Genomic DNA, 136,180 nt, shown 5'->3' on the forward strand with positions numbered 1-136,180 from the left:
TGCATGATACTCTGAGATGTAGACTGGCTTGATTCTTCAGTTCTTTAGTGCATCCAACCACTCTTATGCCACAAATTGTGAACTATTAGTTGTCATACTGCTCAGTCATTACTTTGACCATTGTTTTTGCAGTAGCTCGCATGATTGGAAAGAGCTTTAGGCTGCAGATTCCTTGACTTGCGCTGTAGTGTGGTGGGGCTTTGGGTTCTGCTAAATAGCCAGGAGTCCATTGCATCAGGTGGCAGCTACATGGGTAGCAGGGTTGTTTGGCGTGGACTGGGAGGTTTGTTAGGTTAAGAGGGTCTTGGGGAAACACGAACAGGTGTTTGATTTGACATCCTGTAAACGGCTTCATTCCCAAAGAGAGTAGCACACATGAAGATGTAAGTCTAGGAACCATTGGTATAACCATTTTAAATAGTTGTAGCTGTATTGGATAAGTACCAGAGCTTCAAGTGCTAATAGAAAGCGCTGATGCTCAAATCGTTACAGGCACTGAAATCTGTCTATAGCTAGAGATAAGTGTAGCCGTAATTTTTGCGAAGGATCTAATGATGTTCAGAAATGATAGGCTAAACACAGTTTGCAGTGGCATGTTTGTTGAAGTTAGAAGTAGCTTATCTTGTAGCGAAATGGAAGTAGATAGTTCCTGTGAGTTTGTACAAGTAGATGTTATTCTTGGCAACCAGAACAAAATAATAATTGGATTTTTTTTACCGACCCCCCCAACTCAGATGATACAATTTCTGAAAGTTTCACAGGAAACTTGGGACGAATTTCAAACACTTGTCTAACTCATGTAACTATAGTTGGCGGTGACTACAATTTATCCTCGATATTTTGGAGAAAATACATGTTTAAATCCGGAGGTGCTAAGCACATCTCTGAAAATTATTTCGAGTAGTTAGTTTATGAGCCAACTTGAACAACAAAAGGATTTAAAACCCACTTGACCTGTTAGCAACAAATAATCCTCAGCTAACAATGAGCATCAAAATGAATACAGTGATTAGTGAACAAAGTGCTGTCGTAGCGAGACTGAATAACGTACCTCCCAAATGATCCAAAAACAAACGAAAAATATACTTGTTCAGAAAATCAGATAAAAACTTGCTTGACGCTTTCCTGAGAGACAGTCGCCATTCCTTCCGAGTTAACAGTGTAAATGTAGCCCAGATGTGGGTTGAATTCAAAGAAATAATATCAACAGCATTGGAGAAATTTATGTCATGTAATTAACAGACGACGAAGCTGATTCCCCTGGGTACACAAAATGGATCAGAACACTTTTGCAGAAACATGCTAAATTAACAGACGACGAAGCTGATTCCCCTTGGTACACAAAATGGATCAGAACACTTGCAGAAACATGCTAAATTTAAACAAATGTAAAATCACCAAGATTGGCGATTTCTTACAGAAGCTTGAAATGTAGTGCAGACTTCAATGCTAGATGCTTTTATTATAGCTTTCACAACGAAACTGTGTCTCGAAACCCGGCAGAAAATCCAGAGAGATTCTGGTCATATGTAAAGTAGGCTACCTGCAAAACACAAGAAACGCCTTCTCTGCGCGATAGCGATGGATATATTATCGATGACAGTGCTGCTAAAGCCGAATTAATAAACACAGCCTTTCGAAATTCCGTCATCAAAGAAGATTAAGTAATCATTCAAGAATTCGTATCAAGAACAGCTGCCAACATAAGTAGCTTAGGAGAAGGTATCCTCGGAGTAGGAAAGCAACTTAAATCACTTCGTAAAAACAAGTCTTCTGGTCCAGTTTGCATATCAACTAGCTTCCTTTCAGAGTATACTGTTGCAGTAGCTCCATACATGACAAACATATACAACCGTTCACTCGACAAATGATCCATACCCAAAGACTAGAAAGTTTCACAGATCACACCAATATTCAAGAAAGCCAATAAGAGTAATCCACTAAATTACAGGTGCATATAACTGATGTCTACATGTAGCAGGATTTTGGAACATATATTGTGTTCGAAAGTTATGAATTACTTCGAAGAGAACGTTCCATTGACACACAGTCAACACGGATTTAGAAAATATAGTTCTTCTGAAACACATATAGCTCTTTACCCACACAAAGTGTTGAGTGCTATTGACAAGAGATTTCAAGTTGATTCTGTATTTCTAGATTTCCAGGAGGCTTTTGACACTGTACCTGACAATCCGCTTGTAATCAAATTGCATGCTTATGGAATACCGTTTCGGTTAAGCGAATGGTTTCGTGATTTCCTGACAGAGAAGTCACAATTTGAAGTAGCTGACAGAAAGTCATCAAGCAAACAGAACTGATTTATGGTGTTCCCTGAGGTAGTGTTATAGGTCTTCTGCTGTTCCTTATCTACATAAACGATTTAGAAGACAATCTCATTGGCTGTCTTATGTTGTTTGCAGATGATGTCGTCGTTTATCGTCTAGTAAAGTCATCAGAAGATCAAAACAAGTTCCAAAACGGTTTAGAAAAGATATCTGTATGGTGCGAAAACAGACAGTTGACCCTAAATAATGAAAAGGGGTCAGGCATTATATCATCTGGACTAATAACATGACCGAAAAATTTATCTGTCCTCTCCCAAAGACTTATGTTTTTAGATTAACTGTTATTCCACGACTCTACAGCGCTTGCAACTTTTGGACAAGTAGCTAGTGATGCTCCTTCCATGATTTAGCTACTATTGAGCAGGTATTCTACACAGATGGACACCTGTATGAATAAACTGCAACCCAACAAATCGCCAAGTGCCCTAGAAAATGTAGCAGTGGAGACATCTAGCCTGTGTGAATTTGTACTTTTACTGATATACAAAAAGATGGTGTACTTGCAACATGCAGGTGCCAACCTGAACTACCAACAGCTTGATGTCAGGTCGAGACTAATGAGCACCTGTACACCACTGACTCGTAACAGTTCATCACTCAGCTGCAGTTGGTCTTTCTCCTCTACTAAAATCCTAATTAACTTTTGTAATCTATTATGTCTTTCTGCTTGCCTTGTTTCCGACCTGTGCATACTTTCACTCTCACCAAGTGTTGGTAGATCATATGATAGGCACTTGTACAGGACTTCACGTTTCTATGCCTGTCGGCTAATGCTCACTCCATTAGTACCACTTATTTTCCATCGCAATACACTGAGAGTAGCCCCTACTCTAACTTCAAGCATGTCTGTATGTTTTCTAATCAGTTCCACTCCAGTAATACTGGCACACATAGTCGCAAAATGACAATTATATCATGGCTAAACACACTTTTGCTAACTGCTTATTACCAGCATATTTCATTTTTAGAGATTGGGTTCTTCTCCCCAGTGTGTTTACTACCCTCAAATGGGAAAGCAATAACAAAAGTGTTTCATCTTTTCTACTAATTTTACATATCTATAAAACTAAACAAAATTTCGAATTCACTAGCCGCTACTCACAAAAAAGTATTCGTCCCATACCAACAGTTTAGTAGCTCATGGTCTTTTCCACTTTGGCACTGTACTATTTGCGTTATCCTGGTACTTGTAACATAGCTACTCGTTCTCTCCTTACCTTGGTTGACTTGCTGCATATGATGCAATGTTCTCTAGTCCATTGTCATGCGGAAGTGTGTGACTATATGCATTTTCGGTAGTGTTTATGTATTATCTTTCACTTTACTAGCTCCTTTATTGTGTCAGTACCTTCAGTTCTTCTCCACACCGTCTCCCAGGTTGTTAAATCCTGGATTACATACAACTCTATTGCAAGTCATCTGTTAACTCTGTAATACAATACAGGCAAACTAAATGGGGTATAAGTGAGTCACCACTCGACTTCACTACCTAGAAAAGAAAGGGATGCTACTGCTCCTCACATCAGACCACCGAATCCACTACCCTATAATTTGTCAACTGGCGGAAGTTCAGTAAACTTGCTGAAAGGTTATGGTGATTCTTTCATATTGCGAGGCATAATAAAAACTCACTAACACTTAATTTGAAGAAATTTATTACGATATGCTGATAAAAACAGCTTAGAAATATGAAAACAGGTACACAAATAGCAGCAGACTATCTACACATCTAATCCTAAGCACTCAATGAAATTTTCACTCGTCTTCAACCGTACCCAGCCAGTCTCGTAAAGCACCTAGGGCACATGCCTTCTCTATCAAATCACTCCCAAAGGTGAGGTCCTGCCCACCAGCTTTAGTGAGTAGGTGTTCGCACCATACTTAACTGCGATATTTTAAAATGAGCTTATTGTGGGCACTAGGAATTCTAATTACAGGCTTCACGTTTTGCTAATCACTTTCTGGTTGCCAATATTGTAGTTAGAGATCCAGTGTTGAGAATGGCAAAAGACAGCATAGATAATAGGAACATTTATATAACAATTAATTCCACCCACCGCCCCACATATGGTTAATCAGCCGGGAAATGCATCTTTTCTACATAAACATTCTACATTTTATAATACTAATAATTCCACCCACCGCCCCACATATGGTGCATCGGCCAGGAAAGAAACTGAGTAAAAGTGAAAGTGATTTTTAAATATTCGGATTCGGGAGTGAAATGCGACACGCAACTGAGTAATAGAGCAGTGATAGTGTTACGTGTGCATGTGGACGACGCAATTGGATTAACAACACATCTGGATTGACGGAGCTGGCAATGAGTCTAGCGGCACTGCCGGCATCGTGAGAAGCCAGTTTCGCCTCACCACAGTCGTCCGTCGGAGCAACCGGAGCTGCGCCTGCAGTTGTGGGCCACGCAAACACACAGCAGCCGTCGAAATGCCATCTGCAGTTCAACGCGCCACGTCGCATCAGTAATCCTGGTACGCCGCACCAGCAACACCATACGTCGTGCAGAAGGAACTAAGTTAAGTGAAAAGCTGTTAAAAATTTTACTAACCTGCACTAAAAAACTGTCGGCGATGGAACTGCCAGAAGAAACCGAGGTTAAACTTAAATCAGAACCTATGTCTGTTGAGGGAACTGTAAATCCAGACAATGGTTCAAGTGTAAATATGAATGAAAATAGTAATGTTAAGGTGAAATATGAAGTATTGTCTCCTGGCAGTAGTGTGAAAAGGGGCAATGATTCAATAATAGAGACCCCTGTAGTAAAGCAGAAATTAGAAATTGTTAATTTATTGGATGATAGTTTATCTGATGAGTTAAAAACGAAGCAGTCATCAGAGATGGTAGAGTTTAAGAAGGTGAAGTTAGATATGACTGATCAATCAGATGTTTCATTTCATTTTGATGATTCTGGTGTTGGAGCTAGTTTTCCGTCACCTGAGTGTGATAAAAAGCCAGCTAGTGAGCAACTCAAAGATACTGGGGCTATTGATTTAAATGTTATATTACAAGCAATACCTACCAGTAATGCTGAATTCAAGTCTGAAATAACTGAGGTCAAAAGCAGTAATGCTGAATTAAAGTATGAGACTGTGGCCAGCGAAACCAATTTTAATAAATGGTTTGAGGCAATGGATAATAAATTATAATCCAATACAGCTGAATTAGAAACTTCCTTCAAGACTGGCTGCAATAAGTTGAAAGAGGATCTGGACAGTTTAAATTATAAAATTGATTACAACCATGAGGATATTAAGAAAAAGGTTGCTCAACAATTTTCTGAAATATAGAAAACAGTAAAATCCGAAGTTGCTGAGGTTCGCAGAGACTTCCAAATGGAAGATGCGAAGCTGGAGCACAAGTTAACAGAAAAGATCGAGGCGGAATCTGAACTGTGCTCAGATAGGTTTAAAGATGTTAATATAAAAGTAAACATATGTCAAGCAGAAGTAGACGCAATCAAAACTGATACTACTCATATTGTAGAGTAGATAATGTTGAAATAAGAGTAGAAAATATTAGTACTAACATTGCTAACATTGAGAATAAAGTAGCTTCAGTAACTTCTGGTAATGGTAGTATACAACAAGTTGTAGCTGCAAACGCCGCTTTTATCGAGTGTCTGCAGTTCTTGCGGTTCGATCCAGATAAAAATATCCACCCGCTAGATTTCTGGAACGATTTTGAAGATGTGATTCCACCAACTTGATCTGAACGAGAGAAAATCTCATTTATTAGAAGCCATTTAGCAGGTGACGCCATGCGTTGGTCAGCTGATGTTATGTTGAAGTGTAAAACATTAGCGGAATTTAAAACAGCTTTCATTAATGAGTATTGGTCTAGTAATAAGCAAAATGAAGTGTTGAGGGAATTTTGGAGTGGAAAACGCTTCAATGCAGGCAAGGAATCCATTAAAGAGTTTGCCAGGGCATGGATCTCACGTTTGTCACATTTGGACGAAAAGCTAAAACCTGAAATGATAATACTGGGTCTTGAAGCCAAACTGACATGGTATTGGCAAACTAGAATTATATCTGCCCCTAGAGACAATCTGGATCGTTTCATTGAATATCTGGAACGTGTAGAGCGTGTTGCTGTCAATGAGGAGCAAGCACATAACAACAGAAATGCTAATAACACTAGTAGTAATTTTAAGAACGAGCAGAATGGCAACGTAAACATCAGAACAGTAGGTGTTCGCCATCCTAAGAGAGGCAGGAATTGGAGAAATAATTATCAGAACCAACAATGGCATCCAAATGATAGTAATTTTGTTCCGAACAAAATTATGCAGGTAAACAACAGTGCGGAAAGCAATGCTGTGCCAGTTAACTATAATGGAAATAAAGGAAACAGTAGTAGGCCGAGGCAGGAAAACTAGTTCCCGACTATGAGGACACTGGCGCTCACCAGGCGGTTATTTTTCTATTTTTCCTAAGCCAGTAGTTACAGTAATTGGTAAGACAGATCAGAATACTCAGACTGAACATGTGGATGAGGGGTCGGTAGCATCTAAGGATACAGCAGAAATATTAGATCACTCACAGTATTTGATAGATACCGTGTTAGAGACGCTTTCTAAGTGGGAAGAGAAAGAGAAGGCGCGGCAGTGTAACAGTAGGGAGGAGCTACAAAATACTGAATTGTCAGGTGAAGAAGCAGGAGAAATTCATGCTTATATTTACGATGAGGACGATGTGCTCTTATCTAAAGTGCCTGTGCAGGATGTTGATACTGTACTAATAGATTTAGGACAGGAGGTAAGTGAGAATGTAGAGGATAGACTGTTGGGGGTCGATGAACCCAGTAGCTGTGACCAGTTGTCACTTGAGAAGGAACCCGACGATAATAGTGAAAGTGGTTTAGCTGTAACTAGTGTTACGCCCGGTCTGGAGGCGCAGAATCGCTCAGACTACAGTAATTTGGGTCATGTTCATCAAACTAAATGTAATGAAGTCGTGCGGTGTTTCGATTTGAAATTAATAGACCGACTGGAAAAGGCTGCTGAAAATGTAATTCAGGAAACCCCTACACACTTTGACCTAAGTGTAAGTAAGACAGATGTCGATCACTTTAGTTGGAGACAAATCCAAAAGGAACTATTGGATGAGTTTGAGGAACCACCTGTACAACCTACAATAAGTCACCCTATAATAATAGTGAATATGTTGGGTATCAATGTACGTTGTCTCTTAGACAGTGGAAGTGAGGTGAGTGCGATATCTTAGTCCTTTGATGCATTACCTGGTAAAGACAAGCTTACAGTAATGAGGATATCAGGACTAAAAATAATTGGTGCTACTGGCAAGGTGTCAAAAACGGTGAAGCAAGAAGCTTTGCTGCCCTTTGACATTAATGGTAATTTAATTGATCATCCATGCTTAATTGTAAACAATCTCAGTATTGAAGTTTTAATTGGCATATATTTCTTGTCAAAATATCAGAGTGTTGTTGACTTTGAAAGAAGCCAGTTAAAAATGGTCTTGCCGATAACCGGAGTAATTACATTACCTTTTATTGATAAACATGTAGTAACTAATGATGAAACTTGGGAGCTGCCTATACGAGTTCTGAAAAATAGGAGATATTGGGACGAAGGTGTTAATTTTAGTAAAAGTAAACTAAACACGGAAGAAGAAGAAGAAGCAATTATTTTGGACAAAATAGAAGCTAAATTGCAGGAAATCGATAAAATTTCAGCTAATCAGAAGGAAGAACTGAGACAGGTTTTAAAAAGGCATTGCAAGGTATTTTCAAATCGACCTGGCGTGGTCAAAGGTTATGAATGTCAATTAAAGGTGAAACCTGGCCAAGTGTTTTTCAGGAAGCCATACCAAATACATGTAGCTAGGAAGGAAGCGGTTTGAAAGGAGATCCAGAGAATGCTAGAGTGGGGTGTGATTGAAAAAGTGGTCAGTGAGTACAATAATCCTCTTCCTCTTGTTGTTGTACCAAAAAGAGACAGGAGTGTCAGATCGGTCTTGGACGCTCGTTGGTTGAATGAAATAGTGGTTAGGGAAAGTGATAGACCGCAGAACATGGACGAGTTATTGCAAAAGTTCCAGGGAGTAAAATTCTTAACTTCTATGGACATCACGTGTGGATATTGGAATTTGCCACTGGCGGAAAGTTCAAGGAAGTACACAGCTTTCTTGTACGAAGGAGTTTGTTACCAATACCGTGTGGTACCTTTCGGACTTAATATCTCTGTTTGTGCCTTCTTACGTGTGATGTGCCATGTTTTAGGACCAGCCTTAATTAATAAAATAACAGTCTACGTAGATGATCTGTTAATAGCAACTCCTACCTGGGAAGAACACATAGCTTTATTAGAGGAAGTGTTAGAGGCTATTGAGAGAGGTGGTATGAAACTAAAGATCGAAAAGACAGACTGCGTTAAAGAGGAAATAGGTTTCTTGGGATATATGATAAGTGGAAAAGGTATTCTGCCTGACCCAGGCAAGCTAGCAGTCATTGAAAAATTTGAGGCTCCCAGAAACAAGAAGCAGTTGAGATCGATGTTCGGTCTTTTCGGCTTCTATAGGCGTTTTGTTAGTGATCAGGCTTTTAATGCGCCCTGTCTTCACCTCCTGCTGAAAAAGAATACCCCTTGGGTTTGGACAGCAGAATGTCAACAGGCGTTCGAGGTGCTTAAACAATCTTTAATTAATAGTCCTATTTTACATCATCCTGATTTTGAAAAACCATTCTGTATGTCTGTTGATGCTAGTGGCTATGGTATAGCTGTGGAGGTATTCCAAGTAGAAATAGAGAACGAACAAGAAGTGCACAAGACTATAGCTTTCCCAAGTCTATCTTTACAGGCAGCAGAGAGGAATTATGGCATCTCAGAACTGGAAGCACTGGCAATTGTATTTGGGGTACAGAAATTTGAGCAATATCAATTAGGTCACAAGATAATTGTTTACAGTGACCATAAGGCGTTGACCTTTTTAAAAACCTGTAAGTTGAGGAATGCTCATTTGGTAAGATGGTCATTGTATCTCCAGCAGTTTGATCTTGAGGTTAGATATATTCAAGGGAAAGACAATCTGGTAGCTGATGGGTTATCTAGAAGTGCGGAGCTCTGTGATGACGCGGGAATTACAGCAACAGACCTAAGGGAAGTACGAATGTTTGCGTTGCACGAAGTAAAGGAAGAAAGTGCATTAAAGATGGTGATCAAGAACTTGAGATGTGAGCAGAATGCAGATGACCAGCTGAAATTAGTGACGAGCTATTTAGGAAATGCGAACTATCCTAAGGTTTCGCAATACTATTGTCTGCATACAGGTATTCTGTTTAGGAGGAAAAAGGTAGGTGTTTCTAAATGGAAGCTGTGTTTTCCCTCACAACATGTAGACTTACTAATCGACTATGTACACCTGAGGTATGGGCACTACGGTGCAAAGAAGTGCATTGCAAAATTAAAAGAGAAGGTTGTGTTTGACAACATGTACCGCCGTGTTGCCAAGCGTCTAGCATCTTGTGTAATGTGCCAGAAAGTCCGTGCTGCTAACACCAGAATACAAGGGGATATGCATTCAGTAGAGCCAACTGAAGCCCTAGAATTACTGGCTTGTGATTTGTTTGGCCCTCTTCCTGCTTCGAGAGGTGGTTGCACCCATGTTTTTGTTGTTGTGGATGGATTTAGTACGTATGTTAAGCAATAACCAATTAAAAGAGCAAATGCAAAAACATTGGTAGAAAAGTTGGAGAAAGATTTCTTCGTGAATGTTGGCGTTCCGAAGAATTTGCTGTCAGACGATGGGCCTCAATTTACTTCTGATAGATTTAAAGAATGTCTAGATAAGGCCGGAGTGAAACATCTGAAAATATCTGCGTATTTCCCCCAAGGAAATATGAGTGAACGTATTATGAGAGAATTGAATAGGCTTTGCAGGACGTATTGTGCTTGGAAACACTCAAGTTGTGCAGAGCACATGAAGTATTTTGAGAATGTAATTAACAACTTAAGGTATGATGCAACTGGTTTTGCGCCTTGCGAATTGATGTTTGGCCAAGAACTGCACAATGTGATTGCAGATATGGTAAAATTCCCTATTCTAACGCAAATATCCACAGACGAGAAGAAGTTAAAGGCTAGGGCAAATATAAGAAAAAGAGCATTGGAAAGGAAAAAGCGTCATGACACAAAAGCTGTACCCACCAGTTTTGAAATAGGTCAGTTAGTCCTTGTCAAAACCAAGGAAAAATCAAAGAAAATAAATACAGAAACAAAGAAATTCATGTTCGTATACCAAGGACCTTTCAGGGTCATAGGAAAACCATATGCCAATGCATATAGGCTAGAGTACCCTAAGAGTAAAAAGCTATTAGGTCTCAGGAACGTGATCGACCTAAAGAAGTTCATAGGTAGTGAATGAATTCTGTAGGGAGGAGGTTGTTCTGTAACCTCTACACAGTGTGGCAGCTGTGCAGTCCCAGCTGTGTGAGATCTTCTTTCCATTTCAGGTCTCACTCATTCTTCATCTTTCCTATCTACAAAAATTTCGACCCCTTCTTTCCAATACGAAAATTTTCTGAAACCAATGAATTCTGTAGGGAGGAGGTTGTTCTGTAACCTCTACACAGTGTGGCAGCTGTGCAGTCCCAGCTGGGTGAGATCTTCTTTCCTTTTCAGGTCTCACTTATTCTTCATCTTTCCTATCTACAAAAATTTCGACCCCTTCTTTCCAATACGAAAATTTTCTGAAACCAATGAATTCTGTAGGGAGGAGGTTGTTCTGTAACCTCTACACAGTGTGGCAGCTGTGCAGTCCCAGCTGGGTGAGATCTTCTTTCCTTTTCAGGTCTCACTCATTCTTCATCTTTTCTATCCACCAAAGTTTCGACTCCTTCTTTGCAATACTAAAATTTTCCGTCATGGCTATCAAGGCATGAGTTCTGTAACCATTCTATCCACCGATTAGTGAAAAAAAACCTAATGTGACAAACCCAACAGTGACATAAACAACAAAGAAGTATGAAGTAATTAAGATACACATGTATTTGAGTAACAAATATGTATAGAACCCTGGTAATATTGCAAGTACAAAGTGTTGTTTTATTGGAAATGGCCCACCAACAGTAATTTAAAAAAGATATACAAATTCGTGTACAAGCAGGATCTGAAGTGGCAGTGAAACCTATTGTATGCTGTAGAGCTAACTAATTAATAGTAAAAAAAGATTGCTTAGTGTTATGAAAAATATGCAGATAAGTTGTAAGAATAAACTCACCTTGTGTAGCAAGGAATGGCAGTGTAATAGAATTGAACAGTGTTTGTGGTTGAGACGTGAAGGACACGTCCCTGAAGTATTTATAACGTTGGAGCTGGCCATTATTTTGGAGTAGTGTGTGACAGGACACACCTACAAGTATTGAGGTTATGAGTTGCAGGCGTGAATGCAACCATAGGTACCCTTATGTTAGATGAGAGAGAGCAGCTCATGGTGTCCTATAGGTTTAAGGAATTTAGCATTACGCTCGTCCATACTTACTTAATGCACTTTAGTGGTAGGTCGAGAGAGACTACCTGTGCTTCCAGCGTCCGATCGAGTGGAAATGGATTGCCACGTGAGCAAACTGATCAGCTGCAATACACTATAGATATGAAATAAATGTGCTATCCTATACTTTAAATGTTAATAGAGTGAGTGTTAAATAAGTACAAACACTAGCAACATAATTGATTAACATAATGGCAGACGTGAAACGTTATTTATAGCTCAGCATAAATACACTTCGATGAAGTTGGTTGGTTGGTTTGGGGAAGGAGACCAGACAGCGTGGTCATCGGTCTCATCGGATTAGGGAAGGATGGAGAAGGAAGTCGGCCGTGCCCTTTCAGAGGAACCATCCTGGCATTTGCCTGGAGTGATTTAGGGAAATCACGGAAAACCTAAATCAGGGTGGCCGGACGCAGGATTGAACCGTCGTCCTTCCGAATGCGAGTCCAGTGTCTAACCATCTATGAAGTAAGTACATAATTGCAGATGTGGAACTGACACAGCAACAGAGGACCAATAAATGGATTTAGTAGTCAACTAAACGTAGTGTGTTTTGAACATTCAGAACTGTACTATTACCACAAGTTACTCACATGTACAAAGAAGCTGAGAAGACAACTACTAATCAAATATACTCATACTATCTCTAAGACTAAGGTAATCGAAGATGAGTCAGTTACGTAAATAAAATACAGATTTGTCAGGAATGTACTGAGCATTGGTTCAGTGTTCCGGCCCAGAAATAATAAATTGAAATTAAATAGGATTTATGATTGTATGCCTTGAGCATAAATTTTCTCTAGTACATGACTAACGGCGTTTTGAGCCATTTGTTTACCGATTTTATGACAGTTACGTAACCGCGAGAGTAAAGTTGAAAAAGTTCTGTTAACTTTGTTCCAGTAACATACTGAAAGATAAAATGTATATATCCCCATTTCATTGTGACCCACCCTCAGATATTAAGTGAACAGAGTCTGAGACACTCTTTTTGTTTGTTCTACAGGACAAACGAGATAATGGCAGCCTGGTAGCTGCGTGAAAGCTTGGAATGACTTGGACACAACTCACAGTGACCGCTCCCCTTTCCCCATGTAAGTTAGAGTCGACGTGAAGGACGCACATCATAGCAACTTCCCCTCCTCTACCCTTGTGAATGGAAGTGTAGAACGCCAGCCAAAGCGGATACAACCACGTGTGTAAAAATGAAATTGTCATGATTTGCGAAATTTTCTTTCAGGTTTAGAAAAGACTGCTAAGATATAATTATCTGTTTATGTATCATGAATAAATTTGTTATTTTCTTTGAATTTGTGTATGTAAAAATGTATTTAATGGATTTAAGATTTTCATAATTTTACATATTTTATGTGTTTGTCTGTCTAAGGCAATATGTATGCCAAAGTGTTTCATTGATTTTGCTTAAATTTTGAGTGATAATGTTGCTTAAGAGGCAGTGAATATGCCAGCAATTTAAATAATTGAAGTAGGTAATCAGTGTTCTTTTAATATTTCTATATGTTTACATTTCAATTTTAAATTTTCATAGGGAGTTAAGATTCCCTTTTTGTAATTAAATTTTTTTTTCGTTCATTAACATTCAAAAAAAAATTTAAGTAGAGGGTGATGTAGGGAAGCAGCCTACTCACGCCTTATAAAATTCTCATCAGTCTTTCCATTGTGTGCCAGCCTAGTCCGCTGTAACTAGCTCTGACGTCATAAATGTTGCGCAATACTTTAAAAAATCGAGTAAATAACCTGAAACGTTTCTAGCATGTCAAGAGTAATACTAAATCAATATGTGTTGAATATCAGTTCAATAACTTTAACCATTTTCGAAATTTGGACGTTTTTCTGTAAAAATCATTGGCGCAACAGAAAAGAGCTAGAAACTTAAAAAATTATACTTAGATTCCTTTTTCATAATAATTTACTAGAAACAGTATTTGGGATCTCACAAATTAAAATTTTAGTTGAAATTCATGATTTTCTGGCCTTTGTCTTAAAAATTAAGGAAGCAAGATAGATTAAGTAGGCGAATAAATAAGGCTAAGATGTTGAAATTTAAGTAGAAGGGAGATCCGCTATAATCATAAAGATGTGAGAAGTTTCAACTGAATAACTATAAAACTATAGCGATAGCGTATTTCCAAAGGGCAAGTTCAGAGCTCGTCTACTGTGTGTAGTCTAATTAAATTATTTTTCTCGCCCAAATCAATTGACTTAGCCACGTCAGACTTTTATTATGATTACTTACCTGTGTGCTGATTGCACATTTAAATTGAGAGCTTCATCGGCTATCAGCAAAGGAAGCAATGATTTATTCGATAACTTAAAGTGGTGCATTACTAGCCCAGCATCTAGTCGGGAGAGCCGATTTGATCAGGCGTTCCCTTAGCCGTCCGCACCGCGGCTTTATATATAAGAACGCTGCGCGAGAAAGAAAGGCCCCAGTTCTCTCCAGACACTGATAAGCACACCATCTGTGCCGGGAGTCGCGTAGCATCGGTAACATTGCTATAAACAGCCTCGGATGCTGTAATAAGTAACTCGGGATACGCGTAACCATGAATTCATTTTCGAGTGAAGTGTTAATTCTGGGATGACTTTAATGATCTATCTTCAGTTTGCGTATGTCGTATTTTCACGTGCCGCCGCGGGACAAACATTCTACCATTATTTAGCGTGGCGTTTGATGAACATTATCATCAAATTATGGCGAGCATTCATTTAAACATTTAATTTGAACAGTTATAGTTGTATCCGCGCATCAGACTCTGAACTGCTCTGTTAGTTGGATTGTGTGGATTCTGTTTGGTCTGTGACTTTCAGAATATAGTGAGCATTTTTAGAGAATCGTTTTTGATTATGAATCCCAGATAATCTCCTAATTCCTCAGAGCTATAAGCTGTAGCTATAAGTGTATTTCTCAGATGAAGTGGGCACTAGGAATTCTAATTGCAGGCTTCACGTTTTGCTAATCACTTTCTGGTTGCCAATATTGTAGTTAGAGAGCCAGTGTTGAGAACGGCAAAAGACAGCATAGATAATAGGAACATTTATATAACAATTAATTCCACCCGCCGCCCCACATATGGTTAATCGGCCGGGAAATGCATCTTTTCTACATAAACATTCTACATTTTATAATACCAATAATTCCACCCGCCGCCCCACAAAGGGACTTACAGAGCTGAACAGTTTTGTCATCTGTGACAGGTCTGGTGATTATAACTTTTGGGACAGGCTTAGGAATATTACTATTATCAATACAGAACCTACTTGTATAGTTTAAAGATACAGAGTCATGATCTGAAAATGGAAACACTGTAACATCACATGATTCTTCTGTAGTTTTAAAGTTGACAAAAATGTTGTCAAGACATGCTTTATCTCTTGTGGGCCTGTTATTGATTGTGTGCAAATTGCACTGTCTTTTTTTTTTTCAACTCAGTCACAGTACGTTTATGTGTTGTTATATCAAAATCTGCATTCAGATCTCCACCAATTACTATGTAATAATGCAACCATCTGGTCCCTCTTAGTACATCTAACAGCATTTCCAATTTTTCTAGAAATACATTGCTGATACCCTAAGGTGACCTGTAAAGGGATACTATTACTAACTTAAAATTGTCCATAACTATACCAGTGACTTCAAAGTTCTGTTCCTCACATAAATAATCTAAGTCCAACTTAACAATGGAGCAGCTGAATGACTGATTAATATATATTGCCACACCACCTCTTATATGCAATTTTCTACAGTAACTATTTGCTACATTATAGTTATCAAGTTTGACAACTGGAAGTACACTCTCAGTAACCCAATGTTCACTCAGACATAAAATATCAAATTTGTTATCTAGTCCAAAAATGTTTACAATAAATTCTTTATCTATTAGTCCTTGAACATTCAGATAGCAAATTTTAAGATCATAATTGTTGTTCATTTTTGATTGAACGTTTTGTTGAGATGTTATGAAATTTGTTACACTACTTATCTCATGGGCTTCTTCATCTTGCTGCCTTCCACTAAAAAATCATTCAGACAGAGAGGAGGTGCTGTTTTCCGTCTACCCGTAACACTTGATGATGCTTCTCTTGCTACGATTCTCTTTTCTCCTTTTAGAGGCACTGTAGTTACTGTTGCTGATGAAACTTCTGCTGTTACTGCTATTGTTACTTCCTTTTCCACTGCTGATACTGATAATGCCACTAGTGGCTGTGACGCTTTACATGTTCGCACAGATGTAACTTTTTCATCATAGAGTGTATCTGCAGATGTTTCTTCCTCATATGCTGTTGGTGCACTTTTCTTTTCTGTTGTCATTGGCAGAAAACCTGTTGCAGGTAATGCTATTTTTACATAGGCATCCTCTCCTGCTGTCTATCACCTGGAGAATTTCTTTGGCCAGCACTTTCTTGCCTATGTTGTTTCTTTGCAGTCCATGTCTAGTAAAATGCTCTCTTACTGAAGTCGTTGCTTCAATGAAAGTTGTGTGCACAAAACCGCTACAAATCTTCCTGAATTTCCGATTTGTTGCGATGATTTCTCTGTTTACACACGAGTCTTCTGTTAAGTCGTGTCTGTAGGGAATGTTTACAACAAATACCTTCGCCTGTGAAATTTTTCCTAGCGACTCTTTCAGTGTTCTTACAGGTTTCAGGCCTTAAATGATTATTCACTGGATTATTAAATATAAGCACCCGTACGCGACATTCACAAGTAACAGCCCGTGACACCGTACATCACAAATTCAGGAACTACCTGTTCCACTACAGGTCGTTTCTTTTAGTCCTGATGGTAGAGTGCATCCATATTTTGTATGATACTATTCTGACAACTGCAAAGCGAGCTTCGCTTTTGAGTTTCCTCAAAGATTACTCAGATATAATACAGCGCAATCAACGATATAGTTATCGAAGTCATCTACAGCTAGTGCTAAATTTCCCTAGCGAGATTGTACATTTCGAAGATATAAGTAGTTCTCGGTATGCTGATAATCGCACTTTGTAAAGCCAGCGATATAATTTGTAAACGTGTTACACGTTAGGCGAAATTTCGCTACTTTTTCTCAGCCACATTCTCCAAAATTAAAACGATGAAAAAGTAACATCTGCTAACAGATACTGGATGAAACCGTGGAGAAAACCACACAATAAAAAATTTTCACATGAGTTACTGAACAGCTGTTTCTTCAACGCGCTCAGTAAAAACAAATTGGCATGAACAGAAATACACTATACAATCAAAAATAACAATTACAACTGGAACTTAAAACTCTGGGATACAGCATAGGAAGCGGAGAGGAAAAGCAATGACGTCTTCAACTTATCCCCCACTTAGGTAACTCATAATATTGGGGGCAAGTGTTTGTAATCCTAATAGACTCTGACCCTAACCTATGGCTCGCGTATTTTGAGTAACCGTACTTATGGCTTCGGGTTTCGGAACAACTTCTAAAACATGTAAGTCTGTTACGCGAATTTTATAATATGTTTTTCAAATTAATTGCGGGAAATAAAACTGACGAAGTTTGTGATCTCCATGAAATATGTAAGACTTTGTCAAGCAATAAAAACTTGAAAAAAGGGCTTCTTCAGTCAGGGATACGGTTTTTTTAGTCGGTTTCTAATCCATTGCCCGTCACGTTGTGTTATGTGAAAATAAATCGTCATCCCTATAATTTTCTCAGGCTCACGCTGCCTTTTTTATTAGTTCTGGTTCCTTTACAGGCCAGAGGCTATCATGGCTAGCGAAGAGGTATTACTCAGAACAAGCTCTGCCGAAAATAACAACGCACTATACCATCGTACCAAGAGATAGTGACCCACGCTGGAAAGGTAGGTATTCATAAAAGTATTCAGTTTAGTTAGCTCTTTGCATGAGAAATTCATCAACACAAATTGTGTTTACCCAATATGTGCCCATTGCATTACAAACATTTTCATGTCAAAATTTTGTTACAAATAACAATTTTTTTGTCAGTGGCATACCTGTTACCTTTAACTTTTGTGAATGCAAGGTATAGGCTGAGGGAGAAGACATAGCAAAGTACATAGAGAGGAAACTGATACAAAGGACATAAGATGATTATCCAGGCATTTTGCTTTTCTTAGTGATGGTTCAGCATTGTGTACTGAGAACTACCGTACTGGCTACGAAATACTGATTTAGGAGTGCACAAAAGTATGTCTTGGTTATCAGTCCGCAAGTGATTTGGATAACAGTCTTTAATCAAGTAAACAGTGTGAAATAGATGTTGTGAACAGTGGTGTCAAATTATACATCTGCAGCTTTGAGGAGGAGACGGGATGTAGAAATTTCAATGTGAATTATAGACTTCAGAGTTCGATTTTTGAGTGAATCATTTTGTGCGTGTGTGTGTGTGATTTTTTTTTTTTTTTCATATTTGTGAAGGAAATATCCAATGAATACTATTACATTCATACTTGACCGTTTTTAAGGAACCAAATATGGGTCCACCTTACATATCTGAATCCTTATGTATAGAGCTAATCAGCATTTAATAGGCCCTAAGCTGTGTTACATTTCTAAGAACATTACTTGAAACGTTACATATGACGGTTATGTTATTCTGAAATCAACTGGGGAAAGTAAATGATATTTCATTCCTGATCCTAGCACAAAGATTATTGAATGCTAATGCTACAGTACAACGATGTGTGATGAATAGTAATAGGCCTACAGTTGAATTATTTATTGGTTGCCAGGCACTGTGAATGAAAATGTTAGAACTCCATTTGATATGTGCTGCTTGTACTTGACAGTGTAAAGAAGACATTATACAGTTTCAGTATCATTCCTGCAGTATTTTGATAGTACAGTTAGTTCTCTTGGAAGGTGGGATTGCACTGAAATAAAAGTGTAGGACCTACATAAGCATTCTAGTTCTCCCTGTAAACTGAAGATACAGTGTAACCTTCACTATGAAACCACGTTCAGCTATATTCAACAACTATGAGCATGCATTATGCATAAGAAATTAACAAATTCAAGAATAAATAACTGTGATACAATGAATTAGTAAGTACGCTGTTGCTAACAGTTTGTTATTACTGGACTGAAACTGTAATACGCATCTGTGAGATTAGTTAACTGTGAACACTTTCAGCTGTGTATGCTAAGGTGAATTTGGATCTTTGATTGGAATGCCTGTGGCACCAATAACTATCAGAGTTTTTGAACTGCCGTTTTAATATTATTAGAAAGTAATGCAGTTTGGAAACAAGGCCCTTGTGGCAGTTCACATGTTATGCTCCCTCATTCTGAGGTTATTTCCATGCCAGAGGCTCAGAATGTTAATGAAACCCTCTGCTTTCTGATGTCACTGGTTCCCTAAGTTAAGAAAAGAAAGCTAGTAGGCTATACTGGTTGCTTCAGATGTACTGCACAGTTTTCCTCTGAAACAGGGTGTCCAAATTTTTCAGGTAAAATACATTTTAAGCAAACTGAATACAGGAAAATAGAATGGTATACTTTCATGGCCTGGATACTGTTGGAAAATAAACTTACACAGGAATGATTGGAGCTCCTTATGACAGAAAGGCTTGTAAAACTGGATGAGAAGTGTCAACATTTTTGCAGAAATGTATCAAAATACCAACTCTACTGTCTGGATGGAACTGAGAAGAATTTTCACAGCATGAAAGTGGCAGCAAGTTGGGCATATTTTGTGACATGCTCTAGACAAAGCAGTTCACATAATTCTAAAAACATCTTTATGAATGCAGTTACATCAACATTTTAACTATGACTCACTTGAAGGGATTCAGCAACTTGAACTGATACTTCACAAATAATTCACCATTTGTGTGTACATGGTATCAGTAGCTGCTCTATAAGTTATAAATAATTGTACTTTGTACGCAATTACTGAAATGCACTTTTTAGTCGCAATAAATGTATCATTTTATTCACATAAAACTTTGACCGTGCTAGGGTTTCCTTGTACATGTCTTTGATTACAATGTGGGTGTTATATCTGCATGTATGTTTCACTAGAATTTTCCTTTTTGCCACTGGTGGAGATCTACGAATGAATACACTTTCTACTACTACTATGAACTGGAAAGAAGCTTGAGGTGGGGGTGGGGGGTGTTGCGGGGTTATGAGTGGACCTTCATTGTATTCTACCAAAAGGGAATGTAAACAAAGCATGAAAGTCTGCCAGTGAAATAGTGCCGACATCTGAATCTCATTAGGTGATTATTAAAAAAAATTATTTTCCTTCAGATAACGCAAATGCTCAAAACAGCTGTTCCATATACCTTCCCACTTCAGGCTTGATGGAATGTACTTGCCTCTCTTAATATTTTTCAAAAATCAAAGTGCTGGGCAGACTTCTGAATACATACTCAGTGAGAAACTCTTTCAGGCCAAAAACCAAACATTCAGCAGTGGATCTCAAAATAGGATTAACAAAATCTGTCTTGAAGGAGTTTAAGGTGTGTAAGAAGAAAAAATAACACAAATAATGTTGACATGGAAAAAAGGTGCTGACCCAGAAAAAGGTGCAACAAAATCACAGGTGGGAGTGTCTGTTACATGTTTTGTTTGCATTATAAGTTATTTTTGTCCATTCAAACAGGTAAACAAATTATAGGTGGAGCACATAGAAATCCAAGACATACTAGGTTTATATGGAAATGAAACATAGTTGTCATTGGATAAAACAAATGTGTGATTCTACATGTCGTAGTGTGCAACGTTAGATACCTTCGTAGGGTAGACAGATAAGAGAATTTAAGAGACAAACTGATAGTTTGAGCTTACATATAGTGGGAATTAGTGAAGTGCAGGATTATGTAGAACAGGACCTGTGTAGAGGTCAGTACAGGGTTATCAACACAAATCAAACTGGTATGGTGCATGGCAGAGGGTAACCTGTGCCACTACTAGTCATTTCCCCATCTGTTCCACTCAAAATAGAGCAAGGGAAAAACAACTGTCTTTACACCTCCATATGAGCCCTAATTTCTCTTATCTTCGTGGTCCTTACATCGTTCGGCAATCAGCTTCAAATACTGGTTCTCTAAATTTTCTCAATAGTGTTTCTCGAAAAGAAAGTTGCCTTCCCTCTAGGGATTCCCATTTGAGTTCCCGAAACATTCTCCGTAATACTTATGTGTTGTCTGAACCTACCGGTAACAAATCTAGCCGCCTGGCTCTGAATTGCTTTGATGTCTTCCTTCCATCCGACCTGATACAGACTCCAAACACTCAAGCAGTACTCAAAACTAGGTCACGCCAGTGTTCTATACGCAATCTCCTTTACAAGTGAACCACTCTTTCCTAAAATTCTCCCAATAAACCGAAGTCAACCGTTTGCTTTCCCTACCACAGTTTTCACGTGCTCGTTCCACTCCATATCGCTTTGCAATGTTACGCCCAGGTATTTAAATGACTTGACTGTGTCAAGCAGAACAGTAGTAATACTGTATCTGAACGTTATAGGTTTGTTCTTCCACCTCATCTGCATTAACATACATTTTTCCATATTTGGGGCTAGCTGCCATTCGTCACACCAAGTGGAATATGCAGAGAGAGAAAAAAAAAATAATCCTGGGGTTCACTAGCTGGGGACTGGTAAGCGCTGTGGAGAGGTGTTGTATGTCACAATGGACAGGGATCTTGGCTTGACTGCCCAGATCACGAATATGATACAAGCGTCTATTAAAAAAACCTCAGTCTCTAGATGTGCTGCGTGCCAATGAGGTGCATGGCTGTTGACATGGAACAGTCGTTAGCGGACAACCTCTGGGGAACCCGCTGCACCTCAGTTGTATAAGGCTTACACAGGCAAGTGGGACCCTGCCTGGGTGGACTTTCTTCCCTAGCTGCTTGTGGGAACACCATGAAGCCTAAAGCTCGTGTTTCTACAGTCAGCAGCTTGGGTGGGCCATTGGGCAGTATTACCACCCAAAACGCTAAGTGGCATCATGTGGTTAGACTACCTGGGTTATCTCCAACTATCAACAACAGTAAGAAAAGTAACAGACCACATCCTGTGGTATAAAACGTTTTTTTGTGATGAAACATGTTGACAGTTAAAAAAAAAAAAAAGTCACCGTTTTATATCCAGAAAGCTCTTGAGGAACTTGCAGGGCTACTCGAATCTATCAAGAGGCTCCGGAATGGTGCTCTTCTGCTGGAGACTATGGAGGCTCCCCAAGAACAGAAGCTGTTGAATGCCAAGATACTTGGAGAGTATTGCATCACCAACGAACTGTACACTGGGTTGATAGTGTTAATGGTGTTGTAACAGGTTGGGACATTATGGATGTGGATACAAAAGAACTGAAACAGGAATGGGAAACTGCATGGGTGACTGAAGTCCAAAATGTTACGAAAAGGGTTTATGGGGAGCTCCAAAAGTCAGCATCATTTGTTCTGGCATTCAGTATGCCCTATTTGCTGGACTATATTGCAGCAGGATTTCTCCACCTTGAGGTAAGATCAATATGTCCCAAATACAATATGCTGCTTATATAAGCGCCAGTGCTTTGGTCACACCACTGTGGGTTGTAATGGTTGGACTGCATGTGGATGCTGTAGCAGTGCGGCACACAAACAGTTTCCAGTGCACTGTGCCACCCAGGTGCATTAATTGCTCCCAAGCCCATTCAGTTTGGAGCAGGGATTGTCCTGTCTTCGCTGGGAAAGAAAAGATTCAAGAAATAACAGTTAACCAACATTCCTCTTACTCTGATGGAAAGATGAATTTAAGGCCACTCAGCCACCAAGTTGCATCAAGTATTTTGTCTTGGCGTTGAAGCAGCCTGTCCAGAAGGTCAGTGTTAGCATCCAGACTACGACTGTTGAGCAGGGCACATCTACCGGCACCTGTAAATGCAGCTGCCAGCTTGCGCTGCTGGTCGCTGTCGCTGAAGCATTGAATGTTGCCAAACATAATGTAAGCGTGAATAGCAAACATTCACAGCAGACATTGGAAGAGATCCAGCAGCCTTGCCAATGTCCCCAAAATCCAAGCTGGAGACAAAGGTCAAATGGCCAAAGCAGTCTGCTCCAAAGCATCTAACCATGCGACCTCTTTGCTGTCTGATGGACCTGAAGAAGATCATCCCATCACCAGTATGGATGTCAGAGCTTATCTCAGGGTACCAGCAAGGCCCTTAAGAGACCCCCCCCCCCCTCCCCCTTCCGGTGCCACAAGGATGACCTGACTAGTGAAAGGTCCAAGGGAGGGGTCACTCTGTTTGTCAATAATGCACACCACTCCTCTGCTCTCTCCCTCCCTACTGACCTGCACGTGGTTGCGACTGAGGTTCATTTATGTCTGAGGATCACTATTTTCTCACTATAATTACCTCCACATGATGTGATTGACTCAGAGACTGTAACAGGTTTTATAGAACAACCCCCATGAGCATTTCTCCTACTGGGAGACTTCAATGCCCATCATATGTTGTGGATTCAACCTCCCTTGCTTTCAGGGTCAGGTATTGGAGAGCCTCATGATGTCTGATGAGCTGTGTGTCCTCAACACTGGTACTCCAACTCATTTCTGTGCTGCTACAAGATAATTCTCAGCCATTGATCTCTCTTTCTGCTCTCCAGCCCTAGTGGACTGTGTTCAGTGGGAAGTCACTGACGGCCTTCATTCCAGTGACCACATCCCCCTCTATGTTCACTTACTGGATGGAGCTGTTAGCTGCCTATTCTCCATGTGGGAGCTGGATTTGGCACTGTCTGCAGCTTGTGATACTGCACCCAGTCATGACCACTTGTGATACTGCACCCGGTCATGACCAAATCTAGTACAGCCTGCTTTGATATTTGTCAGCAGCATCATAGGAAATCCTCCTCACATGTTTTAATCTTACATGGCAGACCAGCAATTTTCCCAACTCACAGAAAGAGGTAATTCTGATACCTCTTTTCAAGCTAGGAAAGGACTGACTTTGTCACAGTAGTTACCGGAGCATCACCTTAACAAGCTGTATAGGAGAGACCTAGGTGCGATTGGTTAACTGTTGCCTGGTTTGAATGTTGGAGACCAGGCAGCTCCTAAGTCGCTCTCAGTGTGGATTCAGGAGATTTTGATGCACTGTCAACAACGTGGCTGTGCTAGAGGCAGTTAATCAGCAGGCTTTCCTACATAAACATCATTGTGTAGGTATATTTTTTGATATCAGTAAGGGATATGATACTACTTATTCTAGGGCAGCTCCACCAATGGGGCTTCTGTGGTCATCTCCCCATCTTTATTCGGTCCTTCCTACTAAAGCCCTTTTTTGGAACCAAGTCGGTGATGTGCTGTCGAATAATTCCAAGCTGGAGAATGACGTTTCTCAGGGCAGTGTTTTAAGCATTACCCTCTTTGCCGTAGCCATAAACAGTATCACATCTACTGTACGGAGTCCTGTACAGTGCTCCTTATTTGTGGATGATTTTGCAGTTCCTTGTTCTTCCTCTAGTATTGCAACAGCAACTCTTCAGTTGCCACTTACTTTGGAGAGGCTGGAGGAGTGGGTTACAATGACTGATTTTATGTATACTGCAGAAAAGTGTGTGTATATTCAGTTTAATCGTTCTTGTCGTATTTTTAATTTACCTGACTTGCATATGTGGAATACCGTTCTCCCTTTTAAAGACTCTGTGCGGTTTTTGGGCCTCATTTCTTCCACCAAGCTGTCATGGTTGCCACACTTGAAGAACCTAAAGGCATGTGCCCAGAAGGCATTGAACATTTTGAAGTGCAAGTTTTATTGGGCTTTTGTTTGATCATAGCTGGACTGTGGGTGCACAGTGTATGGGTCAGCGAGGCCTTTGTACCTGAAAATCATTGACGCTGTACACCATGAGGGCATCAGGCCATCCACAGGCATTTAAAGTACCAGCCCCCTATCCAGTGTTTGTGCTGAGGCAGGCAAACTGCCACTTACCATCCAACGACAGCTCCTCAAGGAGCACCAAGCGTGTCACCTCCTTGCTACTCCCAGTTCCCCAGCATGCCATACTGTGTAGCTCGTCTAGCTATGGAACATCTTTTTACGATTTATTCACAGGCGGTGAGGCCATTTGGGATTTGTGCAAAATGTGTGCTGGAGTCCCTTGGTGTGGGGGATGTACAGGTTCACATCGGGGGGTTTTAATCGACTGCCACCATGGTTACTGCAAAGGCCCAGAGTAATTTTAAATTTAGTGCAGTACAAGAGAAATTGCACTCCTGCTTCCATTTTTAATGATATTTTCTGGCATTTAATGTGATATTTTCCGGCATTTTAAAGGAGACCACAATTATCTAGCTGTCTTTGTGGACAGATGGACAGATCTAAACAGGGGGACTCTATTGGATACTCTGTTGTTTTCCCAAACCCTGTCCTCAAGATCTGGTTGCCTCCAGAGTTCCTGCATTTAAATCTGAACTATTTGCCATCTTGAGGGTGCTGGAGCAGATGAGATGTGCCGTGCCTGCAAAATTTCAGTCTGCTCTGACTCCCTACAACAGCTGGGGAATGTGGTGTCCTTCTTGCCAAGGAGGCATGTAGTGATCCTCAGCTAATTCCATGTGCCATACCCATGTATGCTATCATCTCAGTCCTGAGGTACAGAGTCATGCATTGATGGGGTGACGAGTGGCTGCAAGTGACAGGCAATAAGCTCCGTCTCATAAAGCCCACAACACAGCCAAGGCATACTTCATTCCAGCCATGTTGACGGGACGAGGTCCTCCTTACTCGTCTTCACATAGGTCACGGCCCTATGATGTGTGGCTTCTTGATCCAGCGAGAGGACCCTCCAATGGGTGGTGCTTGTGGCGTACTGGTTACTGTGCACCACATGTGTTGGACTGTGTTTTTATTTTCTGATTGGCAGGTCATGGTGGATTTTCTGACAGGTCTGCTCTCTATTTTAAGTAAAGTTCAAACAAATGTTGTTAGAGTTTCAAAGTTTTTTGAATTCTCCACCATCTTTCCCAAGATTTTAGGGTTTTAATGTGTTAACTGGCTGACTGGCTCACGCGTATTTTTTGTAAGTGGTCAGCTAGTTACATTCCCCTGTGCCTTTCTTTTAGCTCCTTTGTAGTTTTACTTGTGTTTTAATCCCATATATAGTTACTTTTACTCCTTCTCCATTGCTTTAGCCATATGAGATAGTGTGACTATAGTCAATTTGAGTGCATGAGATTTTAATGAGTGTAAGGGTGCTGATAACTTCGCCATTGAGCACCCATAAACTTCAACGACACACACACAAACACACTGGAAAAAATGTATGGCAGATTTAATAAAGAATGTAATAATTCATGTTCCTATGAAGACAGGGGCTGTTGGATATAATTAATCATTTATTCATTAAAGGATCATTTTACAATGCTTTCAGATCTGATGGCTTAATATAATGAAACCATAAGCCATAATTACATACATGTGAAAAAAACACATATATTTAATGAGAAGAGGACGGGACACGTGGTTGGCTTTGGTCTTTTTGTAGGAACAATCTAGGCATTTGCTGAAAGTGATTTAGAAAAACTACTGAAAACCTAAGTCACGACAGCTGGAGAGAAGACGAGTCTCCATCTTCCTGACTCTGAGGTCCTTGACCCAACAAATGCAATGCATCCCTCAGTTATAACTAACATACAGAACTCAAGACACATGCCTTTTGTGAGCAGTTCATCCATTTGAGCCACACAACTACAACCTGAAGACAGTCCTAAAGCTTTGTCCCGCTTCTAGTTCCTGTGTAGCTGTTCCAAACTGTACGACGCTGTTTGTCCAACAACTATGAGGGACACAACACTCTGAAGATTCTGCTTCTCCACAACATCATGGTTCTTACACAGGTGAAATTTCTTTATCTTAAGCAGTGTAAGCGCTGCAGGGAATATCTGTTAAGACCTGAAACTTATATGCTGGGCGACTATGACTGAATTCATTAGTTTTGACTAGTCACAGATGTTCACACGGTTTCAAATTAAGGAACATATACTGTACTACTCTCCTACAGAATGAACATAAATTTATAGTTTTGTTAAACACTTCGAGTATTTCTCCTCATTAAAGAATTACTTCAGCTTTTCTTTTAATTCATGTTACACAGATGTCAATATGGAACGCTATGTTGATGAGACAGACATCCTCATTGTTGGAGGTGGTCCAGCCGGAATGTCTGCGGCAATCCGCCTAAAACAGCTCGCAGAAAAAAGTGGAAAGGAGCTACGAGTAACTCTTGTAGAGAAAGCTGCAGAGATAGGTGAGAGAATATGCTTTTCTTTGTTTTTATCTTATTTTGTACTAAATACCTCTGACCAGATTACTGAAATGCTTCATTTGACATTATTATAAACTGTACATAATGTTATATTATAGTTATCTGTAGAAATTAGACTTAAGTTTTAAACACAATAGCAGTGCCATTGACACAGCAAGGGAGTGGGACCTAGGTATTTTCAAAGAATAATACAAGCAACATTTCAGCAGGTCAGCTATAGAAAGTCATAGATTAACTGGTAGAATGATAACACACGTATAGGAAATTGACCACTTTTTTAGATTTTTAAAATTAAATTTAATGAATGTAAAGTCAATTAGTGTGGCATATTAAAGGATAGTGGATTATGGTAAATAGGTTGTATAACTTAACTGTTGATTGGAACATGACAATGATCTGTTTCCTAGACTTGAAACAGTTTATTATGCAGGTATCACTACTGTGATTCTCCAGCTGAAAGAGGCTCTTACTCAATAGTCTGAAGATGATCACAGCAGCGGTCGAAAACGGTCACCTTAATAAATATAAATCGTGATCAAGACTGTTTTTAATAGCAAATAAAATTAAACACCTGGCATCAATACAGCTCATCTTATAGTTAACCCAAGCAATATAATTTTATGTAATATGTTTATCATACTGATATTTTATAATGGATTGTTGGCCTTTGTAAAGTATCACTACTACAAAGTAGTACATAAAATTACATCGCTTGGTTTATATAATGTCAGGAGATTCCTATCATGCTAATTATTATCATTAAATTCATGTTGGTTTAACTACAAGACGATCTGTGAGGACCTTTTGGATATTTTCACTACCTTTGGTGCCCCAAATATGCTTCATTCTGATGATGTCAGAGAATTTTGTAACCAAGTCCTCCAAATTTAATTTACGTTGTGGAACGATATAAAGATAGTCCAGTCCATGGAAAGCTAAGGCAAAGCCAGTCTTGGAAGACCAGTCAAAAGAGCAAATAAAGATGTTGAAAATATATTATCAAAGTGGATGGAAACAAATAAAACTTCAAAATGGTGTGAGGGATTAAGGTCTGTGTGAGCGATGAAAACTAGGGCTTATCATGAAGGGATAGGATTTCACCATATGAAGCCATATTTGCCACTCCAATGAAAATGAGCACTGCCAACTCAGTTTTTCCAAGTCATTTAATAAAAAATGTAAACACTGAAAAACGGTGTTAAAACACGACGACGACTGACTCACAAGATAGGAAAGATGGTGGTAGAGGAATTGATTCCAGTGAATCAGTACTGGAACAGAAGGAACACAGGTAGAAATAGGGTTGTAGCAGATAAGAAGTACCAGAGACATGGGCTTTGATGACTGTTAACACCAAGGCACTGGCACAACTGATGGTTGTGACAGGATGCAGACAACATCCAACCGTGTTAATAAAGAAGGTCTTCAATTACATTCAAAGAAAATTAAACCAGCCTCATGCAACAGAATTCCAAAACCTTCATTTTGACAGAAAGTGAGAATTAAAGTAGGCTACTAGATAAAGGCCGCACAAACATTGATGCATCAATAATAGCAGTGGAGATAAACATTCACAGTGATGAATTTTATCAGCTTGGTACCAAAGTGGACAAACTGAAGTTACTGTACAGTAGGAACCTTTCATCAGTGTTGAAGAAGTAGGAAGAGAAGAAATTAGTGTACAAGAAGTGATTGCCAAACTATCTTTCATTGGAGGTGAAGGGTTCAGAAAGTGCAACAGTATTAAAAAATGTTCAGCTAAAAAATGCTTGTGCAAATTGTATTCCTTGTTATATAATTTTAAATACCACAACAGTCAACTCTTTATGTAACAAAGATTAACATTTTTATACACTTTTGTATAATTTTTCCACTTATTTTAATAAGGAATACTGTTTTTTTATAATCACACTATAATGCAAGAATATTTAAATAATGTAATTTTAGGATCAATAAAAAACTGGTTTTACCAGCTTGCATGGGTAAATCGTAAGATTTGCCAACGTCTCTTGGTGAAAGTTGAAAATCTATGCATATAATAAGAAATTTCAGACTATTACCACACTTCAATGGGAGATGTTAGGTTTTACCAGTAAACTGTAGGATTTACCAGTCATCTTACTTTACAGTATCATGTATACTATCAAACCCTGCTACAATAGTATATGCAGTTCTGTAAGCTGTTGTATGTTGCTAACATGAGAAAAAATGTGTTTTACATTTTACATCTGAAGATAGCTAGATTTTTAGCCATTAATAGTAGTACATCCAAATAAATAAGCTTTCATGTGTGACCTTGACTCAAAGGATTTTCAGTCCCTATCATGAATATAAAAAATTTGTAACAGATCACCTATCTTCTAGTTGATGATGTCACCAAACTTAACAAATGTTTACGTGAATTATCACTTTCCCAAAGAAACTGGCAGTTGAAAAAAGAAAAAATAAAAGAACATGGGAAGGTTCATGGTAGTTGTAGAGTGTGTTAATTATTGGTTAAATTTTCATGCAGTATAATTAATTAATTTTGGAGAATATTTGAACTTAATTTTGACTGAGTGACTAGTATTTTGTGGTATTTTTTCTATATTATCATTATTTAGTGAAAATATGAATATTCATTCAGTTTGGATTGAAAGTTGGTTTTTGGCTTGGAGTATCACACGCTTGTGGGGAAAAAAAATTAACTCTAGGTACTTATACATGCTTTCAGTTGCTTGGGCACAGAGTTGAAACCAAACAGAATGTATGACAATATCACAATTGTTGAACAGTTAACGTTACTTGTAACTGTGATTTGCAACATGATATAAGATCACAAGGAAAATTAATAAGAGAAACATTGGTGGACTGTTCTCAGAATTCCAGTCAAGTAACTGCATTCAATTTTTGATCAATTTCTCTGGAATGTGGGACATTCTTTCTTCATTTTTACGCCAGTATTAATATTCCTAGGTGTACAAAACATATTGATTCGTTCCTCTGTGACATTCCATTTACACAAAGTGTAACAAACTTTTAGAGTCAGAATTATATGAACTGCACAGTAACTCTAAATTCATTGTTTTCAGATTAATGGCAACAAACAAATATATCATGAGTTTTTGATGAGCAATGCTTGTGAGGCGTGTTTGTAAATTGCTTATATTTCGTAACAAACACTTGCCTGTCACATTCACATTAACTAGCAGAAAAAAATGAACAATCATCTGTGATGTGTCTACTGTGGAATTTACCATTTATATAAAGTAACTGTCCTGTATCAACCACTTTCAAAGAACTGTTTAACAAGAGTCAATTATAAAAAAAAGGCAGATAAACCTTACTAGCATACATAAGTTCAAACATCCCATGAACCTGAATTAATACAAAGTATACCGTATTACTGTTACTGATATGAAGTAAGTGAAAACTGAAAGACTAGGGCAAGCTGTTCCAATAAGAAAACAATTTTGTAAGTCAGCTGGCACTGTAGAACACATGACAAGAGAAACATTTGCGGGACCAAGATACAGTAAATGACAAATACTTAGTACATCACTGACATGTCCGCCCCCGGTAGCTGAGAGGTCAGCGCGGCAGACTGTCAATCCAAAGGGCCCGGGTTCGATTCCCGGCTGGGTCGGAGATTTTCTCCGCTTAGGGACCGGGTGTTGTGTTGTCCTAATCATCATCATTTCATCCCCATCGACGCGCAAGTCGCCGAAGTGGCATCAAATCGAAAGACTTGCACCAGGCGAATGGTCTACCCAACAGGAGGCCCTCATCACACGACATTTCATTTCATCACTGACATGTTAATGTGCTATAAGTTTTCTGAATGGTTGCATAGTATGTGACAAATAATAAATTATGCAGGAGAGTGATACAAAATAATTAAGAAATATAATGTTATTGGAACATCAAGTCCACAAATCCTATGTGAAATCTCACAACAAGTTCTTAATTAAACAAGTATAGTCACAATTACTTAATAATCATAACATTATCAGGTGACCATGAATTCACACCATAATTGTAAATATATAATACTAAAAAAACAGTACAAATAAGAATTACATAAAAATTGTGTGTTAACAAATAGAAAAAATTAAACACTAATAATCTTCTTCAAGTGCTAAATCAGTACATGCATTGAATAAGAGAGTAAAGAAAATAAATTACAGGAAACCCAAAACTTCATTAGCAAATGCTGGATATGAGCTTCCTTAGCCACCTAAAATGCTATTCACGTACTGGTAACTAAAACATTAAGTTGAGTGAAGGTTAAATTGATTACTGCTCTGAAGCTGTCTGCCTCAGTATTAAAATCCTTTACTGAAGTTAATGTGGTAAGTGTTTCGTCCAGTACAGAAATGAAAATTAAAAACTGTTTTTAACTAACTGTTGCTGACTCATTACCTATGACAGTATCCACTGACTACAACTTGTAAGTAATGACCTCCTTGCACCCCTTATGAAGCTGAACATAATATAAAAATTTATCTTGCCACAGGACGGGAGGGGGAGGTTATAAGTAGCACTTAATATCAAACTAAAAAACAATAACAAGTTACATACAAGCTGTAGAATTTGGCTATCAGTATAAGATAGGTAGCTGGATTATAAATAAAGTTGCCTTGATTCTGAAATACTCCTTACTTATCAGACAGAAAATGTTTTTAATTTCTTTCTGCTACATAAAACTGTTGATTTGTTCTATCTACAGGAGGGCATATTCTATCTGGAGCATGCATTGAACCTGTAGCTCTTGATGAGCTTATACCTGACTGGAAGGAAAAGGGAGCACCTCTTAATACACCTGTTAAGGAAGACAAATTTGCATACCTTACAGAGAAAGGGAGGATACCAGTCCCCATCTTCAGCTGTAAGCTACCTTTGATTCTTTATGCATTGCAATTAATGTAGTATTCATAATGCAAAACAGCTCAAATGTGAGCAAAGTTAAAATAATTGTAATATTATTTTGCTATTTTCAGTTCACTCATGCCATCCATATATAATTTTGGCAGTGTCAATTAATTAAACATGTATATTAACTGTATTAAAAACAAGGCCATTTTGGAGAAAATATGTGGTTACCAACCACTGTAGAAGTTCTCCCTAACACTTACCTAATTTAGTTTATTTTCTATGTATGATATAAATTCTACAAAGATATAATTATATACAAGAAATAGTCCCAATTCAATGTGTTTTAATTTGTAAAAAATATTTTATATTTGACAAAAAGTAAGACAAATTGATGTGTCATATTATAATAATTTTTTTGATGGAAATGTGGGAAAGTAATTGCACCACATGCCAGCTATGCTGCAACATCCTGCATTTTATATAGGTATGATAATTAACTACATCTACAGCTTGAATGGCCACTACTAACACATGGCTAACCAAAAGCTTCACCTTCTACATCTACATACATACTCTGTAAGCCACCGTATGGTGTGTGGTGGAGGGTATATGGTACCACTACCATTCATTTCCCTTCCTGTTCCACTCAAAAACAGAGCAAGGGAAAACAGACTGTTTGTATGCCTCTCTGTGACCCTACTTCCTCTTATGTTCATGGTTCTTACACAAAATGTACATTGGTGGTGGTAGGATCATTCTGCAGTCATCTTCAAATGACACTTCTCTAAATTTTCTCAATAGCTTTCCTTGAAAAGAACATCGCCTTCCATCCAGGGATTCCTATTTGAGTTCCTGAAGCATTTTCATATTATTTGCTTGCTGATCAAACCTATCGGTAACAAATCTAGCAGCCCATCTCTGAATTGCTTTGATGTCTTTCTTTAAACCGAACTGGAGGGGATTCCAAACACTTGAGCAGTACTCATGTTCTATATGTGGTCTCCTTTACTCTCCTAAAATTCTCCCAATAAACCAAAGTAGACAAACACAATCCTTAAATGCACATTCTATTTCATATTGCTTTGCAATGTTAGGTCTAGATATTTAATCAACCTGACTGTGCCAAGTAGCACACTACTAATGCTGTATTCAAACATTATGGGATTGTTTTTCCAACTTATCTGCATTAACTTACTTCTTCTTCTTTTTTTCCCATTTAGAGCTAGCTGCCATTCATAGCACCATCCAGAAATTTTGTCTAGGTTATCTTGTAGCACTCAACATAACAACGAAAATAATCAATTTTGGACAATATAATGTAATTGGATAGATAAAAAATCTACTCACCAAGTGGTGACAGCAGACCACAAAAAGAAAAGTTTTGCAACCCCAACGATCAGTATTTCTTCTTATTCAGTCCAGTAAGGCTCTCCTGACTCAGGGTTTTTGGTCACTTTTCAGAGCTCTATTCTTTTCCTTAAACCTCTGCAGTCCTTCCCTTCACCCCTCTTCCTACCCCTGCAGCCCTTCTGCCAGGAGCACGAGCCACTGGCACTGGCTCCTGCCACTGCTTGATGAGTAGATTTTTTTATATATCCAGTTACACTGTATCACCCTACAGTCACTCACGACAGCACCTTCCCATACACCTCATCATCAGACAACAGCTGCACACTTCCCCATGGCTCTCCTGACGATAATGTTGTCTCTGAGGAACACTCACAATCAAGGTCAATGTACTGAGTCCTATTACTTAAGAAGTCTTCAAGCCACTCACGTATCTAGTAATCTACTCTGTATGTTTGTACCTTCGTTAACAGTTTGCAGTGTGACACTTTGTCAAACCCTTTTTCAAAATCAAGGAATGTGGACTCTGCCTGTTGCCCTTCATCAATAGTTCTCAGTATACTACATCTATGTTCATGCTTCTCAAGTCACCATGTGGTGTGTGGCAGAGGGTTTGTTATACCACTGTTAGTCATTACCCTTCCTGTTCCACTCACAAATAGAGCAAGGGAAAAACAACCATCTGGTTGTTGACCAAGGTGTACATCACAACAATGTTGTCTTTAAAATCTGCTTAAAAGTCAATGCTATTAGAATTTCTTAACTACGACATCAGCTCCACCCAACTACACAGATTTGAATTATCCCTACACCACATTCTCTATTTTTACGTACTCTATAGCTCTGGATTAGTCCCCATCTACAGCCATTATCTTTCTACTTCCTTGCCTTCAGCTTTTATCCTCTCTTATTATTTGCCATCCATGTGCCTTCAGTCCTCCATCACTCTCAAATCTTCCCGTTCTCTTCTTTACATGTTTCTTCCCTCTCCCCTAATCAACTGCATGCTTCAGTAACATCTCATCAATGTCAATGAGTAGTACTGCCATGACACAGCAGTGGACAGGGTGGGAGATGGAGGGGCAAGAGAGAGAGAGAGAGAGAGAGAGAGAGAGAGAGAGAGAGAGAGAGAGAGATAGTTAGTTTTCTGTATGCATTATGTGCCATCTGTGATTCATCTGTAGGTACAAATGATCCAAAAAAAAAAAAAAGTATATAAACCATGCTGTGGTGGTTTCTGACCTACTGTGAAACCATTCAGTTATTGTACTGGGCAGAGTTTGCTTATGCATAATGCTGTGAGCCACTTATAAAATAAATGAACTCCTTAATTTATGAGTTGAGGATTTGAACTCATTCTGCTTGCTACAGCTTTGCACATAAAAACTGGCTACTCACTTCACCTCTTGCAGCCCAACTGCTTTAGTAACTGGAATCTGTTGACACTACATACTTGTACTACATGCTGAAGAAAGTTGACTTTAACCAGCAATAAACAAAAAACCCTCTAGTATGCATTATCATTAAAATGCTTAGTGAAATGTACTTTTTGGAAAGGCCAGCATTTACATCATCTTTTAGCTGATTTTTTTCTAGTGATACATTTCCTTTTAATCAGAAATACATTTTATTAATGAAAGTCAGCACTGCTTGGCCGAATTTCAGTGTACTTGTTTATTGGTAAAATATCTTAACTTTTTTTCAGTTATGGATTTATGTAAACTGTAGAGATTGGAACTCTCATGACACGTGATAACAACTTTTAAACCACAAGCTATGAGCATTTTGCTCACAGAAATTTTAAAACACATGATGTTTTATAAACAATGCCTACATGGTTCTTGTTCATTCAATAGCTCGGTTTTACAAGTTCATGACCTGCACAAACTGTTGTCATTTATCAGCACGTGGGTGAGGAGGAGGTTAGTGTTTAATGTCCTCGTGACGAAAAGGTTATCAGAGATGGAGCACAAGCTTGGATTAGGGAAGGATGGAGAAGGAAAGTGGATGCGCCCTTTCGAAGGAACCATCCCAACATTTGCCTGAAGCAATTTAGGGAAATCACAGAAAACATAAATCGCGATGGCCAGATGTGGTTTTGAACCATAGTCCTTCTGAACGTTAGTCCAATGTGCTAATCACTGCACTACCCCGCTCAGTCAGCACACAGGTGTTGCTTGGAGAGGTCAAGGTCAGCTGGTTGGGCCGGTTGCCATCATGCAGCATTCAGCTCATTGAGCCAGTGTCGGCATTAAGTATATTATGTTTTGCTATTAATGTATTTTAAAATGTAATTTTCTGTGTATTGCTCTTGATTTATGCTTTAGAAGACAGGAATTTTAACTGTACTAATGTTATTGATTGCGAATTGCATAGATATACTGATTGTTTTGCACTGCAAATAAATAATTAAAATAATAAAATCTGAGTTTTATTACAAAAATAACAATAAAACATACTATAAATTTACATGTATTAGGTACATTTCAGACCGCTTTCTGAGTGTGAGCAAAATGCTCGGAATGTGACTGATTGCATAACTTTTAAAGACACAAGTTCTTGCAGGTTAAAAACACAATTAAAAATATGTGTGTCCATGAAGTAATTCACAACAGAGAATAGTATGATCCTGTTTATATGTGTATCAAGTTTTGGTAATCGGTTTTGAATTGTTTTTTATTAATTTTTTTTAATGGTTTAAACTGTGTGAAGATATTTTTAAAGATATTTCTGTAAACTTTCTAGTTTTACCATCCACTTGTCAAAATATACTGCCTTTATTTCTGTTCAGATTCTATTTCTAATATATATTATATTTTTAAGTATAGAGTTTCTTGATTTCACAAAAAGCTTTTTATAATTTATAGTGTTCAGCAAGGCAGCGTGTGTGTGTTACAGGGATGCCAATGTACAATCATGGCAACTATGTTGTCAGGCTGGGTCATGTTGTTCGTTGGCTTGGGGAGCAGGCTGAGCAACTTGGTGTTGAAATGTATCCTGGGTATGCAGCTTCAGAACTGCTGTTCCATGAAGATGGTAGCCTTAAGGGTGTTGCTACAAATGATGTAGGAATAGCAAAAGATGGTTCACCTAAGGTAAGAATATGTTTAAAACATACACACACAAATTGTGCCGCACCATGGTTCGGAACCCATGTTGGATTGTAGTTGATGAAAAAGTTTACCTTCACTGAATATTAGCTTACACAAAATACAAATTAATAAAAAAAAGTACTAGCAGCCCATTAATTCTTTACACGGCCCAGTTTCCCATGATAGTAAGATGTTACTGCCACCTTCAACATTTTTGTAGACTTTTTCTTTTTCCTGCTTTCTATTCATCATTCAGTGACACATATATACCTTCAAAATCTCACACTTTGTTTTTCTGTTTCTTTATTTGCCGTCCATATTTGTGGTTTTGTTGGCCAGTTGACAGCCCTTGGGCCTTGAAGGTCCTCTTTTTTTTTAATTAAAATAAATCCTTTCCTCTGTTAATTATTTAATTTTAATCGCATGGCATCTGTGTCAGGAACACATCAACATACTGTAACATATGCAGAACTTGAAGAAATACATTTTAACCACAGCTGTTTTTATTTGAACCTCAGTATCCACTGGTTTCATTGGAGGACCATCTTCACAGGACAGCTGCCAAGGGTACAAAACGGAGTAAGTAATGTACACGAAAAATATGAAATAAAACATTCAAATAGGTACATAAGCATAATGTCTTCAAGGATAATTACAAGGGAAAAATGGATGAGATGAATACATAAACCATTTTCTTTTCTGGCTGGTAGACCATCCAAAACTTCATAATTGGAGTAAGAAAAGAACACAGTATGTTCAACAAAAGTCTAATAGAGACATACTCAACATAGCAACAGTTAACACAATGATGTACAAAAAGGCAAGAAACGAAAGAGGTAAGAACTAGACAGTGTAGTCTCTGTAGCAGAAGTAAAAAACCAAATCAAAACACATTCTACGAAAAATATTAAGGTTCATATCTAGAACTAGTTGACAGCTGATAAACGCTTTACAGAATATCTTTGGAAGACATCTTAGTTAACATACAATGTAAACAACAGTGAAAGTGAAGTAAAAGTGTAGAGGTGTAGAGACCAGTAACAGTCATATACAATTTTAAAAAAAATTGCAGCTGTGAAAATATAATGAACTAGTAGCATATTCACAATATGGCAGATTATAATCTTATAAATGACAAATAAAAGTGTATTGTAGGTAAGGTCTATAACGAAGTACAAGCTTGAACTATAACCACATACGTAGGTTAACACAACGAGAAAGAAGGAAAAACATACACACATTCTCATGTAGTTAACCATCTGAAATTTCATGCTATATGGTTGTTCACCTGCAAAGATGACCACTTATGGTGTGATTCTATGTACTTATTACTTATGTTATCAATTGAAGGAAATTGAATACACAAGAATGAGTGTATAGTTTCACTTCTTACTTGTTATTAACTTAGTAACATGTGCAAGAACCCCCCACTCACACTAAATCTCCAGAAATGTCTCAGTTTAGCTGGTGAGTCTGGAGACAGTGGCATAAAGGGTGTACAGCATAAGTGGTCATGCTTTCCCACCCTAGTTTGGCAATAATTAAGCCAGTGAGCTGCTGTGTAAGAATTCTTCCTACTTGTTCTCTGGAGATGCTCTTGTAGTTTTATGTCCCCTTGCAGAGCCATAGCAGTGTCATCGGATTCTGGAAGTGCAGTACAACTGTCTACGTTTTACATAATGAAGTGGGAAATGTTTTACGCAAATAATTTTTACACGGGATGCCTTTATGGTGTGTTTATTTAAGAAGCACCGTAAACTGAACTTGTTCATACTGATTATAAGTTAACTATAAAACAGTACGAGAGCATGGCCTACCGAGTAACTCAGTTGAAAGGCATCCTCTCGGTAACTGCCAACTATGGATCACAGTCTGTAACTTGAGCGTACAAATGGTATACGTCTTCAGTTATGCCAAAGTTATTCATATATTTATTAATATCAACGTTACTTGGCAGTGTAAAATTACTGAAAGGTAGTATTGCATTGATGACTCGGGGACTCCCTCTATGTCTGAGTATCAAAAGGCTACTTTCATTAGCAAATATTTATTAATAACAATTATGTGATTCACACCAAAATAAATGTGCTTTACTTACTCAGCTGATGTCACAAGTGATTTCTGCATCAGTTCCAAATACCACTGACTCTGAAAGCGCGAAATGGCCAACCGCCTCTGCTAGCCAGTGTGGGAACATACAGCTTGCTCCTTACTCTGTACGTACAGCAGTGCTGATACATTCACTTCATGTATGTGAAATTGCAAACTAGAAATAAAGTAAACTGTGCTCTTATCTGCAAATAAGAGGCACCTTACATGTCCTTATAGTTCAAGCTTGTAGTTCGAGTTTATACTCACTTACAGGACATTTTTATTTGTCATTAATACAATATTATAATATTATATTTTTTTACTGTTCAAAGTGAGTATACTACTAGTTAATTATTTAAGTTTTCACTTCTGTATGTCTTTTTATTGTATGTTAATATTATTGGTCTCTTCACTATAACCTCATTTTAAACTTCGTGTACATTGTGTGTCAGCTAAGATGTCTTTCAAAGACATTCTGTCTAGCTCCTATCAGCTGTCAACTTGTTCTAGATATGAACTTCTTTATATGCGTTGATAGAATGTATTTCGATATGGTCCTTGACTAATATTAAAGAGGTTACACTGTATAGCTCATACCTCTTTGGTTTCTTATCTTTCCGTACATCATTATGTTAACTGTTGCTATGTTGAGCACATCTTTATTAGACTTTGTTGGAACATGATGTGTTCTTTTCCCATACCTGTTATGATTTTACTGATTTTCTATCAGCTACAAAAGAAAATGATTTATGTGTTCACTTGATCTGTTTTTGCATTGTAATTATTCATGAACAGGTTATTATTATTCACTTATTACAGATTTAGTGTATTTTTTGTGTTAATTACATGTTCCATTTTGTACTTTTGGTATACAAGGGTCGTCCACAAAGTAAGTTCCATTTCTATTTCTATCCGCGGAAGTGCTACAATCGTCTATCCGTGGAAGTGCTACAATCGCAGTTCCGAACATGCGCGTCAGTTACTCTGACTAAAGGAGAAGACATGTACACCGTTTTCAGATCGCTGCTGCCGACGTGTGCTTTGTAATGCTTCTTTGAAATGTCAGCCTTAATTGAAAATGCCACCGCACGGTGCCATTTCTTAATGGTCTCACAGTAACCATATGCATTGAATGTTTGGCATTGTGGTAAGAAATCAATCAGCAAAATGCCTTTTCTGTCCCAAAAAATGGTGCACATGACTTCTCGAGGCGTCAAGATTTGCTTGGGCTTTAACCTTCATTTAGGATGAAGTGTGCCTCCATTCCACTGACTGCTGTTTTGTTTCAGGGGTGTCGTACAATACCCAAGTTTCATCCCCCATGACTATCCGAGAAAGAAAACCATTGCCTTTTTCATTGTAGCATGTCAAAACCGGAAGTGCACTGCCCTTCTGTTGTTTTTTGTGTTAATCAGTAAGAATTTTGGGTATCCAACATGAGCAAAGTTTTAAAATTTCAGTTTTTCAGTAACAATTTCATGAATTAGTGAGTGTGTGATTTGCAGAGCTTCCATAGCAAGGGCACTTAAGCGTAAACTTACAGTTGTCCTTAATCTTCTCTTCAATTGTGTGAACCAGTTCATCAGTAACCACAGACGGGCGTCCACTTTGTTCTTCATTGTGCACTTGATCACGTCTTTTGTTGAACAGTCTGACCCATCTTCTAACCATTGAATCACTCATAGCATTTTGTCCATAAACCTCGCAGATTTGCCAATGAATTTCCTTTGGTTTAACTTTCTTTGCATTTAAAAAACAAATCACAGATCTGATTTCACACGTGGCAGGATTTCCAATAACAGCTGACATTATAAAGAACCAGTACAAAGTGCACGTCAGCAGCAGCAATCTGAAAATGGCGTACATGTCTTCTCCTTGAGTCAGAGTAACCGCTGCGCGTGCTAGGAACTGCGATTGTAGCACTGCCGCGGATAGAAATAGAAACGGAACTTTGTGGACGACCCTCATATATTATGTGAAGGTAGTCTATGACCGAAACCAGTAGATATTGAGGTTCAAATAAAAACAGCTGATGGTTATAATGTGTTTCTTCAATTACTTAAAGGCTGTTGAATGTCTCCTAGCCAAAACAATAAATAAACAGAACATATTTCTATAAAACAAAATAGAGTAATAAAACATGAAACTCTGAAATGGCAGAACTGAAAATAACATAATGGCCTGCTGCTAAGTATACTTTTGACATTTACCTAAAATGATTGAGGAAAACTCTATAATTAGAATAGCTGGATTAGATAAACAAGCATAACACCTTTTGTGCTTCCAAATTCATTATATTGTAATATCACATCAAGAGTGACTAAAATATTCACTTTCATTTTTTTTTCTCTCATTGTATGATGAGTTGCTAAGGAATCACAATTAGTTATAATACCATTTGTGAGACATGATGCTGAAAAATACTCTAAAAGAAATTTTGTTTACAGGATTGTCACAGTGTTCCATTAAAGCAGCGTACCTAATCTATTCCTACATGAACATTACTGTCAGTTGTTCCAATCATTTCATTTCAATTAATTACATCACCATATCACAATTAAATAGATGTAAAGTATACCTGCAGACAATATCATGTGTTATATTTTGAAGAGAAAAGCCTTCAATTTTATTTCAAACATTGCAGTTCATCACTGACAGTCTTCAAGTCTTTTAGAAATCAATAGAAAACTTATACAGGATGCTGCACACCTTATGGAACAGTAGTTAGGAATGTGCTCATAACATAAACATAATATTCCACTGGTGCTGACTAACTTTAAAGATGGCTGCAATCTACTTCTGAAAGGCATAGTAAATATGACCCTTCCGCGTCATCCCCAGAAACATATTGTCTTCTATTAACAATATATTCTCAGGTTTCAACAGCATCAAGTGGTTAATGGTGGCAGTTAACCACTTGGTGTGGCTTGAAACCCGAGAATATTTTATTAGTGGATATTATTGCGAGAGTATGCATTTGTACATATTGTCTTGTACTTCACTAATTCTGTAGCTATTGCAGATGAGATGAAAATCAGTGCAAACAGTATTCTATCTAAGAAATCAGATGTAGTGTGTTTGTTGCAGTTAGGAGTGTGTTAGCTACGGACGAAGAGCTTCTTCTTTCCAGAATACAATTTGTTGTATTATTCAGTTCCTGACCTAAGTCTTTAACATGTTGCTTGTTACCACCTGTAAATGAGACTGTTGCAGAGTAATGTGCTACAATTGAAGGTATGTCCATAAATGAAGTGGCCTTAATATGGAGTCCTTAGGAACACTCCAACTTACAACACAACATTTCAGTCAGATGTGAGAGAGTAAAATAATCCTCTAACAGTATCAGTTCAAAGTCTTTCTTGAGCAAATATTTGAATGGAGCAGGAACAAGACTCCATATAAATTACACAATGTGTTTTTGTCTGAATTTTCATGGCCAAATGAAAAGTGGGAAATGGGCAAATGCAAATTGACCAGCATGAGTACAGGGAAATGCCTGCAAAAGGTAAGGTTTCGGGTTTGAGCCCATTTTAACCTACCAAGAAGTAACAGCTATGTCATTTGCAGTCAGTAAATTCTCCTTTGTGCAGGGCTGTCTCATTTTTGTACACATAAGCAATGTTGGCCATAGTATAGTTTTTCAGAGGAGCATATAGTATTTTCTCCATCAGGTAGCAGCTGATACCATTATAGGTTCACTTTGCACTTTAAGACTCTGATTCAATGTTGTTTCATAGTTTTCCACGTATGAAAAAGCACGTAATGACCCAGCAGTAGTTCTTCAGTTGCAGGTGCAGTGGGATGTGATTCTCAGTGCTTTGTTCCAGAAGCTTTTTTGGCTTCTATGTTTCTGTCCAGGAGTGCTGTTCTTGCTTAAAAGCTGTGACATAATGGAGTGTGCGTTTATCTGGTTGGTGATGATGTAGTTGGGGCCTTGGATCTGTCCTATGTTTGTTACTTTGTGTCTATTTGTAAAGTTTAATTAGTATGTTAGATGGTGTGATGCCAAAGAGGAGGACTAGGTTATAGACTATGGTGGCTTGAGACATCAGGTAATGAGATACATCATTTGAATAAGGGCTACATCAACAAACTTTGTGCTATATGACACACCATCTGCGAAAACAACAAACTCAGCTACCAGTTGCAGAGAAACTGATGCCCTAAGAACTGTGTGTTGTAACTCTCGCCCATCTGAGCTATTGCCCTATAACTTTCAAGGAAGTTATATACAGTATTCATCTTGTAATAGTTTCTCAGAAGTGTGTTTGAAAGTGAGATATTTGTCCAGGGGTATTCTAAAATGTTTCAATCGTATGTTGTATGCAGCAATGATGACACCACAGTACTGTATATTCAGCATTATATTTACTTCATGATCACATAAGTATAATGACAACAACTCCACAGCATCACTGTACCTGCTGTTTTATTCTTAGAAGTTCCTACCATGTGCAGCTATATCAGTATTGTCTTCTTAAATAAAATGCATTATTTTCCATTAACAGATTGGTCATATGCACAGTTTGGAACTTGGAAAATGCTACGGGGAAGTCTATTAAGACAGAAATATGTCGTCCAGTGATTAAAAGTTTCCACAGCAGTTTGTAGTGAGTCATTGTGCCACAGATGGTGCACTGATCAGTAAAGCGAAAAATCATTTCCTCAAATATGTCCTCAATATGTTGTAGTGGCTTTGGGGAGAGGATCATCAAAGTATCAATTGAGATAAGGCTACATGACAATATCATCAATAGAGATGAGGGCTATCAGCTAAGTGTGGCATGATACCCTGCACTAGCAGCTATACGCCAAGGGCACACCCAGCAGTTGATGCTTTGTGAGTCTAGGCAAGTCTGAACACACAGAGTGCTGAATAGCGGTCTGTACCCCTGCATAACAGGTTGCCAGATCCCAAATCTGTGGGAAGGGGTGGCAAGGTGCGGCCACTGTTCAGGGGATCGCCTGTGCTGTCTCGATACTTCAGCAGGAGATGATGCGAATGGTACTCGTCAAAACATCGTGGAATTTCGATGCAGCCATCCAGATGGAAGCCCGAAGAAGTCTGATGCTACCGTAGTTCAACACATGTGAGCAGCGCATAGTGGCTTGTCTTGTGTGTGTTCTGTTTTACACATTTTGTGACTAAAGCTTTATCACTTGATTTTTAGTTTAATACATAAAATGCCGACTTGAGTGTTTTATTTCTGATCAAGGCACTCATAGCAATCCTGAAACCTGTGTCAAAAAGACTCCTTTTTTGCGACCGAGGGCTGCTATTGCTGTTAATTTCATTTCATCATTGTGTTGTCAAGTTTAATATCTGCACACAACAGGACTTCCCGTGTCCAAATCCAGCTTATTTTATTATTTTATTTGTGGCCTCTGAAATTCTGACAAGCTTAATCCATTTCAGAGCTTATATGTATGGCAGAGAGGGTAATCGGACAGAAGTTATTTTTATCAACACTGCTATCATGTGTTTTGAAATGAATTGATATACAGTGGTCTCCATTGCAGTAGTGCACCTATTGAACTGAGATTGTAATCATTCAAATTTATGTACCAAAATTCTCTTTTTGTCATTTCTAGTGTCATTTTGACTGGCATCTTTGTTGGGTTGGCACTGACTATTGCTTTTGCTTGCTACATTAGTGTGACTCAGGCTTCCTTATTCAAGCCAATTATCATTCACTCCCTCAAGACTGAATGGATAGCTGCACCGACTGTCTTACCTAGCAAAGCCAAAGCAGGTGCTACCAATCAACCTAGGACATCTGCATCTTACAAATCTAAGTTAATATACATATATTAATGAAAAATCCTGGTGGAATGTAAATAATTTAAGGAGTAAAGGTAACAACGGACCAAATAGTACAGGCTTTGAGTTGTCGAAAGGCACATAAACAGAACTGAGAAATTTGCTAGCTTTCAGATGAATCTTCTTTGAGTTGTAGAGCCCCCCCCCCCCCCCCCCCACACACACACACCTGAATGGCTAACATTGTGTCAACTGACAACCCCATACTGCTGGCACTGCAGCTCTGCAGAGTGACTGGGATGACAGGTTTCGTGGAATAAAGTGGGTGGGGAAGAAGTGCAATGGGAGGGATGGGAAAGGGTTGTTGACAGCTGGGACGGAGAGACAGCATGTTCACTGGATACGGACGTGGCATGGACACATGTTCTGGTGAGCTCGTATAGCCCACAATGATGTGGAGGTGTGGATTGGGAATGGGGACTGGGGAGGAAGGTGTGGTTGCAGGATGAGAGAAGATAAGGTCCTGTGGCAGGGGTGGAAGTGGGTTGGTGCAGGAGGCCAAAAGTGTGAGATGAGAAGGATTATGGCATCAAATGATGTGTTGCAAGGACAGCTCCCATCTACTTAACTCAGAATAACTGTTGTTGGGGGAGGTAGGAGGAGGGGCAGTACCCAGATGGCAAGATTGAGAAGTAGCCATTGAAGTTGAGCATGTTACGCTCACCAGCATGTTCCCGCACTGGGTTCTCAGTGCTGCTCTTAGCAACAGCTTTCTCGTGGCTGTTCATGCCTCAGCCTGTGACTGGACTTAAGATGTACTGGGTGGGTGTACAGATAGATCTTGAACCTTTGTCTTCTACAGGATATGACCTATATGGCAATGGATTGGGGGTGTGAGTAACTTGTGGTTGTTCTGAAAGATTTGGAGGAAGGAAAGGGGGGGGGGGGGGGGGTTGGAATACTGCATTGGGAAATGTCAGAAGGATTGTAGATAGAATGTTCCTGATTTCTGGGCACAACAATAAATAACTGAAGCCCTTTTGATGGATGTGGTTGATTTTTTTCCAGTGCAGGAAGGTACTGGGCATTCGGGGAAGGGGGTTTACAGGATTAGGGTTATGTGAGGTGGTCCATGACCAGTCTGCAGACTATGTATGGGGAATACTGCCTGTTTGTGAAGCTATTAGTGAGACCTACAGTATAACTGGGCAAGAGATTTCTTGTCAGTGCAGTTGCATTATGACTAGGGTGGCTAGATTATATGAGAAGAATTTTTTGGGGTGGAGGGGACAATAGCAATAAAAATGGAGGTACTGTCAGTAGCTTGTGAGTTTGATATGGACAAAGAGTGTGGATGGAACCATCAGAGACGTGGAGATCAACATCCAGGAAAGTGGAACGTTTGTGCTGTGGGGGGCTGGAGATCGGGTGTCTTAGCTATGGTTCCAAATCATGAAGAAATCATCAGTGAACCTGAATTAGACAAGTAGTGTGGGATATTGGATGGTTATGAAGATTTCACCTATATGACCCATAAACAGGGTGACAGTGGATGGTGTTAGATGTATAAGGAATGAGAACATGAACTGGAGTTGGAAGGACATTGGGAGAATTAGAGTTCGACAAAGTCAAGTCCGTTGATATGGGGGATGTTAGTGCATGGGAAAGTGGCATCAACATTAATATTACAGATGCAGGGGTGTGGGGATGTTGGAGAATTGATGAAGGAAATGGTTCATGTCTTTACTGTTGGAGGCTATGCTGCAGATCTTTACTGTGGGAGGCTATGCTGCAGATGAATGGTTTGAGGTGATGGTCAACAAAAACAGAGATTCTTTTATCCAGTAATCCTCCTGCCCTCAGTCTTTACTAATCCCTGCCCCACTCCCACCTCTGCCCCTACCACAGGATAGTAACTTCATTGATGCTGCATCCACACCTCGTGCCTGTGCTTGCATAAAAACAATTAAATCACCAGTGGTTTTCCCTGAATAAGTCCAGATGATGGAACAGTGTCTCCAATCATTATTTTACCAGGTTAGTCAACCATTGTCTCCAATGATCTGAATGTTAGGGGGTAATTAACATTTTTTTTAAAAAGAAGAAAAGTGTAAAGATAATCAGTGAGAAAGTACAGGTCTTACTTTTTTACATTTGTGCAATTCTACAATGCAGCTGGAACATCTTTGTATGAACTGCTGTCCTCTTCAAATCACTATTAACATATCAATCAACAAAAAGCACGAGATTAATATTTGATACTACTGAAACATTGTTTGTACATTTAATATGGCAAAACAATGTGTGAATCTGAACTTATTTTGTAACAGAAAACAGGTAATTTCTGATTTTCAGTTTTGATACCAATGTATGCATTTATCTTTTAGCAGTAAAAGAATTAAAATTAGTCCTCTTTTATCTGAATATGTATCTAAACTAAAGTTATGACAATGATCGATAACAGGAGAGCAAATAAATAAAAAATAAGCGTGTTTTGAACCTTTCATTTTTTGCAGGAAACTTTTGAGCGTGGTATGGAACTGCATGCAAAGTGCACACTCTTTGCAGAAGGTTGCCATGGGCATTTATCAAAGCAACTTTTTAATAAATACAAGCTACGTGAAAATTGTGAAGCACAGACGTACGGCATTGGATTGAAGGAAGTATGGGAAATTGTACCAGAGAAACATAAACCAGGCACTGTTGAACATACTATTGGATGGCCATTGGTTAGTAAATGTTGTTTAGAAACTGCAGCTTAGCTTACAGAAATTATCATTACCTTATAGTCAGTCATTTGAAAATCATCCGAGCACAACATATCTCTGAAAAAGAAATAAATTTAATCCTATAAATGTTATGCTGCATTCTAGTGGAAGAGAGATGCTGCTTGTGTGTCATCACTAGAAACAACAAAGTTAGGATAGTGACATCACAGTTTAGATCAATCAAGTTAAAGCACTCAAAATTTTAATTTTTGCTTTCATTGAGATATTATATATGTGTACAGAACTAAAACTTTATTGCTTCATGTGACTGCTTTCTTATTCTCCCCCCCCCCCTCCCCACCCCCACCCCCCTTAGTATTAGTGAATTAAATTTTGCTATTATGAATGTGACACATATCATTACTTACACCAAGTATAAATTCTACCAATACATGACAACAATCGTCTCTCTCTCCTGTACCTATGATGCTTCCATTTAAACATTTACAACTATAAACTGTATTTGAGAACACTTACATACTGTTTCTTCTTCCCTTTGAAATTTACATGTTTTATCAATGTTCAGTAAAATGTAAATGTCATATGACTAGGGCCTCCCGTCGGGTAGACCGTTCGCTGGGTGCAAGTCTTGCGAGTTGACGCCACTTCGGCGACTTGCGTGTCGATGGGGATGAAATGATGATTGGGACAACACAACACCCAGTCCCTGAGCGGAGAAAATCTCCAACACAGCCGGGAATCGAACCCAGGCCCTTAGGATTGACATTCTGTCGCACTGACCACTCAGCTACCAGGGGCGGACAATGTTGAATGAACAACTGGCATTGCATTTCTGCTAAAAAGTGCTTATGAAACACCTGTAGTTACAAGGAATTATGTCACTTTCACAAACACTTGTTTTAGCAGATGGAAAGACAGTTCTGGTTTGACTATCGTGATGATCTGAAACATGGTATCGAGGAGACGACTGTAGTCAGGGTGGCTGTCTCATGTTAAGTTTTTTGCATTTGATCATCCCAACCACAATTGTGTTATTAAATATAATCCCTACCTTTAATCTATCCTATTTGTCCAGCAAATTTTCGAAAAGGGCTAATGTTTCAGGTGGGATGGGGTGTGGGGGGAGGGAGAGGGAGAGGAGGGGGGGGGGGGCGAGAGAAAGAGAGAGAGAGAGAGAGAGCAAGTGGGGGAAGGAGGGAGTTGACTGAGTATTTACCGTATTTACTCGAATCTAAGTCGCACTCGAATCTAAGCTGCATCTGAAAAATGAGACTCAAAACCAAGGAAAAAAAATTTTCCCGAATCTAAGTCATACCTGAAATTTGAGACTCGAAATTCAAGGGGAGAGAAAAGTTTTAGGCCGCATCTCCAAATCGAAACAAAGTTGGTCCATTGTAATATGAGACACAATTTAGGTCGAATGAATGACGATACAGTTACAGTAGTTTGGTTCCAATCATAACCTTAGCAGTTAAGCTTTACCAGGTAGCCATTGCTATGCGTCAGGCGCTCCGTCTGTATCTATATGGGTACCCTTCCTTTTTCACGTGCTTCGTCTGGTTTGAACTGATTGCTTATTTTTCTTTGATCTGGTAAGCGCCGTTTTCTTTGTTATAGGTGTTTACATCACTCTAAGCTGAAAATGCATTACTGTACTGTGTCATGTATTGTTTGTCGCATTCTGATTGTGCGTGTTTACCGCCTGTCGCCGCTCGCGGCATGGCTTGCTTCTGTGCGCGCTACCGCCACTTACAATAAAAGAAAAAGAGAGGAATCGTCTCATTAGCGAAACAATGGCAAGAGACTGCTATTTGTTGTTACTTACACTGCTGCTTTCTTTGATAATGATCAACAAGAACCAAATAATACACTGCGTATGATAGATGATGTTCTGAACGAGAGTTTAGTGAAACTTTTTCTCCGTTTGAAAATCTTTGCAGGCGCTTAGTCAATTGCTGTGCTTCATTTATGACTGTATCACATTAGGCATAAGAATAATACGAATATAAACATGACATGATATGTATATTCTTCCGCGTTTGCTGTTGTCTCACTCTAGTTTTGTAGTTTATTAGGCAGACACGATTTAAATGAGATAGCAGCAAACACGAAACAAAACAAGGCAAAATGCTTATATTCGTATTATTCTTATGGTGAAGAGAATACTGCATGTGATTCACAATTCATAGAAGTTTTTATTTATTTTATTTCAGAATGTAGAATTGGCCATATTGACAAACATCCCAAACAGTCTTGCCAGTCGGATTTTCGTAGTACATTGAAATGCTGCTACATTCAAAGTGAATATACGGAATTTGTATTTACTTCGTTGGATAATGTAAGAAAATGCAGTTGTCGAAACTCAGGGCGGAGAACAAAAGCTCGTCTTCCACCTTTTTTTTAAAATTTATTTACTGACGCAGAGAATTTGGTGCCAATATTTATCTTTGTGCCTACAAAGCATGCCTGTGTAGCACTACATATATTCGACGGCATAAGTTAGTTGTGGCGGCACCCACCATCATTTTTCAGAACTTCTGCTTGCTTTGCACTCGATTCTAAGCCGCGGGCGTTTTTTTGGATTACAAAAACCGGAAAAAAAGTGCGGCTTAGATTCGAGTAAATACGGTAATATTTTTCTTGAAATTACAGATTTTGTCATTTGTCTCAAACAATTTTAGCATTGGTGCTGATAACCTGGTTACTGACTTTCCCAAATTCATACGAGGGAGTACCCAGTAAAAACTGGAATAACATTGCCGTGGGTGGACCACGTGTAGTATGCATTTGTGCGCTAGGTGTGTATAGCACAACTCATTACCAGTTCAGTGCCACTTGTTTTCGACCTGGCTTGTTCTGTTCATCTGCATGTGACTATTTTTGCTATTACTGGTGATGAGTAATGGTGCTATGGTTACAGCCCAGAAAAAAAGCAACAGTCAAGCCAATGGAGGACGTCATCATCACCCCACCCAAAAAAATGTTGTGAAGTCAAATGCAAATCAAAACAATGTCGTTTTCCTTTTTTGATGCTAAAGACAGTTAATTCAGAATGTGTTCCCAGGTCAGACAATCAATCAGACCTTTCATTTGGAAATTTTAAGAAGATTGTGCAATAGTGTTCATCAAAGAAGACCTGATTTGTGGCAGACAGGAGACTGGTTCTTCCAACACAACAATGCACCTGTACACACAACCATCTCTGTTAAGACAGTTTTTGGCTAAAAATGGCATCGTTCTGTTTCCCCATGCACCTTACTCACCTGATCTGGCTCCATGCATTTTTTTCTTATTTCCATGCATGAAAAGGGGCATGAAAGGACACAAATTTGACAACATTGAAGAAATCAAGGAAAAAGCCAGGAAGGATCTGTCGGCCATTTCTAAAGATGACTACAAAAAATTTTGTGAACAGTGGAAGCACTGGTGGGACAAATATGTTAGTTGTAATGGAGATTATTTTGAAGGGGATAAGGTTATTTTGTAAACAATTTGAAATTGCGCTGGAGTGGCAAAGAAACTGGTAAAGGCATGCGTATTCAAATACGGAGATATGGAAAGAGGCAGAATACGGAACTGCGGTTGACAATGCCCATGTAACACACCAAGTGTCTGATGCAGTTGTTAGATCAGTTACTGCTGCTAAAATGGCACATTATCAAAATGTAAGTGAGATTGAATGTGGTGTTATAGTCAGCTCATGAACGACGAGACACAGCATCTCCAAGGTAGGAATGAAGTGGGGATTTTCCTGTATGACCGTTTCATGAGTGCACTGTCAATACAAGGAATCCGGTAAAAACCCAAATCTCCAACATCGCTGCAGCCAAAAAAGATCCTGCAAGAATAGGGCCAACAACTGTTGTGGCGTAGGTTAACAGCCACGCCACTCGGAAGTAGCCGAAAGGCACGCGTTAACTCACGCAGGCTAGAGATAGGTCTGAAACAGGATACGTGATGAATGCTATAAAGAAAAGTACGTAGCTGCTGGAATACTTAACTTTAATCCATCCTTGTTGTACATCGCTATTGACGATACAAGTGAGACTCTGTAGATTCAGGCAATAAACTACTAATGGCACCTTGTGTAGATTCAGGCAATAAACTACTAATGGCACCTTGCTAGGTCATAGCCATTGACTTAGCTGAAGGCTATTCTAACTATCTGCTCTGCAAATGAGCGAGGCTTCGTCAGTGTGCATCGCTAGCTACGTCGTCCGTACAACTGGGGCGAGTGCTAGTCCGTCTCTTGAGACCTGCCGTGTGGCGGCGCTCGGTCTGCGATCACTGACAGTGGCGACACGCGGGTCCGACATGTACTAATGGACCGCGGCCGATTTAAAGCTACCACCTAGCAAGTGTGGTGGCTGGTGGTGACACCACAACAACAACTGAAGAGAATCATTCAATGTGACAGAAGTGCAACCCTTGTGCATATTGTTGCAGATTTCATTGCTGGGCCATCAAAAAGTGTCAGCGTGCATACCATTCAATGAAACATCATCGATATGGGCTTAGAGATCTGAAGGCCCGCTCATGTACCTTTGATGACTGTACGAAACAAAACTTTACGCCTTACATGGGTCCATCGACACCACATTGGCCTGTTGATGACTGGAAACATATTGCTTGGTCAGACGAGTCTCATTTCAAATTGTATCAAGTGAATGGACATATATGGGTATGGAGACAACCTCATGAATCCATGGACCTTGCATGTCAGCAGGGGACTGTTCAAGCCGGTGGAGACTCTGTAATAGTGCGGGACATGTGCAGTTGGAATGATATGTGACCCATAATATGTCTAGATACGACTCTTTACAGGTGCCGCGTACGTAAGCATCCTGTCTGATCACCAGCATCCATTCGTGTCCATTGCGCATTCTGACGGACTTCGGGGATTCCACCAGGTCATTGCGACACCCCACACATTCAGAATTACTGCAGAGTGGCTCTTCTCAGTTTAAACACTTCCTTTGGCCACTAAACTGCCCGGACATGAACATTATTTAGCATATCTGGGATGCCTTGCAACGTGCTGTCCAGAAGAGATCTCCACCCCCTCATACTCTTACAGATTTATGGGCAGCCCTGCAGGATTCATGGTGTTAGTTCCCTCCAGCACTACTTCAGATATTAGTAGAGTCCATGCCATGTTGTGTTGCAGCACTTCCGCGTGCTCGCAGGTGCCCTACGCAAAATTAGGTAGGTGTACCAGTTTCTATGACTCTTCAGTTTATATAGGTGTTAAAAAAATAATTCCTTTTTTTTATACCCCCTCGTAAACAACATGAATACGAAAATACAGGGCTATTACAATTGATTGAAGCAATTTCATAAATTCACTGTAGCTCCATTCATTGACATATGGTCACGACACACTACAGATACGTAGAAAAACTCATAAGTTTTGTTAGGCTGAAGCCGCACTTCAGGTTTCTGCCGCCAGAGTGCTCGAGAGCGCAGTGAGACAAAATGGCAACAGGAGCCGAGAAAGCGTATGTCGTGCTTGAAATGCACTCACATCAGTCAGTCATAACAGTGCAACGACACTTCAGGACGAAGTTCAACAAAGATCCACCAACTGCTAACTCCATTCGGCGATGGTATGCGCAGTTTAAAGCTTCTGGATGCCTCTGGAAGGTGAAATCAACGGGTCGGCCTGCAGTGAGCGAAGAAACGGTTGAACGCGTGCAGGCAAGTTTCACGCGTAGCCTGCGGAAGTCGATGAATAAAGCAAGCAGGGAGCTAAACGTACCACAGCCAACGGTTTGGAAAATCTTACCGAAAAGGCTTAAGCAGAAGCCTTACCGTTTACAATTGCTACAAGCCCTGACACCCAATGACAAAGTCAAACGCTTTGAATTTTCGGTGCGGTTGCAACAGCTCATGGAAGAGGATGCGTTCAGTGCGAAACTTGTTTTCAGTGATGAAGCAACATTTTTTTCTCAATGGTGAAGTGAACAGACACAATGTGCGAATCTGGGTGGTAGAGAATCCTCACGCATTCGTGCAGCAAATTCGCAATTCACCAAAAGTTAACGTGTTTTGTGCAATCTCACGGTTTAAAGTTTACGGCCCCTTTTTCTTCTGCGAAAAAAAACGTTACAGGACACGTGTATCTGTACATGCTGGAAAATTGGCTCATGCCACAACTGGAGACCGACAGCGTCGACTTCATCTGTCAACAGGATGGTGCTCCACCGCACTTCCATCATGATGTTCGGCATTTCTTAAACAGGAGATTGGAAAACCGATGGATCGGTCGTGGTGGAGATCATGATCAGCAATTCATGTCATGGCCTCCACGCTCTCCCGACTTAACCCCATGCGATTTCTTTCTGTGGGATTATGTGAAAGATTCGGTGTTTAAACCTCCTCTACCAAGAAACGTGCCAGAACTGCGAGCTCGCATCAACAATGCTTTCGAACTCATTGATGGGGACATGCTGCGCCAAATGTGGGAGGAACTTGATTATCGGCTTGATGTCTGCCGAATCACTAAAGGGCCACATATCGAACATTTGTGAATGCCTAAAAAAACTTTTTGAGTTTTTGTATGTGTGTGCAAAGCATTGTGAAAATATCTCAAATAATAAAGTTATTGTAGAGCTGTGAAATCGCTTCAATCATTTGTAATAACCCTGTACTTGTAATACACTCCTGGAAATGGAAAAAAGAACACATTGACACGGGTGTGTCAGACCCACCATACTTGGTCCGGACACTGCCAGAGGGCTGTACAAGCAATGATCACACGCACGGCACAGCGGACACACCAGGAACCGCGGTGTTGGCCGTCGAATGGCACTAGCTGCGCAGCATTTGTGCACCGCCGCCGTCAGTGTCAGCCAGTTTGCCGTGGCATACGGAGCTCCATCGCAGTCTTTAACACTGGTAGCATGCCACGACAGCGTGGACGTGAACCGTATGTGCAGTTGACGGACTTTGAGCGAGGGCGTATAGTGGGCATGCGGGAGGCCGGGTGGACGTACCGCCGAATTGCTCAACACGTGGGGCGTGAGGTCTCCACAGTACATTGATGTTGTCGCCAGTGGTCGGCGGAAGGTGCACGTGCCCGTCGACCTGGGACCGGACCGCAGCGACGCACGGATGCACGCCAAGACCGTAGGATCCTACGCAGTGCCGTAGGGGACCGCACCACCACTTCCCAGCAAATTAGGGACACTGTTGCTCCTGGGGTATCGGCGAGGGCCATTCACAACCGTCTCCATGAAGCTGGGATACGGTCCCGCACACCGTTAGGCCGTCTTCCGCTCACGCCCCAACATCGTGCAGCCCGCCTCCAGTGGTGTCGCGACAGGCGTGAATGGAGGGACGAATGGAGACATGTCGTCTTCAGCGATGAGAGTCGCTTCTGCCTTGGTGCCAATGATGGTCGTATGCGTGTTTGGCGCCGTGCAGGTGAGCGCCACAATCAGGACTGCATACGACCAAGGCACACAGGGCCAACACCCGGCATCATGGTGTGGGGAGCGATCTCCTACACTGGCCGTACACCACTGGTGATCGTCGAGGGGACACTGAATAGTGCACGGTACATCCAAACCGTCATCGAACCCATCGTTCTACCATTCCTAGACCGGCAAGGGAACTTGCTGTTCCAACAGGACAATGCACGTCCGCATGTATCCCGTGCCACCCAACGTGCTCTAGAAGGTGTAAGTCAACTACCCTGGCCAGCAAGATCTCCGGATCTGTCCCCCATTGAGCATGTTTGGGACTGGATGAAGCGTCGTCTCACGCGGTCTGCACGTCCAGCACGAACGCTGGTCCAACTGAGGCGCCAGGTGGAAATGGCATGGCAAGCCGTTCCACAGGACTACATCCAGCATCTCTACGATCGTCTCCATGGGAGAATAGCAGCCTGCATTGCTGCGAAAGGTGGATATACACTGTACTAGTGCCGACATTGTGCATGCTCTGTTGCCTGTGTCTATGTGCCTGTGGTTCTGTCAGTGTGATCATGTGATGTATCTGACCCCAGGAATGTGTCAATAAAGTTTCCCCTTCCTGGGACAATGAATTCACGGTGTTCTTATTTCAATTTCCAGGAGTGTAACTTCTTTTTGTTTCAAAGTATAACTTCTTTTCGTTTCAAAGTATCTGGCGCTGAATCAGGTTGAGACACAGTTTTACATTACTCAAAAGGCACTGAACTCCCGCTTTGAACGTAGGCGTAACCAATCCACTAGATGTCAGTAATGCAGATTTTAGCTACCCATTCTAACTGGTTCTTAATATAATGTCAGTTGTAGGTAAACCGTGTGTATTACAGTATAGTGTCTTGGCAGTGCAAGAGAAGTATATTCTGACTCTACAGTATGTGTGTAAGTGATATTGTGAACTATAAAGTGGACATTCTGTTTTTGTGTTTGTATTGTGCACAGTGACAATTGATGTAAACAAGGTGTTAGAGGTTTTACCCCAGACTCAATTATCATCTTCATCTCGTGAAGTACATGAAGAAGAAAGAGACATTGCAAACACTATGCTTGGTTTGATCAAGAAACTTGAAGATGCCACGCAAAAAATAAAGGCTGATCATTGAAAACATGTATACATCACTTCAGATGGGTGAAGAACAGAAACTATCTTGTTATCAGAGATACTATGAGCAACAAGGAACAAAATGTGAGAAACTCAAAGTCATATTGGAGTACATTTGGTCTACTTTTCAAGAGGCAAGTGCTAATGCCTGGCTGTACATGATGTTGATATAAGGTGACGGATACACACAATAGCTAGAACACTTGGATTGATGGATTTCAAAGCTATCTAACCTGGTGTGAAATTTTAAGGCAATTCACAAGATTGTGAATCACAAAGTTATGCAGTTTGTAGTGTAGAAACTTGCTCAAGCACAAGAAAAGAGAGAGAATTTTTCGACTGCATTTGATATTGAATTCACAAACACTTTCGTTCCTAATCATTCAGCATCTGAAATTTTAAATACCAATGAATCTGGATTTAATTTTGACATTCAGAGAGACTGCACACTAGAATGGGTAAACAAGGTAAGACTATCAGTGTGCAATCAGCATCTGGAGTATAACATTTGTATACAATTAAACCAGTTGTTTCCATGAAAGGGAGACTTCTTTCTCCACTACTCACTGTCTTCTGTGGACCAAGGTGGTACATTTGGTCCCCTTGTGCACAAGGAGGAGGACCGACCTCTGAACACATATCAAGCAAAGTGGACAAGGGTAATTTTGAACAATGGCATGATAATTCTCTCTCTCTCAATATTGGAACAAAAATGTTAACCGACCCAGGATTCAGTTTCACTCCTTCAACAGGGTCTGTTCATAATTCCAGATGAACACATACCGGTAACAACCATTCCACCTGGCACAATGTCCCTTGTTCTTTTTTCACCATTGGAAAAAAATTGCTAAATGTTTTTATGAGTGAGTTTTACTCAATAAAATTGATATTGAACTCCACAGTCTTTATGCTGTCAACCTTCACACACTTATCCATAATCAGTTCAGTGACCCCCTCGCCTCCCCTTATTCAATGACATGATCAACCATACCTGGAAGACAATGTTGACGACAGCCAAGCTACTCCCAGGAAATTCAATACTGCAATGAGTACCAACAACCACATGTAGTCCAAAAATGGACCCATGAAACCCTGCCAACCCTGGAGATCAAGAATAGGTTATGTATTTTGTCCTTGGCGATCAACTCAACTGGATTTGTTGCACTGTGCATTGCATGCCGTGAACCACCGTGGCCAGCCGCATTTTCCTCTTGGCGCTGACATTTAGGATCAGTCCTTTGGCCAACAGCTGAGGTGACTGCTGTGTGTCATGGTGGACCACAAGAGTTGGCAGTTGTTGGGATTGATCACAACATTGTTCCAGAGATGAGCTACCTCTTGAGGCAGCAGCTGGCCTCCTGTTGCCTGCAACCTCAGCCCCCAGCAGGGCTAGTGCTTCAGGCTGCCAAAGTGGAGCCCATGGATTTTGACATGGTCCCCTTCCTTCCACCTCCTCACCCCCTTTGTCGATGGAGGTGAACGCATCCCCACTGCCACTGGTTAGTGGATCAGCTGTTGCTGCAGCTTCCATGGCCTTCCACCCTTCCAGCTGAGGTGGCGGCATTGACGTTGCCTCCTTCGGCGCTCAGTCTGCTGCCAGGTTTTCTGGTGCACTCTTCAGTTACGCACTGGAGGTTACAGCCCAAGCCTGGCCATTTTTGGCCCTATGTGGTCTTTCAAGGGGGAGGGATTTAGTGTTTCCACCAGCAGACATCACAATGGAGGTAGATGAGCTGACATGGGTAAAGTAACAGAATAATTCTGAAACCTGCCATGGAGGGCACATGAGCATGTGCGCTAATGGAAGTGTTTACTTGTGAGCGACAGTAAGTGGAGCAGACCAGCACTCGTGCCCAGTTAAACTGCCTTGGAACTCTCCTTACACTTTATGCTGAGTGTTGTGTGCTTAGTCATTCGTCGCCTGCACCAACCACATGCTGAGCATATTGCTGTGCACATATCTATGTGGGTTCGGACACTCTGCTTCCTGTAGATCAATTTTCATTGCAAGTTCATTCCCCTCACGAGGTTCTGTTCCCCAGTTCTTAACGAGCCACCATTGGCCCGTGTTGTACCCACACCAACACTGTTAAGTAGTGGTGCTGTCACATCTTCTGCAGATACTAAAAAGTCTATATTAACATATCTCATTTTTTGTTATAAAATATGTGTTATGTGTCATTTGTATGTATATTACATTATTTCCTATGTACACATATTGGCTGTGAAATGTGATTTTCTGATTTTTTTACAGATTGTCTAAATGTTTCAGGATCGGTATACGTATGGTGGCTCATTCCTGTATCACCTTAATGAACCATCTCCTTTGGTCGCAGTTGGTTTTGTTATTGGCTTAGACTATACAAATCCATACATAAGTCCCTTTAGGGAATTTCAGAGGTTTAAACAACATCCATCTGTCAGACCCACATTTGAAGGAGGAAAAAGGTAAAATAAATTAAAGATTTTAACATTAAATGTTTCCCAAAGAAAAATATGACCATTGCAGATGTATGCATAATACCTTAAGTGTGTGTATATAGGTCTCTTTTCACAGTTTCTACTAAATCTTGGCTGCATCTGGAGGGCAGAAAAAACACTTTATGGGGGGTAAGGTACAAAGTTCTCAGCCTGGTACAAAGATGCTGTTGACATTAAGGAAATTTCGTTTTTTTTACACTGGCCTAAGTTGCAATCCTTATCTGAAGTGCCAATGAGATTTTCAGAATAGTTTTGTTTGTATGACCTTTTTAAGTAGTCTTACTGTGTGTGATTAAAATGGACAATCTGGTACACTGTGTTATCACATAATTTTTATTTGTGATGGCTTATCACCAGTGTAATTTCATCCAAACTCTGTGAAGGATTGTAAGGAGCACTTACCTTTGTTTTCAACAGTTAAGAAACTGGCATCTGCATCTGAATTGAAAAATGATAGTACCTGTAATGAAGATAATCCACATGAGGGAACACCTAAAACTACAGCCACAAATGTAAACAGAGAGAAATTGTACAATTTGGTATTGGGCTATTAGCGATTAACATTGTATTAAATGTCAGGGGGCAGAAGAAAGGGTACAGTATGTTCTATTCTAAGTACAGAGTGTGAGGAAAAAAATGTTGGAAGAGTGAAACATTTGCAAAATTCTCACAAACTAAGAGCAAAAACAAATTTAAACAGTGTTTAGATCATTTTAGTATCTGATTGATTTTGCGTGCTTATGTGTTACTTTGGATGAGACATGGATCCACAACTTCATACTACTGAGTGAGATCGTGCTATGTTTAGAATACTGAAATCACATTTGGGAGAATGACATTTCTACTCCATGTGTGGTGATCCACATTTAGTTTTCCAACCATTTCCCTAAACTGATTACCGAGTGAGGTGGCGCAGTGGCTAGCACACTGGACTCGCATTCGAGGGGATGATGGTTCACTCCTGCATCCGGACATACTGATTTAGGTTGTCCGTGATTTCCCTAAATCGCTCCAGGCAAATGCCGGGATTGTTCCTTTGAAAGGGCACGGCCGGTTTCCTTCCCTAATCTGATGAGACTAATGACCTCGCTGTCTGGTCTCCTCCCCCCAAACAATTCAATCCTAAACGGATAAGGCAGATGCTGGGAGTTCCTTCGAAAGATCACAACCAATTTCCTTCTCATTCCTTCCCTAATTTGAGCTTGTGCTCCGTCTCCAGTGATTTTGATGTCGATAGGACATTAAACTCTAATCTGCCTACCTTCCTTCACAGCATACTAAAAGCAAGACAGCATTCAAAACTGGGTGCAATGGATTCTCCTCACTGACAGCCTTTTAGAAGGTAGAACAGTGACTGGTAAATACTACACCAGTCTTTTGGACCAATAGGTAGGAATATAACTGGAAACCTACATGGGAAGAATAGATAAATAAATGGACAGTGCTCCAGTCTACATGTGTGCAACACCAAAGGAAGAACTGGGGTTTTTTGATTATTAAGTGTTGAAATATCCAATCTATTGATCACATTTTGTATCCTTTGAGTGTCACCTATTCCCCAAGTTAAAGATAGGTGTTGCTAGGAAAATTTTGAATCTGTTGAAAGGATTTTGACAGCTGCAGATTGGTATTTTACAGACCTTTCAGAATCACACATGAGGAATAGAATCTACTAATGAAAATATGTAGGATGAAGTGGACTGATCTGAAAGATGAGTATGTTGAGTTTCTGCTCGAAACACAGTTTTTATGTGTCAGGTTAAGAATTATCTCCTTGCCTCGGTATTATACTTCTTCAGTGTTCTGTCAACTTTAGCCAATTTATAAGTGAATAAGTGATTGCTTTTGACAGCTCCATTTACTCTGATACTTTGTAGTCTTTACTATGTTTTTTGCTAATGTCTTGCTTCATCTCTCATTTAGTGTTCTGTTGATCCCACTGGAAAAAACAATGATCACTATATTTTCTGAACCCAGATTAGAATTCAGTTACATTATGTGGACAAAGGAAGATGCACAGCTAGGCTGTATTACACATTGTATCATTTCAAATGATAGTTGTCTGAAAAAGACAAAAAACAACTACATAAAAATGAGCTCATTTGACAGAATAGCATTCCAGCCCATATAAGAGAAATCAACAACATAAAAAGTGCTTCAGCTAGGAGTCCGTTTGATTTGGCTCTTATAATCTAATGTATTCTCTCAGTTTTGTTCCATGTATTTTCTTCCTATTTCTTAACTTTAAGGTTACACCTCTCTCTCTCTCTCTCTCTCTCTCTCTCTCTCTCTCTCACACACACACACACACACACACACACACACACACACACACACACACACACACACACATATATATATATATATATATATATATATATATATATATATATATATATAGGGGGAAACATTCCACGTGGGAAAAATATATTTGTTTTTAGCCAATTTCTTTCTGGTAACTGCTCAAACGAACCTTATATGTGTGGATGGATATGTATATGTGTGTGTGTGTGTGTGTGTGTGTGTGTGTGTGTGTGTGTGTGTGTGTGTGTGCGCGCGAGTGTATACCCGTCCTTTTTTCCCCCTAAGGTAAGTCTTTCCGCTCCCGGGATTGGAATGACTCCTTACCCTCTCCCTTAAAACCCACTTCCTTTCGTCTTTCCCTCTCCTTCCCTCTTTCCTGATGAGGCAACAGTTTGTTGCGAAAGCTTGAATTTTGTGTGTATGTTTGTGTTTGTTTGTGTGTCTATCGACCTGCCACCGCTTTCGTTTGGTAAGTCACCTCATCTTTGTTTTTATATATAATTTTTCCCACGTGTAATGTTTCCCTCTATTATATATATATATATATATATATATATATACACACACACACACACACACACGACTTAAACAGAAAATCAGTGACACTTAATACTACCAGCTTCTTTTGAAGGTCAAATATTTGAACAATTGTGCCCACAACCCAAATTTTGGTTTGAACGGAACAGTGCTTTACTAAGATTGTAGTGCCTAAAATCCCATACTAGCAGCACTAAATACAGCGACTATGATGGCAGCAACAGCTCAAGTTTGTGCACTCCTCTTTTAGTCTCTATGTAAACATAACATAGGCTTGCAGTTAATTTGTCTAAATTTTCCTTCATCCATGAAAGAGTTAAATTCTTGTGTTGATTCGGTTAGGAATTACAGCCACAGTGAGGTCGTGATGAACATATTGGCTTCTGTTTGTGGACAGCTGAAAACTGGTTTGACCATTATCAATCAGCTTCAGACAGCATGGCGGGGCTGTCTCCCACTGCGAAGGTACTGCAGTGGTTGGTATGTACTCGATGGGTGGCGGAATGTGCCCAGATCTGGAGTAATTCGTGAGGAAGATTGGGTATTGCTAATGGGCCCAGCATCTTATGGAATAGATTTGAGACATTGCGTCCTGATGATAATGCCTGTTCTGTTTGTGCAGCGTTCTCTTCTCTACTGAAGTCATGCCACAGATGGAAGGGGCTGTTAGTGGCAAGCAGTTCCAAAGTGAAATGCATGATGGCCCCTCTTTGGAAAGTAGCTTCACCAAATGTGCTCAGTGTATAAGCCAGGTAGAAGAAGGTGTGGGAGCAGTTAAGAGCACCAGTTACAGTCAGCTACACATTGTCTCTCATATCAGCACTGTCATCTTTTGTCCAGATTCTGAGATCATTTTCAGTTCTTTCTGGAGACTGGTGGAAGTGGTCAAAACACCTACTCTCACTTGTGAGATCTCTGCACAGTTCCCAATTTGCAGCAATGTTCTCGATACTGATTGGCCCCTCAACAATAGACACTACATGATGGGTACTAGTGAAGTCACTCTGGGTAGGTCAGGTGTGCATTATACACTCCACATTTTGATGATGGGGTGCATATGGAATGCATGTGACTTTATTTAATCTGAAACTCAGAGAATCCTAATAGAAAAACCAGCATCAAATAAACTTCTCATTTCTCAGACCCCAGGATGAAAAGGACTCACCTGTTGGTTGACCCCTCTCGTCCCGGGATCTGAGTGACCTGCCTTTCCTTTGACTTTTTCCTAATACATCCCTCTCTCCTACCTGAGGAAAGAGGCAACATTTCCAACAGCTAGGATAGTGTCAACAATTATAGTTTTATATGTGTCTCTTGGCAGTACTGAACATTTTTCCTCCTGAAAGTAAGTAATGGCTAGCAACTTTGTTTCATAATTTATTCGTTTTCTTGATTGTCTTTTTATTTGAGGCAATAAACTAATTATTATAATGGACAGAATAGCAAACTCAGAGAGTGAGAATCTCAAAATATTAGTTGCTTAAGTATTGGAGTACTCAAAGTAAAGCCTCATGTACATGTCTCTGATAAAACAAAGCTGACTCCCATCATATTAGGCATTGATGGTTGGTTGAAACCCAAAGTAGACAGAGGGGAAAATTTCAATATATGTGGAAAGATAGAGTAGACTCTCCAGGAGGATGAGTGTTTATAGGGAGAAGCAGAAAAATAAAATGTAGTGAGGTCCAAAATGAATCCTACTGTGAACTAATATGCACAAGAATAGCCATGGCCAGTGGACTTACATTAATAGGCATTTCTGCTGACCACCATATTCAGACATATCGGTCTTAAAATCAGTGAAAGACAGCCTAAACTCGATGGCATGGGAATAATGTGTGTACAGTACACAGTAAAAGTAGCAGGTGGTGACTTTAACCTGCTAAGTATTCAATAGAAAAACTGTACATATGTTGTAATCAGTAAGGACAAGCAATCTTCTGAGGCTATACTCAAAACATTGTCAGACATCTGCTTCAAACAACTAGTCTGACATCCCACATGCAAAATAAATATTTTAAACCTCCTGGTTACAAACAGACCTGGTCATTTTGAGTGTGTCACCAGTGAGAGAGGTCTGCAACCATATATTACTGGTATTACAGAAATAGTGGTCACTAAAGGCAAAAAAGCCATCAAGAAAGTAAGGAGAGTATTTGTATCTGGTTCAGCTACAAATCACTATCAAATTATTTAAAGGACAAAAAGAGAACATTCAGTGTTTTTTGTAAAGATGATTTACACTCAAAATTAATGGATACTCATCTCGGCTTATATGACAAATTAATACAGGTTAAGGAATGTTCCTTCGATCAGTGCTAGCTATTGTAAGTAAGAAATCCAATCAAGGTCCAATTTGTGCATTATCAGAGGCCCACCAATAACAAACAGAATCTGAAATGTAAATTCTATAAATGAAACCAATAGACTGATTGAGGTGCACTTCCACTGATCGAATTACAATTGGCCTTGTGTCAGCTTATATGCAGGATTCATCAGAGGGCACTCATGGTGAGAAATGCCATGTAGGTGATTGACATTAATGCTGTGCAAAGTAAAAGGTGTCCATAATGATTTTGGCAGCAGCCCTGTGGTCACTAAAGGCAAAACAGAAAACTAATGAAGGTGTTAGAAGCAGTACTGAACATTATTTCCTTGCAAAGAGCTGAGCCTTGAAGATGCAGATAATGTGTTCTGGATTTGGAGGCTGGGCGGAAGGGTGTGGCACAAAGGCATTAAATCCTGTTACGGGCACAAAACTTTGCAAAATAATGGGAAGTGCAGTCTCCCACTATCTAAAACTATAGTTTGTGGGATGCATTCAAAGACAAAGATTTTTTTCCAAGGCTGCAATAGTAGTGGCAGAAGTGACTTGGCACAAACAGAATACAAAAGAGAAATGAGAAAAGGTATAAACTACAACCAATCACATGGAGCCCAAAAACAGACTAGCTAAATCAAGGTGGATACAAATAGATAGAGCACTTGCCCGTGGAAGGCGAAGGTCCCGAGTTCAAGTCTCGGTCCGGCACACAGTTTTAATCTATCAGGAAGTTTCATATCAGCACACACTCTGCTGCAGAGTGAAAATCTCATTCTGGAAGCTGGAGACACTAAGCAGCAATGGTCCAGGGAGAAAACTGCTGGGAAGGCACAACTTACTGGACATGACAGGCAAAACATTAACAGACAAGTTCCTTGATGTCAGAGGCAATACTGGGCCAGAACATCTTCCGTCATGCCAGACGCTTCTTCGGGACATACCTAATGTGCAGTTAGTGGGAGGCATAGCACTTGCAGTTGCACAGAGGGAGGAATTGGGACACGGCAATGGTCCTTGTCCAAGACCCGAAACGGATGCCTTAGTTAAGTGCAATTGATTTCACTGTGACCAGTAGGATCACAATCAGGGCTGGGAGGTGTGTGTGTGGCCTCCATTTTGCACAAAATGAATGAGGCATCATAACGTTGAGTCTATGCTGATAGTGGCCATGACATTGCATGATGATAAGGAGAATGTTCAAAAGGCCGAATTCAAATGTGAATTGAGCTGGAAACACACCAAGTATTGTTGGGTAAAAGCTGGAATGGACCCCATGGGGAATCGGGACACAATGACCACGTTAGGGTATAATGTTGCTGCCCTGCAGTGGATAGAATAGTGAAAGTTGGACAAGTACAGTGCCCATTGTTGAAGGTGATGGACAGTCCAGTCTGGTAAATGATCCTCAGGGCCAGAGTTAGGAAGCAATAGTTGATAGCCTGTGACAAGATGAATTTTCTGACTATAAACAGAGAATTTAAATTTCTGGACTGCACAGATGTTAATGAAGACCTCTTCTATTTGATATTAGTGTTGCTAGGATGTGGATAAGGTGTTAGAAGCATATGTAGTTGGCCACTCTGGGTCATTGGGGTATTTTGGGATAGGACCAGACCAATACCGTGAGTTACTACCAGTGGCAGACCTGGTAGTATGTTGTAAAGTGTGGTGCCTGTGTAATGTAAACTTTCAAAGCCTGGAAAGTTTGTTGACAGTAAGGTGACTGTTTGAAATGCACACCTTGGTGTCATAGCTGGTAAGGGAGTTTAGAAAGGTTTGCCCTGAAACAGCCATAACAGTTGTTATTACCCAGAAACATTTGTAGGTCTTTCACATTCACATATGTCAATGTTGTATGCGTGAAGGAACACTTGTGCAGGTTGTATGTGAATCCTTTTGCTGTCAACCTCTGGAACAAGAGTTCAAAGTTGTGCCATGTGGCGTATTGAGCACTAGGCAAGTGAATAGGAAAATATGCCTCTGCAAGGTCAGTTTAATTGAATAAGATGCCATAACCTAATTTGCAAAGGGTTCATCTAGAGGTTGGTGGGGGATAAATTTCTACTTCACCCTCTGCATTTATTTCACTTTCCTTTTGAGTCAGGGGCACCGGGTGATCTTTGGAGAAGTGCAGGGTAGTGATCTTTGGAGAAGTGCAGGCTATGTGTTGCCTTAAGAGCAATGTAAGCTACGAAATCAGTCACCTTCCCTAATCCAGGTGAGAAGGTTTGGGCATATCTATCACAGTCTTTAAAAAAGAGTAAGGCACTTTGTACTGCATGGCATGTACTGTTTAATGAACCATAAACCCAAAAGTGTGGAAAGACTACCCAAAAAAACATTGTCCACCTTGGTGTCAGCTACCATAAGAAAAGTTACTGAACAAGTGACTTGGTTGTAAATGGACATCAAGATGGATGCAGAGGAGCTGGCGTGGGATCACAGAGTGATAGTACACAACGCTACTACAGAGGGCACATGAGCGCTGGCAAAGCCACTGACCCAAGTGTTTACCTGCTGGTGGCAATAAGCCTGGATGGACAGTTCTATTACTGAGTTCAACTAATGCTGACCAAGCCTTAGCCTCACATTGTGCTGTTCCCATGAACTCAGTTCTTAGTAGATCACATGCATTGTTTTCCTCCGTGCTCATCTTTTATATGATGTTTGGGCATTCTGCTCCCCCTGAGATTGACTTGCACATCAAGATTCTATCCCTCTTCTAGGTTTCAGCTCCATGGTTGGTCGATGAGTCACAGCCTGCTAGAACAGTTGCATTGGTACCAACATGACAGTTTGTGGCCTTGTCACGCCGGTACAGACACTAAATGAGTAAAACTGAAAGTTTTTCTAACAAGGTCACATGATGGCAACCATAGCCCCAAAGTTTTTGTCTCGGCTGCCTGCAAGGGTGATGACCCTAAATTAACTTCACTGAGTGTTTGCCTATGAAGGAATCTAAGTAGAGTTGCTGAGCTGTGTTCTGAGAAATCCATTTATTGCTCGTTTGGTTCACTTCCACAGGTAAGGGCATGGTTGCGGCATAACTGCTAGGGAATATCTAGCAAGTGTCCCTTTTTGCCTTACCTGTGGCCAGATGTATGCCTATTAGGGCACATGCTGCATACGTGGTGAAAGTGGCATCCCCTCCATGTTTCCTGATAATGCGCGTCCAACAACCAGCCTCGTCTCCAGGAGACTGAACAATTCAACATATCACCAATCTTCCAGTGGCCCATAGTGTTACCGTAAACTGTTGATAAAATTTGAACAGTTTACCTCCCTTTGTTTAGCTCTCTTTATAGTAAAATAATGTTATTTGTTATGTATCTGTTTGCTTAACATTTGGTCCATGGTTTATTTTCTGTGTAAATGCTTTTTTTAATCATTTAGTATGGTTTTATAAGATTTAAGGTATACTTGCGCTTCAGCTATTGGAGACTTTTTTTACAGATTATATGCCCACTAGTGTTCCCACTTTGTATATAGGCCTATTTAGTGCCCTTCATGTCACCAGTATGTTGGTTGACCTTCGTCATGCAGACTATGTACCATTCTTGAGTTGACAGTCCACTGTTTGCTATTCATCGCATGTATCATATATTATTAGCAATGTCACTCTGTTTCATTGATTCTAAAACAAAAGTATGTAGAGGCTCTCAAGCTTAACTATTTTAAATTTGGTTTAATAAACATGTTTTATTTCAGCTGTTCAATCTTTGTACATCTCTTTTTAACATTCTTGCTTTGTTTATGTATTTTTGCCAATCCTTTGTAGGAATTTACCATCCAGTTCATTTTGATGTTGGCTTATCAATGATTTTAGCCTGTTTCACTTCTGAAGATGACATTTTAAACTGTTGAAGCCAGTGAAGTGAACTTTTGCAGTTGACAACTGACACTTTATCTTTGTTCAAATATTCTGCAGCTCCTGAACTGCAGCTTTGAACAAAATTATATTCTGATTTCTTTCAGTGTTTTAAAGCATTATTTTCCATTTTCATCAATCAAAAACTTTTTCCATCAGCATCACCATGTATCCAGTGCTGGCTCTTTTTACTCTTCCTCTTGTGAATCCAACTTAATTTGTCTTTCTTTTTTTTACAACTAGTATCGATGAGCAGTGACTTTGACAGCATGAGATATACAACTAGTAGTTCTCTAATGCTTGCACCCCTTTGCTGTTATCTTCTTTGGTATATAGATGACCAATGCCATAGAGACCATCATCAATGTCATAAGAAAATATTCAGACTATGTATCCACAACAGTATATTTGGTTCTTGAGCAGTGTCAGTCTCTATATCATACCATCTTCTAAATATGTCATCACCTCACATGTTATCCCCCTGCTCTCTGTTTCTTTTCCAGTTATCATTCTTCCTTAAATTTGTTTTTGAAAACATGTTTCTTCTTACTACTATCCAGGGTTTACAGATAATTACTAATAATATGTGTTCTTGAAAGTCATTCCAAAAGTAGAACAGAAAAAGCTCTTAGATCATTCGTATGAACTGTAATTGTTCTTTGTGTGTTTATTTTTTCCTGTGGTAAATGTTTTTCTTCTTGCAGGATAGCCTACGGTGCAAGAGCTTTGAATGAAGGTGGATTTCAAGCATTACCAAAGCTAACATTTCCTGGTGGATGCCTTATTGGTTGCGCTGCAGGCTTCTTAAATGTTCCTAAAATAAAGGGTACTCACTATGCGATGAAAAGTGGTATGCTTGCTGCAGAAGGTATCTTTGAGGCACTTGATGAAACATCGGAAACAACAGGTTAGATATTTCATTTCCCATCTTTGTATATGAATTCCCCCACTGTGGTTTCTATCTGTATGTTTGTACTAATCCCAGGAAATACTGTTGGGATTTTAATACAGATTTCACTAATAAATAGACTGATTCACAAGGAAGGTTTGTGCATATAATTTATAAATATTTTGTGCATATTGACTAAACTATGATGAATTACAGTCCCCCATAGTGTGAAAACAATGCCAATGTCATCTAGTGGTGAATGGCAGAACTCCGTATTTGCCTTCTGACCTGCGAAGCAGGCCATATCATATATTCCTAACCAGAACAAATTATTTTGATACAGAGTTAATGTTTAAGAGATGTGGAGGGAAACGTAGGGAAAGTTCACACAGAAAATGTAGCTCATGCTGGACTTGTGCTGGAGTGGGGCAGACAGAACCTCATAGCTTCCATCATTGCCACAAGTTGTCACCCCAAATACCAGTTACAATCCTGGTTAAACAATTTAAGTAATGTGAAAGTGATGATATTTGGTTACCTAACATAGTTCTTTGAATTTTGATCATAACTCTATGCAGTGGCCTGTAAACATAATTACCAGTCGGACAAGTCATCTGGACATAGGTTCAGTGTGTAGCAGTACCAGTTAAGAAGTTTTTGAAGAGTTATAAAAAAGAAATTGGGGTATGTAGAGAAAAAATGTTTTTATTTTCAAAGTTAGTAGTTCATCCCATCTTACATTCATTCAGTGTTGAAAATAAAGTCCTCAAAATGGCAGCCATTAGCAGCAGTACCCTTTTGGGGACAATCTCTGAAGTTTTAAACAGCTCATTTACACAAAATGGAGGATATGGTGATCACTCTTTTAATAATCTGCCCCCTTAGTTCTGGTAGGGTTTGAGGGTGATGTTTAAACATCTTTTCATTCAAATATCCCCAAAGAAAGAAGTCACAAATGCTCAAATCTGGTGGCTCAAATTTGATGACTGCACAGGCCACCCCACATCACCCCTTAACAAAGCCAAATGTCCCAGAAATATTTCTCTCAAAACATGAATTTCGGGCTATGTGAGCTCCCATCCTGTAGGACCACAAGTCCCTTATCCCTCTTCTTCAACAATCTTCTCCATTTTTGGGGTGCAAAAAATTTTGCAAGCACTGAAACATGATGTCCAGAGTTTGTGGTCACACTCACATGTTCCTCCTCAAAGAGGTATAATACAGCACACCACGTTGTTCTGTTAGGAGAATGTAGTGGTCTTTTGTGAATAATTCTGGGGTTACTTTCAGCCCAGTAGTGAAAATTTTGTTTATTTACAATGTCACTGAGGTGCAAATGTACCTCGCCACTGCTAAAGAAAGCTGTTGCCATAGGGATCCATATGAGCATTTGCTCACAGATTTTTGGCAGTATAGCCTGCTGGTCTCAATTCTTGTGAGCTTTGATTATTTGGAAGAGATGGAAATTACAGTCAAAATGCAGCATCCTCCTCAAACTGTTGTTTGAAATCCCCAGTGGAACATCATACCTTCAAGCAGAACTTCTTAGCAATTGCTCAACCGCTGCTCTCACCAGCTGCACATTTTCTGGTGTTCTGATGGACCTGTGTTGGCCATGAGTACCTTTTCTTAGTGTGCTACCAGTTTCCTCCAATTGCTGAAGTCAGGACCAAATTGTGTTCCCATGAGGGAACAGCATTGTTACGTGAAATGTTGAACCGTCACTGAAAAGCTCTTTGCATTGCGATCACAAAAATTCACACGCACGATAAAGCCCTGATGTGCTCTGATCCAAACCATATTGATTACTGAAATACGTTCACTGACAGAACAAAGGGAGCCCTGGTGAAACTGTCTCCCCCACCAATGGCTGAGCAGTTATCCCTCAAAAGTGCTTAGCTGGTTCTGTCGCACCCTGTACTTAGTGCTACCTGTCCAAAGTGGGGAAGCATCACTAGTTCAATAATATTTGTTGAAATTTTGGAACCCATTACCATCTTGCATACATTTTCCATCCTAGCTAGCTATAAAAGCCTGTATGACATATTCAGTGTTTGTTTAGTTGCAATAATATGGAAGTGCTGTGTGCTGAGTAGAGAAAAGAAAGACCATAGGATGATAGGAACAGATGGTGTCAGCAAAATATCAGGATAGGAATGCATTAATAAGCTAGCTCCCTTAAACTCGGGCAGGTGTATAGGCAGCTGCATGTATGCCCCACCTAAGTCTGCACCTCTAATAATTAAATCCATAACTTCTTTTTTTCCCAAAAAGAAATGGAGCAGTCACCTAAAACACAAAAGCCAAGAAAGGCCCAAAAAAGTGAGATGGTTGTTGAACTTCACCCTGTTTGAATGAGGCAATTGGACAAATGCTTCACTTGCTTTCCGACAATTTCTGAGAATTAGGCGAGAATACACATAGAAATTGAAACTCACTTGACACATTTTGTTTCAGAGTCCATAATAGAAACCAAGTCTCCATTCTACAAGTGCACTGGTCCTCTCTAAACAAATATAATGTATTTTATCAATACATATCACCCATTTAGTATCAAAGAAACCTAATGGCAAAAACAGTTTTTTGAAATAATTCGATTTAAAGTTTTTGCTCGAAGAACTGAGTAAATTATAATAGTTTTTCACAAACTATGGTAAATAAAAAGTATAGGCCTATTTCATTAACTGTTATTTTCTACTAGGTGTTACATATTCTAGTCATTCGGTAAACTTTAATGAAATATTTTATGAAATTATGCACGTAGTTACATTTGTCCGATCCTTTACTTAATGGCTGCTGCTGTATGACATGTGAACATCAAACAAATAATATGCAGCTTTAAGCAATATTATCATATGAAAGATTATTGCAGTTGTGTTCATAATGTATTTATAAATATAGGTTACACAGAACAAGCTATGGGAATGTGTGTCAGTGCTATTTAATGAGTACTATAAGCAAGAGAACTGTTTGTCAGGAAGTTTATCATCAGTATATGATGGAGAATACATAAAAGCCATTATTATTTTCACTTTGCATTAATTGTCTGCAGTAATACTGAATTTACACTAAATAATTAACAGGTAAAAGAAATAATATTTTGTTTTGTAATCATCACATAACAAACATAGGAAATCATTTTAACAAAACACAGTGCTCCCTCACATCTGTTTTTGGCTTACTGTGTCAAGAATAATACAACACAGACATTTAAATGACCCAAAATTAGTGGTTTATATGAAATAGCTAAGGTGATGAACTAGCAACAATTATAAAGGAGACGAACAAAACCAGGGTGTATACGTGGACGAGGAAAAAAAAAAATCCCGGACTTTTCCCGGATTTCCCGGTTAAAAATACACTTTCTCCCGGATGAAAATACACTTTTTCCGTGTTAAGTAACAGTATACTTTTCCTCGGAACTGTAAAACTTATCAGTCCTTTCAATGGTTGTGGTTTTATACACCGGCGTAGAATTTCCCGGCACTTTAGAAAACGAAACTCAGGGGATAAAAGACGTTTTGGAAAGATGTCTGATGTGCAGCAACATGTACACTGCATATTTTCGTATTACGAAAGCATAAACTCGAATTCCACCAAACACCACATGTTACTTTCTGACAAAAGGGCTGGCCGAGATGGCCGAGCGGTTCTAGGCGCTACAGTCTGGAACCGCGCAACCGCTACGGTCGCAGGTTCGAATCCTGCCTCGGGCATGGATGTGTGTGATGTTCTTAGGTTAGTTAGGTTTAAGTAGTTTTAAGTTCTCGGGGACTGATGACCTCAGAAGTTAAGTCCCGTAGTGCTCAGAGCCATTTCAACCATTTGTTCTGCAAGGCAATTAACGTTTGACTATCAGAAAGGTGGAAAAAAAAAATCTAAAACTAATGACATATTTTAGCCTTCTGTAATTATGTGAACATATTTTGATTCACTTGATAGCTACTGGCCACAGAAACCCGTTTTGTTTCCATTTTACGTGAGAGCAATGAACAAAGAGGAAACAGCAAAATCACGTAAACGTAAACACGAGTCACGTGGAGACTACCACCTCTCCACTATAACTCAAGACTGTTCTGTGCATCAGGTTCGGATCTACGATATTTCCGAACCGGGGCAATATTTGATAGTGGCGCTGCCCCTCCGTCAAGCGTTTGAGGTAGGACACCAAAAATTTAAAAAATCAACTTTTCAAAAATACCTTCATTTTGTAGCGCACATCTCTCTGAAGAGTGTGATAGATAAAACATATACGCTCGAGGGAACGTAAGACATGTTATTTGGTCTATGTGCCGAAGAGCAGTGCCATGCCTCTTCACTCAGCATTCTTCCATCGCACGCCTCTGTATTTCGCTCTGTGGAATTCGTACGTGTAATATTTTGTAATAGGTGCCATCAAACTATATTCAGGTCAGTGGAAATTAAAATGTCCTGTGGTGCCTCTCCTGCTCCCAGTCGGCCGGTTTGACATCCTGCCCCTCTTTAAAAAAAATCTCGCAATTAACACTGGATAGGATTATCTGTAACAGGCAGAACAAGAACTCTTCAGAAAATTTGCAATCGTTACTGCCTATTAACTAATAACTTGCTGTTTTGTATGACATAAAATTAAATATAGGATACATAAAACGAGTAAAGACATGAGACAAGTGAGACGGTACACATTTCTTCAACCCTTAAGTCCTTGCTTTTTTCTCTCTCTCTCTAATCTTGCCACAGCTTTATATGGCGTACTTTCCTTTCTCGAAAAGAATATATTACCCTATCAAAGTTCGTCAACGTTTTTCTACATGAAAAAACGAAATGTTGTTGCCTAATACTAGAAAAGCTGTTAATACAAGTAGTACCCAAGACTGGTGTGGTTTCTCGATCTGTTTACGTCAATTTGCCACTGTCTGCTAGATAAAACGAAATAAGCCGACCTAATTTTGCAGCAATTGTTACAACACACACCAAATAAACGGGACTGTTTTGGCACAAATGGTCATTTTTATAACAACACGACAGAATATAATGCACAAGGTACCAATATCAAATGACTATTAGGTCCACTACAAGCAAAAAGTTTGATGTTAGGAAATAGTTTCACATTTCATTCATACTCTCTAGCTTCTGAAGAAAAAGCTGAAGAGAAATCTGTTTACGTGATTTTGTCACTGTCTGCTAGATAAAACGAAATAAGCTGGCCTAATATTGCAGCAATTTTTACACACACCAAATAAACGGGACTGTTTTGGCACAAATGGTCATTTTTGTAACAACACGACAGAATATAATGCACAAGGTACCAATATCAAATGACTATTAGGCTTACTACAAGCAAAGAGTTTGATGTTAGGAAATAGTTTCACATTCATACTCTCTAGCTTCTGAAGAAAAATATGAATCCCCACCCCCACCCACCCAACCCGAAACAGCCACCCGGGGCAGATATCCCTGTTTGCCTCCGACCCCGAGTTCCAGGCTTGTTACACATACGTAGGTCTGGCAGCTTAGGCGCATCAGTAAAATTTTTCCGGATAGCATCTGGCTGCTTGCTGCTAAACTCCTGTAGCCAGAAGCGGGAGAAGGTACTACTCACACGCAACTCAACTCCACATGCGCATAAGCTCGCTCGCAACCGCTCATACGAATCTAATGGAAACAGTTGTGATGTCACGTTCAGCGGAGGCAATTTGTTGTTATGAAATCTTGCATAGTCTTCCTAAAGCCTTTGACACATTTTGCTGTTGCCAGACGCTTGCATGAGCACTGTGTTTTGTTCTTGTATATGTTGCATTTCCCTTGCAACTTTAGTTTTATTTTAGTTTTTTTTCTCTCATTCCATGTTTTATTGCTGCAGTATTATTCTGCAGTAGCGAGATTAATATTCTTTCTCAGAGTGTTGGTTCTTACCAGCCAAATTTACAAAAATTTAACTAAAAACTAAAACAATGAAAAATTCCCGGGTTTTTCCCGGTTTTCTCCCTGATGGAGAAATTCCCGGGGTTTTCCCAAAGCTCCCGGTTGTCCCGGGTGGTATACACCCTGAAAACAGAAAATAAACAGGAAGTCTATTCCTGTGATTCTTTCGCGTTTTCCTCATTTTCTAAATTGTTAGCAGCATTGAGTCCTTGATATAATGAGTGACACCTAGAAGGTATAATACCCTTATTACATAAATCTATACGATCTTTTTTCTTGTCTTTACTTATGCAGAGAGGACTGTCATATGCTGGGCACACATAGCATTGTCTTCAGGTCCTGAATTTGAAGAATTTTGCAGGCCATGTCTTTCCGTGGTGTGCAAAACTTGAAATTCACGATCATCGTAGGAATACTTGAAAAACATCATGTCAAGCTGATCTTTCCTATATTGCATCCAAACAATTTTAAGCCATTTCATAGTTTCTCCCTTTTCAGCAGTTTTCCTATTCCGAAATATTTTCTTCTGAAGCTGGTTGAAATCTAAAATTTGAATGCTATTCATTTCTGTCACTCTATACTTGTTGGAGGTCATTCTTACAATTGTATACCCGCCAATGGGATCAAAAACATCCACATATTTACTTTTTATTTCGATGCTCACTTGCACTTAGTCTACTTCCATTTGTGAATGTCCAAGCTCAAGAAAGCATTGGTCGATAGTTGGAATAATGTCCAGTGTATTCACTGCAAGCACACACACAGTGCTCATGTTGGTTGGCATTTGTGTTCTTTCCCCCACATGTATCAGAATACAGGGTTGTCGGTTTTCCTTGTGCATGATTTTTTTAAAACAATCCCACAGACATGAAGCCACCTCTATAGACTCCCTATTTGCTGTTGTCTCATCCCACATGTAGCAATTGGTTTTGTTTTCAGTCACCTTGGACAGCCAAATAACCAGAAAATATTTGGGGATCGATGCATACAGATCATGAATGGTGCTCACTGAGGTGAATAAAACTTCAGTCCAGTTCATCGATAGTTGCTAGAGTGCAATAGTGGACTCTGTTTTATGTTGTTACTCACACACTTCATTCACCAACAGACACCCATGATGTATAGAAAACTGCATTGAGATTTACAAGACAAACCAAGTCATTCATTGTAAATAAGTGCAGTCTGCCAAGTTGTAAGCCACTCAAAACTGAGATAAATGCAAAGTCCCTCAATAAGCAGGTGAATGCAGTTATGAAAGAAGCTGAGTGAGAGAGGGGGTAAGGGAAATTCAAAGTCCAAATAATACTCAATGGTGAACTGCAGGAAGTACAATGGTGAGGAGAACAGTGCTGCCATTTTGAGTGCCATGCACCTCTTTAAATATAATTCATCAACAGTGGTCATTTCCATGTGACAGGCTCTTGACAGTGCCATCAATGAAATGGCACAATATGTAGCAGTCAGTCTCCATCTCAATATCCAAGTCTCATATATCATACACTATTTTGTTTTCTCCTAATACAAAACACAATGGATTCATGATATCCAAATCTTTTGATAGTGGGAGGGGGGAAGGGCAGTAAAGATATGCTCATGAAGCAAATGTGTCAACAAATGCATTCCCTGTTAGGAACTTACCTGCACCACTGGCTGAGAATAGTCACTGTTAGCCCACTTAAAACCTTAATATTGGTACCCAAATGATTACAGACCCCCGTTATTCTCCTGTTCTGCACAGATGGAGGACTACAGTCTGGATAATATACTCATTCTGTGCAGTCCGCACATAAACATGCACTACAATAAAGAGCCGTTAAAAATAGACTCGCCAGAGAATATGAAATGTAGTTCAAGCATTGAAGCCTTTCTTTCTGATAAAAGGCTTCGCAACAGTAATTCTACCAGGACGTTTTTTCTCCTTGTGGTTTTGTTTATTGCATTGTCCATCAAATAAAAAGGTTAACTTACCAATATAAATAGGCACTGCTTGTCAGTTGCATTGCTTTACAATAGTAAATAATGTTCTCCTGAGTGGTTTTCTGCAAATGGTCTCACTCTCAATTCCAAAAAGACATAGCACATTCTGTTTGCACATCTAGAGATACTACACCAGCAATAAATGTAACACACTGTGAGGAAATAATAAGTAGGGTAAAAACTTCAAAATATTTGGCATACATACAGATGATAATTTAAATTGGAATGAACAAGAGTTTGAAACCTTTAAATAACTCAATTTACCCATATTTCCACCCAGAATCATTGCAAATCTTGCGTAGAGACATATCAGTAATTTAAAATATTTTGTTTATTTTCATCCAATAATGTCATATGGCATAAAGTTCGGGGGTAAGTTGTCCTTAGGAAAGAAAATGTTAATGTCTCAAAAACATAGTTTAAAAATATGTGGTACTCGCCCAAAATCATCTTGTAGACATCTGTTTCAGAAGTTAGGCATTTTGACTACTGCTTCACAGTATATCTATTCTCTCATGAAGTTTGGCGTGAATAATCCACCACAGTTGAAAAGGAACAATGGTGCACATAATTACAATACTAGAAAAAAAAAGATATTCATCACTCCAAATGAAGATTTCTTTAGCACAAAATGAGGTGCACAGTATTGCCACCAAAGTTTTTGTGTGCTTACCCAAGATATAAAAAATCCATCAGTCTCCAGTAAACTGATGTCCCCCTTGCCCTGTATCCAACAATTTCCCTCCCTCTACCCTATCACCTCATACCAAGCCATGCCTCCACATCATCTTCTTCACGCGCTGCACCTCACCAGCTCCAGTACCCATGTATCACGGGTGTAGCCCAAGCACCTACCACCCTTCCTCCTGCATTCCTATCCTACACTTTTGAATCCACTATGTCACCTTTTGGTGAATACGGGTACCACTACTATATCGCACATATATAAAATTTATGGCTTTTGCTGTTATGTATTACTTAATACTTTGTAAAAGTTTATTTCACAGAATTGTGCCACAATGTTATACTATGACCAGATGGAGATTTTATTCCGTTGCAGGCATTGAACCAAAATCTTATGAGGATAAAATTAAGAATAGTTGGATTTGGTCAGATTTAAAAAGTGTAAGAAATATACGCCCATCATTCCATAATCCATTGGGATTATATGGAGGGTTAATGTACTCTGGCTTCAGTTTGGTGATTGGAGGCCGAGAACCGTGGACATTCAGTCATGGTGGTCAGTATACAGTTTCTTTTTAAATCTGATATTCTTAGCAATAATGAGTGGTGTTGCAAATTTTCTGTTGATGTTATTGCCGAACGCCAAGACTTTGGTAAATTTTATGTTCATTATACATCGTGTTACACTAATCACCTATAGTCAAAAACACCTGAAGTACTGAACAACGTGTTTCAACAGGGTCTATATTGGTAGTAGGCAGTATCCCATTTAAGAACAAACTCTGCAGCACAATAGTAATGACTTTTATTCCTTCTCAACAAACAATCACATTTTCTTTTTTCTCATTTTTTTCATGTTTTGATGTCTTCTGATTTCTTTTATTTCCTGCCTCTCTCTCCTTCAATTTATACTTTTTTATCTACCTCTCACTATCTGTTCCTTTTGACTTTCATTTTTATTTATGTTACTATTTTTCAGCATATCCTCCTGTCAACTGTCCCTTTTACGTTGTTTAAATTGGCAGTTCTTCATCGTATTTATACTGTCATCTTCCAGTGTTGCTTTCTCTCTCGTCCTATTTTACCATCTCTCACTGTACACTATACTGATTACTACTACCATTAATTTACAAGGAAACTTACACTCCAAGACTTTTTCTGAAAGAATTGGCTTACTTTTAGGAGCCAGTTCAAAAATACAGCAGAAAAGGGAACACCATAATTGATATTGTTAGAAAAATTTGTTTGTATGAATGGAGATTTAAAAATACCCTGGCGTGCACTTAAGTGATGAGTGTTTATTATGAAAACTTCCTATGGACTTGGTGAACTGCATTTGGTGATACAACATTCTGTGGGCAACCTAAGAGACCTAGATATTCAGTTATAAAATTGTTGTGTGTGTTTTTGTTCATACATCCTAAAATAAATAAATAAAATGCACCATGAAGGAGTTATCCAAATTGGATGGAAATTGTTAGATGTGATGAACGTGTATAGGCAAATACAATATTATAATTTCAGAAATGTTAGATCATTTATTCGAGAGAAAGAGCTTCATGAATTAAGCAAGTCAGTTATGCGTTGGCCCACCTCTGGTCCTTAGGCAAGCTTTTATTCAGATTGGCATTGATTGATAGAGTTGTGGGTTGTCCTCCTGTGAGATATCATCCCAATTGCTATCAGAGTGGTGTGTTTGATCGTCATAATCCTGAGATGGTTGGAAGGCCCGGCCCATAATGCTCGAAATTTTCTTAATTGGGAGCGATCCAGTGACCTTGCTGGCCAAAGTAGGGTTTTGAAAGCACGAAGACAAGCAGCAGAAACTCTCACTGGGTGCGGGCAGACATTATCTTGCTGAAATGTAAGCCTAGGATAGCTTCCGATGAAAGGACATTCAACGACTCCGTCAATCAGTGCCAGGCTGAATAACTTCTCGCATAAGAACCAGAGGTGTACCAATGCATTACTCAATCTGTGAAGCTCTTTCTCTTGAATAAATCATCCAATGTTCCTGAAATTGTGCTCATTTGTTTGTCTATTCTTGTGCATCACATCTACTGATTTCCATTCCATTCAGATAATTCCTTCTGGTGTGTAATTTTTTTTGTATTAGAATTTTTATGAATATTTAACATTTATATAGGACTCCCTTAAATAAGAATGTAAAATGGCCAAGTATGCCAATTACTGTGATAAATTTTTGATTATCCTTGTTTCCTCTTATCCTCTCCTCTCATTCCAATGGATTAAATATTTTTGTTATATTATGCCTCGAGTAATTAACCTGTTTTTTCTGAAAACAGGTTGGTTTTATGGTGAAGATTCCAGTATACTATACTATTCCTCACTCTATTGGCTACAAAACCTTAGTTTTCAACATAATCTTGTTCAGTGCAACAACCTTGTGTTGCTTGTTAAATAGCATTATCATTCTATCTACATCTAATTGTAGTATCCTTACAGGTACTTTGCTGAAATTGAATAATCCCATTAACTTATGCATGAATTTCTTTTTGCATCTACACACTTGTATGTACAAATACTATGACTTGAGGCAACACTTCTAACTCTTTAGAAATGTGGGGATAGATCAGTACTCAGCTAATAGAACAGGCATTGAACCATACATAAACATGCAGAAAAGGACAATAAACAGCTAATCCTGATTGGGGTGAGAGGGAGAGGGAGCAGCTACCTGTCTGCTGCTGTGAGTGGTGGTCGGGACAGGAGGAGCCGGGGGGTAGGGAAGTAAGGCCTCCTCACTCTCTCCGCTCCACCTCCTGCTCCAGCCTTCCATGCCAACTACCAAGCTCACAATTTACCCCTTGATCCTCAGCAGCATGAGACAAAAAACGTGTGTTTTTTGGAAAGCAGTTTATTATCTCCTAGATATCTGTCTGCTCCTCAGTATTGTTGCTGTTTCTATGTGTTTAACGATTTTGTATCCTCTTAGATGTGACTATATTCCTCCCTGACTTTTCCATTGGTATAATCCTCACTTACTTTCACATAACTAAGCTGAACAAAATGATAAAACTGATATTTTTCTTTTAAGATCCTGACTGGAAACGACTGAAACCAGCTTCAGAATGCAAGCCTGTGGAGTACCCTAAACCAGATGGTGAAGTGAGTTTTGACTTGCTAACATCAGTAGCTCTGACTGGAACTAATCATGAAGGTGACCAACCACCACACCTGACATTGCGTGATGATACAGTGCCTGTTAAACGAAATCTTGCCATTTTTGATGGTCCTGAGGGTCGCTTTTGTCCAGCAGGTAAGCATAAATATTTTCTCAGTAAGTGAAATAATGTCAAGGCAACCACTCATCTATAGCTGACTGATGCAAGCCACACAGAAAAATGGAACAGCAGCAGCCTATAGTAGAGTGTGTGTGTGTGTGTGTGTGTGTGTGTGTGTGTGTGTGTGTGTGTGTGTGTGGACTTCTACTAGTAGAGAAAGAGAGAGAGCTGGAAAGCTAGTAAAATACAAAATACTGTTTCTGTTGCGTTTCTATGTGCCACACATCAATCAGCTATAGTTGTGTGGTTGCCTTTCCTTTGTTTTATGCATTATCCATCCAGGAATTTCTACTGTTAACACTGCTTATGAATACTAAAAATCTGGAGGTTTGGAGAATAATGTCAGTGACATGCAACAATGAATTATCTTCTTTATGAAAGAAACAAAAACACACAAATTTGAGGGAAGGCTAATGGCTGCTAAAATGCAGTGGGAAACAATTCATATTGAATATATTTCACCTAGTATCTCTCTCTTTATGAAAGAAGGGATGTTAGCAGATGAACCATATAAGAGTGTCAGAAAATTGACTTACAGAAATCATATTTTACACATGTATGTTCAAATTGGAAATGGTTAGATGCCTCGAATTCAGCAGCGTTCAATAAGTGATAAACCTATTTTTTTCTGAAAGCAGGTTGGTTTTATTCTGGATTCCAGTACACTACACTATTCCCCAATATTCTGGCTACAAGACCTGAGTTTTCAACATAATCTTTGTTCAGTTTAACAGCCTTACGCCATCTTACTGGGGGAGGGGGGGAGGGGGGGGGGGGGCGGAATCTTTGTTCAGTTTAACAGCCTTACGCCATCTTACTGGGGGAGGGGGGGGGGGGGCGGGGGTGGGGGCGGGGGACTGTATGCCCACATGGTACCATTGGTGATGCTTCACAAGTAAAAGATAAACATTAATAAAAAGTGAAGCAACTCTCAGAGACCTAAAGTGTACACTGTATTAACAATAAACTATCATTGTGGCACTCAATAGTTTTGTATTCTCACCAGCTGAATGTAACATGTAGTGCAAGACACAGTGGAAGGCAGTCCAGTTACAAACTTCCCCTATCTACTAAATCCTGGCGGCCAGTGAAATTTTGTCTTTGACACGTCTGCTTGCAATGAACAGCACAGACCAGTGGTACAAGCTCTCCTCCTGACTGTAAAGGGGGCAACTTCAGTGGTGATACAGTTTTATTCACTGTTGTCTGCTGCAACACTTTGCAAGGCCTGGAACAGGGAAAGTGGTTGCCCTCTCTCTGCTCCCATGCATAAGAAAAATAATCCCTTACAAACTCCCCTCTCCCCACCCCTAACTCTCTCTGCACAGAGGTGTCTTCGGACATGGTGCATGATGGGCACTGTTGTAAATTATAAGACGACTACTAATGTGAAAAAAAGATGTTACTCCCTCAATTGTATTAAATAGGTGCTGTTTCTCTTTTGCTGGTATAGTCATTTGATTACATTGGTATTTTTCGAGGAAATTAGTAACTACAGAGGGCAGTTTAAAGTTCACTATTATTTTTTATGCAGTTTTAAAATGAACACTGTTACTTGGCTCAGAGCTAACAGGCATTTTCAATCTTTGAATCTAGATAATCTGATAAGACTGTCTAATGGGGTATATTTTTTATTATCTTCTGAAAAGATTACGATTCCAAATTTCTTGGTTTATGTTGGGTGGGAGATTGTTGAATACCTTTCCACCAGAGTAAATACCCTCCACTCTGACCCCCAAACTGGGAGACAAAGTCTACATGAAAATTATTTTTGTGCCTTGTATGGTGATTGTGCAAATCGTAGTTAGCTGAAACTGATTTTTATTATCAGCAACAAAAACCATTAAGGAGGCACAAACCATTTAGGAGTACTGTAATTCAATTAAGTGTAAGAAAGAAAAGTTTTGTAATAAACCTCTAGCAACATGCACTCTTATCTGCTTTACACAATATTATTGCTGCTCACTTTTCCTGAATAAGTTGAACTACTTCATTTACTAAAGTACTACAAGGTCACAAAACCAAATTCCATGACACGACAGGGAGCAAAAACATGCAAAATAAACCAATAACCTTATCTTTAGGCCAACAGAACGAGAGAGACTCCTAAGAGCAAAACATGCTGATCACTGAGCATGTTGATTATCAGTTGACTACAACTGGAACCAACAAATTTTACACGTAGTGTTTCATTTACTTCATAAACATTACAGTCTACATGTGGTGCTAGCAGGTAATTTTTGCTCTAAACATTGCAAATATCACTAATTTTTTGTATTTTAGTGAGTAAAAAGCTGCTGTACAAGTCACAGTTAATTACAAGTTTGGTTTCAGTGCATCTGCAGCTGTAGAAATGTTAGCGTATGTGTTCACAGTAATTAAGGGTCAAATGGTGATAGAATACCAGGGACAAAAAAGTTATATACTTAACAGGTGTAGAAGTTTGAAACTGGTATTTGGTTGCAATAATTACACATCTGTTGTTTGAAACTGATAAACAATATTTTATTCAACATAATCCCCATTGCTATTTATACATTTCTCCCACCTCAACGGCAGGCTGTGAATGTCATGCCAAAAAAACAGTTATTCTTTTGAAGCAAACCAGTCAGAGAGCTATTTTCGTACACAACATTTTCATATGAATTGAAGCGTTGTTCAGTGAGAGCGTGTCCTAGTGATGCAAATAGATGATAATTGAATGGAGCCAAGTCTGGAGAATAGGCTGCATGCCCTAGTATTTCCCAACTGAGCGCCTCAATCATTTCCCTGATGCATTTTGCTGTGTGCCAGTTCCGGTTTTTGGAGCCGTGTCCCCCTGTCCCAACCTGGATTCAGCCGGGACACCTAAATGTTTTGGTTTTTACAAATCTAATCTAAGTCTCGGTCATGGGATGTTTCAACAAGTTAACTTTCCATATCATATCCCGAACCTAACATACCACATTATAAAATGCATTTACATGACCTGTCTGCTGATGTGTCCGCAGCTCGTGGTCACATTCTCGCTTCCCGAGCACGAGGTCCCAGGTTCAGTTCCCGGCGGGGTCAGGGATTTTCCCCTGCCTCGAGATGACTGGTGTTGTACTCATCATTTCATCATCATTCGTGAAAGTGGCGAAATTGGGCTGAGCAGTGGTTGGGAATTTGTATGGGCACTGATAACCTCGCAGTTGATAGCCCCCCATACCAATCATCATCATCATCATCATCATCATCATCATCTGTCTACTGATGCATTCAAGCTCGAGACCTTCAATAATAATTGTGCTGAAGTTGGTATTACTGAGCTGGAGTTTCCTAGTGGTGGCCCTGATAATTCAAATTTCAGTGTCACAAACAGTGTGGTAACTCCGCTTTTAATTAACCCTCAACTGCTATGGATCGTCTCTGAGGGCAACAAATTTTTTCTATTGTGATATATGACACACACACGCAAATCGAAGTGGGCTCTTCCCATTGGAAGTGGCACATGGATGCCAGAGCTGTGTGTATATGTCAGTGGCATCACAACTTCCAAATGAAAGGTCTGATTTTAATGCAGTTTTTTTATTTGACAGTTGGTTTAATGAGAAGGGTTCTTAGCTATGTTCCATGAAAGTTTGTACAGCAGTCCAAATTTCACCAGCTAAATTTTAAGTAAAGAAGTTTTACACTAGGTCCCCTGATAAAAAGCTATATAATACAATTCATAAGAGCGACATCAAGTTACAGATTTTAGAGCTTAACATGTTGCCTACCAACTACGAGTTATTTCGTACGAGCGAACTGGCCAATGGTGCCTACTGTGAGTTAACGAGTTTCTGCATAAAGCTAGATACGAAAACATTCATAGCAAATACGTGTGATTTACAGGTTTTGGACATCGGGAACAGGTATGGAAGTCATCTGGACATGTTGAAACAAAATTTTTTATTTTCCCACTTGGAATAAAGTAAGAGGAAAGTGCACACACACAAATGTTTTAGTTTTGGAAGAAAAATGTGTACAGTGTGTCGCTAATGGTAATGGAAACAGAGTTTTAGTCTTTTTAATTGTTAATATGTCTTAAAGCAGAGGTTGTCCTGGCCCGTCCTCCCCTCCCCCCCTCCCTCTGAATCTCTGAAAATCCTTTTTGGTCTACAGTAGAACATTTGAAAGAGCTATCGCCCCCACCATTAGTCCCTACTGCATTGCCTCTTCTCCCCCACAGCCCGCGCAAGAGAACTTTTTAAAAAAAGTGACTTGGCATTACAGAGAGTGTTATTTTCATATACAGTGCTGGTAAGTAGCAAAGAATATGAAATAAAATTCAACTTGTTATTGTAACGACACTTTGTTAGGCAGCTATAATGCAAACATTGTTAGATCTAATCATGTTGGCAACAATGAGAAAATGAGCACAAGTGACACGATTAACATATCTAATGATGCCACCAAGACCCCCAACAGTACTTACAAGAGACAAAAAGCTAAAATTCTTGTCTGGCTGATAATGAAGCAAATTAAAACACTTTCTAAAGTCTGCCCAGCATTCAATGTACTTCAAGCACCAACTTTTAACAATGAAATAATAATTACAGTTTCATATTTATATAACCTTAGCTGTACTCTATTAGTGAGATGTATGTAGCAGTTTATTTTTAACTATGAACGCCAAATTCGGTTCAAAAGACGTTATCTTTATCCTTAGGACTGGTTCAGTTTCCATTCGGTTTATAGGGGCCTATTTATTTCTTCAGGAACACCAATGTTGAAAACCCTGATTTACACTTATGTATTGAATCTACAGGCATTAGAAATTTCATCGCTTATTCTGCTAAAGCGAGACATCTTGACAAGATATCCAAAAATCTGTCACACATCATCACAGTTAACGAGTCATCATTCGACTCTGACAAATTACAGAATTCTAAATTGACAGAAAATAGGTTCCTTATCCATTTTCGGTTGCTGTATATTGAAGGAAAATATTTTTTTATATTAGTGTTCACTGTCCAGTCCCAGTAAATGCTCCTTGATAAGAGTTGCTATCTTGTGCAGGAATGAACCTACGTTGTACTCTCTCTGAAATTCTCTTGGCTTTGTGAGCCTCAGCGTTAGGCCAAACGCAGTACGATCATCAGTAAAGTATCCTAACAATGCGCAATTTCATTATTTACTAGAATGAGTACAACTTCTATGTAACGTGCAACTGTCATATGATTCCCTTCAGAAACTAGGTTTTTTAAATTAACTTTCTATTACTAAAATGTGATTAAGTAATTGTAAACTATCAATTACGACAAGGAGATATTTGTGCGACCCAGTATTTTATTTTCGTGTCCTGGTGCCAGGTCGCAATCTTTCACCTGGGGAACGCTGTCTTAAAGAGTTCTTCCACGAAGACTTGGTGTTTCTCCACAAATTTGACAAAAAAACCTCCAGATAACTGGTAAAAGGCAATTAACAGTAGGGTCACTTAATAAACACACAAATGTACACATCTCATCTGGAAAATGTACTTTCTCCTTCTGCTCCATTTCCTTACGGTGTGAGGCGATATTATTGCGCATATGAGCTGAACTTTCCACTTTTTACGCCAACTACGAGATCATTTGCACGCTCTATTTTCTTGTCAAGGACACCCCTATCATAGTTTGCATGGGAGGCTTCTCTCTCTCTCTCTCTCTCTCTCTCTCTCTCTCTCCCTCCCTCCCTCCCTCCCTCCCTCCCTCCCCCCCCCCAACACACACACACACACACACACACACACACACACACAACAACAACTTCTGAAAAGGGGGGAGGGGGCACTGCCTCCCTGTAAGATGGGCACCCATGTTGGTACCAGCTTCAGCTTCCAAAAATAAGGTCACCTTAGCTTATACAACTAACAGCCACACTTCTGTAGCCAGAAGCGGGAGAAGGTACTACTCATATGCAACTCAACTGCGCACATGCATGAGCTCGCTCGCAACTGCTCAAACGAATCTAATGTAAACAGTTGTGAAGTCACGCTCATCAGAGACAATTTGTTGTTATGCAGCATTGTACAGTCTTCCTAAAGCCTTTGACACATTTTGTTGTTGGCAGATGCTTGTTTGAGTAAAGTGTTTTGTTGTTGTATATGGTGCATTTCCTTTGCAACTTAAGTTTTATTTTCGTTTATTTTTCTGTTGTTCATGTTTTATTGCTGCAGTATTATTCTGCAGTAGTGAGATAGAGTAATACACTTTGTTAGACTATTGGTTCTTACTGGTCAAAATTATAAAAATTTAACTGAAAACTGTTATTGTTGTTGTGGTCTTCAGTCCAGAGACTGGTTTGATGCAGCTCTCCATGCTTTTCTATCCTGTGTAAGCTTCTTCATCTCCCAGTACCTACTGCAACCTACATCCTTCTGAATCTGTTTGTGCACTCACCCCTTGGTCTCCCTCTACGATTTTTACCCTCCACGCTGCCCTCCAATACTAAATTGGTGATCCTTGATGCCACAGAATATGCCCTACCAACCGATCCCTTCCTCTAGTCACGTTGTGCCACAAATTTCTCTTCTCGCCAATTCTATTCAATACCTCCTCATTAGTTATGTGATCTACCCATCTAATCTTCAGCATTCTTCTGTAGCACCACATTTCGAAAGCTTCTATTCTCTTCTTGTCTAAACTATTTATTGCCCACATTTCACTTCCATACATGGCTACACTCCATACAAATACTTTCAGAAACGACTTCCTGACACTTAAATCTATACTCAATGTTAACAAATTTCTCTTCTTCAGAAACGCTTTCCTTGCCATTGCCAGTCTACATTTTATATCCTCTCTGCTTCAACCATCATCAGTTATTTTACTCCCCAAACAGCAAAGTTCATTTACTACTTTGAGCGTCGCATTTCCTAATCTAATTCCCGCAGCATCACCCAATTTAATTCGACTACATTCCATTATCCTCGTTTTGTCTTTGTTGATGTTCATATTACATCCTCCTTTCAAGACACTGTCCATTCCATTCAGCTGCTCTTCCAGGTCCTTTGCTATCTCTGACAGAATTACAATGTCATTGGTGAACCTCAAAGTTTTTATTTCTTCTCCACGGATTTTAATACCTACAACGTATTTTTCTTTTGTTTCCTTTACTGCTTGTTCAATATACAGATTGAATAACTTTGGGGATAGGCTACAACCCTGTCTCACTCCCTTCCCAACCACTGATTCCCTTTCATGCCCCTCGACTCTTATAACTGCTATCTGGTTTCTGTACAAATTGTAAATAGCCTTTCGCTCCCTGTATTTTACTCCTGCCACCTTCAGAATTTGAAAGAGAGTATTCCACTCAACATTGTCAGAAGCTTTCTCTAAGTCTACAAATGCTAGAAACGTAGGTTTACCTTTTCTTAATCTATTTTCTAAGGCAAGTTGTAGGGTCAGTATTGCCTCACGTGTTCCAACATTTCTGCGGAATCCAAACTCATCTTCCCTGAGGTCGGCTTGTACCAGTTTTTCCATTCATTTGTAAAGAATTCTTGTTATTATTTTGCAACCGTAGCTTATTAAACTGACAGTTCAGTAGTTTTGACATCTGTCAACACCTGCTTTCTTTGGGAGTGGAATTATTATATTCTTTGTGAATTCTGAGGGTATTTCGCCTGTCTCATACATCGTGCTCACCAGATGGTAGAGTTTTGTCAGGACTGGCTCTCCCAAGGCTGTCAGTAGTTCTAATGGAATGTTGTCTACTCCAGGGGCCTTGTTTCGACTCAGGTCTTTCAGTGCTCTGTCAGACTTTTCACGCAGTACCATATCTCCCATTTCATCTTCATCTACATTCTCTTGCATTTTTATAATATTGTCCTCAAGAACATCGCCCTTGTATAGACCCTCAATATACTCCTTCCACCTTTCTGCTTTCCCTTGTTTGCTTAGAACTGGGTTTCCATCAAAGCTCTTGATATTCATGCAAGTGGCTCTCCTTTCTCCAAAGGTCTCTTTAATTTTCCTGTAGGCATTATGTATCTTACCCTTGGTGATATGTGCCGCTACATCCTTACATTTCTCCTCTAGCCATCCCTGTTTAGCCATTTTGTACTTCCTGTCGATCTCATTTTTGAGACGTTTGTATTCCTTTTTGCCTGCTTCATTTACTGCATTTTTGTATTTTCTTCTTTCATCAATTAAATTCAACATATCTTCTGTTACCCCAGGATTTCCATTAGCCCTCATCTTTTTCCTACTTGATCCTCTGCTGCCTTCACTATTTCATCTCTCGAAGCTACCCATTCTTCTTCTACTGTATTTCTTTCCCCTGTTCTTGTCAATCGTTCCCTAATGCTCTCCCTGAAGCTCTCTACAACCTCTGGTTCTTTCAGTTTATCCAGATCTCATATCTTCAATTCCCCATCTTTTTGCAATTTCTTCAGTTTTAATCTACAGTTCATAACCAATAGATTGTGGTCAGAGACCACATCTGCCCCTGGAAATGTCTTACAATTTAAAAACTGGTTCCTGAATCTCTGTCTTACCATTATATAATCTATCTGATACCTTCCAGTATCTCCAGGCTTCTTCCATGTACACAACCTTCTTTTATGAGTCTTGAACCAAGTGTTAGCTATGATTAAGTTATGCTCTGTACAAAATTCTTCCAGGCGGCTGCCTCTTTCATTCCTTACTCCCATTACTTATTCACCTACTACGTTTCCTTCTCTTCCTTTTCCTACTGTCGAGTTTTCAGTTACCCATGTCAATTAAATTTTCATCTCCCTTTACTATCTGAATAATTTCTTTTATTTTATCATATATTTCATCAATCTCTTCGTCATCTGCAGAGCTAGTTGGCATATAAACTTGTACTATTGTGGCAGGTGTGGGCTTCGTATCCATCTTGGCCAGAATAATGCCGTTCACTGTGCTGTTTGTAATAGCTTACCGGCATTCCTATTTCCCTATTCATTATTAAACCAACTCCTGCATTACCCCTATTTGATTTTGTATTTATAACCCTGTATTCACCTGACCAGAAGTCTTGTTCCTCCTGCCACCGAACTTCACTAATTCACACTATATCTAACTTTAACCTATCCATTTCCCTTTTTAAATTTTCTAACCTACCTGCCCGATTAAGGGATCTGACATTCCACATTCTGATCCGTAGAACGCCAATTTTCTTTCTCCTGATAACAACGTCCTCCTGAGTAGTCCCCACCCGGAGATCTGAATGGGGGACTATTTTACCTTCAAAATATTTTACCGAAGAGGACACCATCATCATTCAACCATACAGTAAAGCTGCATGCCCTCGCGAAAAATTACGGCTGTAGTTTCCGCCGATCGCAGTACGAGCACAGCAAGGCCATTTTGGTTAGTGTTAGAAGGCCATATCAGTCAAGCATCCAGACTGTTGCCCCTGCAACTACTGAAAAGGCTGTTGCCCCTCTTCAGGAACCACATGTTTGTCTGGCCTCTCAACAGATACCCCTCCATTGTGGTTGCACCTATGGTGCGGCTATCTGTATCGCTGAGGCACGGAAGCCTCCCCACCAATGGCAAGATCCATGGTTCATGGGGGGAGGAACTGAAAACAAAACCAATGAAAAATTCCCGGGTTTTTCCCTGTTTTCTCCCAGATGAAAAAATTCCCGGGTTTTTCCTGATTGTCCCAGACTGTATACACCCTGCTCATATAACTGTAAAAATTATGTCCATCTTTGGAATATTTAACAAACTCTGAATGAAGCATTCCATTGAACATGTAAATGAAGAGCTTCATGAGTCACTCATCAGACTGGGGCAAACACGCATGGACATGATTCATATGTTGCCTCCTCACATAGTTACACCACTAATGGCATGGTCTACATGAGTGTTAGAGGTAAATGATTACTTGCAAGACTAATTTCCAGAAGCATTTGGTGTAACCAGAATGCTGTTGGTCCAATCATTGTGATTTCCAATGTTTACAACAGACGTTTTTAGGAAAAAAATTTGCAAAAGACAGAGCTGTCAACTAACTATAATCAAACTTGGTACAATAAATGGATATATAAAAATTGGCAGCATGGACACGTTAACAATCATGGTACAAGGAGCATTCAATAAGTAATAAAACACATTCTCTTTCTCGGCCAGTTTATGTTGAAAAAAATGTGGACTTTGTCATAGGACATTGTGGAATGTTCTTGCTTCACCGCTGTAGTTGTGTGAAGTTTCTGTAAGTGGTGGCACTATATGTAGCCTTCAAAATGGCATCTGTAAAAGAAGTGCATTCCAAGCAGAGAGCTGTCATTGAGTTTCTTTTGGCAGAAAACTAGAGCAGCACAGATATTCGTAGGCACTTGCAGAATGTCTACAGAGACCTGGTAGTGAACAAAAACATGGTGAGTCATTGAGCAAAGCATCTGTCATAATTGCAACAAGGTTGCACGAACCGATATGATATCTTGCGTGCCGGTCGGCCCCACACGCCTGTGGTTCCTGCAATGTTGGAATTCGAGGTGATCAACTGATTACAATCAAACACCTTGTTGCACAACTGGATGTCTCTGTTGGTAGTGCTGACACACTCGTCCCCATTGGGGTACTCAAAGGTGCGTGCAAACTGGATTCCTTGCCACCTAACAGAAGACATAAAGAGTAATGAAAGACCACCTGTGCAGAGTTTCTTGCATGTTTTTGTTGAATATCATGACAAGCAATGAAACATGGGTTCCTCAGTTCATATCAAAAGCAAAACTGCAATCCATGGAGCGGCACTACACCATCTTTCCTCCGAACAGAAAGTTAAAGCCACACCCTCAGCTAGTAAAGTCATGGCAACAGTCTTCTGAGACTCTGAAGGAGTTACTGTATTTGATGTCCTTCCTCATTGTGCAACAATCACCTCTGAAGTGTATTGTGCTACCCTCGGGAAACTGAAGAAATGACTCCAACATTTTCATCACCACAGAAATTCAAATGAACGAACTCCACCTCCATGACAAAGCAACGACTCACCCAAGTATGGACACCCAGAAGGAACTCACTGAACTTCATTAGACTGTTCTTCCTCATCCACTCTACAGCCCAAATCTAGCACCTTCCCTCTTTCATCTGTTTGACCCAATGAAAAATGCACTCATGGGAAGCAGTACACAGGTAGACATTGGCTCCAGTGTGGACTAGTAGGGCAATACCATGCGGGCATAAAGGTCCTCCCAGTAAGTTGGTATGAAGCCACCGTGTTGAATGGAGATTATGTTGAAAAATAGGGTTTTGTAGCCAATAGAGTGAGGGATAATATGGTGTATTGGAATCCTGAAAAAACCAACCTTCTTTCGTTAAAAAAGTGTTGTATTGCTAGCTTAGTGCCTCTCATACATTTGAACTTTTCCAACAAAACATAAGAAGCTTTTTCAATAAGAGAAATGAGGTACTTATATTAATATAGGATCTCGACAAATCTAAGGATATGCTTTGCATGATATACCATCATCTGAAAGTCATAGAAATTGAACAGATGTACCAAGATGGATACAAGTTAGTATCACGTTCTGTAGGTGTAATATTAAAAGTGTCCCAGGCCATAGAGCTCAGTGAATATTGCATTGAAAAGCTATCTGTTTGCTGCACTTTAGTGATAGAGTTGGAAACATAAACAAATGTAATAACACAATTGTGGATGCTAATAATACTTAATTGAAATAACTGTTAAGTGATTTTACGTGGAGATTTCAACATAGGTTTCATCTTGCTTAGTTCCGATTGAGGCTACCTAGGGTTACTAATGTCCAGCTTTGGACTGATCACCACAGTTAACTTTTCCAACAAGGCAGCCACAGTGCAACAGTGATTCGCGATTTATTTCTAAATCTGACTGTATTTAATGAAATAGATGTGAGCCCAAAATCATTGGTTTATCTGACCATGATGGTCCAATGATGACAGTAATAAAGCATCCCCATCAATCAGGTTTAACAAAGACATGAAAAGTAAAATTTCAAAAAATTGTAAACGCTTATTCATTTGCACTATTCAGACAGAATTTAAAGGATGAAAAATGGGAAGTAGTTTAGCAGGCACACACAATAGGTGAGGAATTTATTTATGTCCAAAAAATATTTTTGAAACACTGTGAATACAGTTTTCGTACACAGTGGGTCAGGGACATTTGCAATGATAGCCACGAAAAAGTGTGATTAACACCTGAGATAAAAACATATTGTACTAGGAAGAGATCTAGATTTAATATGAAGGACTACTTCCAGCCAAGATTTAAATATTCACTACAAGTAATATTGCTAAATTCTTCAATGTGTCATCAAAAAGGCAAAAGCAGTGTACCACTCACAAAAATTCAAAATTTCAAGAACAAAGCTAGAATTATTTAGTGTGTTGTTATGGATGAAATGGATAAATTCGATGATCCAAATGATAATAAACTTGGAAATGACAGGCTAGACAGATGTATGAAACTCAAATCATTAACTATTAAATTGAACTGTTCCTAATAGCAGCAGAAATAGGTACAAAATATGGTCCCGTGACAACAGATTGAAAACCGACTTATACCAGCAAAACAAACTGCACCACCAGACATTATTTTGGCCAACTCATCAATAAGAGAGGTCACAAAATCAGTACTAAAAATCCAGAGCTCACTTTATAGTTCCACATTTTGATTACCTTTGTAAAAAATCAGAGAATTAAGGTGTATTTCCTGAAATGTTGAAATTATCAGTAGTCTCTCAAATCTACAAAAATGGAGACAGGCAACTGTCCTACATTTATAGTCCACTCTCTTTCCTACCTATGTACTTCTCCCCCCCCCCCCTCTAACCCCTCCCCCCTCCCTTCTGTGAGTATGTGCTGGGCTACCATGGGGCCCCAACCTTTGCAGTATCACTCCCTTTCCGTGCTGTATGTTTATATTTCCACTACCCCTTTCCCCCCTCTGTCGCCACCGGATGGTTTTCTTGGTGCCAGCCCTGCTTGGACGTTGTTTATGAGTGTTTCACTTCCAGCGTATTCTACAAGTTTTCATTAAAAAAACACATGGTCACCATTGTTGGGTTTGACCTGCCACCAATTTTAAAAATTCTCCAGATGTGTTGATCATGCAAGAAAGGTCGCCCAATGCAGTGTGTGATCCACCTTGGTGCCTTTCCATATGTGCACTCTTCACTTTAATACAATAATACACCCAAATATCCAGCACAGTAGCCATCCCATTGTTGGGGGAGGGGGGAGGGTGGGGAAGGGTCGTTAAGTATCTACATGGTGGTAGCCCCCTGATCATGCAAGGATCACACTGTTTGAGCCTGAGCTGAAAACTCCCCATGTGTGCCAAGAAGTATGTGCCCATCGTGACTGGGGCATGGGGTCTCTGAGCAACGGATAGCTGGCCAAATAGCCATTGCTGAGGCTGGGTGGTTCCCATGGGGAGAGCCCTGTTCAGAGTGGGTGACACCACAGCAGATCAGCTGCAAATGAAGTGGATTAAGTTATCTCCCACTGGTGTCCATATGACCACAGCAGTCTCTATGAAAGGACAGTCCTCTTTCAATGCAGAGAGATATGGGCCTGAAATGCTCCCTTTCCTGGCTGTGCCTTGGGAGGAAAGTAGGACTAACCGGCAAGCAAAACAATATTCCCCACAAAACTTGATTTGTACAAGGACTGATGGTGATTCCCTCTTGGCCACAAAGCCCATGTTGTTTGTGGAGAACTCAGAAGACAAGTTTAGGGAAACTTTTTTTTAAATTTGTGGTATGTTCCTACTACCCCAAAAGGCACAAGTTTAGAGAAGTGGCAGCCATCTCTAAAATGAAAAGTGGGTCAGTTTCGATCAAATCGGCATCCCCTGCTCAGTTACGGGCACTGATCGCTTGTAACAAGCTGTGTGAAATACCGGTGACTGTCACTCCCCATGACAGTCTAAATTTAGTTCAGGACATGATTTTCACACGGAGGCCTGCTTTCACAATCTGACAATGAGCGACACACCAACTTGGAACGATGGGGTGTACTTTTTGTCTGCCATATACATATGGGACCAGAGGACAATAGGATTGCTACCAGTGTCTTGATCTTGGCCTTTGAGGGCGATTCATTGCCTGAAAAGGTCAAGGTGATGGTAAACCGATGCGTGATGTGAAACTCTGTATGTTGTCTCCCCCCCCCCCCCCCCTTCCCTATGTGGTACTTTTCAAGTGCTGAAAATTTGGGCACATATCTTGGTGTTGCAATGCTAGCCCCAACTGTAGAGATTGTGGATGAGCGCTGCTTGCGAACGCTTCCTGTGCATTTCCTCCCAACTGCATCAACTGTGGAAAACACCATTTTACCTGCTCACCAGATTGCACTGTTTTCCAGAGAGAGAGAGAGAGAGAGAGAGAGAGAGAGAGAGAGAGAGAGAGAGAGAGAGAGAGGAAAAAAATAGAAGAACACAAAACTCTGGATGGACTCAGTTACCAAGAGACCAATAGCGGTTGCACCCAGCATGTCAAACAATGTCATATGCTACAGCCACGACAACATCGCCCCATTTGGCGATGGTACTCCCACCCATTGCACTTCAACCATACCTGCCCCCATGATGGTTGAGGGCTCCATTCTTGCTGCTTTTGCTATACCTACTTCGTAAACAATGGCTTCCAACTCACCAACGACACTGGTTCCCACCTCCCAGCTGGAGACAAATCACTTCCTTCAGCTCCTCTTGCCAAGAAAGTGTTTCTCAGGACACTTTCTTTCAAGATTTCTGCCATTGTATAACCGGACATCCACCAGTGGCTGAAAGAGCCACAGGCTGATGGTACAGGGCTTTGCAATTATCATCTTTATGTGAGACTGATTCAGAGAAGCCCTCACAATCATCAAAATGCTCTGCGGAGAGGACATACAAGGAGGAGGACATTCCGGCCCCATGCCACCAGATCCCACCTGTTCCACTCATGTAGCCAAGGCGGAGATTCCGACATCTCCTGAGGCCTCAGTTTTCATCACACAATGGAACCTGGAACCTGTGTATGTATTTTGATCCCATAACCCCTAAACCAGAGGTAGTAGGTAACCCTGTAAGGCATAACCTGCTCCTTGGTACCTTTGTGCCCTCACTGTACATTGACAACATTATTCTCCAGTGGAATTGTAGCTGTTTTTTCCACAACCTGGCAGAGCCACATCTTTTAAGAACTTCACCTGCCTTTTGCATTGCCCTTCAGGAGACATGGTTTCCAGCAATGCAGACCCCAGCCCTTTGTGGATACTGAGAATATTACAAGAACCGAGCTGCCTATGAAAGGGTGTCGGGTGGAGTTCCCTCTTGTTCTAGATACTCTATATAGTGAACCCATGCTTCTTAATACACCTTTGGAGGCTGTGGCTGTTGGGTAAAAGGCATTTCAGAATATTACTGTCTGTATTTTTTACCAGTGTCCCAACTGTGAAGTGTTTCACAACATAGTGTTTGTGATGTGTTGGTAAATGTGCCAACACCTTGTAGATAGAGGCGGCCTAAATGCACGCTATCTAACGCAGACGGGCATGAATTCTGGAACAGGATAAGTAGTGAATTCTAATAAGAAAAGTATGCAGCTCCTCAAATACTTAACTTTATTCCATGTTGTGGTACATCGCTGTTGATAATACAAATAATACTCTCTTCAGATACGGTTAATGGCGCCTTGCTAGGTCGCAGCCATGGACTTAGCTGAAGGCTATTCTAACAGTCTCTCGGCAAATGAGAGAAAGGCTTCGTCAGTGTAGTCGCTAGCAAAGTCGTCGTACAACTGGGCGAGTGCTATTCCGTATCTCGAGACCTGCCTTGTGGTGGCGCTCGGTCTGCGATCACACAGTGGCGACACGCGGGTCCGACATGTACTAAATGGACCGCGGCCGATTTAAGCTACCACCTAGCAAGTGTGGTGTCTGGCGGTGACACCACAGTTTGCATTGGTTTCTTAGCTCCCCCAACTTTCCTACTCTTTGGCGATTTCAATGCCCATAACCCTTTGTAGGGTGGAACCATGGTCACTGTCTGCAGTAAAGACCTCGCAAATATACTGGCACACCATGACCTTTGTCTCTTGAATACCGGCACCTTCACACACTTCAGTATAGCACACAGAACCTTCTTGGCCCCATTTGCAGCCCTTGTCTTCTCCCAGCCATCCACTGCAGGGTCTATGAAGACCTGTGTGGTAGTGACCACTTCCAGATCTTCCTGTCCCTCCCTCAGTTCACCCCTTTGGACACCTGCCCAGATGGACTCTCCACAGTGCCGACTGGGATGATTTCACCTCTGCTGTCAACGTTGGCTCCCTGCCGCATGGAGATAGCAATGAGGCAGTCCAGAATTCAACTTCAGCCATTCTTTTGGCAGCTGATTTAGTGATTCCCTGTTCCTTGGGCCCACCTCAACAGAAGACAGTACCTTGATGGTCCTCGGACATTGGAGAGGCCATTCAAGATTGTAGGCAGGCTCGCTAATGTCACAAGTGACACCTGTCAATGGAGCACCTCATTGCCTTTAACACCATGTAGATATCTAAAAAATGAGATTGACAGGAAATGCAGAATGGCTAAGCAGGAATGGCTAGAGGAGAAATACAAGGATTTAGAAGCATACATCACTAGGGGAAAGACGTACTGCCTACAGGAAAATTAAAGAGGTCTTTGGAAAAAAAAAAAAAAAAAAAAAAAAAGAGAGGTAACAGTGTGAATATCGAGAGCTTAGATGGAAAAACAGTTCTCAGCCCAGAAGGGAAAACTGAAAGATGGAAGGAGTGTATAGAAGGTCTATACAAGGGAGGTGAACTTGCATGCAATACTACAGGAGTGGAACAGGATGCAGATGAAGGTGAGATGAGAGATATGATATTGCGTGAAGAATTTGACAGAGCACTGAAAGACTCGAAACAAGGCCCCATGTGTAGACAATTCCATCAGACTTATTGATAACCTTGGGAGAGCCAGCCATAACAGAACTCTTCCATATGATGCGCAAGATAGATGGGACAGGCAAAATACCCTCAGACTTCAAGATGACAGATGTGAATGTTAACAAAGTATCTCTTTAATAAGTCATAGTTGCAAAATACTGACACGAATACTTTACAGACGAATGGAAAAACTAGTACAAGCCGACCTCAGGGAAGATCAGTTGGGATTCCGCAGAAATGTTGGAACACGTGAGGCAATACTGACCCTACAACTTGTCTTAGAAAATAGATTAAGGAAAGGCAAACCTACGTTTCTAGCATTTGTAGACTGAGATAAAGCTTTCGACAATGTTGATTGGAATACTCTCTTTCAAATTCTGAAGGTAGCAGGGGTAAAATACAGGGAGCTAAAGGCTATTTACAATTTGTACAGAAACCAGATAGCAGTTATAAGAGTCGAGGGGCATGAAAGGGAAGCAGTGGTTGGGAAGGGAGTAAGACACGGTTATAGCCTATCTCTGATTTTATTCAATCTGTATATTGAGCAAGCAGTAAAGGGAACCAAAGAAAAATTTGGAGTAGTAATTAAAATCCATGGAGAAAAAATAAAAGCTTTGAGGTTTGCCAGTGACACTGAAATTCTGTCAGAGACCACAAAGGACCTGAAAGAGCAGTTGGACGGAATGGAAATTGTCTTGAAAGGAGGATATAAGATGAACATCAACAAAAGCAAAACGAGGACAATGGAATGTAGTCGAATTAAATCAGGTGATGCTGAGGGAATTAGATTAGGAAATGAGACACTTAAAGTAGTAAACGAGTTTTGCTATTTGGGCAGCAAAATAACGGATAATCGTTGACGTAGAGAGGATATAAAATGTTGTCTGACATTGGCAAGAAATGCGTTTCTGAAGAAGAGAAATTTGTTAATGGCGAATATATATTTAATTGTTAAGAAGTCTTTCTTGAAAGTATTTGTATGGAGTGTAACTCTGTATGGAAGTGAAACACAGATGATGAACAGTTTAGACAAGAAGATAATAGAAGCTTCTGAAATGAAGGACTACAGAAGAATGCTGAAGGTTTGATGTGTAAATCACGTAACTAATGAGGAGATAATGAACAGAACAGAGAGAATAGAAATTTGTGGCACCACGTGACTATGACACATTCTGAGACATCAAAGAATCACCAAATTAGTATAGGAGGGAAGTGTCAGCCGGTTAAAAATTATAGGAGACCAAGAGATGAATACAGTAAGCAGATTCAGAAGTATGTAAGTTGCAGCAGTTATTTAGAGACGAAGAGGAGGCTTTTGCAGGGTAAACAGAAATGGAGAGCTGCATCAAACCAGTTTTTGGACTGAATATAACAAGAACAACACTGAATTCACTGTGAGGAAATATCAAATAAAGTGTGAATATAGTATACTTTTCCAGTTTATACTACTGATGCTGGAAAACTCTCAGGTTTCCAGTATCTTAATGTTGCCATCCAGCTGGAAAAATGAGTTTTTTTCATCATCAAATGAGATGTGCCATGAGGTTCAGTGCTTGGCCCACCCCTGTTCTTGATCTACATAAATGATTTACATAGGGAATTAGAAGACTCTCAAAAACTGTAATGTATGCTGATGACACAAGTATATTAATAAGGGCCCAAACATCTCTATACCTGATACAGCCAGGAGAATAATGAAACAGACAGTCTATAGCTGGTTTACAAACCAACAGCTTAACCCTTAATGGTAGAAAAGCTCATATTATGCCATTCAAAACACACAAAAATGGTTGCAGGTACCAGCAGTGGAGATCAATGGGTATACCCTGGATGAGGCTCACTTGTGAATTTCTGGGCATCCAGATGGATAATAAACTGAAGTGGCACGCATGTGGACAAGTTAACCAAATTGCTCAGTTTTGCATGCTTTGCATACAGAAATCTCTCACAATGTGTCCTTTGGTAAAATCTTCTGGATCATTTCAGCTAAGGTGAAAAACTGATTTATTCTACATGTGTGTGCAAGATGACTAGTTTAAGGTGATATACAAACATCTTGCAGGAGCCTCTGTAGTGATTCTAACGGGTATGGATCAGGGATTCTGACGGTTATGGGGTATTTGTGTCGAATTTAAGATGAACTCAGCAATTCACAATCACATTCCTACAAGCAGCAATAATTGCCATTTGGACTATGCGTTCCTCTCTTTGGCTCAGAATGGAGTTTTACATTCTTTGAAAACAAAGTAAAAGAATTTCTCCTTGGCAGCTCCTTCTACAACTTATCAGAATACTTGGACTTGGTAACATAAATTCCACATAACTCTAATATTAGTTTTAGTCAGATCCTGTCTTTGTCCTTATGCACACAGCTGGCAGTGGTCTGTGTAAAGTTACATAAATGATTTGTTTGAAGAATTAGATAAAAACAGCAGCTGAGTAGTATAGGAGGAGGATGAGCATTGGATGTTTACAGTAAAGCTATATTTCTTCATACATATGTATATGAAGCAGTCTAGAAGTAATTAACATAACTGACAATTTGAATACATTAGTGCTAGTCCTAATATGTTTTTAGTATGGCCTATTTTACGTAGGTAGTCAGTATTGGTTGGTTTTGACTGTTGAAGAATAACTTACTCGTTGGACGTTTCTGAAGGCTCTCCTTTATTATGGGACCAGGGGAACCGTGAGAAACTTTCACACTTTTAAGTTTGAAATATTGACAGCATTTGGAACATGTGCAGTTAGTGGGATAAGGGTGGTTGTAAGAATTAAGAGAAAACATCTCTAACAACGAACTGGGTGATGCAAAATAATAATCATGAATTTATGATACATCATTGTGTACACATTTCCATATGTCTAAAAATACATTTTGCATTCAGAATGTTTGTCCTGGCTTGTACGAAGGCCAGAGATCAAGGACTGTCAGTAATGCCACATATCCTATAACTTTAACTCGACAGACATTTTCAATTACAGTAAGCAACAGGTAAATATCGCCCTTGAAGACTACAAAGACAAGTATGTAATGACAGGCAGGAGGATTTTACAGCAATAGTGATAATGGACTTTCAACTCCTCACTACAGCTTGTTCTTGAAATTATGTGGAACCTTTTTCTTTTTAGCACAAAATACTGTAATGCCATGATTTGTCCAAATTCTTGTGCCTGCCTTTAATTTCACCCAAGTTGAATTTACAGGAAAACAAGTTTCACAGTGTTATCTGAATATGTTTAAGAAAGATTTAAAATTTTCATGTACAGCTCTTTATGAAATTTATTTTGTAAACACTATAGTCAAATCATTGTTTATGAGCGTGGGTTACTTCTCTTCTTTTCTCTGAACCTAAATTATCAAGATATTTTATTGTTAACCTTTGATTATGATGGTAAGGTAGACCACTAAAGGCAGCTGATTCGAAAAGCAGATTGCCAATAGCTGTTGCTCTGTGACCGTCAAACCTCAATGGGAACTTAAGTGTGTGGAAGTAAAAGTTGACATCAATAACCCAAAAACTCAACGATCAGTGTTATGACAGAAAATCAAGTGTTCACATACAAACTATTCTCCAATTAAGTCTTTATAACATTGCCAAAACTGTCTCCAGCTGCTTTAAGACATTCAATATTTCTAGTTTGTGGCCTGCAAACTTAGGCTACTACAAGCTTGTATGTTCACTGTTCCACAACTGTGATGCAACGTTCACAGAGTTGTTCAATGTAATATTCATTAACCTGAATGGCCTTGGAATTCACTTTTCTTTTTTAAATTTTGCTGCTTACACTTTTCTTGCACTGGTTACATGATAATAGACATTACGCTTAGTTTACATCTGTCAAGATATATCTGTCCAATTTAAGTGATCTACATATGTTACATTCTATTGACCACAATAAATATGCTAATCTTCCAATGACCCTTTTGTTTTTGTATGTAGTTATTAGAAGTTAATGTTTGTTGTCTGTGAGACTTAAGCTTAACTGTTTCAACTGCACTATCTTTCAAAAAAGTTCACTATAAAGAAGACCTGGATAGGGTGGGTGTTTCTGTGATCGGCATGAATGTTTCTCATAATCAGCCTTGCAGGTAGCATCCTATCTGAAACATGCAAGCCATGTTTTGTATGAGACAAAGTGAGAGGCAATGCATCAGCAACATTTGTATGGGAATGCTCCTGTCACCTAAATGATTCTCCAGGTTCAATGTTAACATGCTCTACAGAAAACGTCATCCAGAGCTTATCATATCCTATTGGTGAAAGAGTTAAAATCGCGACCGTCACAGTAGTGTAAGAAGCATTTTCAGTTATATACCTGTCATTATCTCAACTGTATAATTGAAGTTCCAGTCTGTAATGGTGCCTATGCCTTCCACTATTATTAAACAACCTTCTTCACCCACAATCCCTTCCCAAAGAGCCTAGAGCATAATTGGCGTAGTGAGCCCTGCACTGTGGTAATTGTCTCCCAAAGAGGTCTGTAGCAGTTGAGACATTTCCCTCTCATGACTATTTCTTGTATATAAGATCACCTGGGTCTTCTTAACATTGTCCTTTCTTGCCTTATCTCACATTTTATGCCCTGTACCACTGGATTACTTCAGAACTTGATGCCCACATTCTCCAGAGTACCTAAGTTTTTAACTGAAGCTATCAAATTTGGAACTTCTCTAGGATGAGGTCTACAATTTGGAAGATGTGACTGTAATCGAGTCTTCTGATCCAACTTTAACATCACCTGGTACTACTGCAAACTGCACCTTGCAATTATCCTCACACTCCCGAGCCTCTGCCAAATCCTGCAAAAGGTTTCTAGATCAGCTTTTTTTTTATGAGTACTGCATGTGGATAGTTAAACAGTAACTGTATCTCCCGAAATGACCAGCTGCCATCATCCCAAGTGTACACCGTAATAGTCCTAGTAGGCTACAACACTCCTCATGGAAATGACACTTGATTTCTCCCTCATTATTTCCGTTACGAAGGATTCTGCGAAAACTGGCATACATTCAATTTCGTAGTTACATTTTGCGTGGAGTATTCAGTTCAACATATTTAAAAAAATTCAAGGTTTATCAAATCCAATTTTTTATAGAGTTATTAGGCTTAGTAATAAACACTATACAGCAAGAATGGTGTCACATAATTTAAATGTTGCTTTTAATAATAAATGGTGAGAGTAATGAATTTTACATGCGAGAGAAAATGAAAATTATTTACGGCAGATACTTTTATGTACGAAAGGAATTTAAAATTATTTGCGATTTTAACGGCAGTTTATTTCATCAGTTAATGAAGATACCAGCTACCTGAAAATTATTACTGTCAGAGACTCTAGAGTTAGGGGCCTAATAGAGTTCACAAGCACTAGACACTAGAGAAAAATCGTAATAATTTGTTAACAATGTAGGAAGAGATAGATGGCCACTTACCGTACAAAAGACACAAGTTGCACACAGGCACAATTAAGACACTTACCTAAAGCTTTCTGCCGCAGCCTTCATCAGCAAACACACCCCATACCATTCATACACACAAGGAAGCACACCTCATACACTTATGACCGCCTACTCATGACTCTTGTCTTTTCCTACATTGTTGATATTCATACCTGGAGTTTCCATTGTTTGTAATGATTTTTCAGATTACATGCAACTGATAGTTATCTGAACACTTAAAATGACACAAGAACAATACAGCATCGAAATGTAGCCTTTGTTGTACTTCACTGTTACGACGTATTTTCTCACACCACGTACGACTTCATGGGTGCAGCGTCGCCAATAGTGTTACATCTGCAAATGTACCAAAATTAAATTTCTATAACCATGGAATTGTAAACATCCGTGTCGAATTATTATTAGTCAATCTAAGACATACTTGAAAAAATATGGCGTTGTTTCTAGCGTCAATAACCACTGGTTAGTCTTCTGTCATGAGATACCACGAATGTTTCCGATTTTTAAATGTGTTTCGAGAAGGGTAAATGTAATGTGAATTCTGAAGAAAAATAAGAGATGTAAGGGCCATCAGCGTTTCAATTATTCTCGAGAAAAGCGATAAAGCCGCTATTTCATTATAAGCTGCAAGTCAATGTATGTCTGGATGATTTGTCAAGCGGCGCGGAGACCGTAAACATTATTGTACAATTTTATTGTAGTTTTCTCTAGTCTGTGCAATAAAATAATGCCATAATATTGTGCAATATTTCGTTTGGTTCGAAATGCTGCACGATTAAGTCGCTGCTGCTGTTACAAGGATATGAAAATGTAGAAGGCCGAGAAATTAGTATAAAGAACAAGGTAAATGATTATCAGAATTTTTTATGCGTTGATGGTCCAACATTTGGTACATGATTGCCCCCCCTATGATTGGTCTTAAAAAACGTTACAAAATGTGTGTCTCCCTTCCTAGCTGTACGGCTTTCTGCATTTAGTGAGGAACGCCTTATAAAAACCATTCTTAATTTTATGGTTTCTCCATTAATGTAGGTAATATCCCAGGGTCCGTAGGACACGCAGTAGCTGGGAACGTGTTCAACGGTTTAATTTTTCCTTGCGGAGTGACTTTCACAGCCTATAGGCTGCAGATAGAGACAAACGAATGACTGCAGCATTCACGTCTATGTTACTAGGCGGTGAGACATCGTATGAATGTACTTACAAGGGAACCTCCCCATCGCACCCCTCTCAGATTTCGTTATAAGTTGTCACAGTGGATAGGCCTTGAAGAACTGAACACAGATCAATCGAGAAAACAGGAAGAAGTTGTGTGGAACTATGAAAAAAATAAGCAAAATATACAAACTGAGTAATCCATGCGCAACATAAGCAACATCAAGGTTAGCGTCAGGACAGGAGCCCCGTGGTCAGCGTGAGTAGCTGCGAAACGAGATGTCCTAGGTTCAAATCCTCACTCGAGCGAAAAATTTATTTGCTTTATTTTCGCAAAGTTATGATCTGCCCATTCGTTCATTGACGTCTCTGTTCACTGTAATACGTTTAGTGTCTGTGTTTTGCGACCGCACCGCAAAACGGTGCGATTAGTAGACGAAAGGACGTGCTCTCCAATGGGAACCGAAAACATTTGATCGCAAGGTCATAGGTCAACCGATTCCTCCACAGGAAAACACGTCTGATATATTCTATATGACACTGGTGACAGATAATAATTGTCTGAAAATAAACAAATTAAACTCTTCACTCAAGTGAAGACTTGAACCCAAGACCTCTCGTTCCACAGCTGCTCACGCTAACCACGGGACCCCGGCGTTCCCGAGCTCGCACTTTCCTTGATGTTGCCTATCTTGCACATGGACTACTCAGTATATTTTGCATATTTCTTTCATAGTTCCACACAACTTCTTCCTGTTTTCTCGATAGATCTGTGTTCAGTTTTTCAAGGCCTATCCACTGTGCCAACTTATAACTAAATCTGAGGGGGGTGTGATGAGGAGGTCCCCTTGTTAGTTCTCAAGTTTTGCACTCCAGTGTCCAACCCTTTACTTGTAGCCACTCTACATAATAACTTCTTACGAGTTTCACCGGAGCCAAGAGACGAGTTTCAGTGGACTAGCGAAGCAGAAACTGCCTTTAACAACGTGAAAACAATTACCGCAGAGGCCGCAATTTTAGCGCATCCTGTTCGGCAAGCGCCTCTCACTTCGATGGCTGGCGTTCTAGCAACTACAGTGAATGTTGTACTTCAGCAGCACATGAACCAACGACGTCAACACTTGGTGCTCTGGTCAACTTATCAATAAGCATGAGTTACAGGGTGACAACTATTGAACTATATGAAATAAAATCGTCATAACTTCTGAACAGTTTGCGATAGGACGTTCAAACTGTACGGTTGGCCGCGGGGCATGATGGGATTTAGTATGTGCATGCGCATTTAGTTTATCGACGAAGCCCAATTTCATTTGGATGGGTCCTTAAATACGCAAAATTGGCGCATTTGGGGGACTGAGAATCTGCATATCGCAGTCGAGAAGTCTCTACACCCTCAAAGTGTGACTCTGTGGTGTGCAATGTCCAGTCACGGGATAATCGGTGCGATATTCCTTGATGGCACGGTGATTACCGAGCGGTACGTGAAGGTTTTATCCTTATTTCGACAGGATGTGGTTCACGCAAGACATCGCTCGACCCCCATAGAAGCAGGAGAATGTTTGATGTCCTGGAGGAGCACTTTAGGGACCGCATTCTGGCTCTGGGGTACCCAGAGGCCACTGGCATGGGCCTTGATTGGCCATCATATTCTCCGGATATGAACACATGGGACTTCTTTTTTGTGGGGCTATATCAAAGACAAGGTGTACAGCAATACCCCCCAAAACCGTTTCTGAGCTGAAAACAGCCTTTCAGGGGGTAATCGACAGGATCTATGTCCCGACACTTCAGCGGGTCATGCACAATTTCGCTATTCGTCTGCGCCACATCGTCGCTATTGATGGCAGGTATATCGAACAGATCATAACCTAAATCCAAATATATGTAATGACGTTTACGTGTGCACGCCCTAGTGTGGAACTAATTTACTTTTTTTTCATATAGTTCAATAATTGTCGCCCTGTAAATGTGGCTTTGTGCTTTAAAAGAAGTTCCGCCATATGTTTGAAGGCCGACAGTTTACGCTGATCACCGCTCACAAGCCATTAATCTATGTTTTTAGTCAAAGGACATCAGTTTAATGTTTAGACAGATTTCCCACTGCAAAATTACACCGGCAACAACAAAAAAGTAATCAAAAAATAATGTGTTCCTAAACACTTCCTTAATATTCCATTTATGTCATGAAATGTTCGGAATGCCCTCCATCTACTGCAATATTCATTTGCAATAGTTGGTGCAAGGACTTATGGGCCGACTGAAGAGTTTTATTATACGTTTTTGCATATGCTACAACCGTGTTATGTTTGAAATCCTCTCTGAATTTCGACAATTGTGCTTAGGTTTCATCCACACTGTCCAGTAACATTAATGTGACCACTTTGCAAAAGCTAGATTAACCACCTTTTGCAGCGCGAACCGCTGCGAGATTTGCAGGAAAAGAGTGGAAGAGCTTCTGGAAGGTACAGTCAGAGACGTGGAGCCATGGGACTCCAGTGCCATGGCCAGCCGCTCTAGGTTTCTCGGTTAAAGATCCGCAATGTGAACAGCCCTATAGAGGTAATCGCACAGATTCTTGATTGAGTTTAAATCTTGGGTATTCGGTAGCCAGATGAGTACGCTACTCGTTCTGGTGCCATCGTCTGAGGAAAAAACAAATTGCATGTAGGTATGGAAATGGTCCCCAAGGATAGATGTATACATGTGCTGATCCAGTGTGCCTTCCAGAATGACGAGATCGTCCAGGGACTGCCTTCGAACGTGGAGTCTTCCGACGATTGTTGCAGGATGTGTGCTTTCAGATGTTCACGTCGCACATTCCAATGGCCATCTGTCTCATGGATCACAGTTCATCTTAAAACGCCACCTGTCGCAACTCAGTGAATGTCCAGTTGCAGTATTGGCGTGCGAATTCCAGCTTTCGTCTCCGAAAGCATTGGTGTGCATGAACTTGGTGCCTAAGTCCATACGCAGCAACGTTTGGTGAACGGTGGTTGAGGAGACATTGTTGGTTGCCCCTTGGTTCGTCTGGGCAGTCAATCAGTCACTCATCAGTAGCATCTCTAACCGCTCGTACACTTATACTACTGGCCATTAAAATTGCTACACCAAGAAGTAATGCAGATGATAAAAGGGTATTCATTCGACTAATATATTATACTAGAACTGACATGTGATTACATTTACACGCAATTTGGGTGCATAGAGCCTGAGAAATCAGTACCATGAGCAACCACCTCTGACCGTAATAACGGCCTTGATACGCCTGGGCATTGAGTCAAAGAGAGCTTGGATGGCGTCTACTGGTACATCTGCCCGTGCAGCTTCAACACGATACCACAGTTCATCAAGAGTAGTGACTGGCGTATTGTGACGATCCAGTTGCTCGGCCACCATTAACCAGACGTTTTCAGTTGGTGAGAGATCTGGAGAATGTGCTGGCCAGGGCAGCAGTCGAACATTTTCTGTATCCAGAAAGGCCCGTACAGGACCTGCATTATCCTGCCGAAATGTAGGGTTTCGCAGGGATCGAATGAAGGCTAGAGCCACGGGTCGTAACACATCTGAAATGTAACGTCCACTGTTCAAAGTGCCGTCAATGCGAACAAGAGGTGACCGAGACGTGTAACCAATGGCACCCCATACCATCACACCGGGTGATACGCCAGTATGGCGATGACGAATACACGCTTCCAATGTGCGTTCACCGCGATGTCGCCAAATACGGATGCGACCATCCTGATGCTATAAATAGAACCTGGATTCATCCGAAAAAATGACTTTTCCCATTCGTGCACCCTGGCTCGTCGTTGAGTACACCATCGCAGGCGCTCCTGTCTGTGATGCAGCGTCAAGGGTAACCGCAGCCACGGTCTCCGAACTGATAGTCCATGCTGCTGCAAACCTCGTCGAACTGTTCTTGCAGATGGTTGTTGTCTTGCATACGTCACCATCTGTTGACTCAGGGATCGAGACGTGGCTGCACGATCCGTTACAGCCATGCGGATAAGATGTCTGTCATCTCGACTGCTAGTGATACGAGGCCGTTGGGATCAAGCACGGCGTTCCGTATTACCCTCCATATTCTGCTAACAGTCATTGGATCTTGACCAACGCGAGCAGCAATGTCGCGATACGATAAACCGCAATCGCGATAGGCTACAATCCGACCTTTATCAAAGTCGGAAACGTGATGGTACGCATCTCTCCTCCTTACACGACGCATCACAACAACGTTTCACCAGGCAACGCCGGTCAACTGCAGTTTGTGTATGAGAAATCGGTTGGAAACTTTCCTCATGTCAGCACGTTGTAAGTGTTGCCACCGGCGCCAGCCTTGTGTAAATGTTCTGAAAAGCTAATCATTTGCATATCACAGCATCTTCTTCCTGTCGGTTATATTTCGCGTCTGTAGCACTTCATCTTCGTGGTGTAGCAATTTTAATGGCCAGTAGTGTATCTCCACACCCTGTCATCTATGGCTCGTGGTGTACCATACGAGGCCTGTTCAAAAAACTCTGGGAATTTGTCCATAGAGTTTTTCTGCGCTTGCCTTTTATTTATTGTGCATGGTCTCCTTCGAAGTACTCTCCCCCTCAGGTGATATACTGACCCCAATGCCGTTTCCACTTCCGGAAGCGATCATTGTGCGCCTCTTGCTGGATCGCGCGAGGCACAGTCTACGAATTTTCTTTTATCTCGTGTATCGTTGCAAATCTTCGTCCTTTCAACGGGGTTTCAACTTTGGAAATAAAAAAAAAAATGTTCGCAGGGGCCAGGTATGGAGAGTACGGAGGATGAGGCAGCATAGTGATTCCTTTTTTTGTGCAATAGTCACGCACCAACAGGGATGAATGCGCTGGTGCGTTTTCGTGATGCAAGGGCCATGAATCGTCTCGTCACAGTTCAGGCCGTTTCCTTCTCACATTTTCTTGTAGGCATAGCAACACGTCCCGGCAGTACCATCGATTAACAATTTGTCCCTGTAGCACCAATTCATGATGATCTCGTAGTTGCCACGGCGCCGGTTTTAGATAGCGCCATTTTTCCTCCACGGTATATTTGAACCACCGTGGCACGAGGAGCGTTTACAAACAGCCGTTTCAGAATGCTTCCACCCTTGGCCCTAAAGCCAATGATCACGCCCTTTTCACCATCAGAAAATCGCTCCATTTCCTCGTTACGACACCGCCTGCACTGTTTTCCGCCGGGTGAAGTGACACGTGTTACGGATACTGTTTTGCACGCAAAATGTGGGCAACACTGGGCTCACTTATTCCAGAGGCACTCCCAGTTTTACAGAGCTAACCTGTGGATTATGGGCAACAACTGCCAGAACATCTACTTTGTTCCCTCCGCTCGTTGCGAGCTTGCTCCTTAGCGCCCTCCCAGTAACGATCGTTTGTACACACTCGTACGCTGAAATGTCTTTTTTGTTGTACACCGTCTGCCGGGATACCTTTGTGCATACTACTCAACTGTTATAACCTCCTGTCAGATTACAACTGTGTGACGGACCGAGACTCGAACGCGGGACTTTCATCTTCCGCGGGCAGGTGCTCCACCGAGCGAGCTACTGAAGCAGTGACTCAGACCCGTCTTCACAGCTCTGCTTCCGCCAGAGCCTCGTCTCCTACCTTCCAGAGGTTCTCCCGCGAAACTTGCAAGACGTTGTACTTCGATGTTGCTACATGAAGTGCACGCCCGCTTGTAACAACTAACTTTCGTTGTCAGACTCTTTGTGCCAATACAGGATTTGTCCCATCCCGAAGTCCGGATTATGGCGAGGTTGCTTAAACGAGCTTTGGCGCAGTTGAATATGCCCAGAGATTGTAAAGATTTTCTCAACTGATGTATGCTCCGTCAACGTAGTAAGATCACTCACCTCGTCAATGCGTTTCTTGGCGTCTTCGCCTCACCCAGTGGACGATTTGAAAAAGTTTATATCCACAGTGTTTATTTTATCGTCATCTGAAGGACGTATCTACTGTCGTAACATCCATCGACCGCATCACCTGTTGGTCTGAAGTTTTTTTCTGTGATCGACAGCGCAGCTGAAACGGCCGCCAGCACACTTTTTCGAGGACGGATAACCTGTTTCGGAGTGTCACCCAGTATCACCATCGACCATGGCAGATGCAGTGTGTCGTATCTGTTCAAATAACTCGCTCTTTTGTTAAGCGTGAGACATTTACCGACTGCAGCTTATCAGGCAGCAGCAACTGGCTTAGTCGAGCTGTTACACTATCAATTAAGTGTCTACAAAGTGCCACGAACTGCAGCGCTAGACAGGCACCCATTTTTCCACTGGGGAATACCTTATCGCTATAGGAGCAGAACCGGTCTATCTCCAGCCAGTCCATCCAACGCTTCAGTTCAACAATTACGTTTACACACTCACCAGATCCAGCCATGGGTTCTGAAAGAACTCAGTGCTCGTCGTCAAGTAATGTACGCTGACCTATTGAGATACGAACAGACTACAGCCGCAGTATGATGGACGGTAGACAGTTGTTAGTCAAAAACGCAGAATTTTAATTTTGTGGTCGATGTCAGTGACACGGATTGAGTGCCAAATAGGAGGAACAGAGTTAGAACAGGTGGACGGTTTCAAGTACTTAGGATGCATATTCTCACAGGATGGCAACATAGTGAAAGAACTGGAAGCGAGGTGTAGCAAAGCTAATGCAGTGAGCGCTCAGCTACGATCTACTCTCTTCTGCAAGGAGGAAGTCAGTACAAAGACAAAGTTATCAGTGCACCGTTCAATCTTTCGACCAACTTTGTTGTATGGGAGCGAAAGCTGGGTGGATTCAGGCTACCTTATCAATAAGGTTGAGGTTACGGATATGAAAGTAGCTAGGATGATTGCAGGTACTAGTAGATGGAAACAATGGCAGGAGGGTGTCCACAATGAGGAAATCAAAGAAAAACTGGGAATGAACTCTATAGATGTAGCACTCAGGGCGAACAGGCTCAGATGGGGGGGGCGGGGAGTCATGTTACACGCATGGGAGAAGCAAGGTTACCCAAGAGACTCATGGGTTCAGCAGTAGAGGGTAGAGTCGGGGTAGACCAAGGAGAAGGTACCTGGATTTGGTTAAGAATGATTTTGAAGTAATAGGCTTAACATCAGAAGAGGCACCAATGTTAGCACTGAATTGGGGATCATGGAGGAATTTTATAAGGGGGACTATGCTCCAGACTGAACGCTGAAAGGCATAATCAGTCTTGGATGATGATGATTATGATTATGATGATGATGATGATGATGATGATGATGATGATGATGATGATTATGATTATGATGATTATGATTATGATGATGATGATGATGATGATGATGATGATGATGATAATGATGATGATGTCGATGTCAGTGACATCCTAAATGATTTCCGTCGACCGCCTTAAACTGATTATCTACGTCGATTATGCCCATACCAGCAAATTAGACAAGGCGAAGGGGACACCAGACAAATCACCTGTTGATGACAATTTTATTATGAGCTGTAAGTCATTGTATATCTCTGGATGCTCTTAATTCTTAAATGTCATGTCATTTAAGTTATTGATTGTCTGTGTTAGCTCAGGATTATTGGCGTTCTCGTGGGTGTTTACTTAATGTACGAGGGGTGTTTGTAAAGTCCCTGCAAAGTCCGAGAGATGGCACCACCAGCGCGTATCGAGGTCATGTTTAGTTAGTAGCATCTTTGGAAAGAACGTACACCAAGTTTCAGCCATATTGGTCTATTTCTTTGTATTTGGCATTCGTGTGAATCAAGGAAGTCGAGTGATTGTCAGAAAATGGACGAAAAAGAATTTCGTGTGGTGATTAAACATTATGAAAGGCAAAACGCCTCAGGAGACTAAAGAGAAGCTTGATAAACATTATGGTGACTCTGTAACTTCGATTAGAACAGTTTATAAGTGGTTTCTAAATTTTCAGAGTGGCCATATGGGCACAAGTAATGCTGAACGTTTTGGGCGCCTTGTGGAGGCTACGACTCCAAAAATCATTGACAAAATCCATGATATGGTGATGGATGACAGAAGAGTTAAGGTGCGTGCGATTGCTATTGCTGTGGGCATCTAGAATGAATGGGTACATAATATTTTGCATAAACATTTGGACATGAGAAAGTTATCCGCAAGATGGATTCCGCGATTGCTCATGCTTGATCAAAAACGGAATCGTGTGAAGTGTTGCAAGGCTGGTTTGCAGCTGTTCAGGAAGAAACCGCAGGACTTTCAGCGTCGTTTCGTCACTATGGTGAAACATGGATACGTTACTATACTCCTGAGACCAAAGAACGATCTAAACAGTGGGTTACCAAGGGAGAATCTGTACCAAGAAAGGCGAAGACCATTCCTTCGGCCGGAAAGGTTATGGCGACTGTCTTTTGGGATTCGCAAGGGATAATCCTCATCGACTATCTGAAAAAGGGTAAAACTATTACAACTGCATATTATTCATCGTTATTTGAACGTTTGTAAACCGAGCTGCAAGAAAAACGCCGGCGATTGGAAAGCAAAAAAGTCATTTTCCATCATGACAATGCACCGGCACACACCTCAGTAGGTGTGGTCGCAGAAGTAATGGAAATAGCATTCCAACTCGTTTCACATCCCCCCCTATCCTCCAGACTTGGCTCCCTCGGACTACTATTTGTTCCCCAATTTGAAGAAATGGCTGGCGGAACAAATATTTTATTCAAACGAGGAGGTGATTGCAGCAACCAATAGCTATTTTGCAGACGTGGACAATTCCTGTTATTCGGAAAGGATCAACAAATTAGAGCAGCGTTGGACGAAGTGTATAATTCTAAAAGGAGACTATGTCGAAAGATAAAAAACACCCCTCGTAATTCATGTAAAGTGTTTAAATAGGGGCGATCAAGAAGTTTCCGTTTGAGGGCGTTTCTGCAGCGTATATGCAACGAATCGCAACTCCGATACGGGTATATAGGCACCAACATGTAGGTAGGGATTGGTGTGGCATTCGTGTCTTTCCGATGTGCGTGCGGTAAAAGCAGAAACGTGAACTATGGCAACGTTATTACCAGATGCGTCCAAACTGGACCAACGTGCATTTTTTTTAATCAGTCGAAGTACAAACACCGGCAGACTCCCATCGGAGAAGGAAAAATGTGTACGAGGCAGCATATCTGTCGAAAACCGATAAGGGATACTGCTGCTTCGTGATAAGCCACGTCCCCATATCTCAAATGTAATAACGCGAAAGTTAGGCCAGCTTAAGTGACACACTCGAGCACTCGCCCTGGAGTCCTAACCCTCCCAATGCGCTTATAACGCGTTCGGTCCCTTAAAAAAGCCCTTGAGGAATCAGTGATTCCTGTCGGACGAAGGATGTGCAGCAGACCGTTCGGCTACGGACTTTTTTAAGCAGCAGGACACGATGTTTTACTAAACTGGTATCTTCAACCCGGTGCGTCGGTGAGTTGATTGTCTCAATACTCACTGCGAATTTGCCCTGGCATATCGATTCTGGACTGTACGGCCTTCCAACGAGAACTTTTTGATCGCCCCCTCACACTGAAACGCAACAAAAAATGGCTCTGAACACTATGGGACTCAACTGCTGAGGTCATTAGTCCCCTAGAACTTGGAACTAGTTAAACCTAACTAACCTAAGGACATCACACACATCCATGCCCGAGGCAGGATTCGAACCTGCGACCGTAGCAGTCTCGCGGTTCCAGACTGCAGCGCCAGAACCGCGCGGCCACTTCGGCCGGCGAAACGCAACACTGAAAACCTATGAGATAGCGTATCGAGTCACAGTGATTCGTTGTCGCATGTTGTAATTTGTTTTTCATCACTGTTGCAAGCAGTCATTCAATGATCTATAGATCATCTCACCTAATGTCATGTAAGCTTTAAGTGCGATCTTCTCCGGTTTCGTCGTTATTTTATTTTACCTCTAGGATGGGTGACTGACAGTTACTCAGGTACTTGCAGCCGGTCACACTATCCATTTCAAAATCTATCAAGACACTTTGTTGAAATGAATCGGAGGGTGTTGATAGACTTGGGTGTTTTATGGCGTCTGTGTGTAAGCTGTGAACCAGGAACTGCTTCCCTCCTTTGCAGTTCACAGATACTTCTGAAACGTTGTGCAATCTTGTACAGGCAATGCTCGCTGTAAATCTATCCCATTCGAAACAAAAGACATAAAGTTAAATTTCGAAAGCAACTTTCTTTGATTAGTAGATGTATTTCTAAAGTAACATCTGACTGGTTTGCTGTAAGAACGATTTAAAAAAAGATAAAGCAACCAAGAGTTGCGAGCACTTACATCTTAAGTCATTTTACTGCGTTGTCGCCAAACGGTGTCATCAACTTACGCATTACATTACATACTCAGCGTGGGACAGGGGATATCTGTTCTTGGCGCCTCCACCTGACGTCCCTCCAAATATAAATCACCATTTGTTGTGTATCGTTGTTTTCTGACGTGTTCCCATCCCAGAGGATCTCCTCACTATGGATCAATTAGAACGAAAAACACGTCTAATCTAATCCGGACTATACTGGCGTCAATTGGCCACATTGATATCTCAGTATTTTCCCATTTTTGTTCAATCATTGAGCATTTGATTGCGGTGCCAGGCGTCGTAATCCGGATGTCAAGCTTTAAGAAGAACAAAGGAAGGGCACATTGACGAGACAAGCACACAGATGGCTTCGTCAGAGCTTGTGGAGATTTTCCACTGCCAGGATATCGAGCACGATGACGTCAAGGCGTTTATAATCGTGGGATGTGGAGGCTTGAGTGAGTGCATTGTTTATTTTTTTTGACCTCGGCTCAGAATCTGCCGGTGCTCGGAAGCAACGCTTTGATATGCAGATGGGGAGACCCTCAGCAAGCCGTGTTAGGCTTGGCGCGTGCGCTATTGATTGCGGGGGCTGGCGTCGGCGGTGTGTCACCTTTTGTTCGCGAGCTCCCCAGACACCCCTCAGGGCACCGAAAAGCAACAGGGGCTGCTCGGCGCCGATGAAAGGCTTGCGCGCGCTGACCGATCGGCCTCGTAATAATGTGATTAGCCGCGTGACTGCGGCAGGCGGCGTGCCACGCGCGGCTCTGTTAATGCTGGGACCTAGCAGGGTGACGGGGGCAGGGGAGCTGCCGCAGCAGACGGTGGCGAATGGGGCTGCGTCCGGGACAGTTGAGCGTCGCCTCGTGGCCGTTTTGTGTTTATAATGACTCGCGACATCTGGCGCATTGAGGATGCGAGCGAACAAAAGCTAGCTGAATGTTGCCAGCAACAGAAGATCAACGTCTACAGACCAACTAGCAAGCTAAATGGCCCAGTGATAAGGCACTGTGTGACGCATGAGATGGATTATTTGCATTTGTTACGTTTTTCTACACCAATAATTAACCATTTTTTGGTCATTTTTATCTCATTTGGTGTGCACGTTCCCCACACCTCAGTCCCCTTTTGGTTATGGGGACACGAAAGAAAGAATACGCCACGCCAGTCAACGATGTGTGTACACAACCGGATCGCGTCTTTAATGAGTGCCAGCAGGTGCAACAACGACCAGTTGTACTTCAAAGGGTGCGTCGTTCCTTATGCCGGGGGGCAGAGGGTTGCATTGTCATGAGTGGACGCCGCGTTGAATATCTCCTGTAAGCTCTTGTTTATCGCAAAAGTAGGCCTTTCCAGACCCAAGTTTATTGGACTCACTTTCCTTGTTTCGAGGAGTACTACCACCTCTCATTTAACTTTTTTTTTTTTTTTACGTCTTGTATATGTCAACCACTTTCATCCACGGAGAGATGATTTTTTCCCTTCAAGAACGCTAATAGTTTAAATTTAATTCTTTGTTAATATTTTGTCACCAAATATTTATCAACGTAGTGTCCATTTCTTCTCCAATTAGAGACCAGGCAGAGTGATACAGCGATAAGACACTTGACTTCATTCGGGAGGATGACAATTAAATTCCCCATCCCTTCATATTGATTTCTGTGGTCTCTCTAAGTTACTTACGGGACTCACAGAGTATCGTTTGACAAGGGAACTGCCCATTTCCTTCCAATTTCTTCTCCAGTCCAAGCTAATGATCTGTCTCTAATGGCCCATTATTGATGAGACATTAAACCCTCACTATCCCCCCCCCCCCTCTTTCCACCAGTTGTAGTGCAATGTAGGCATTTAGTGCTCTTGGCTGGTTAGGTGGTCACTGAGGTTTTTCTAGCATGCTTGATGCAAAATTTATTTGAGTTCAGTCAGAGTCCGCCTGCTTAGCTGGGTGGTAACGTGCTTTCCTCCCATGCAAGTGGGCCCGGGTTCGATTACCGGCAGGGTTGGAGATCTCTGCTTGTGGGCCGGGTGTTGTGTTGTGGTAATTAAATAATTAATTTACTGGTATTTATCAATCGACCCACCTGGATAGCTGCACTTGTCAGCACACTGCTCCCGTGATTCAGGGAGGTGTGCCAGCCCTGGATCGAATATACCTGGTGTAACTAATGATGAGTAAAATGGTAATTCTATTGTTAAAGGCAGAGGAAAGAGTGGATAGGTGGAAAGAGTACACTGAAGGCCTCTATGAGGGGAAGATTTGTCTGACGTGATAGAAGAAGAAACAGGAGTCAATTTAGAAGATATAGGAGATCCAGTATTAGAATCAGAATTTAAGTAAACTTTGAAGGATTTGAGATCAAATAAGACAGAAAGGATAGATAACATTTCATCAGAATTCCTAAAATCAGTGGGGGAAGTGGCAAGAAAACTACTATTCTCGTTGGAGTGTAGAATGTATGAGTCTGGCGACACACCATCTGACTTTCGGAAAAATATCATCCACACAATTCTGAAGACTGCAAGAGCTGACAAGTGTGGGACTTATTGCACAATCAGCATAACAGCTCATGCATACAAGTTGACGACAAGAATAATATACAGAAGAATGAAAAAAAAGGATATGTTAGATGGCGATCAGTTTGGCTTTAGGAAAAGTAAAGGCACCAGAGAGGCATTTCTGACATTGCAGTTGATAATGGAAGCAAGACTAAAGAAAAATAATACACATTCATTGGATTTGTCGACTTGGAAAAAGTGTTCGACAATATAAAATCGTGCAAGATATTCGAAATCCTGAGAAAAATAGGGGTAAGCTCCAGGGAGAGACAGGTAATATACAATGTGTACAAAAGCCAAGAGAGAATTATAAGAGTGGACGACCAAAAACGAAGTGCTTGGATTAAAAAGGGTGTAAGGCAGGGATGTAGTCTTTCACCCCTACTGTTCAATCTTACATCAAAGAAACAGTGGTGGAAATAAAATAAAGGTTCAGGAGTGGAATTAAAATTCAAAGTGAAAGGATATCAACGATATGAGCTGCTGATGACATTGCTATCCTGAGTGAAAGTGAAGAAGAATTACATGATCTGCTGAATGGAATGAACAGTCTAATGAGTACAGAACATGGACTGAGAGTAAACGGGCACTTATGACATCAGCTGTTTTGCGACCTGAAGAAACAATAGTTAACAAACAACTGAGATTAAATCAAAGAAAGACAAAAGTAATGAAACGTAGCAGAAATGAGAACAGCAAGAAACTTGACATCAAGATTGACGTCCACGAAGTAGATGAATTTAAGGAATTCTACTACCCAGGCAGCAAAATAAGCAGTGATGAACAGAGAAAGAAGAACACCAAAAGTGGAATAGAACTGGCAAAAAGGGCATTCCTGGCCCAGAGAAGTCTACTAGTATCAAACATAGGCCTTAACTTGGGGAAGACATTTCTGAGAATGTATGTTTGGAGCACAGCATTCTATGGTAGTGTGAAAACAAGAACAGAAGATAATCGAACCCTTCTCCTCTGAGGTGTTGTGCTACAGGCGAATGTTGAAAATTAGGTGGATTGACAAGATAAGGAATGAAGAGGTTCGGCACAGAATCGAAGAGGAAAGGAATATGTGGGAAGCACTGACAAGGAGAAGGGACAGGATGATAGGCCATCTGTTAGGACACCAGGGAATGACTTCCATGGTATTAGAAGGGATGTAGAGGGCAAAAATGATAGAGGAAGACAGAGACTGGAATACATCCAGCGAATAATTGAGGACGTAGATTGCAAGTGCTACTTTGAAAAAAATGGTTCAAATGGCTCTGAGCACTATGGGACTTAACTTCTGAGGTCATCAGTCCCCTAGAACTTAGAACTACTTAAACCTAACTAACCTAAGGACATCACACACACCCATGACCGAGGCAGGATTCGAACCTGCGACCGTAGCAGTCGCGCAGTTCCAGACTGTAGCGCCTAGAACCGCTCGGCCACCCCGGCCAGCTGCTACTTTGAGATGAGGAGGCTGACACAGGAAAGGAATTCATAGTGGGCCACTCCAAAGACTGACTCAAAAGGATTGGTCTTTCCCTTAGAATTACTGAAGTGCTTGAGAGACTGAACAATGTCAGAAATATTCCACATTGCATGTTATAGAATATCAATAACTCAGACTTCAAAAAGACTGTAGTAATTCATGTTTCACAAAAGATAGGTGCTGAGCATTGCGTTACTACACCATCAGTTTAATTTAATAAGTAATACTTGCAAAATGCTGACATGAATTATCTAACTAGGAACAAATAGAAAAAAAATTGTGGAAACTGACCTTAAGGGTGAACAATTTGGGATCCAGACAAATCAAACAAACATACAATGTAGTGCTGACTTATGACATTATCTTAGAAGATAATCAGTGGAAAATCCAGGATGGAATATAACAATATTATGAAAAGGAAAGTTGCTACTCACCATATAGTGGAGATGCTGAGTTGCAGATAGACACAACAAAATGACAGACAGTCTTTTTGTTGTGCCTATCTGTGACTCAGCATCTCCACTAAATGTTGCGTAGCAACTTACCTTTTCATAATATTGTTATCTTAGAAGATAAATGGAGAAATTCACATCTATATGTAGAACATACATAAATTTAGAGAAGGCTTTTGACTGAACAGTGTATGCTGTGAACAGCGATTTGCAGTTTCATATAATGAAATAATTTGTAGATCTAGCACCTAATGAGCTATTTATTTAATATCTTCCTATTTTTTGTGGAACTTGCAGAAATTTCTATAGTCTTTATTTTAATTGACTTGTAAATAATGTAACACATTTTAATGTGAAAAAATTCCTTCCCTTCCAGGAGTGTATGAATTTGTTCCACTTGAAGATGGCACTGGGCAGAGATTGCAGATAAATGCACAAAACTGCATCCACTGCAAAACTTGTGACATTAAAGACCCAAGCCAGAACATCAATTGGGTGGTACCAGAAGGTGGTGGTGGACCAGCCTATGATGGAATGTAAATGCAGAGTACCACATGGCATCATGCAGAGTCAGCATCTTTTCATCAAAGATTACTGGTTATCCGGTTAAAATAAATCACATGCCTATGTTTTTTTTTATTTATCTGACATTTTTTTCATTGTATTGAGTTTTTGGCTTATGACTTTATGTTTAAGTGATCGGTGACTTTTGTGGCATGATTCTCACACTGATAATTATAATGTGTCATTGCTTGTAATTGTATCATTGTCAGTTCAATATAATATTACATCTAATGAGGTATTTATACAGAAATAATGAAAGTGATCATGTATTTGCGGTGATTCTTTAAACTCAATTCAAACTGAGTTAAATGAACAATAATTCATTTGAATAATTTATGACACAAAGAAACCTAAGCAACTTCTTCAACATCTTTACAGTCAGCTTGTTATCTTACAGAGTCAAAATTTACTGGCATTGGTCACTCTGAAGATCAACAACAGATTCCTACAGAATGTTGAATCAGACTACTTGTGATTTCAGTGTATGACCCTCTACAACGCACGAACCTGCATGATGCCAGCTTTGACTTCTTGCCTTCAAATCAATACAAATGAGCAACTGGTGCAATAGAATTAATAAACTGTTAACCTCTTCACAATTTTCTCTAATTACAATAATTTGTTCCTGGATTATGGAAAGCTGCTAATGGAGATAAGTTGCACTGAAGACTGACATCAGTTATTATATAAGTGAATTCCAATTATTCTGGGCACATTGTGCAAAAGTTCACAGACAGTTAATATTCAGTTTTTCTTGATTTTTTTTATTGGTCACTGTAACAGCTTCATGAAACAGCCTAAATTTACCATGTTTGGCAGATAATAAAACAAATTAATGTTCAGTAAATATTATGGCAGCTAGATTAATTTATTCTTGTACATGATCTGCCTAACAGATAAGATACAAGAGCTTTTTTTAATTCAATCTTAAGAAGAAAGTACACAAGTCTATAGCCATTATATCATATATTATGATAAAAAATTAATGGTGACTGTGAGAAAACATCATGTATATTTTTCATTCTCTTTTGTGCATGATAACTCGTGTGACATATTTCACGTGGTAATTTTTGAAAACACTATAAACGTAAACTCATATCTTATATTCTCTTGGATAGGAGAATGATAAGAACTCAACATATTTCATCCAAGTTGTTCATGGATTAAATATAATTGGCACTTTTTAGGCAATTGATTATAAGTATCTTTCTTGTGTTGTTATTTTTATATATTTTTGTAGTAAAATTGTTCATTTTTAAGAAGTAAATTTTATTTTTTTGAGAAAGTTATTAATTGGGTGTCATGCATCTAATTTTGTTACTGTGTTAACTTTTTCATATTACCAGTTTTTTACTCTCAAAACAGTCAGTTTTTTAGTCTTTAAACAGTCTCAGATCCTTTATAGATGTCATATTTTCTAGTTAAATGTGCAAAATGGAAACACAATAGATGTAGTTTCTTAAGGGTGATATTTTCACTATTTTTCATCTTTATCACTTTTTCTAATAACTGTAAAGGAAAAAGCGTATGTAGCTTACAATTCAAAGTTCATCAATGATATGAAGATGTGGGCAATCCAAATGCATTGGGGTAGGGAACATTTTTCTCTTAGCGTTCTTTGTGGCATTGGCATTGGGAGCCAAAATCTTTATTGAGTGCAACAGGTTGCCCAGAAGGGTTGTGCCATGGGCCATTGTGGTGTAGCGGAGTAATGGGATGGAGACAACGTAGACTTGCATGGCGGAAGGTGGCACCATCGTCAGATACGGCAATGGGGAGCATCAGAAGGTGTAACTGGGTGTGTTGCCTAAGGACTCAGTTTGGTGGCAACAATATGCAGGGCACAGAACTGGCATGGCTGACGCAGCTGGTAACACCAGGTGCAAGTGGGGTGAAAGGGTGAGAGCAGCAAATGCGGTATGTCGTACAATGCCTATGGCCCCAGTACTGGGGGTATGGTGCAAGGAAACACAGTTGCCCGTCACAGCAGGCATAGCCATGGCTGCAGATGACAAAAATGGAATGGTAGTGAAAGTCACATATGGAATATAAGTTGCCTCAACCACAGTATATAGAGCATAGCAGTTTGGGGGACGTGGTAATGTCTGGTCCGAAACACACATGAGGCAGAGGTTCAAGTATGTGAGCAGCTCCAGTCCAGGTGGAGATGCAGAGTGTGGGATGCCAAAACCACACTGTTCTGAAGCGGTATAGGTTATGCCACCTGGATATGATAAAATGACGGGTGGACCTCTATGTTTTAATGGTTATTTGCACTGTATGTTGTGCTGGGTTTTAACAATCTTGATGTGAAATGCCTTGTGGAAGCATTTGGAAATGTGTTTGTAATGGAGGGAGGTCCATTGTGCATAGTAAACAACACTGCCATTCGAAAAATTTTTGCTGAGACAAAACAAATGGTGAGACAGTCCGGGTTCACCAATGAGGATATTACATATGACAATGATGTAGATTACACTAATAATAGTCAACCATGTGGTGATTTGAGTAGATTTATTCAACATGAGAACACATTACAACACAAAACTTTACAAAGTATGGTGGGAAAAAGATCCGGGAAGAGAGATAAGTCAAAAAAGTCAGTGTAGAAGAGAATAAAAGACTAGTGAATATGCTTTGCTTGCCACGAACCCGTATCTGGAAGGCATTCCCCTCTCCACCACATAGGGTGGTACCAGGACTTGCAGGTCCAGGCAGTCAATGTCAACTCCATAACTTATATCTTTTTGGCGAGAAGTTTTATTGGGAGACAAATGCCATTCTCTGGGAGAGAACTACAGTAACATCAACTGGACCTTTGCGAGTGAAAATTTCAAACGTGCTTAAGGCTCAGGTAGAAATGTTTTAGTGTCTTTCATCCTAAACGATTAAGCAGTGTATTTTAGGCATTACTTGTGGTTTTGCTTACTCTTTTGAACATGTAATGGTTTTCATTTCTTGAAACTGTAATACTGCAATAGTTTTCTTGGATATCTCTTATTTATGTGATGGTGAGCCGGTACTGCAGCATCCTTCTCCTACTAAAAGGTAATATTGTTTCTCTAAACCCAGCAGCGTGGTTACAACCATTGTACTTAAAAGAGACTTGAGTGACTTACCATACTAAAAACATATCCAGTATGTGCCACATTGGAAATACATGCCTGTAATTCATGCCCTTCATTCCTAGTGCCGAAAACACTTGTAGAATTTCTAAATCCCAGTTCTCCTATTTTGTGTTTGCAGTATTGTTTTTTACTGAGTAACTAAACCCTTCCATCCTGCAATATGGGCTTCTCAAGTGCCTCTAATATGCTATTTTAGTTTGAAATTGGTAGATTAGAGGTTCTATCTGGTAAGTACTAAAAATCTTGTTGGCAACAGTCAACAGAAGTGATCTGCTTTCTAAATAACTGAAATATTGCTATTGACCTTAGTGAAATGAGGCTGGTACATTTCACAACAGCTGAACCAGTTATTATACAGAGGCCATTCAAAGTTTTCAAAGGTTATTTCATAACCCCAACAGACACACAAATGGAAAATATGAATGTATCAATAGTGTAAAATCACTCACATATGCGAACGGTAAAAGTATTGCTGATATAATCAGCTGGCCACATGAGTTTCTGAAGCAGGCAAACATAAGGCTGCCTAGTGACAGTCTTTTTCTCAGTTGCTGTTATCCAACTCGCCTTTAACAGTGGACTTTGGAAGCCATGCAAGTTAACTATTAGGACTTGTTAAGTTTGGTTCACACCACTGTCAGGCTCAATGGATTTAAAAAAATACTATACTTACATAATGTTGCATAGCAGAAATTATCTTGTATTAATTTCTGTTTTGGCTCATACGAACATCTGCAAAATACTATTGCTGTTTGGTTTCCTGGATTGTAGATAATTATAATTCATTGTTACATAAGACTGTATTTGACAAACATTGTTGGCCCTAAGTGAGGGTTAAATTGTTATGCCAACACATTTTACAGAAAACTTACCATCACATCTTCTCAAAGTAAGTAACATATTAATGTGTATCTCTCAAATCATTTAGTGGAGGCTCCACTCAATATGCCCTTATGGGAAGGCTCATGAAAGCTTTGTGGCTTGGAAGAGCCAACTTGGATATTTAAAATAATGCCGTTAAAAGATTTCTTTAGCTGCATAGAATAGAGAGAATTCACACAAAGACTTATCTGGATTATGAGGTAAATGGACCTTGATTCGGAAGATTTCAAGAAGTATTCTGTTGGCCACCCTGTGAATAGATGTTCCATCAAGGCTAAACAAGCATGCTTTCCTTGGAAGCTGCTTCTGAAGTCTTTTGGGAAGGACTAATGCAGTATACAAATTTATGGTTACCGTTCAGACTCCTTGTTTGACTGTGGATGCCATCAGACAGATTTTAACAGTGAATACTGTACATTTTCAAAGCATCTGCGACATCTACACTTGCTCTTATTGACATTAAAGTTCAATATATATTTCATTTCCTACATACACTCACAGCAACTGTTACACTCCCTAAATCTTCTGTCACGAGGTAGAAAACCTGATCCTGAATTAGGATGGAGGTGAATGGAAGTCATCCAGGAGATAAATTTACCATGGGTATATCGTCATCTAGAGACTGAGATAGTGCATTGTAATTCTAGTGGATGGTTGTGCCAGAGAACTTCAGTGGAACTGTGACATTAACTTTGTGGTCACCTAACAAATTTAAGGGCTGCTGCTGTCCATTAGTCTATATTACCTAGAACAGTATCAGAGTAATAAGTTCGGAGGTGCAAATGTTTTTGTGAAAATAACCAGGTTGAAAAAAATTGTGAGTGTATATTCGATGATATCACGATGAACCCGACATCCCAAAAAAATAACGCAACACCTTGATGTACTCATTGGATAGAACTAAATAGTTGCCACAAATGAATAAAAATGTAACAGGTAAATGATAAAAGTATCACCCTAACTGGATCAGGTTTTCTAGTTCCTCCACCATGTTCAAAACTCTAACATTCCATGCTCAAACTTGAAGCATATTACCCTTTCATTGCACACTGAACCTATTTCCCCCCTTGGTAGTACCATCGCAGAGATCCAAATGTGGGACTAATCCAGAATCTTTTGCCAATGGAGAGACCATTGGCGCTTCCACATACGTCCAGTAGATATACCTTGTGTGTCATTAAAGTAGTGGTTTCTGTTGCCTTCTGTATCCTCAAGCCATTTTTCTAGGCTGATACTTTCATGTACCAGGGGCCATTTCTCATCCTAAGGGCAAGAGGGAGTCCAGAATCTCTGCCCGCTTCTTTGTCCTCTTTGATAAGGCTGTTGGCAGAACGAGAGTGACTCCTTATACTGTAAGTCTTCAGCCTCCATTACTCATGAGTTTTGTTCAGAATTTGAGCAGTGGCTATGTATAATTACTAATCAAAGGCACTACCCCTAGACCACAACATGAATATAGCCTTCGCAGAAAAGATGATATCAGTGGGGAGAGATGTGAAGGTGGAGTGGCGATCATTTTAGATGATGCGTACGAGTCTTTCCCCATTAGCACCAACATACAAGCAATTGACATCACAGTATCATTATATTTGTTACATGTGTTCCTTCTACCTTCTCCCTCACCTACAGTCGACAAGAGGATCTCGCCAACATCATCACATAGCTCCCCTATGCATTCCTTGTATGTGGGGATTCTAGTGAATACTTTGTTCTATAGGTCTCCCCTGCCATCTTGCTCCTGTTGAGAACCTCTTGTTGACAATGACCTTTGTCTTCTCAAGAAATGGCAGAAAATACATTTCAGCACTGCAATGGAATTCTTTCCTTCCATGGATTTTTCGATTTGTTCTCCAGCCCTCTTACTTACTGTAGTGATAACTTTGATTTTGATGACATCTTAATCTGAATCTATTTGACAGAACAAGGCTCAAAGGGCATGTTCGGTGCTTAATAAGGTGAACTAAATGCTGTCTTTGAATTCCATGACAGTGTCCATGGCTCGGTAGATCATATCACAAAGATTATCCAGCACATTGCTGAAGCTTCCATTCCATAGTATTTGATAATTCTCAGTGACACCCGGTTCTCTGCTGGAGCAACGAGTGCTGTCTGTGAGTGTTTCTGCATAGCATCAAATACTGAACTACTGCAGAGAACGTCACAATCTTTCAGTGCCAAATGCTACCAAAATATAAAGAACAGTGAACAACTTCTCTGTTTTTAGCTCATCTACCTGCATAGCACATAGCACATAACTACTACAGTTGATGTTCAGGCCCTGGAGGAATGGGACAGTAAAATTGGTTTTAGTTTTTTGATTGAAAAGTCACTAGACATCCTTTTTTAACCATTCATACCATGATTTTAATTTACCTAAATTATGACTGGGGAACTAATAAAAATTTTTAAAGAATTAGTGAGGTTTCTGGGCCTCACTTTTGATAAAAGACTTGCTTGAAATATTTGAAGTCAGATTATCTTAGAGCACTTAATATGTGCTATTCACAGGGCTTGAAGTGCAGATAGAACTTACACCAACTTGGTTTCACTTTGGAAGTATGGTGTATGGGTCAGCCAGAGACTCTTATTCGACAATATTAAATGTCGTCTATCACAAGAGAAATAGGCCGGCCACTGCAACATTTATGACCAGCTCCATTCCCAGCCTCTTTGCAGAGGTTAGTGAGGTGCCCCTCCACACTACACTGTTCATAGTGCCACAGATGTACAAAATATTCCTCTCTTCTCTCACCTGCAAAACCACTTAGCTGCTTGCCTACCTTTTCAATTAATTTAATATTTGTCAGCTAGCAACAGCCATTTCAGGATACATGCAACGGATTTATTTTTTGTGTGTCGGAGACATTGATGTATTCCCCCAAAGTTGGAGTTGAAAAAAACCCTTGACTCCTTAAGGTGCACAGTATTCTAGAATTGCCCGTGTTTAAGAAAGAATGTCTATTTTTCTAACATATTTATAAGCACCCCAGTGTTATTTCAGAAATATACAGGTGATTCAAAACAAAGACATCATTGGCTGGGTTGTAGTCTTGCCAGAATGTGTCGTCAGTATTGACTTCTCAGTCAGTTTACAATTTCTAGTGCTGAACTATACACAGTGCTGAAGGCACTGGAGTAGAAAGAATATGATAGATTAATCATACAAGAAAAGCAGTCCTGTGTTTGTGAAATCCATGAAACAGAAATACAACAAGACCGTGAAAATACATGTATCTGCACAAACTCTAAAAACTATATTCGATGATATCACGATGAACCCGACATCCCAAAAATCTTCAGATAAATATAAATGGGAGCCGTGACATAAAATAAAAGAGAAGGACACAGCTATGCAAGGGAATGAAAATGAGTTTCAAATAATTGGTGACTCGTAGAAAAATATCACTCTCTCAACTGCAAAATCTATGTGCAGCCTGGAATTAGAACACAACAACTCGGTGAACATTTTAAAAATATGGCAAATGGAAAACAAGCCACTGCAGAAGTGGATCCTGAACCCAAATGGAATTAGAAGTATTTTTGCACATGTTGGAACGAACTTCTTAAGAACCTTCAGTGTAGAAGAAATCACAAACGAGACAAAAAACATAATGCCTCTGATAATCTTGATGTTGAGTGCTCATAAGCTCCATGAAACACGATTCGTGCAGCTGGAATTGTGTTTGAGATCCAGCCTCGTACTCATCGGAACCATAAACAGGTCAGTGAGTATAAAAGAGATCTCCAAAATGAACTTACTGCCAAGGAACAATGCGATCATCTTGGGGCTATATCGATAGACCCAAATAAACTTCTGTGTGAAAACTGACTGGTAAATGATGACTTATACGGTACTGATTTTTAAATGGGAGAAATGATATTGCGGCGACATGGTTTAGTCACAGCCTGGGGGATGTTTTCAGAATGAGATTTACACTCTGCAGCGGAGTATGTACTGATACGAAACTTTCTGGTAGATTAAAACTGTCTGCCAGACCAAGACTGGAACTCGGGACCTTTGCCTTTCGTGGGCAAGTGCTCTAGCATCTGAGCTACACAACCACAACTCACGACCTGTCCTCACAGCTTCAATTCTCCCAAGATCCCGTCTTCTGCCTTCCAAACTTCACAGAAGCTTTCAGAGAGCCTTTCAGAACTAAGCTGTGAGGACAGGTCGTGAGTCGTGCTTGGGTAGCCTCTTATGGTAGAGCACTTGCCAACGAAAGGCAAAGGTCCAGAGTTCGAGTCTCGGTCCGGCACACAGTTTTAATCTGTCAGGAAGTTTCATATCAGTGCACACTCCGCTGCAGAGTGAAAATCTCATTCTGGAAACATCCCCCAGGCTGTGGCTAAGCCATGTTCCCGCAGTGTCATTTCTTCAAGGAGTGCTAGTTCTGCAAGGTTTGCAGAAGAGCTTCTGTGAAGTTTAGAAGGTAGGAGACAAGGTACTGGCAGAATTGAAGTTGTGAGGATGGGTCGTGAGTCGTACTTAGGTAGCTCAGATGGTAGAGCACTTGCCAGTGAAAGGCAAAGTCCCCGAGTTCGAGTCTCGGTCTGGCACACAGTTTTAATCTGCCATGAAGTTTCAGTTACATGTGGCATGCCTCAAGGTTCCATCTTGGGACCATTGCCTTTTCTTGTGTACCTGAATGACCTCTCATCCGTTACATTGCCAAATGTTAAGTTGTTTTGTTTGCAGATGATACAAACATTGCAATAAGTAGCAAGTCAAGTACAGATTTAGAAATAGCTGCTAATCAAATCTTCACTGACATTAATAAGTAGTTTAAAGCTAATTCACTGTCATTAAACTTTGAGAATACCCACTATATGCACCTCAGAACCTATAAGAGATTTCTTTCCAGCATGTGTACAACATATGAAGACATGCAGATCAAAGATGTTGACAGTGTTAAACTTCTGGGATTGCAATTTGATAATAAATTCAGTAGCGAAGGGCATACCACAGAATTGCTTAAGCGCCTAAATAAATCTGTATTTGCCATGTGAATGATGTCAGATCTAGGAGATATAAATCCAAAAAAATAAAACTGCATACTTTGCTTACTCTCATTCTATTGTGTTACATGGGATTATATTCTGCGGCAATTCAGCAAACTGAGAAAAAGTTTTTAAGGTACAAAAGCATGTGATAAGAATCATTTGTGGTGTAAATTCAAGAACATCCTGTAGAAACCTGTCCAAGGAACTTCGTATTCTAACCACTGCTATTTATTCCTTAATAAAAATTTCTTGCAAGTAATACATCTCTATTTCCATCCAATAGCTCTATACATAATATCAATACTAGGAATAAGAACAATCTACACAAAGACCTAAAATCACTTACCCTGATCCAAAAAGGGTCGAATATTCAGGAACACATTTTCAATAAATTACCAGCAACCATTAAAAACTTGGTTTCAAATAAAGCACAGTTTAAACATAGTTTGAAAGAGTTTTGATAAGCAATTCCTTCTACTCCATAGATGAATATCTTAACAGAGACAGTTAAGCCAGCTTAAGCAAAAATATGTTAGATTTCAGTTTTGACAGCACTTGGTCACAACAGTCAAGATTAGGTATTTTGTGTGTGATAAATTTATTAATAGTGCACAACGGTGTTTCATTCCGACAGCGTGTTAATTCTGTAAATATTAGCTGTTCCAGTTTACCACATTGTATTCACCTATTTCGACAATCTCCTGACAAATGATCAGGGTTGTTGTTGTTGTGGTCTTCAGTCCTGAGACTGGTTTGATGCAGCTCTCCATGCTACTCTATCCTGTGCAAGCTTTTTCATCTCCCAGTACCTACTGCAACCTACATCCTTCTGAATCTGCTTAGTGTATTCATCTCTTGGTCTCCCTCTACGATTTTTACCCTCCACGCTGCTCTCCAATACTAAATTGGTGATCCCTTGATGCCTCAGAACATGTCCTACCATCCGATCCCTTCTTCTGGTCAAGTTGTGCCACAAACGTCTCTTCTCCCCAATCCTATTCAATACTTCCTCATTAGTTATGTGATCTACCCATCTAAGCTTCAGCATTCTTCTGTAGCACCACATTTCGAAAGCTTCTATTCTCTTCTTGTCCAAACTATTTATCGTCCATGTTTCACTTCCATACATGGCTACACTCCATACGAATACTTTCAGAAATGACTTCCTGACACTTAAATCAATACTGGATGTTAACAAATTTCTCTTCTTCAGAAACGCTTTCCTTGCCATTGCCAGCCTACATTTTATATCCTCTCTACTTCGACCATCATCAGTTATTTTGCTCCCCAAATAGCAAAACTCCTTTACTACCTTAAGTGCCTCATTTCCTAATCTAATTCCCTCAGCATCACCCGACTTAATTCGACTACATTCCATTATCCTCGCTTTGCTTTTGTTGATGTTCATCTTATATCCTCCTTTCAAGACACTGTCCATTCCATTCAACTGCTCTTCCAAGTCCTTTGCTGTCTCTGGCAGAATTACAATGTCATCGGCGAACCTCAAAGTTTTTATTTCTTCTCCATGGATTTTAATACCTACTCCGAATTTTTCTTTTGTTTCCTTTACTGCTTGCTCAATATACAGATTGAACAACATCGGGGAGAGGCTATAGCCCTGTCTTACTCCCTTCCCAACCACTGCTTCCCTTTCATGCCCCTCGACTCTTATAACTGCCATCTGGTTTCTGTACAAATTGTAAATAGCCTTTCGCTCCCTGTATTTTACCCCTGCCACCTTTAGAATTTGAAAGAGAGTATTCCAGTCAACATTGTCAAAAGCTTTCTCTAAGTCTACAAATGCTAGAAACGTAGGTTTGCCTTTCCTTAATCTTTCTTCTAAGATAAGTCGTAAGGTCAGTATTGCCTCACGTGTTCCAGTGTTTCTACGGAATCCAAACTGATCTTCCCCAAGGTTGGCTTCTACTAGTTTTTCCATTCGTCTGTAAAGAATTCGTGTTAGCATTTTGCAGCTGTGACTTATTAAGCTGATAGTTCGGTAATTTTCACATCTGTCAACACCTGCTTTCTTTGGGATTGGAATTATTATATTCTTCTTCAAGTCTGAGGGTATTTCGCCTGTCTCATACATCTTGCTCACCAGATGGTAGAGTTTTGTCAGGACTGGCTCTCCCACTGCCGTCAGTAGTTCCAATGGAATATTGTCTACTCCGGGGGCCTTGTTTCGACTCAGGTCTTTCAGTGCTCTGTCAAACTCTTCACGCAGTATCATATCTCCCATTTCATCTTCATCTACATCCTCTTCCATTTCCATAATATTGTCCTCAAGTACATCGCCCTTGTATAAACCCTCTATATACTCCTTCCACCTTTGTGCTTTCCCTTCTTTGCTTAGAACTGGGTTTAGTAAGTATTATATTCAAATGTCTTATGTTTTTATGTTATACTCCCTGACATGTTCCACACATACACGAGAATCATCTCATTTTTTGGGTCTAAGGAACGAAAACTGAATCTATTCTAAGAATGTTCTGTGCTAAAAGAGTGCAAATATGTTCTCGTGCCAAAATTTTTGGTGTGAAGGTGGAAAGAGAATCATATAGGTCAGTAAAGTTTTGCAGTTTATTTATACACTTCGACACATTCATATAGTTTGACACATACAAACAACAAGTACGCATAATATACACGGTTAACACAAAATCGCTTGCCTTATGTTTTTTCTCAATACTATGTTTATTGATCGGAATTCACCGAAAACGCCCAGCTTATGATTTGTATCATAAACAAGTAAAAGTGTTATTAGAAACGTTTTACTGAAGTTGCTCTCTTTCCAGTCAACATAATTTTACCAGTCATTTCGAGTTCTTTTCAGGCATGTGAAGACCCTGTTCAACCCTTTTATTATTACGGCAGTACTACTTTGAACATATTTGTATAGGCCTGAAAAGTTCATTATACAGTGACAGAGCGCCGTAAAGTGTTATTGATGAAAAATGCTGACTGAAAACATAGTTTGATGACCTCAGAAGCCTTGTGATGATTCTAGAACCCTTGCTATGTTAAACTACATTTACGCCTCAGTCTGGATATTACGCCAATGTTTGCGTAATTACGACAATTTTGAATCTCTGGATGTTAGTAATGGATAACGATATCGAAAAATGTTCCGAAGTCCCACGAGAACAACATCTTAAGAACATACCGAACAATTTTTCACGAACTGCCATCAATAAAATTTATCGAATGGTCATCCCCACAACTGGTATTTGGTTTATCGAGATTTTCTCAGGAACCGCCCAAGACCCACCCTAGACCACATCTAATGTGGAAGACGCAACCGATTTGTTAAATTTGCCTGAGCTGGAGAAAGTGTGCAATGTTTCAGTTTTGACCCTGTGCTGTAGGATAGCTACAGTATGACAATTCTTCTGGTAGATACACAAGGTCGAGGGCTATCCAAAACACTTGACACATTATCTCTGTGATCAATAGAACCCAAGATAACACCCCTGAAAACTGAATTTTCGCACGCAGCTTTTTGGAGCATATTTTTTTTGTGTGTGTACAATATTCCCCAAATTGCATTATGTTTAAAGAATGTCAAACCTTCATTAAAATACTAATATTGGGTTGCCATGTTTGGAGGTAGGGCCTAATCAACACATCTTTCCCCCAGTCCAGTACTGCATCTCAGCAGCCCTGGTCATAGTACTGCAAGCAGCCAAACAACTAGATGCAAAAACTTACATAACTAGTGCTGACAATGGGAACCAAGGCTTTCTGGTCTAATATTAATAATACAAACTACACTGAAAAGCTCACAAAACATAGCAAAATACAGTTTATGATCAGAAAAAAACACTATACCAGAACAGAATAATATCATAACGCTCTTTAATATTATTTTGCCCCAGTAGGCAAAGAACTAAGTTATAAAAATAATACTAAATACAATAATACAGGAAAAATTAAAAAAAACTATGGCAATGTTTCCAGTGACAAGGAAATGAAAATACATATAATAAAAGACCTAAATAAGGTAAAATCATATGGAATTGATGGAATACCACTTTTAGAATGAAACATAATATGTAGGAACTCAAGAAATGTCTTACATAACTAATAAACACATCGTTCCTGGAAGGAATTTTTCCAAACTTCTTAAAGAGAGCTTCATAAAACCAATATATGTAAAGGGTAATGAACACTAAGCAGAAAATTATAAGTGCAAGCACGTCCACCAGTTATATAAAAATATTTTAATGAGATTATGCACAGAGACTCATTGGATTTAAGATGAAATATGAATTAATCAGCAAGAACCAATTTGCCTTCCAGAAAGATAAATGCATCATGGATGTAGTTGTAGATCTGATTGAGAAGGTCATAACGAACTTAGACTCTAAAAATAAATGTGTAGAAGTATTTATCTGTGCAGACCACAAAACTTTAGAAGCAATATTAGGAGTAGGCCTATATGATATAAGAGGGGACATAAGAGATGGGATTTCATCGAACCTGACAAACAGGAGGGAATGTACAGAAATTACAAAAATGACAGGAAAGTAAATAAGATCTAAAGTGAGAATTCTGCACTTCTATGTCGCACTGGGTTCCATTTTTGGCCCTTTTGTTTCCATTTTATAAACAAATCGCATCCTAAACATTATTAATCATGGTAATATAGTTAGTTATAGAGAAGACATATCTCTAGTGTTTATGCACAATGACTTTGACAAACTAGAGATAAAGGCGAACTTAGAGCTAAATAACGTTGTCCCAAGATTTACTGAATTAAATTTGTGCAGCAGTATTACTAAGACACTTTGTCAAAATTCCAAACAAAGAGATCAAGACAATGAAGACATCACTATTTGCATAGATGAGTGTATACCAGGAAACTCCAATGACACAAATTTCTTGGAATAATAATGAATAAAAATATATTAGGATAAACACATATGATATACAGGGTGAGTCACCTAACATTACCGCTGGATATATTTCGTAAACCACAACAAATACTGACGAATCGATTCCACACAGACCAAACGTGAGGAGAGGGGCTAGTGTAACTGGTTAATACAAACCATAAAAAAAATGCACGGAAGTATGTTTTTTAACACAAACCTACGTTTTTTTAAATGGAACCACGTTAGCTTTGTTAGCACATCTGAACATATAAACAAATACGTAATTACTGGCGTTTGTTGCAATGTAAAATGTTAATTACATCCGGAGATATTGTAACCTAAAGTTGACGCTTGAGTACCACTCCTCCGCTGTTCGATCGTGTGTATCGGAGAGCACCGAATTACGTAGGGATCCAAAGGGAACGGTGATGGACCTTAGGTACAGAAGAGACTGGAACAGCACATTACGTCCACATGCTAACACCTTTTTATTGGTCTTTTTCACTGACGCACATGTACATTACCATGAGGGGTGAGGTACACGTACACACGTGGTTTCCGTTTTCAATTACGGAGTGGAATAAGAGTGTGTCCCGACATGTCAGGCCAATAGATGTTTAATGTGGTGGCCATCATTTGCTGCACACAATTGCAATCTATGGCGTAATGAATGTCGTACACGCCGCAGTACATCTGGTGTAATGTCGCCGCAGCCTGCCACAATACGTTGTTTCATATCCTCTGGGGTTGAAGGCACATCACGGTACACACGGTACATGATGGCCACCACATTGAACATCTATTGGCCTGACATGTCGGGACACACTCTATTCCACTCCGTAATTGAAAACGGAAACCACGTGTGTACGTGTACCTCACCCCTCATGGTAATGTACATGTGCGTCAGTGAAAAAGACCAATAAAAAGGTGTTAGGATGTGGACGTAATGTGCTGTTCCAGTCTCTTCTGTTCCTAAGGTCCATCACCGTTCCCTTTGGATCCCTATGTAATTCGGTGCTCTCCGATACACACGATCGAACAGCGGAGGAGTGGTACTCAAGCGTCAACTTTAGGTTACAAGATCTCCGGATGTAATTAACATTTTACAATGCAACAAACGGCACTGATTATGTATTTGTTTATATGTTCAGATGTGCTAACAAAACTAACGTGGTTCCATTTTAAAAAAACGTAGGTTTGTGTTAAAAAACATACTTCCGTGCATTTTTGTATGGTTTGAATTAAACAATTACACTAGCCCGTCTCCTCACGTTCGGTCTGTGGAATCGGTTTGTCAGTATTTGATGTGGTTTACGGAATGTATTCAGCAGTAACGTTAGGTGACTCACCCTGTATAACTGAGAAGCTCAGCTCGAACGTGTATATGATACAGAAACTCATCTATCAAAAGACATAAATATTATAAAAATGATATACAATGCACTAATCTATTTGACATTAACTTAAGGCATAATTTTGAGGTGAGGCATCTCAAATTACAAAAAAGTACAATAATAGTAACAGCCTATCTTAAATGGAGAAAATTATGAGGCGATCAATTATGGCTTGTAAGAAACTAACAGTACGAACCCTCATACATTGGACAAAATTCAAATACGCTCCTGATACCCAAGGTAACAAAACACAACACAACCACGACACAAGGAAACAGAACCTCTCCCTTGAGCCCTTACACATTGTGGGGTCCTGCCCACCCATCGCGTATAGGGTGCTTAAGGGATGCAGCGTTCTAGGAATGCTATACAACAATTCAAGCAAATAGCATTAGTAGTTTTGTTTCAATAAAGCAGATTAACAATACTGAACTTGCATTTACAATTGTGTCGCAAGCGATGGGCGATATGCAATATAAATCAGAGTCCCTTGCTATATGTAATGTTCATGCAAGTTTGTCACACCGTTTGTGGATCACTAATAACTGCTATGGTAGCGTTCTCTGCTAGGCCTATCCGTATACTGTCCGAATACTGAGCTGATATGAGCGGCCAAAGCTGGCAGGAGCTGCGCTTTTATTCTCCTCTTGTAGTGTCCGCTCCTGTCGTGGTACGGTCCTAATCAGCGCTCCATTGACCGACGTCGTTTCATTGCCTTCTCTTCTCTTGCGTTCTTCACCTTCGTTCCGGCACTTGTAGCTATGCCAGAACACACATCGCCATTAAATACAAGTCAAAGCTATCGTATGGAAGACCAATGGCCCTAAAAAAACTCTGCAAACTTGGTGGAGGCAAACACCAAAAAAATTTCAAAAGATCGCTCAAAACTATTTTGACAGAAAACTGTTACCATAGTATAAACGAGATATTTGTGTACTTCAGTTTTAAGATTAACTGAAATGCAGTTGTTGTATCAAAACGCAATGTAACTTATAACTGCAAATATTTAAGGCATAAATGATATAAACAAAACTGTAATTTAATTTGAAATAGGCCTATAATATTGTACAAAATCATAGTTTGCTAAATCCTGGATAGCAATCTATAGTTATCAGTGCAGGTAGTACAGTCTTAGCTGCAGCATACAACGTATTTTGTCGATGGATCCAATAAATATATAAATATTTTTCTAAACTCCCCATATTCTGTCCATAACTATTTGCTATTCACCAGCACTATTTAGCATAATAAGAAATCTTATGGTACATCTGTAGCAAAAAGTGCACTGACTTCGTACCCCGTCGTCGTCTGAATATTTATGACACGTGGTAACAATTCTAAGGTGTTGGTAATGTTATCTGGAGCTACCCATCACAGCTTCTGCGCTTTCATACACGGAGTTACAGCTGTGGACGGTGTTTTGCATGTTTCACAGTGCTGGAATGTCTTACCCATCGGTAGGCTGTATTGAATGTTAAGTACACTACATGATGGGTACCCTAACAAATAGCTGTAATCTGAATTTTACCTTCTGTGGAAAAGTGCCATTTGGACCTTCTGCTGATTATGGTTATGGAACTGTGCCCTCCGTCTCTGCGTTATTTCTCTCGGCATTATATTCCAAATCAAAATAATATTTAATAGCACGTTGCGCAGCTGGCATGAAAATTTTGTACACACTAATGAAAGAAGGATTAGACAAAATACCATGCGACGCTGGGTTTAAATAATTTTTCCCGAGCGAGCGGGGTAGCGCAGTGGTTAGAACAACGACTCGCATTTGGGAGGTCGACGTTTCAAGCCCGCGTCGGGTCGTCCTGCTTAAAGTTTTCGTGATTTCCCTAAATCACTAAGCCAAATGCCACGATGGTTCTTTTGAATGGCCTCAGCCGCTTTCTTTCTCCATCCTTCTCTAATCCGATCTTGTGCTCCGCTTCTAATGACCTCGTCGTTGATTCGTTGATGGGTCGTTAAACACTTATCTCCTCCTCCTCCAACATTTCCCGAAGTGGCTTACGTAGATTTCGTAAAACATAATCAATTGACTTATATAAAAAAAGTATACAGACGACAAACAGAGTTAATAAAATGATGTACTAAATAAACTGAAAGATTTAAAATACGAACGCAGAAGATTAACTAATGGATTCAAGG

At 40.0% G+C, this 136,180-nt stretch overlaps 1 protein-coding gene across 1 annotated transcript; it reads left to right on the top strand.

Annotated features, from left to right (window-relative positions):
• Nucleotides 1-16,976: 16,976 nt before the first annotated feature.
• Nucleotides 16,977-120,034, top strand: LOC124621888 (electron transfer flavoprotein-ubiquinone oxidoreductase, mitochondrial). Its single transcript, XM_047147358.1, has 11 exons — nt 16,977-17,347; nt 17,615-17,722; nt 26,973-27,125; nt 31,852-32,010; nt 36,243-36,439; nt 46,805-47,017; nt 57,861-58,036; nt 67,806-68,008; nt 76,932-77,111; nt 79,614-79,835; nt 118,554-120,034. The coding sequence occupies exons 1-11, from the start codon at nt 17,314-17,316 to the stop codon at nt 118,715-118,717; spliced, it is 1,809 nt and encodes a 602-aa protein (XP_047003314.1). The 5' UTR covers nt 16,977-17,313; the 3' UTR covers nt 118,718-120,034.
• The last annotated feature ends 16,146 nt before the right edge of the window (nt 120,035-136,180 follow it).

Source organism: Schistocerca americana, chromosome 7 (genome assembly GCF_021461395.2).
Source record: "Schistocerca americana isolate TAMUIC-IGC-003095 chromosome 7, iqSchAmer2.1, whole genome shotgun sequence".
NCBI lineage: Eukaryota > Metazoa > Arthropoda > Insecta > Orthoptera > Acrididae > Schistocerca > Schistocerca americana.

Coding starts and splice junctions, on each gene's coding strand:
- LOC124621888 (XM_047147358.1), top strand. CDS start 17,314: ATGGCTTCGGGTTTCGGAACAACTTCTAAAACAT. Junction 17,723..26,972: donor TAGTGACCCACGCTGGAAAG/GTAGGTATTCAT, acceptor CATGTTACACAG/ATGTCAATATGGAACGCTAT. Junction 36,440..46,804: donor CAAAAGATGGTTCACCTAAG/GTAAGAATATGT, acceptor CATTTTTTGCAG/GAAACTTTTGAGCGTGGTAT.